Raw genomic sequence first — 130364 nt, 5'->3', positions numbered from 1 at the left:
GGGAAAAACAACCTGAACTTCACATATAAACCGTTGCTCCGGGCTGACTAATTCAAGGCAGGATGAAAATCTTGAGGATTTACTAAATAGTTTGATGAAAACATGATCTGAATAATTTGTAACAGTCAGAAAGAGACTGTAGAACACTAGCAGTCATAAGAACAGGATTATTCCACTCTATAATTCCCTGACTCATTAGTATTGTAAAAATTGTGAGTCTGACCTCTCTTCCTTAAAAGAAGGAGAATTGGAAGAGATATCAGAAAGGACACATAGTAGTATTGTAGGAAGCCCAAACCAGAAAAACACTAATCAACTAAGGTTCCACAACCTGAAACTGAGACCGTTTATTCTGAAAATAGTAGTGGTTTAAAAGATAAAGAGTAAAATGTGGAAGAATTTTTAGTATACTTTTCAATATAATAACTAGAGAACAGCAAGATGATAAGGGCTAGATTCAAAAGTATCAGAAGGAAGTACTTGATCACTGTGCTGTTTAATCTGTGGCCATAGAAGACAAAGGTCATGCAGGTTCAAAAAAGGGAATGGACAACCCACAGAAAAAAAAAAAAAAAGTCATTGATGTCTTAGAGGGATGTGTAGACTTCTGGTTGCTGGGAGAATATTCCAGGGAAATGTCAGTATGCAATTGTCTGTACTTACCATCTCTTGTCCCAGCCTACATGTAATATTTCTGGTCTTGTTTGAAGAAATTCACTGGTGCAGTCATGCTACAAATTTAGAACTGCAGATTCTGGCATAACTGCTTGTTCTTACATTTTCTCAAATTTTACCTCAGCCTCATACTTGGCATCACAAATTAGTATTCAATGTCTGAATGCACCTTTATTGACAGCAGTGTTACACAAGGGAGCATCAACATAATAGATGTGGGCATAAGGTTTTTGTATTTATGAATCTTAATAGAATACTTCATCTGGAACTTTCTCTACTTTCTCCTGCCCATTGCAACTTCTTGCTTCCCTGAGTAGCAATCAATACTTTTCATCTTGGAGTCCATGTTCTGTACTATTTGTGGTCCCGTACAGGGAGCAGCAGGGGGTTTCTGAACATCCCAATCTCAGAGATCCTGGTGCAATAAGGTTCAGGACATATGAAGGAACCTCTTCTCTGCTGACCATTCACATTTTGACTCTTTTGTATAATTTCTGTTTCTTTTCCTGATATGAGTCCAAGCAGAAAAGGCCTAAAGGAGCTGAAGAAAGTTGAGTAGAAGTGGAAGGATGGTGAACAAGGATATTTCCCAGCCTACTGTCTATGTAGCAGCAGCAATAACTGTGACTTTCTAGCTCTTTTCAAACAGAAAGAATGATAATCCTGTTTTTCTCATTATTCCACTTTGACAGCTTCTTCTGTTTAGAGTATCAATTCTTTGCATTGTACTCTCTCTGAGAAGTCTGTACCACTGCTAGCACAAAGGGGCCTTGACACTTGCAGGTGATGTTGCAATACATGAACTCTGGTAGTCATGGTCATTCTTGGTATTTTCACTTTCTGTCCCTCTACTAGTGGGATCTGGATTGGATCCTTCAGATCCTGTTCTGCTGCTCTTCATAGCTTTCCAGGCTGGGGAAGTAAAATGGGTGATCTGGTAGAAGGTTTTAATGCAAAAAAACAAGGAACCGCTTTTCACTTGACAAATCATTACAATGGGGCAACCATTACAATATGTATTGAACACTAAATAAGCAAATAAGGGTTCAGGAATCAGAATAATGAGAAGTATCATCATGGCTGAAAGTGCTCTGGATGCAGATTCTAAACCACTGCTTAAGGGAAACTGAATGCAGAGTTCACTCAATACATTCCTCTCTAGGCCTTTTCTGTTGGGCAGTGTCATGGATAGGATGATAAATTACATAGATCATTGGTCAGACAAGGAATGGCTGTTCACATGTTCTTACACTATAATTTCTGTAATTGATTGATGTCTTTAACTCCTTGTCAAGTGTTGAAGGATGGATTGACTAGTAAAGTAACCTTTGGCAGAAGACAGTTTGAAATCCTTGGATGCCATTATAAATGTCAGTCATTAATGTTTTATCAGACTGGGCACTAGTAGCACACAGCAGTTAAGCTGACAGATTGATACAGAACCCAATATTATCTGGAGGGTGCAAGTGAAAGCAAGGAAGCTAAGATTACTTTTTCAAACAATCTGACTCTGTGGAGTCCCTAAAGCTGATTGAGATATCCCCCAGGTTTTGGCCTTGGAAGGACACTGTAATTCTACCCCTGCCTCCTCTCCCTGATACCCAAATTCTCCTGGTTTCTTCTTTCCTTGTTAATCCATTGGTGGTGGGACCCCGGTGACCAGACCCATCTTCCCTATAGGACACTGACCTGACCTGTCCCCAGTTCCGCCCCTGTGCCACAAGGTCATTGGATGCTGTAAATCAGAATTAAGCCTGAGCAAGGCACATGATCCCCCTCTTTTGCACCGGATTCCCTTTGGCACCTGGAATAAACCTTGCTGGAACTTGATCTTATGCAAAGGGCCTTCTTGCTTCTCTTTTGCTGAGCTAGCCTCGTGACGTGTGTGGATGTGAGAGATCAATTTCCTGCCCAAGTTCCTTCCAGCAGCCTTTCCACTGGAGAGGCTGATTGGAGCCTAGGCAGAGGCTCCACTCCTAAAAGACACACTGTTACATGACTTCATTAGTATGAAAAGGTGTTTCCTACTTAAAAGAGCTAAAGGTTCCAAATAGGGACATATCTGTATTTTGTTACCTAAAGCTGAAAAAAACACATTAAACTTTTTGTTCTTTTATGAACAAATTTAGGCTAAATAGTAGGGGAAATAATTCCTAGCTATCAACATATTGTTATATTAGTATGTAGCACATGGACTGTACCATCCTTCTGAGGTCTCTGCCAGTACCAGTACTGACTGTATTCACAACATGACACAGACCTTTGCTAGGGCAGTATTGCACTACAAAATTTTAGCCTAAGAAGGCACATACTACACAGAAGATGAGAAGACAGAGAAACAGCCAGACAAAATATTTTTGTGAACTTCATATTTAAAGTCAATTACTCCCACTGGGGCAGCTGTGCACTATTGCTCCCTGTGAATATGCAAGAAATGAATAGTGATATTCAAAAATGAACTGTGATCAGTCATGTCAAGGTCTGGATAAATATCAATAGCAGCTGCAGGTATGTGACATTAAAGGCATGTGTTAAATCTGAGATATTTGGGATAAGTTCTTCTTCCCTCAACACATTCATCAGTAAGCACAATCAGATTCCTTCCTACAGAATATATAATTATGTATGTGAAACTTGTGTGTCACTGGAGGCCCTACACCATGTCTTAAATGAGAGTGAAAACTTCAGAACAGAGACATACTGGAGATTTTTGTTAGCATCAGAAAACAGTTATCCATTAGGGAAGCCAAGGGAAACCCAGAAAAAAAGAACCCAAAGGAAATTGGCATCTTGCCTTTTAGTTGGAGGGCATTCAAAAATAAGCTTCAGACAATGGCTCTAACACCTCCCTACTGATTTTTACCAGCCAAGTAACAATTTGCAGTCACAGCTCAAAACTGTGCCTGCAGCTCTAAAATGTCATTATGGAGTACTGTTTAATACTAAAGCAAAGAGGACAACTGCATTTGTCTCCACAGGACTGAATTCTACAACAATGGAAGCAGACACTGTGGTCCAGATTCCAGGATCTTATGGACTCCTTTCCATTACAGGGTATGAAACAATGCAAATTAAACGCAATGCTCATAGGCAGGATGTGTTCTACCAGCTACACAGTAAAAAGTTATTTTCAGCTTCCAAGTTTCAACTATTGTTTCAGCCTTGAGCTCAGGTAGTATACAAGCCAACAGAGGTTGGCCTACAAGTTACAGGAAGCAGGCTGTAAGGTCATTTAAAGCTTCTCCACATAAAGAAAATGAAGAGAAGAGACTGGTCTCCAGACTCTTGTTCATTAGAAATATACCTGGATTCCAAAAGCTGTAATACCAAGTTCTTCTGTAGAATGCAAACAAAACTATCCAGATTCTGCCATACTAATACTAGTTTCCTTGACTGTGAGTTTTCACTTTTTCTGTTACAAAGTTACTGAAGTAATTTTTTCCAATCTTGAAAAAAGAAAGTAGAAAAGTACTACCTAAAGTACTTAGGACATGTTCTGCATGGAATATAAAACAACAAATATGTGTGCACCTTACCAATAACTCTTCATCTTAGTTGAGAGTTATCAGCTATGATTTTTCATTCTATTTAATTGTCCTATTCAGCCTACAATCTTGATTGCGGCAGAATCCACCAAATTTCAATTTTTTAGTAGCTCTATTGATGCAAACCTGCAGAGTATAACTTGCTCAGGCAATGCCACTGGCCATGATGACACCTCTAGTTCCCAAATCAGTGCTGAAAAGTACATAGGCACAAAGGAAATGTCTTTAATCAGAGCTAGTTAGAAGCTGTATCAGTTCCATAAACTTTCTGGTAAAGAAAGTAAATGCAATTTAGAAAGAAGGTACACACACTAGAAGGAAAATGTACCATATTTTCAGATTATAATCAATAAGAAATTATAATAATGGGAAAGAAACCTTTGCTTCTTAACTTACAACTTTTTCATGTTCAGTGTTGACTTCATAATGTTCAGAAGGTGGCCTGATTTCAACTGCAATCCATACCAATGATTTTGATGGCAGAGCTGGTAAAAGTACTCAAGCTTTCAAAGGCGGGTTGGGAATAGAAATCAGAAGTGCTCACCAATGTTTTTTCCAAGGTTAAAGAAATATTTGATGTCTTTCTTCTCTGTATCTACGGCTTGAAGAAAAGCTCTTTGTTTTCTATAAATTCGAATTTCATTGCTTATGAACTGTAACTGACAGTTCAGCTTTTTGAAAGAAGTGTCAGTTGCTGCCTCAACAGTAACAACTGATCATGTTTGCAAGGGTCAACTCTAGACTTGAACACACTCAATGTCTACAGAATGGATATCACACCTCTGACACTAGTACTATCAACAAATGGTTAATGGGGGAGTGATTAAGGATCCCACAATGGAAGATGCCCTTGAGTTGTTGCCCAGAATCGCATTTAAAATCTTTATAATTAAACAATTGTAGCATCAGTCTTAACATGCTTATATTCAGAATCTATGAAATAGAGAAAAAACCAAAAAACTGGAAAAAAACACCCATCAAAGAAAAAAACAAAAAAACAAATTCAAAAAATCTTCACAATTGCATTCTCTTTCAATAGTAAAAAACATGTGTAAGACCAAAAATGTTTCTTTTAAAAACAGCTGTAAGGGACATCTAAGACAGTTGAAAGCTTTCAAGCAGTACGGTGTCTATCCAAAGGTGCTTAAAGAGGCACATGGTGAATGCACACTGACTAATAGGAAGCCTTATGACAGAGCAAAATTATACCAACATGGGCAAGTAGAAAGCTGATACACATAATTAGTAAATTCAGAAAAATTAAATGTTATCCAAAAACCCCCACCAACCAAGTAAAATCATTAACTCATATAAGTTCAAAAATTACCATGAAAACCGCCATGCTGAAGACATCAATGTTGGAAGCAATTTTCAAAAACCTAAAAAATCTTGGAGCAAAATAGCTATGTATGTAGTGTAGTCTCTTGTTTAATATGAGCCTTGTCACTAGGAAAGGGAAGGTGACATGTTTTATGCCAATTTCAAACTAATATTCCTGTGGGGACTGCCCACCTTGTAGAAGTGCCAGCCACCTGAAGGGCTGCTTGGCTGCTCAATGCAGACATGTATTGTTTACCCTATTCACCTCTGCTCTAGGGAGCCAAACCTCTTGGAACACCATTTAAATTTATTTTCTGCCCCAAGAGACCTTGGTTTGCTCTCCAGAAGAAATAGGACTTGGAGAATCCCACATTAAAAATCTGCCTTAGAAAGAGTTAATATCTCTCTAACACACTGTTGCTAACATGAGATCATTTAAGAAAGAGTATGGATCAGAAAACATTCCAGTTTTGCAGAGAGAAGCTTTCAATTTTCACTCTGAAGCCTCTAGTGTTCTGTTCCAATATCTAACCTGTTCTGTTTCTCATCAAAATCCAGCAAAGCTAGATTTACCAGACATTGTTTTCATCTAGATGGTCTCAATTTTAAGAAGATTGAAATTCTTTTTTTTGCATTCACGTGCAATTCAGACCATGAAAGATCAGGTATCCTCAGTTGGCATGGTCTGAGTACATGCAGGATGCCCTCACCATCTGTCAGGTTTGAATCTCATACTCATTTCCCAGATGCTTTGGGGCACTGGGAGGGCACTTCTGTGCCAAAGATTTAGCAGGAATTATATTCTGTTGTTTAGCTGCCTGGCTGATTTGCTTATGACTTCTCCCTTCAGATGGCTGCTTCTGATTCAAACCATATGCAGCCATTTTTCCAACCACCTTCAGGGTCCTTCTCAAAACTAACTTACTCCATAACACAAAAAAACCCCTTGCCATTTATACTGCAGTACAAATGTAAAGCAAAAATTATAACAATATTCAGAATACTTCAAGCTATGAATAATGAATTAAAGTTTTACTAATATTATGTGAAGGCGTCTAAAGTCAACTATACCATTTCTGCAAACTGAGTCACTCACCCTAAAGGATTGACCGTTCCATAGATATTAGTTACCTAGAGCTGTGAAGTTTTTTATAGGGCTTTTTAAAAAAGATAAAAACAAGATGCATATTAATATTATAGAGGGATCTGCAAGAACAGAACAGTGATACATCTGAATTTTAGAAGGTTTCAGGGTCATCAACAGTGAAGTTTTTAAGACAGCCAAAATCTTAAGAGAACAAAATCTTGTAATTTGACAATAGCTTTTAGGCTGCAGCATGAAAAAATGATTTTTATGTTATTGTTGAGAGACTCCAAAATCCTGCCTGTATGGTCATAGATGGAACCTGGTCCACTAGATCCTGCACATAAGAAGTGTCAGGGTTCCATTCTTACTGACTTAAATCAAAAGACTTAGACTGAAAAGCTTCTCAATGGCTCAAGTTCTTGTAGGTGACTTCAACCTACCAGACATCTGCTGGGAACTTAATACAGCAGAAAAACAGCAATCTAGAAAGTTTTTAGAGTGTGTGGAGGATAACTTTTTGTCACAACTGGTGAGCAAGCCCACCAGGGGAGGGACTATGTTAGACCTATTGTTCACAAATAGAGATGGACTGGTGGGTGATGTGGAGGTTGGAGGCCGCTTGGGGCACAGTGATCATGAAATTATAGAATTCTCGATAATTGGTGAAATAAGGAGAAATATCAATAAGATCTCTACACTGGACTTCCGGAGGGCAGACTTTGGCCTATTTAAGAGACTTATTAAGAGAGTTCCTTGGGAAACAGTCCTTGAAAACAAAGGAGTCCAGGAGAGATGGGTGTGCTTCAAGACGGAAATCTTGAGGGCACAGGAACAGACTGTCCCTGTGTGCCGAAAGATGAGTCGACGAGGCAAACGTCCAGTCTGGATGAGCAATGAGGTTTTGAAGGAACTTAGAAATAAAAAAAAAGATGTATCATCTTTTTAAGGAGGGACTGATTTCTCAGGAAGTATTTAAGGGAGCTGCTAGGGCATGTAGAAAAAAAATCAGGGAGGCCAAAGCCCAGTTTGAACTTAACTTAGCAACTTCTGTTAAAAACAATAAAAAAAGTTTTTACAAATATATCAATGATAAAAGGAAGGGTATAACCAACCTCGGTTCCTTATTGGATGAAGCAGGCAACTTAGTAACTAAAGATGAGGAAAAAGCGGAAATGCTTAATGCCTTCTTTGCCTCAGTCTTTATTGGTAGGACAGCTTATCCTCAAGACAACTGTCCTCAGGGGTTGGTAGGTGGTGCCAGGGATCAGAATGGTTCTCTTGTTATCCAAGAGGAGGCAGTCAGAGAACTGCTGGGACACTTGGATATTTATAAATCAATGGGACCAGATGGGATCCACCCTAGGGTGATGAGGGAGCTGGCAGATGAGCTTGCGAAGCCGCTCTCCATCATTTATCAGGAGTCGTGGCTCACTGGCGAGGTTCCAGGCGATTGGAAACTGGCCAATGTGACACCCGTTTACAAAAAAGGTAGGAAGGAGGATCCTGGTAATTACAGGCCAGTTAGCCTGACCTCAGTACCAGGTAAGATAATGGAGCAGTTCATACTGAGTGCTATCACACAGCACTTACAAGATGGCCAGGGTATCAGACCCAGTCAACATGGGTTTACAAAGGGTAGGTCATGTCTGACCAACCTGGTCCCCTTCTGTGACCAGGTAGCTTGTCTGGTAGATGCAGGAAAGGCTGTGGATGTTGTCTATTTAGACTTCAGCAAGGCCTTTGATACTGTCTCCCACAGCATACTCCTAGATAAGCTGGCAGCCCACGGCTTGGACAGGAGCACTCTTCGCTGGGTTAGGAACTGGCTGGATGGCCAGGCCCAGAGAGTGATGGTGAATGGTGCAGCATCCAGCTGGCGACCAGTCACCAGTGGTGTCCCTCAGGGGTCTGTATTGGGACCAGTTCTATTTAATATTTTTATAGACGACATGGATAAGGGCATTGAGTCCTTCATTAGTAAATTTGCAGACGACACTAAGCTGGGAGCTTGTGTTGATCCATTGGAAGGGAGGGGGGCTCTGCAGAGAGACCTAGATCGGTTGGATGAATGGGCAGAGTCCAACAGCATGAAGTTTAATAAGTCTAAGTGTCGAGTTCTACATTTTGGCCACAAAAATCCCCTACAGTGTTACAGGCTGGGGACAGTGTGCCTGGACAGTGTTCAGGCGGAAAGGGACCTGGGCGTGCTGGTCAACAGCCAGTTGGATATGAGACAGCAATGTGCCTTGGTGGCCAAGAAGGCCAATGGAATCCTGGCCTGCATTAGGAATTGTGTGACCAGCAGGAGTAGGGAGGTCATTCTTCCCCTGTACTCGGCACTGGTGAGACCACATCTTGAGTACTGTGTCCAGTTCTGGGCCCCTCAGTTTAGGAAGGATATTGAGATGCTTGAGTGTGTCCAGAGGAGGGCAACGAGGCTGATGAGGGGCTTGGAACACAAGCCCTATGAGGAACGTTTGAAGGAGCTGGGGTTGTTTAGCCTGGAGAAGAGGAGGCTTAGAGGTGACCTTATCACTCTCTACAACTTCCTGAAGGGAGGTTGTAGACAGGTGGGGGTCGGTCTCTTCCACCGGGCAGCAACTGACAGAACAAGGGGACACAGTCTCATGCTACGTCAGGGAAGGTACAGGTTAGATATTAGGAAAAAATTTTTCACTGAAAGAATAATAAAGCACTGGAATTGTCTTCCCAGGGAGGTGGTGGAGTCACCATCTCTGGATGTGTTTAAAAAAAGACTGGACAAGGCACTTAGTGCTATAGTCTAGTTGAGGTGTTAAGGCATAGGTTGGACTTGATGATCTTAGAGGTCTCTTCCAACCTCATTATTCTGTGATTCTGTGATTCTGTGAAGTATAGTCAAGATAAAGAAAGAGAATCCTAGTTACTTGTCCATCCTGAAACTGATGCTCATTTTGGAATGTACTTTACTGTAATGAGATTTCACCTTAATGTGACATCCAGAAACTGAACTTTGATGCCTATCTTGTTTCCATTTGATTGCAGAAGGTTTAGGTTTCTAACTAATTTAATTTCTAACTAATTTTGTTGAAGAGTGGAAGTTCTGCTTCATACCTAAATTTCCTAGACTTTTCTCCCTTCTTTTCAAATGTCAGTTATTACCCAGCATCTCAGAAACAAACTAGTGGGTATTTCAAACATTTGCCAACAGAAACACCTTAATAAAGTAACATAAAGTACAAGCTCAAGCACTGCCTAATCAGTTTGGATTAAGCACATCAGGTTTTATTCACTCAACTGGAAAACTAACATTTGCTCAGCTTGGAAACTCTAATTCTTTGTGCTTACTGGTGTTAAAAATGTGCAGTTATCTCTAGCACAGTGTTTATTCAGTACCTCTGCAAGCATCCACTGCTTGGTTAGATTAAGCTGACAAAATTCCAAAGGCATTTGGAATTCCCAAAGAAAATGTTAAAACAAAAAAAATCTTTAATGCTTGGAAGGATACCATTTTCTCCTCTTTCACATTCTCTGCTGTGAAAATTGGTTATGCTTCTGTTGTCAGTAAAGTTTCGACCCGGTCCTATTTTTCTATAAAGTATGCTATCGAAGATGAATAATTCAATTCATAAATGCTCCTCTTCTTTTACCAGCAATCAACAACTGTGGGCAAGGCTATTCTACACAGAAAGAAAACTAAGACAAGCTTTGAGTTACCTTGCTCGGTGGAAGTCCTGCTGCAGAAGTACAGATTATATATATATCCTGGATAAGTTGAAAATCCTGTCATGCAGGCTAAAAAAGAATTGTCCTTTATTTAGAGTGCTTCTGAAGAAGGTTGGCTCATTCAGGAACATGAGAGAAGGTATTTTAGTGTGCAAAACAGTTAACTTTTCATTTCCAGGACAAATCTGATTGTTGTTTCTCACAAAGCTTTCCATAAACAGCCTCCAAACTGTTTTGGTCTATTAGTCATAATCTTGCATTATCACTTACCTGTTTGCCAAGAAACAAAATAATATTTGCAGTGTTTTTTTAATATCTCAGCATATTTGACTTTTCACTTTTTTAGCAAGATAAATAAGAATCTAATTGTTCTTTTTCTTGTTCCTAATAAAATCAGTATTTCTTCCATAAGTCATCTCATTGATTTCAGCATGCTCTGGTTTTTGACTGAGATACTGCATTGATTCATGTATTATATTAGATCTTAAACCTCATCCTTCTTTTTTCTCTGCATCTTACTCAACTTTTGTTTTCACTCTTTTTTTTTTTTAGCTCTGTTACTCTTACTTCTTTCTCTATCACTGATAATGTGAAGTTTTTTCTACCTGTTGTCTCACATATATTTTCTTGATTAGCAAGGATTTCTCACTTTGGTATCATTGTTTTCATCTCTAAATTTTTCTCCTAGAACTCCCAACCGGCTTCAAAATCCTTAGCAAGAAGCATAGCTTCTAGAACTACCGCACAAACACAAGACAATGGATGTATACAGAGCAGACATTATTAGGTGATCAAGCTGAATTTGTCCTCACACATCCTCTGTCTTCTCTCATTTAGCATCATTTTCTCACTTTGCATTTGATCAATTCTTATTTCACTGTCTCCTTAACCAGCCTTTTGCAGCCATCTTGCCAACAGTTCTGCTGTTCAAAAGTCTCTGATGCTCCTAATTCTTTCTGCTCTGTTTCATGCAGGTTCCTAAATGCATTCCAAGTGTTTGATAGCTTTATTCTGTTTGTTGGAGTCCCATCCATCCATCCATCCATCCATCCATCCATCCATCCATCCATCCTCTTGTCAATTGTTGCTCATGTTCATCTTGCCAGTGACAGGGATCCACGGTGCTGCTCTCCAGCCTCTCATTCCCCAGTCTGCCTGTACATCCTGGGTTGCGCCATCCCATAACTCTCCCTTGCTGAATTCCCTTTAATTTTGGTGACTGCCCAGCCCTCTAATTTGTTGAGGTCTCTCTGCAGAGCCTCCTTGCCTTCAAGGGAGTCAACAGCTCCCCCCAGTTTTGTATCATCTGCGAACTTGCTTAGTATCTCCTCCAGTCATGCATCCAAGCCATTTATAAAGATGCTGAAGAGCAAAGGGACAAGGATGGAGCCCTGTGAAACCCCACTAGTGACCAGTCACCAGTCTGATGTCACCCTATTCACTGTAAACTTTTGTGCCTGACTGACGAACCAGTTGCTCACACATCACATGATGTGTTTATCCAGCTATTTTTCTTCCAATAGTTTATCAATGGACAGTACCATATACTTGTGGAGGTGAAAGTGATATTCAAGAAAACAGTAAATACTGCCAACCACTTTAAACAAAGTGCTCACAGAAAGCTGAAATTTCACCAAGTCACAAAGGCTGTCTAGATTAGCAAACAATACACGTGCATCTGTAGATAAAAAAAATGTGTTCTGAAGCTCCCACATCTCAGCTGTCTGCTTTTTATGGAATTTTATGTCAGACTAGGTTCATTTTGGCTACTTAGAATGAAAGTGGTCATGAATATGGTTTGAAGTTGTCTCAAGGCCCATTCCTGCTGCTGGTGTCTCTCAGAGGCTGCTTTACATTTGGCATGCTGGAATGAAACTTCTAATTTAATTTCCATTGAATGGAACTTTGTTCTTATGCACCAAAACTGATAACTGAACTAATATTTAACAAACTTATTTTAATCTCTAGAAAACTGTACTCATTTTACTTTGACTAGTGGAGTTTTGATGTAAATTGTTGTCAGGTATAATTATCTTAAAAGAAACCATCAATCTCTCAGGTTCAGTATTTAGACATGCACCTGGAACAAAATACTAAGAGAACCATTTGCAATTCTGACAACTGAAACTGGGGGTGGGGTGGTGGTGTTTATTTGAAAGACTGGTGTAAATTAGGTGACTGCATTCAAGAAGCTTGTAAAGTGTCTAGAATTTATTTCACTTTAATAACCAACAGAAAATTAAAGGAAATAGTAATGCTAGCTAGAATCTTGTTAAATCCTCATCTCTGAACTCTGATGCTCTTTGTCTTTCATGCAAAGTCTCTGTCTGAGTAGATATTTATCCTCCTTCATTCACAGATGATAGTCCACTTTAAGGCACATGAGATAATTTATAAATACAGAAAAACTCAAAATTACACTTAACAGCAATAGCTCCACTTACACAGTCCCTGCGGCAAAAAAAATTTGGAAGCAGCAAGGGAAAGCCAATGCAATCATTGTGGTATTTTAAATTACTCACAGTATTGTGCAACACAAGCATGTTACACTATATTGGAAAATAAATGGTTTTATAAAGCAGTATTTTTAAAAAAGGTGGATGAAAAAGGTACTATGCATGATCAAGACTGCCTATCAGTTTTTCCCTGCTTTTGTGTTTTTGAACCAGTAGAAATTGTATTTCTTCTTGCAGCTTTTTTTTTTTTTTTTCTTGCCAGGATATGTGCCAATGGAAAGTCTGATCAACTTTAAAAAACAAATAGTTTTGTGTGGCTGCTAGTGATACTCACTGGCCAATTTTTAAGAAAGGTTAGTGAAATTCTGGGAGCCAAAATGTAATCATTACTTTTTAAAAGTTCTAATTAAGATGTCAGACTGGGCAGTGGAATGTATCTAGAATTCCATGTAATTTCATTGTGTTGCCCTATTTAGATGAATTGCTTTGAAAGACAAATATACCAGCTACTTAAAAAGTCCAAGAGGGCCAGGCTTCATTCCAGTGTTTCAAGCAATGACTGAAGCAATAGCCTTCTGTAACTATCAGCCAATCCAACAATAGACACATAAGTGTCAAAATCTGATATAAAGAATTATACAAACACATGGATCACCATCACTAATAGAATAAACAATACAAAGTGTTATTTAACAGCAAATGCTCAGAGGTTTTTTAGCCTTTGAACTGTAGACCTTTGGAAACCATATTCAAGGAAATGAACACCCATAGTTTGAAACATCTGAAGCTGAGACATCGTTCTACATAAACCTGTCAGATTATTTGGTTTTGTTTAGTTCCGTTCACTAGATGTACTAAATCTGTATGACAAACCCAAGACTTAGAACATATTAATACTGTGCTATCAGTAACCTGAGGCTTTAAAATCTATACCACTATCCTTGAAAATCAAAATAGAGTCTGACCTGGTAATGTAGCCTTTTTATCAATTTGCACCATGAAGAATTTTACGCACACTCTGTTGCCTTTTCCTTTCATTCAACAGGGAGAGGCAAGGGTGGAAAGGGTTAGAAAATGGTATTTGTTTTTCAGAGGCAGTAGTTTTGTACTTTCCTGTCCTTGCCTCCGTCATTATAGGGTAGGTTTAGGCACGGACAGCTTTCCCAGGAGGAGGCCAATGGGCTTCTTGGTAGTTTATCCCAATGGCACACTTTGGGTACTCTTGGAGCAGCTTTTCTTTTCTGACTGCTGATTTTTATCTGCTCCACATATGCAAAGGGCAGGATTTTTTCCAGTCTTCATGATTCTATGATTAAAATGCTTGATAGTGTTTTAGATTCACTTATGTTTTCAGATTTTTGTGCTGTTGATCCCATCCGAGTTCCTCCTGCCCTTTGCTTCTCATGTGACACAACCACAGCTCAGTTTCAGGGGCTTGCAAGCTGTGCTGGGGGCACAGCAAACACAGTAGTGATCTATGGCACTTTAGCATAGCAGCAGGGGTGTGCTGCCTCCCCAGACTCCCTTCCTGTTCTCAGGCTGTACTACAGATGATGCTCTGAATTCCCTCCAGGGCAGCGGGACACTTGACCACTGTCATGCCAGGCAGCCCCAGGGAGGACAGGAAAGGTATTTGCTCTTACTTGGGCAGACCTTGATCATTCCCTTAATTTTTTTGTTTGTTTGTATTTTTTTGCTGCTGGTGTTGTTAAATGGGGAGAGAAATTTCCTAGCTGGAAGGTGAACAAAAGAGAAGCAATTTTACATGCCTTTGCAACTAAAGTACCTGTTCCAACATTGCCTGGAGATTTTTTTGGGGAGGGGTAATTTACACTCCATTTCTGTCCCCCTCATTCACATCTGAGTTTCCAGAGCTTAATGAAACAGCTATATTGAACTTTAACCTACTGTTTTTTTCTGCATTTCGTCAAAGACAACAGGGAGAAAAAGGCAGTATTTACTGGAAAAAAAAACCAAACAACTGAACAAGTTTCTGCAACCATTAATTTTATGCTGTTACCTGAAGTACTAAATCAACTCAACTTCCAATTCATTAATCAGGTTTAAAGCAATAGCAACAGAATGCTATGGCACAAACCTGAATAATCCCAAAGCCTTGGGGAACTGCAGTTCACATGACAGATATGTATAACAGCTGTCAGCCAGGGCAGCAAGCAAATTATGTGAAATATTAGATACAGAGTAGGCCCTGACATGGCCTACTTCCCCAGCATGTTATTTTTTATAATTAAAATTAAATTTTTCATATTTTTTCCTTCCCTTAAATAACAAAGAAGGTTGGTAGCAGAATCGATGTTTCCTGACAGCTGTAAACAATCACAGGCTCCTGTCTTTTGAAGTTTTTGGGTTTTTCCTTCCGTGACTCGTGCATTTCCTTTCAAGGTCTTCCTGTGTTGATTTATTCCCAATTCCCCCAACTGATATCTAATTCTCCTCTGTGCTTGGCATGGCTGTTACCTTCAATTGCTCACTTACACAAACTTAGCAAAGCAAAATCTACAGACATAATTCAAGGCTCCTGCCAGTTTAAAAAAATTCAGAACTGGAGAGTAGAATATCTTACATTTTGCGATGAAAAAAGTGCCACTGTGCTCTTTTTCTGTTTAGCTTACCAACACAGGCAACTTGTCAGATTATTTAATGTCATTTTTAGGGCAGATAAAGACCTTTACCCATAAATACCTAAATACATTACTGCAGAGTCTTTCAGATAAACCAAGGAGACTCAGGACCAGGATTCTTTCTGGTTTAGCCACAAGTTTGCTGCTTTGGCCAAGACGCTCTACATACCTGGAAATTAAAATGAAAATTCAAAGTAGATATAACTCCTTATCTACCATGAGAACCAAGAGGGAAGGTTTAACTAGACTTAGCACGTAGGAAGAAAAGGTACAGAAAGACTAAGAATAGTAAAATATTTTGCAAAAGTACCAGCTCACTCACACCATTCACTGTGCAAGGGACCATTATTCTCAAGCATAATACTAATTATTTTATTTACCGACCATCTCCATTGCATCCACAGTGTTTGGCATGTAGCATTAACAATATAATAAATAAAAATTAAAACTTCATCTAATACACAATAGAGAAGGCAAGCAAACACTAAATAGAGTAATGGAGCATTGAAAAGTCGGCTTTTAGATCTCATCCCCCCGTGTAGCTTCCAGCATCCTGCTGTGACATTGTTTCAGTACTGAAACAAATGGAAGAACAACCCTAGTTGAGTCACCCACATCAGTCCTTCTGGCACTGTGGCAGATACTGCTGTCAGCCCCAACTTCACTGAAGAACAGCCCCTCCCTGCAATAACCTCTCTACTGCCTGCAGCACACGCAAGGCTAGAAGTAGGTCAAGACTCCAGTGGTCAGAGGAATTCTTAAGGAGAAACACTCCTATATTCCACAAAACAATGGACTTACCCAGAACCATTAAGTTTGAAAAAACCTGTCCTTCCAGAAAACATTTCCAGATAGGCACAGATGAGAATTGATTTAAGAGCCCGGTTGTGTGCAGCAGCAGATGCTCTTCTGAAGATTAAATTTTGTGTGTGCCTGAAAAAAAATTTAGGTTTGTTTGCACTCTGTACTGTCTCACAAAGGGTAATTCCTTTCATGCATCTAATAGGGAAGAAGTTTCCTTCCTAGTTGGAGAAAGGCAGCAGCCTCCCCACATGTCTAACCAGAAAAACAGAACAAAATTGCAAGTCTCATTTTAGGACGTTTCTGAGATACAGTTTGCCAGAAGTTGGGAGAACAGTTTGAGGAGGCAGTGCCAGATACTTTCCTAAACTCTTGCCTAGCAATTTATTCCTTACCTGTGTTGGAGACAGGACACTGAGCTAGATGGCCCTTTTCTATAGAGCAATATGGAGTAACACACACTTGCTCCCAGCTTTGAAATGAGACAAAAGCTGTGAATTAAACTTTCTATCTTTAATCACAGTAAATATGATATTTACTGTCTAAGAGACTGCAGAAACACCTTGTAACATGGTACATTCTGAACTGGATTTAACAAGGTTGGACTTGATGATCTTGGAGATCTTTTCCAACTTTAATGATTCTATGATTCTTAATGATCCTGTGTTAGAGCAGTCTGTTGAGATCCAACAAAAGATTACATGGGCTTTGAATTTCAGTATTAAAAACCCAATCCAACATGAAACAATAATCTTCTTGTGAGATAAAAAGACACAGTTACAGTTATTAGTCTATACCTGATTAGTCTAGGCTACTTGAGGGAATAGGGTACATCAATTCTTCCCAACTTCATTCAGAAACTCCACTTTGAAGAATGCAGTTTTGCTATGCCCCAGGTATCTTCTGTCCATCCATTCCCTTCGACCATCAAAATGAGCTAGTCTCATTTATTTTATTAGACAGTCTTATCTGTTAAGCAGAACAGTCTTGGTTTCTCAGAAAAAAAGGTGTTCTCTTGAAACTAGGCTGTGCCTAAGGCACACACCATCCATCAAAGGTCATAGAATCTGTTTCACATGTTGTCTGCAAAATTACAGAAGATTCCAACCTCTGCTGAGTAGCCAACAACTCCAACAGATATTTCTTCCTTGTTAAAAAAATACAATCCAGACGGGATCCTTGCACTTGCAACATACCAGGCAGCCACAGCAGAAACTGACCAGGAAAGAAACAACCTGAATCTCTGCTTTTCCACATTATTTTTAGAACATTTTTCATTATAAAAGAAGGATCTTCAGAAGGCAGAATTCTCTTACTGCACTAAGAATTAGGTGACTGGAATTGGAAACTTGCAGGAAACATATTCAGAAACCTGATCACATCCACACTGCATGATTATGTCACAGAACCCTTCTAAAGAATGTTACAGTTAATAAAACTCATACAAGTTCTAAAAGTATCAGTACAAATTAATAGAAGCAAAAAGAAACCTCAAGGCTATAATTAACTAGGAGACTATCACCACAGGTTCAGGAATTCCGTGAAACAAAAATTGTTACGTGTTGGAAACATACCCTTAAAAACCCACATCATGTATTTTCAAAATTCTCAATATTTTCTTGATATCTGGAGACAGAATTCTAGATTAGACAAAATTCTGTTTGAAATGGTACCCCTGTTCTTGGGTTTACATAACCCCCAAAATATTGCCTTAATTTGCATTCAGGTACTTTTCAACAGAGCATTTGCATGTTAGGCAGAATCCTCTGAGTTCTGTTCTTGCCAATAAAGTATGGGGAAAGTTGGCTAAATCAGGGGTTACTGCCAGCCAGTGACATCTGCAGCCATAGCCTCAAGATACTTGGCAGTACTGAAATATGTGGAAAGGCTAGAAATTAGCAAGAAAGGATTCCTTCGTGAATTTAACTGGAAAGATCCCAAAGGAACTGGAATATATAATTTGCCCTAGGAAGGACTAGGAAGAAGCTTCCTTACTGGACAATTATGAGCATGTTAAATAAGGATGTGATCTCAAGAAGAAAAACCTCTAGTCAACTTGTGACCAATTAACAGCCTTCTGGTAGAAGACCAGAGTAGCTGTCTCTTCCAAGGACAGAGGCTGGACCTAAAACCACGAAACAGTAAAGAGAATTAGGGGACCAACTAGAATAGCTAGCAGGGAATGAACAGGAACAGGAACAAACAAAATAATTGGCCAGGTGCATGCTGAGCAGAAGGCTTCTGTAATTGTGAGAGAAATGTTAAAGGTTAAAAGCCTTAAAACAATTGGACGTTTGCAAAAGCAGCAGATGCTTTGCTAAGGCCAGGTTTGCACCCCCCAATCAAACAGGAGGAATTTTTGTGTGTTGTGGCAAAACCTCTGATCTGCAAAAGAACAGCACAGGTGCAGAGGGGGTGCCACGTCAGTGAAAAGGTTGATAAGCAGCAGATCCTTCGAGGGGGGAAAATGCTTTTTACCATGCCAATGTCCTCCTTCCCCAGAGGCTCAGGTGAAAACTTTCCTCCCCATGGGGCTCAGGTGTAAAATTTCCCTCCCTCCACCCCCAGCAGGAGGCACTGGGACATCTACACATAAGTCTGAAGGTGTTCATCCTTTCTGATAAGGCACAATTGGCTCAACTATGCAGGGGTGAGAAACAGCCATCATGTCTTAGAAGGGATCATCAATCATCAAAGACCCCTGAAGTGCCGCCAACTCATTTCTGGGGCCTTCCACCGGAGAATTAAGCATGATCCATAGTGTTGCATCAGACAGTGTAAAACTCCCCCACCAAGGCAGGTACCTGGGTGTTCCTAACTGAATGTACTGAACTTTTGAATCCATTGAACTTCTTGTTTTACAGGCTCTCCCCACCCCCAATGGGTCAAGACAGTGACCATCACTTTGACCTACAGACATCTAAATTGCATCAACCAAATATTGCTTGTGGACCCAGGCATTCCTCTCACTGTCATCTCTTGTTCTTTCTGCTATTCTCTTTTCCTTATGTGCTATCTTCATACTTTTATATTGCTATATTACTATATACAATAAGCAAAATGGCTACATACATCCTTTCCAGTGCAACCAAAATATATAGGTACAGATATATAGATATATGCACACATACACATACACTGGTCATTCAGTGTTGTTTCACTCTAATGCATCCCAGCAGATCTATTAACAAGAACCTCAGTTATCCAGCCTCAGGCATAGGTCCTAAGAAATGTTTAAGCAAAAGAGAGGAAGATTAAAAGTATGTGTAGAAAAACTTTCTCCCACTCACAAATGAGTCCTTTCTTTCAGGCTCAGTCTTAGATCAACATGATGGTTTTCTGAGATACAGCCAACGATGCACAGTGCCTCCTAGGTCCCAAGGAATTACTGCTTCCATCACTGCTGAGGTATGACTGTGTGTCTGTTCTCCTCTGCAAGGTCCTATTTTCACCTAATGATGTCCAAGTGCCCATTTCACATATTGAAAACTTTTCTGCCTACGCACATTTAGTTAGTCCTCACGGAGAAGTCATCTTCCTGCGTTTTTTCAAAGGTTCCTGACCCCATCAGTCTCAAACAAATAAAGCAAATGTGACTCATTGCATGGGGATTACAAGACAAAAGGATTTGGGAAATGAGAGGTTGCATATACCCTAAGGGTAAGGTCAACAGAAGGGAGGTCAAGAGAACAACTCTCAGGAACTCTGATAAAATTAATGAAAATCCTGGCTAAAAAATCTGAAAATATATTATCCTAGCCTACATTATGCTAGCATATTTTGTTATTTTGTTGTATGTCTGTTTCCACCTGTATTTGGTGGATGTCTCAGAAGTTGAGTTTATTCTATTTCTACCACAAAACAGAGTTTACAATAAACTAAGAGAAATAACACTGCATTTCTACACAGGATGTATGTGTGAGAATTTTTGGGACAATCTCTTAGTAAAGTCATAGTATAGTTTTTTTCCAAGGGACTGTAAGGAAATCATAAACTGCCCTCTATCACTGTTGTTGGTTGCAGATCTATGCTAGATTCAGTGTTAGATATATCATTGCCTGTTTGGAAGTTTTGTCACAAAACTGACTATTGAAAATTACTATATAAAATTGACAAAACCGAGTGTGGCTTGCACTTTGCTGTACAGAGACTGTTTCAAAATTCTCAGCTCTTGAGATAAAATCCAAATTGTAAATTTCAGCATTGTCTACTGCTCTTATTCACAAGTTTTGGGGAATCTTTTGTAGACCCAATCCTGTACTCTGGTTTAGTTCCTATCTGAATTGGAGGCACCAGGAGATACACAGGGTCAGAGCAGGAAGAACCATCACTTGATAGTTCAGTGGGTTCCTGGCTTATAAAACAAGCATAAGTTAAGGTCCATACTAACTGAGGGCCAGCTGGAGCTTTTATCTGAGGTCACAAGAAATGTATTTTTCTGAGACTACAACCAGAATTCCTATGAAACTAGTTTGTCCACTCCTTTTATCAACCTACTTTCCTTACCTATTGAGAAGTGTTGTTTGAGCTGTAGTGGTATCCATTGCCAAGAGCATTGACCTGTCCTCACGCAGGCATCCTGCCGCCTGTAGAACCATTGATGCTTCCAACAGTAGTTTTCAGGCAGTGTTTTCCAGGCAGTAGTATGTATGGCTTTTGAAATTCTACCTAAGGATCACATTCGGAAGGTATCCAAAAGGAAACTGGAATAAACTACTTGTTTTCACTTGTAAAGGAACCTGTAGGGTATTTGTCTACATCCCAAGAGCTCAATTGTCAGGGCCAAGGCTGAGCCCTTCAGCAATGGTGGTAGAGCCTCTGGGATAACAGATTTAGGAAGGGGGGGAAATGTTGCGCAACAGCTGTTGGAAGAGATGAACAAGCATGTGAGAAATAAACAACTCTACTATCATCAGTGAAAAAAAAATGGTCCAAAGAAAAGTAAGTTTGTCATAAAACGTCTGCCGATCACAAAACTATGTAAAATACATGCAAAACCTCTAAATTTAAAAAGGCAAGGGAATATGTAATTGAGGAGAATGAAATTAGCAAAATAATTACAGGCTTTCAATAACTGATTTCTCAGTATATAAAGAAACTGTATTTTGGTCAGCTTGTGAGAAACCAGAATAAGAAAACTTCATTATATGGAATTATGAAATATCTTTTGGGATGTTTTGCTTTTGTTTTACTTTGTGTTCAAAATATAACACAAGGCTTTGTTTTCTATTAAATGCTTCCATAGAAATTTAGCTGCATTGAACTCCCCAGCAACAATAATTTTTGTCTCATTAGACAGTGTCATGGCCCAATCTCTTTGCTTGTTTAACTGCATCCCATTTCACTGCCTCCAGCAGTGTTTCTTATTTAAGGTAATAAAGAATTTACCCTGGAATCCAGATAAAGTACACATCAATAAACCCCACTCTGTGGGTGGACACAGTGCCTATAATGCAGGCAATAAGCATCTAAGGCAGATGCCTGATTTTCCTTTTTACTAAATGGAGATCTAAACTATATAATTAGAACAGTTCACTGCAATTTGATCAAACCCTGAATGCTTACTTTGGGCTGAGATGAAGGATGCTACAGATCCTGTTGACTACAAAGGCAGGTTCATTTAGGTGGAGGCATGTGTTCTGTCCACACTCAAGTTCAATCAGATGAATCTTGTTTACACTCTCTAAGAGAATACAGGCACAACAGCCTGTCCTAATTAAGGGCACCTCTGGAAACACTGTCAATAATGGCCAATGTAAAGACCTACTATTATTGTAACACCATAATACGTTGCCAGATTTTTGGGTCCTTAATGCTATACAAATCTTTGACTTAAATAAGTATTTTGAATACATACTTTTGAAGAAAACTATTCTCATAATGAAATTATCATCTTAGTTTTAAAACAAATATTATAGTAGAAGAAAGAAAACACCTATTGCTCCTAGAGACAAGAAAACAGGGCAACATAATTCCATATCACACATCTAAATTTCACAAAACTAAAAAAAGATCAATTACATAAAACAGGCCTTTGCAAAAGTTTGGCAATGTTAGGTAAATGAATACAGATGCTATGCATTGCTTGGAAAAATAATTTATTATGTTAGCTTACAAAATGACAAGTTTTTATGTTATACTTTAAATTACAAGTACAGCTAGCAATTTTGATCCTGCAAAGGTACCAACTATCTCCTGAGATGCAATGAAGACTTGCAACCCTGCCTTCAGGAATTGCTTGGAGTAAGTCCCAAGTCAGCAAAAGTGTAATGTAGTTTGATATTTTTGTTAATGTCTTATTGGCTAACATTTTATAGTCTAATAGCAGAAAGTAGATACAAATGTTTATGTTAAATTAACATAAGAACTTTCCTAGTAGAGCCTTAACCAAACTTAAACATACCGGCAGACTGTGCCAAGTTTTCAGCTTGCAGCAACATACTCAGAGCACAGAAGACAGCTTTCATATACTTCATACTGCAATCACTTGACAAGATCTCAGCACTTAGTACTTCGGTACTCAGGCTTTATACATGAGATTTCATTCCGGTTTCATACTGGTATAAATCAGGCACAGGCATTCTGAAGTCAGAGCAGCAACTCAACCATAAAATTGGTGTTCTGGTGTGACATGAGTCACACCTTGTGTGTAACCAAGTACCTCAAACTTCACAGGTTGGTAAGGACTTGTGCATCAAACCAACATGGTAACAGCTCTTCCTTTTATACTTCTACAATGCACTGTTCCTAAACCTGCATGAGGTGTTCTGAAAATCAAACCTGTAGCCTTAGTTTTATGTGCATCCATGCAACTCACAGGAAGTAATAGTCAAGCAGTAGTTTGGCTGAACTTGATCTAAAGGGTCTTTTCAAACCGAAATGATTCTATTATTCTAGACTTTTTAAAAATTCATTACACATGTTACAAGATAGTCAAGTCGAATTTTTTTCCTACTTGAAGATGGCAGATAATGGAAAAAGTGGACTGCAAATACCTTATGAAGCCATCTTATTACAAAAATATAGGACAAAAAAAAATCAAAACTGGTTTTGTTTCATGAGTCTTTTGTTAAAAAAGAATTCCAATAGTGCTGGAATTTAGATGTAGCTTTTCCCTACACACATAAAAAAATCCCTATTTTGGGTACTCATTGAATTACTACATCTGTTGAAAAACTGATACGAAACAAAACATTTAGCCATGAATGTGAAATACAATTGATACATATTAAGAGAGGAACCATCTCTCCTTGGAGATGTCTTCATTATTTTGACAAAGCTGTAGCAGACCACATTAAAGTGGAAAAATGAGCTGCAATATTTCAGAATTTTTCAAATTTCATAAGCTTGGATTGCTGTTATTTAGAAGTATACTATGGTTTTCATTATATAACTAACTTTGATTTAGTCTTCTTGAAAAAAATAAAGGAACCTAACTGAACTCGAAATCTCATTTCTCAGATTCTGAAAAAAATTAAAATATAAAAATGAGATAGTGTCAAATTATTCCAAGTGTTTTGGAGTTTGCTACCATATGATTTTTATAAGATCATGTATTTTTCAACAAGCATTTGCTGTTCATCAGATCAAGACATATAGTAACTTGCAGACCTCGATAATGCAATGAAGAAATAGACAAAGAAAATATTTCTCTCCCCTTTTCTAAAACTCAGCACAAAATTGTAACTCCACTGATATTACAGACAAGGCCTCTGCTAGCTTTACTGAAGTCAGGATTTCTAAGCATAAAAGGAGCTCTTTCTTTTTAAGCAGTAAAATTTTACACTGTATGAACATGTTTATACATGTCAATACATATCAATGTCTATCAGAAAGAGACATAATTATGTAGACAGTGTTATAAGTGTATATTATAAAGTTAGCTTTTTGCAAAATTTGTGCTATGTGATTAATAACTTTGTTGTAAGGATATAAGTTTTTATTTCTGCTATTAGTAAAAAATTAGGCATAGTGGCAGTAGTTGATATAGTATGCTTAAACTGTTTGTTTGGTCGAGATAACATCCAGTGAACATGTAAAGAAGACCCTGCTATAGATACACCAACTATCAGCATCTACCATCTGAAGAAAGAATGGACCAAGGCCCCAACTGGAGATGATAATGAAGACACAGCCAAGAAACATGAATATGCAACAGACTGATGCAAAACAAAGGGTATTTAAAGAATATCTCTGATATAGCAGGTTGAGAACTTAGCTAAATGCCAAGTCACCCGGCTGGAAATAATTTTGCTTAATCTGTCTCCTAATTGTCTTATTTTTATTTTATTAAACCTATTTCTTAAAATTTACCAGGGAAGTGAACCTCATTTTTCACAATAAGATATACCTGATGCCTACACAGCTATTGGAAGTCTGAACACACCTTTATGTTTCAGAAATCAAGTCTGCAGGAAACTACAATAGTTTTGGTTACTACAGTAAGGTGAACTTCAACATGCAGGAAGAGCTGGACTCCTTGCTAAACATTCAAAGACTTTATCTCAAGAAATAATTCAATGTTGAGGACTTTCATTCCACTATGCCTGCTTCTATCACATTAACCAATACAATAAGTTTTAGAAGTATTAAACAGACCTTTCTGACTTCACACCAGTAAAAAAACGTTTCACGTCCATATTATTTGTTGAAATTCTTCCGATTCTCTGTTGTTACTTTATACTATACTGCAATGACAATAGTTGACTGGGAAATACGATGTAATATATTCAGTGTCACACATATGAAGTGCCAGGGCAAATCTTAGTTTTGGAATGTCCCAACCAAAATGCTAGTTCACAAGAATAATCTTGTTCCAGTTTTAGGATACTAACTGCAAAAAACCACTGTATTTCATTCAAATGAAATGAAAACAAAAGATCTGGAGGAAAGTGACTCATGTATCAACTAAGTTAATTAGGAGTGATTGTAATGAAGTATCATTAGAAGATGGTTAGAATTAGATGGTTGTTTTTTTAGCTAACGCCATATTAATTAGAAACTGGCAGCATGAAATGGTGAAACATGTTCCAGAAATCAAAAGAGAATAACATATTTTCTTCTCATATGCTCCAAGGGAAAAAAATAGAATATCAGCATTTGCTAATAAGCACATATAGAAATGTCAGCCTTAAAAGTGATACACCTTCAAAGCCTGAGTAATACACTGTTATTGTATTGACACCCTTACCTACGATCTAAATATTTTTTCTATTTGTTGATTTCTTCTGGTAATGTAATACCACAGCAGAAATTTGAACATTTGAGCTATTTGTTAAAATACACAGCAAGAGGCAGTATTCCTTCTGTAGCATATCAGCTGCCTCCAGTGGAATTGTTCAACTTTGCCATGCAGTGCACAGCACACATAACAGAATTTCCCTAAGTATGGAACATAGTTAAGTCTAAATCAAAGTGAGCAAGTCTCACATGTTAAGAGATGACACGAAGTGGGATTGATGTCTGTTGATTAACATATCCAGGAACTTCATTTTTGTCTGTCACTCCACTGAAATTTAAGAAATTACTCTCATTCTGGAAAAATGAAGTGTTTCTTGACTTGGATACTTCATTTTTCCATATTCCAAAAAGAGATTTTTTTGACTATCAAATAAGAATAATTTGTCTCACTTTAAAAAACTTACTAGATTAGGTTTTTTGTTAATTTACAGACCTCTAATACATCAATGGACAATATACAAAATGATTCACATTCCACGGCTAGTGAGCCTCCCTGCTGATGTAGCTCACACTGAACAAAGGATTATGCATTTTCTAGCTTTATGGCTGCATTGGAGATAGCTCCAGTGAAGACCAAACAAACAACTCCAAGGTTTCTGATGGACTTGTTGACATTCTGTTAGTCAAAACGTGTCACAAACGTTCTGCCAGCTCCACTGTGTCCTCATGGTTGCAGCTGTTTGAGTGAAATGGTGCAGTCAGTGCTGCACCCGGCAGCGAAAGCCTCAATAAAAATGGTGCACACATTGAGCTCCATACACCAAACAGCCACAGATGCAAACAGTTCTCTTGGCCAGCAGCAAAACACAGCTCATCTTCATAATTTTCCACACTAAGTACAAAACCGCATCACTGGTGGTTTCTGTGAAAAGCCTCATGCCAGAAACATAAATTGGACTGTTTCCCAGTTCCGTGCTTGTTTAACAGTGGGAGTGACACAGAAATTCTTTGATAATCTTTAGCAAATTCTAGTATCACTTTTCAAAAATATTTAGGTGTCAGCAACTGTTTATAAGGAAGATGATTTGATATTAACACACTGAAGAAATACACTTTGTAATATGAGTATTTTACGTTCTAGACTTAGCACTTAGATGTCCTAAATTCATTGTAGTCTCATTTTTTGCCTTAAATCAATAATATTTCAGGGTTATTGCAGCAAAGTCTATCCTTTACCATTTTCTTCTACAAACTAATAGTAGAACCAATTCTGGCAATCAGAAAATCTAGACAAATGTAGAAAAAGACATTTACTTTGGCCTGTGGAATAATCTTTAAAATTAGACAGCATGTGACCTGATGTTAGTCCATTTACTAAGCAGCTTTTATTTTAGTAAACAAATAAGAGTGTCGAGAGTTCATAATGAAAAGAACTTACAAGAAACAACCACCATCAACACTAATGTAATTCCATGGGAACATAAACTACCAAAATTATTGATGGAGGGTAGGTGAAGAAATCATGGTATGTCTCCTGATACACTAGTGCACTGTTGAAGGCAGATGAGAAAAGCAGTCTAAGATCAAAACTCTTGTCTGAAGAGAGATGAAAATAACAGACTACTCAAGAACAACTGTTGTATTTACTCAAACAACACACCTATCAAGGAGCCATGTCCCTAAAAAAAGACAGTAAAATTATCCTAAAAGAGATATCTCTATGCAGTTCTTGTTTTTAAATGTAATAATTTAATAAAAACATATTAACAACCACATGCCAAAAATATTTCATTCCAAATAGCACCCGATAGATTCCTAAATAAAATTACTAGAAATTTAAAAATATCATCACTGCATATTCTCACACTACAGATTTTGTCATTATTAGGGAAAAAAAAAAAAAAAACAAAAACCCTCATTATTTCAGCCACAGAAATGATAGATGTGCAACTTCAGCTTTAGACACAGGAGAGCTATTGTTAGCACAAATGATAAATGGTGGATCTTGCTGGCTTTTAACCACTGCAATCTCCTTCATTTTTGCTGTCAATATTCCCAGAAGCATTGCACATTTTTGAATGACTTGGTTTTTGGGTTTTGCTGTGTTGTACTCTTGCACAGAGCAGTAAAATATTCTTCAGATTTAAAATCTAATTTAGTTATTTACATAGAAAAGGAAATAAGTTCATATTCCCAGCAGTCTAGACATGCTTAGAGTAAAGAGTTGTGCTAGAGAAGAAAGTACTTAAGCATGAAAAAAAAAATTATCCAAGATTGAATTTTATTTAGGGATCACTTTTATTCAGTTATAAATACTAGCTATAAGGCAGTTTTTAAGCTAAGGCATCAAGAATAAAAGTGTTCTGAAATTTTAATTTAATCATGAATTGCTTTTCATCCCTTCTACTGCTAGTTTTCCTCACAACTGCTTCTAAACTCTACAATTACATCAGATTCACAGGACTTTGAGTGATGTCCTCCTGCACATCCATTTTGGACAAGGCTGAATCATCAGATATTGACCTGCAGCTCACATTAACTTCAGTATCAATTACTTCTGTAGGGTGACAAGGGCTTAGAGAGAGAGAAATCTGTTACTAACACACTGCAGACACAACAAGTTTAACATTGGTACTGCAAAATTCCACTGTAACAAGGAGTGCCACAAAAATCTATGAAAAAAAAATTCTGCATGTTATAGATATGAGAATGCATCCAGGTTGAAGACTTCTCATTTTTAGCCATAAAAGTTACATCAGTGTTACGAAAATACCTAATGATTTCCTTTCAGAGTAATACTGGCATTTTCATTCATGAATAACCATTCAGTGCTATCCAGTGCAGAGACTATGCCTTGCAAGCCAGAGAGTAACTGATATGTAGAGTCCTTAGCTCAGAAATGGATTTTACAATAGTAGTTTGTTTGTTGTATGGGTTTTTTATATTTTTTCCTTATTTACTTTGCTGTAATAGTTAGTAAAAATGTGGCTGAGCTTTGAATATCCAAGGAGTACTTTCACCACCAAAGAAGACTGGCTACCATCAAAAAATTGAGAAGGAAATGTAAGAAAATGGCTTTGTTTTGCACTGTAAAATTTTATTTTTTATTTTTATTTTGACATTTCTTCTTAGGATGACATAATTACACAATAAAAATAAATTATTTTGTCTATTTAGTAAATATAATCTCAAAAGTAATTAAGTACTCTCAAGTCTGCTGTAAAACATTAGGAACTGAAGGACATGAAATTTGGAGCTTATTCATGTGACAACTATTTGATGCTAAAATAGAGGGCCAATGCATTTTTGAAAGCACAATACTGAAGCACTGTATTTCAGTACAGCATTAAAAAAAAGAGAATGCCTGATACTAGCTTATAAAATCCGAATGTACTTAATACATACATAAAAAATTGCCTGATTTACCAAACTAAAAAGAACAAAGATTCAAACCATCATTTTTGTGTGTGTGTGATACCACATTTTTGATTACTGAAAACTACTGCTTTGGGTAAGAATTGAGTAACAGGTCATTAAAGGGTTAAAGTATAAAAAAATCTGGCTACTAGAAGGGACAGCATTTTTTAAGACGTGAAATATACAAAAGGTTTTATTTAAAAATAATCTGCTTTTCTACTTTAAAAACTGAAACTGTGCAAAAGAGTATTATTTCAGACCAATATGGAAAAAATATTATTTAAACCACAAAGGGACAGTTTCACATAATGTCATAAACGGAACTCCAGCCTTCAGTAAAGAGGAAACAAAAATCACTTCGTAATATGAACTTCTATCAAAGGTGGAAGAGAGACAAATATTACATGCTATCTAGACTGCCATGCCAGGCGGGCAAATTTAAGAAAGAATTTCCTGGTTTCAGAGTCCATAAGTCTACTTTTTTTTTTTTTTTTTTTTTTTTGGTCTGTGGTTTGACCTCTCCTATTTTTCCAGCCGTTAGAAAATATTATAAAAGGATATAAAACTGACAAAACCCCAGTCACATAGGCAAAGGCAAATATACTAAGCATGGAACATACTTAAAGTTTTAAAGGCAAAATTATTCACCCAGTAGTAATTTCTGTCCTGTATAGTGCACAAGTCAATTCAATACTTGATGAAACAGTGAGGGAGATCAGACTGCTTATCCTTAGTTTTCTAACAATATAAATCAGCAGTGATCCTGTTTTAACAACACATACTTCAGATTTCTAAGTTACAAGTCAGGAAAACCTTATTAAAATGGTAAGATTTTTACAAATTCCTTAGGAAAAAGAGAGGACATTATACTCCTGGTATATCTTCTCAGCTAAGACTCTTAAAGCCCCATTTATTTACCTACAAGCACTTTCATGTCAAAAAACCATTTAAACTTATTAAAACAGTTAGGGTATGCATTTATCCATCAGCAATCCATGCACCAGACCTCCTTACCACATAAGATGTTTTGACAGCATGATTTACTGCTTCATAATATATTTTAAAGTGACCTGTCTATGTTTTGGCCATAATTTGTAGGTAACATAAGTTCTGCAAGCTGGTGGCATTTCTTTTTGCAATTTTTTAAAGTTTCAGCAGACCAAACCAGTTAAAATATTTTAAATGCCATATTTCCACCTCGGCTCTGATCTAATAGAAAAAACAAATTACAAAATAATGTTGGATGCACTTAAAGTAAGTTTAGTTTATAGTAGCTGTCACTTGAGCTAAACACTGTTTCATGACATCCACACTCTTTGTAGAGAGCAGAAGTTTATTTGTTGATTTTTTTCTTGTCCCTGTTGTGGCCTTTGAGATCAGAACAGATGGATGTGCTTGTTTCGTTTTTCTAGACCCTCTGAATGAGCAGATGTGCCAGAAGTCTGCAAAAAGCCAATGCCAGCACCACCATGCACAGCATAATATACAACAAAAGGTAAAGAAAACTTTTTAATCAAATCAGATTTTTTTCTTAATTTTAAGCAATTTAAGTTAATGGAAATTGAATGGAGAATAAACTCAATCTTTTCTCATTTCTGTGTCTGATTTTGATGTTCTCAACATGTTGTTCTGTTTAAAACAAGCTGAGCACAAGGTGACTGTCAAGGAAGTACACTGTCCAGAGCACCCACTGGGACTACAGAACACCTCACCAGAGTATTAAAAACGACCTCTTTTGAGATGGCACCTCATAGCCTGTGAATTATACCTGAGACACCTACAGTGCCAAAAGATGACAGTGCTTCAGAGAAGAAATAGGCTTCCTAAAGATGACAGAAGTCTGCAAAACAAAACTGCTGGAATGGTGTTAATGTTGCTACAGTACTCTGATAGCTTTGGCAAATCCTTTTAGGCACTATAGCAGTGATCCAGTCAGAAGGTGCTGAGAGGAGAATAAAACAAGAACCATCAGAAACACTTGCATTTCTTTAGAAAACAGAAAATTCTTATGTGATTTGCTCTTTGAGACCACTGTAATGGAAAATTGTGTCCAATTTGTTTAGAATAGTGATATTTGAAGAAATACAAATGTGCAACATTGTATTTCCATAGTATTTTACAATCAATATGAAACACCTCTAATAGAGAACAAAACAGAATAAATAAATGAACATTAAACACTGCTTTTAAAATTTTCACAGCAACATAGAAGTGCCTTTCAACACTCTTGACACAGATGGGTGAGATTCAGATTCTTTAAAGTGCCTAATTGTAGCCATCTGATAAAACTGACAACTTATACGTATGCTGAACCTGAAACCAAGATGTGAATTTCCACTCGCTTTGAGAAAATTCTGTTTTATCACTTCTTCCTTGAATGATTTTTTTCAAACTGAGGGACCTAAAATCACAATGTGTCTGTACAACACTGTATAATGACTCTGTCTCACAATAATAGGCAATTTCTGAGTATTTTTTCATTATTAATAATGTTATTAAACACAATAAAAAACCAAGTGTCAGAACAATTCCTGTATAGGGGTGAACAAGCTCATAGCAAAGATTTATGTCACAGATATTTCACTTCACAGTATTTCAGGAATACAATAAGTTTGGTCTAGGAGGACTGCAGAAAAAAATTCAAGAGAATAGCAAAATCCCAGAAAGCCTTTGGTGTACCAGTCACCTAAATTATCACAAGCATTCATCAGAATCACTCTTGGTGATTTCATCTTTCATCTGGGTGTCTGGCAATTGCTGAATCATTAAGGGTGCTCACTCCTACAGCAGATGGAATTACTACTGTTCAAAACAAACAAAAAAAAGTGCAGTGGAATTTACCACAGAGAAAACTGGTGTGGTTTTGCAAAATATTCTACCGCTTTCCTCCTTCTGCTTGCAGCTTCATTTCACTAACAGCAACATTAGTAGAATCTTCCTTGGTGGCAGTTGTATCCAAAGGAACGATCCCTTTCTTAAGTGCTAGAAATAAGTCACACAAAAAAAGTGATTAAGCATCTTCAGAGTCACACATTAAGTCAGTTAGACTCAATGATCTTAGAGGCCTTTTCAAATCTATTATTCTTGGGTTTGATTGACTGACCATTAGTTTTTATTTAAAACACGTATTTCATTATATGATATTATAATTTATTCAGAAAGTAATATAGTGTTAATAAATATTTAATAGTCATAAGGATATGAATAGATAAACTGACTTATTTTTCTAGAGAAATATATTTAATACTCTATAATACAGGCATAGCCAAGAGCTTTCTTATACACAAGAAATGTAGAAACATGTTTTAAAAATTTGATTATTTCACTAAAATGTATTTTTCATTTATTTTTCCAGAATTTTTGTTAAAATAAGACAAACCTCTCAAAAAATTTGTGAAGGAAAAACTTTACCAACAGCACGGACTTAAGTCACCAAGTGACACTAAACAGGTGCTCATACAATGTCATACTGTGTATTCACCTTCACAGCATGGTGCTTATTTCTAAATATATTATAGTGCTTATTTCTAAATATATTGCATCAAAATCCAGACAATATGAATTGACAAAATTTATCTTATAATAAAATGCTGAAAAAAAAATTAAATCGCCAAACATCTAGCAAAAGGTAGAAATTAAGGGAAGGAAAGTGGCTACCAGCTTATACAGCATACCCTTCTTCTTCTGATGGCCTTCTTTATAGAAAGAAGACGTAAGAAAAGTGGTCCTACTGAATATCCAGAGCACAATTTTTAATGATCCAGTAAAATTGTATCAGTACATAACCAAAAGTTATTGAATAAGGAGCAAGACTTCACAATTTGGTTAGGAGGGGTGAGATGTTCTCACTTTCAGAAGAAGGAAATCACTGTGTCTGGGACATTTGGTATAACACAGAGTTCTAAGTTTCCAGCATAAAGTTTTCAGAATTGGTCCAAAGCTCTGCTGCTGTATGCTACATCAGTGGTACTTCCTGTGGACAGTATTCAAAGCAAGGTGAAAAATCATACAGTTCATTGCTTAACTAATTCTGTTGCATTTTTCTAAGTGATGCTGTCAAGTCTCCAGTCATTCCAAGTTCTTATGCTTAAGTAGCCCTAGGTTTTGTTCTAGAAGGGTGTCCATGGCGTAGTGATGTTGCAATGTCTTTTTACGTGTAAGTACAGTATATTATTTGTAAATGCCAATAAAAATAGTCTTAAGAACTTATGAAAAAGTGTACATAGAGGGATAAAGACAGGCATCAGCCATACAGTGCAAGAGTTAATCGTTATGACAATAAAGCCTACATTCAGGACAACTTGGTCTTATTCAGCTGTGGTATCAGTCATGCTACATACCATGTTGACACAAGAGTGTTGTCTATCACAACTTATGAAGCCCTGGAGCATAAATTCCCAACAACAATAGAAAGGCAGTAAGACATATGGTTTCTGGGAAACCATCCAGGTTAAAACCTCAAAGTGATGAAATGTGCAAAGAGAAGGGCAGGACTCAATTCACAAAGCTAATGCAAAGCATGTGTAACTCTAGGGACTTTTATACTCAACATTTCAGAAAAATACAGTGGCTGTAAAAACAGTTTCTGAGGAATATTCTTTAGATAACAACTAGTATTGACTGTCTGGATCAACCATTTTGGTCTGATTAATACTATAGACTGCAATCCACATCTAGTGAAATGTTCCCTTGAAGAAATTATTTTCTCATTTAAACTTCTTCATTTCCAAGAAAATGGGTACAGAAATAGAAGCACGTTTCCATATTTTAAAATATGTTTGTAATGGAAAAGCTGTTATAATTGCAGTAATTGTACCAGAAACAAAACACAATGTTGATGTTAATTACTCTCCTTTTAACTGCTCGCTGTGTTCGCAACTTTTTAGTAAATATATATATACATATGGAAACAGATTGTTGTTCCCTTATTTATTTTCCCATACTATTTGTCCTTCTTTCTTCAACTAATTTTAAATTTAAATCCCACAATCTCCCTCACAGATAAGTTAAATTATATCAAATGAGTCTGCTCTCCTTCCAGGTGCTCCCTACAAGTCATAGAAGACCCACATGGGGAAGGAAGCTTCTAGTACTAGTTATTGACTCTATAGTCTGTAAGGCTTCATGAACTGAAGAGATGGAATGGGGAAACATAAATCACAAAGGCCTGCAAATGGCTCCAAAAGCTAAATGAAAGGAAAAAAAAGTCCATCCTTCTGTTTCTGAAGGAGACAATTAATCACAGAAAACAGATGATGACGTGTAGGAAGATTTATTAAAAGCTACAGTAGGTTTGGGAGCAAAGATGTCAAAGTATACTTCACTGTCAAAGTCTCAAATGATAATTAATTAATATCATTACTGAAATTAAAAGTTCATTATGTTTTTCTGACTATCATGACTGAAGTAGCTGAATTTTCATTTGCCACTAACTGGAAAATCTCCTTAATGCTAATACCACTGCAGAATTTTCACTGTCCTCAAGAACTAGACCAACAACTTCAAAATACACATTTGACTGGTGGAAATTGGTTTCAGCATAAAGTGACAATCAGTCACAAACCAAAGTCTGTGCAGTAATCCACATATTTTAGTGCCATAAGCACTAAGGAGTGAATTGAATCAACACTGTCTTTTGTTAATCACTTATTTCTTTATTTCCAGAAAATTTAGTTCTGAGTGCTGGTAAAAAACAGTTGAATCAGAGAATAAATATGCAGCGATGTTTCATCAGATTGGTATTCAGATCACATGGATCCTATTTCTTTTAAAACTGCCTAAAATTTATTAAAAAGTTTTAAAGCAACAAAGTCCTAGCTTGTTTAATTTGGGTTAAGTAGTATAAAGACATGGTAATACTTTAAGAACATTTATGCTGCATTTTTAAATTTCAGTAAATTTTTTCAGTGAATCACTTTTGGAATTCTTGAGTTTGGAAGGGACTGCTAGAAGCCATTTACCTGAACATACTGTGAGGCATTGATTCCTTCTTTTCTATGCCCAAAACAGGCTCAGCTGTACTTTGATTTGCAACACTTTAACAGGAATGAAGTTTGGGAAAACGGAAAAATCAGCTCAGAGTCAAGGTAAAATGTTCCTGAAGTACAGATGATACAAAGGTATTTGCTCCTATGCTTTATTCCCACTATTGTTATTCAGTATGCTCTTCAAAAAGATACTAACCCCAACCCATATTTTCTGAAAGGAAGAGAAACCAGTTACCTTTAACCTCACCAGGTCAGCTTAGGACTTACTGGTGAGCAGTAATGTACCACAGTACTAGTTCTAAGATGCAATGCTTTCAAAGTGCAGTGAAGCCTGAAATAGGACTTGCCACATATACAGAATGCAACTTTCTAAATAGGTTCATAGTACACAAACTGGTTATATTGAAAAGAAAGTAAAGGTGATACCCTTCTGAAGAAAAGTATTTTGATATCCATGTATTGATATGCTCAAAAAAAACCCCTTAAAAACCTGGTTTTTAAGTTATTTTTGACACTCATACAAAGGTGTGCCTACATTCCTAATATGTCCTATGTTCTATTGAGCATTTCCCACCTATATCAGAGATCCCATGACTTCACATGAAGAAGTTGTATACACACAAGGGGGTAGAGAAAAAAAAAGTTAAAACCACTACTGAAGTAAAATTAGTGAATTCAACTTTCACTGCAAAAATGCTACATAAGCATGAGCCTAACTGGTGCACATGAAAGATCTTGGAAAGAATCCATGCTTGAGGATATCTCTGGTCCCTCAGAAGATACACAGCTTACACAGGTATGACTCATTATGCAGAGATTCAGAATTCAAGGGCAGCCCTTTTCTTTGGCATAGGTTTGGGTGACAAACAAATATATTGTATGTCCCCGTCAAAAAAAATAAAGCAACTATCAGTGGGATGTAATTAAGTACTTCCCCAGGCAAAGACATCCATCCAGCATCTAAAACTAAAACGCAGAAGGATACTTAAGATGGTTCTAGCACTTCTTTTTCAAAAAGTAGTGCCTCATTCTTTCAAGTAAGAAGAAATTTTAGAGAGAAAAAAATACGTTACCTGTAAATTTTTTTTCTGTGATATAATACTTACAACCTGAACTTGAAAGCAGTGAGCTGCACAAAAAACTGTTTTGAGTTCGCCAACTAGAAGAGTGAGCAGCCACTTCTATATCGGAAATTTCAGCATCCATTTTCACATCCTATGGGAAGCAAATAAAAATAATTTTATAAAAAGCATACAGTAGCATGCAACAAGCACATGCTGCGATTTCACACACACTGGAAAAGACTGTTTTGAATTCTCAGTATTGCAGTTAGGTTCAAATTAATTTGCTTACATGTTTTATCTCCATTTCACCACTATAAAACGTCTGCAAAAAACTGCTTTGCCTTGAAAAAGCACTTACAGCATAGCAAGTCTTTGCCACTACAAGTTTTAAAAATGCTCTTTCCTGTTCACATTACATACACAATTCAGGACATACCATATCAGCAGGGCAGACATCAATGAATGATGACTTCCTCATCAACAGATGGTTCATATTAATTCACTTAAGTTCCAGAAGTAGTAATAAATATAAAGCTATTTTCTCTGCCACTGAGGAAACTTGAAGTTCATTGATTTCTCATATCAAAATACCTAAAGATGCTTTTGAATTTTTTTTGTTAAACCATAAAATGAAGTCTGAAATACAATGTTACTATTTATGGCTAAACCCATACAGCACAGCTTCTTGGTGAGGAAAGTCATTTGGTCTATAAGCTAAAAAAGAGAAGATAAATTTAAAAAGGTCATTTAAACAAAAATCCCTGAAAAATCTCTATTAGCTCTGCAGCAAGTAGTCCCCGGTTACAACACCATCCAAAATAAGATTAAAAGCTTGGCTTGGTATCCAAATTACTCAGTTTCTTGAAATGAGAAGAGGTAATAATGAATAAATGCATCAGTTCATAAAACACACAATTTTACTGCTGACTTCTTATCATAAACAGCCTCAGGGAATTTTGTTAAAACATCTTGCAATTTATCATTTATGCTGATACTAAGATTTGAAAACTAAACAAAAAAAAATCTACATTAATTTAGAGATACAATGAGCTTTTGTTCCATCATTGAAGAAGGATTTACTCCTGTTAAGACTAATGGGAATTATAGATATTAATCCCCTTATGTGCTGATGAGAGACTTAATACCTAATGTGTTCATAGCAGAATAACAAATTTTAAAGAATAAAAAAAGTTTTTGTCTTTATATTCTGCTTCCAGAAATGCATTAAAAGAAGAACTTTTAAAAAAGAAAGGTGCTTTGACCAGTATCTGCAATACCAAATGGTTTTCTCTTTACAGAAATATTAATATAGAGAATGTGCCTTTTTGTCATGTGCTTCATTGACAATTACATCCGTATGTTGTGTTTGAGTAGATGGTCAATTGTCTGTGGCAGGGAAGCTCTCCTAAAATATTTGTATCTCTGCATCAAAATATTTATCTCTACTTTTCTGTTTTGATGTTGCTTCAGTTGCTATTTTCTTTTAATATGTTATATTAATGGGGTTTTCCCCCAATTTTGTCTTTATTTACTATTATTTGTCCCCTTCTTAGTTGTAAAATCAAGATGGTTGTACCTGATGGTATTCTGCCACCCTATTGCCTACTTTTATTACCGGAAATCTTCCATTTTAACACATATAAATAGAAATTATGATTTTTTTGGGCTTCTAAGCAACCTGCATTTTAAAGCCATCTGACAAAACTACAGAAGAGTAGGAAGATTGACTGGTGGCAAAAGAAAGAAAAAAAGACTGCTTTTAGAGGAACATTCAACTTCAGTTTAATTTTTCCTCCTTAAAATGGAAAAAGGCTGGGACACAAGATTAGATAATGCCTGTCTGAGATCAATGTTGGCCAGCAAGCTGAAACAAGTGTATTATAAGAAAGGCTAGAAAGAAAAACATAACTGAGGAGAAAGATTAACTTGAGAAGTAATTTCATGTAAAATGATCAATGTAAACATTTTCTAGGAAACATAGATTTTCTTATCACCTATCAAATATCTGTCTGCTTTGTATAGCAGGGGCACTATGTACGCAGCGTGAACCAAAAATATCAGAAAGAATCAACTTTGGTGTCCTCAAACCTACCCTCTTCCAGCAATTTCAGACTCCCAATTGACAAAGAGTAAAATAAATAAAAAAAAAAAAATTAAAAAAAGGCATTTGAGTTAGTTTCAAAGGAGGGTAAGAAAAGCAAGCATTAAAAAGTTTTTTTTTAGTCTAAGCTAGCCTGATCACTGAAATCAGATTAGCACCCGTCTGTTACTTGGTTTTGAACATTCTGTTCTATTTGCAACAGCCGTGACAGCAAAGCGTACTGTATGCCATGCAAAAACCCAATTAGGCCTGACTAAATGGAAGCCATTAAATGCTCTTGGTTGTCCAAAGAAAAAGAATTGTTCTGGAATGAGCTTTGTACTGGATTCTGATTATTGAGTGAAATCACACAAGCTCAGTAAGTTCAGTCAGCTTAGTGCAATGCTATGTTCTACTGTCAGCTGATTGCATTCCACTTAGCTTTTCAATGTTTTCCAAATTTCAGTAGCCAGTGATTTAGTAATGTTTGTGTGCAGGGAAGAGAAATTCAAGATACTGACTATTATCGTCAGCAACAGACTGATTGTGCCTGTTTCCTCCTTTCAATTCTTTCTTACAGAAGAGCAAGATGGATTTTTCAAGTAACTTAATACCTTCTTAAAATAGTAACTTACTAAGCACAAATATTCTGTATTTATTTTACCTTTTCCACTTTTTAAAAGACATACTGTAAGTATATCTTCATTTTACAGAAGAAAGACAGCTACAGATAGGATGGGGAACACAAACAAGTTCTTGATAGTGTGTGATCCTTGATTTGAGCTCAATTGCTTAGAGACACAGGTATGATACATTGCCAAAGAAACTGATTTGATTGAGATATGTAGCAGAAATACTAGTATGATTCTTCAGGTCTGAACATTTCAATCCCATAAAAAATTGTAGTTCTGCTGAAGTAAGATGCTATCACAATGACAGTGATATGACAATGAACAAGTTGATAAGGGAAAAAAGCATATTAATAATTGGCAAGTCATTACAGGCAAAGTTTCTAAAGAAAAGCACTGGATTTGTACTTTTGTAGGGAGTTAGTTATTCATACTTGGCACTGCTGTAAAGTCCAGTGAGTGACCTTTAGCAAATCACTTACCTTCTGTTTGCCTGGATTTCATTTATATATGAAAGAGACATCATACAAAATTGTTTGCAAAGAATGCAAATATCTACTACTGAAAAATTACTATATATGATTTATAAGTTTGTCAACTTTTTTATAGAGGAAACAGGTTTCGTTATCTTTTACTTGAAAAGACAAGAGAAAACTGAACAAAGCAATAAAAAATTGCGTGGACAGCAATTTGACAAAGCAAGTAAACACTTCAATGTAGTAAGACCCAGTAAGATATCTTTTTGTGAAAGGGGGAAGATTTTTAGAAAGTATCCATGGCACTTACAATGAAAGCAACCCTTAATTCATCAAATTTATGCCATGTCAACATACTTGCCATGACATCAGCCATGGCAGCTATCTGAAACAGAGACATTCATGCATGATTTCTGTCTGTACTAGGAGTTAAGAAGGTAAGGTTATGTTGCTGATTGAAAGTAATTGGGACACAAAAGTGGAGTACACACACATACCTTGACTTGCTTGACTCTATGTTTTGAATCTTCCAGCTGTTGCTGCAAAGAACTCACTAAGTCTTTATACTTCATATACCTCTCCTCAATCATCTCCCTTCGGCAATGGGACTCCTAGAAATTAATTTGAAGATTTCAGTTAGTAGCTAGAAATTCTGACTTTTGTAAACACTGGTATCATCAAGGATTTTTACCACAGCAAGAATGAATTAAGTATTAACTTTCAGAGGATGAACTACAGGGGCCATACAAAAGCATAATGTTCTGTACAGAGAAATAATGTTAAAATACATGTAGATTAAAATGGAAATAGCCTCATCCTTAACTGGTGAATGATTTCTTTTAACACTTTCCAAACTTCAGCAATATCATACATTCTATCAAAAATTCTGTAATGGTGAAAAATTAATTACAGCACTACAGAAACAAGCACTTGAAGAAAATAAGGTTCTAAAAATATGGACAAAATAGTATTTTCAATAAGGAAACAATGCTTCTCACTGAACTAGCTAATGATTCACTTGAATTAACAAACCTCCTAGACAACTTGAGAGGCCTATCAAAACCTACTTCCTCTTTCCTTCTCCCTTCCTATGAAAACATTGAGGGAAGAACTTGTTAGCTATTGTACAAAAAAATCCAATATGTTATTTGCAAATAGAAACAGTAATAAAGCTCCAAACTGACATTCTTCTCAAAGCTAAGGCATAAAGCTTAGCTCTCTTAAATAATAAATTATTTCTTAAACATAACTCTGTGTTGATAGGGACAAATAGGGACATCTTCAGAAGACCATCTATAAAAAATTAAGCATGATGGAGAAGGATAGAGCCCAACTGAAACCAAATATTTTGCATTCCAATCTTGCAAATATTGGCTAAGTTATAACTAGACCAAACCAGAAAATGACAGTGTTATTTCGTAGCAGCATTAAGCAAGAGAGGGCAAGTGCAAAGGAGATTGCAGATGCCTGCTAAGAACAAAATTTTTCCTTTAGTAGAAACAGAAGGTAAACACAAACCTCTGTCAGAGCAAAAAAGCTCTTCTGGGGATACCTGGAATGTGAAATTAAAACTATACATCTCAACTTGCCCATTAAAAACCCAAACATTTTAACCAGTACTTGCATTACCAAATCTGTTGATGATGACAGCAATAAAAATGGTGTAGATTAACTGATGACCTCATGCAGGAACACAAAATAAACAATGCTCCAAACAAGTATGTTTTGAAACGTTTATGACAACCACAGATTAAGAAATTTTACACATCAAATAAAATGCAAATCATTATGTGTGTGTTGATCCGTGGTTTAATACCGATTTAAAATTTATATTGTGCAAGGAAGTTACAAACTCTTTTCTATTAAACCACCCATTTCATAAATGGAAAGTAAGTATGGTACAGGGGTTTAGCCACTTAGCCACTGAAAATCTAATCTGAGCCTTATCATTCTTGACAGTATAGGTCACCACTACTGTCAATATGTCCTATTGTGTTCAAACACATCTTCACTGGATAGTTGTGCTGAGAAAATAAGTGACAAGTATTGTCATTATGTCAAAACAAAACAAAAAGTTGTCAAGATCATCTATCTTCATTCATTAAGGTAAATATTGAAACAACTGGCATAATTTCATTACAAAATTTTCATTTTTTAACATGTAATATCAGAATTTACCAGTCAATAAAATTCTTCTGAAACAGTAATTAACACATGACCTGTTATGCCCAGTTATCAATGCTTGTCTACATTACGGAACAGTGTTAATAATTAAAACTAAATTTATAACTTCAAAAAGATCCATATAAACATGAAAATAAATTTCAGTATGTTTCTATCTATATAATATGTACATATGCAACCGTAATGCAAATGTAAATATCTTATTAAACAACTTATCTGTACATTCATAGAGAATATTAATTAACCAAAATATTTTAGAAGTACTGAGAGAGTCAAATGAAATCTTTCTCACTGCAGTATCTTTGCAATCTTCTAACAGGCTCAGTTTCACAGGCACAGATTCCAGGTGGTTTAAAGCTACTCGGGTACTCTAAAGAACAGAACACAAGTTAAAACATTAAAAACCAACCCATTCTTTCAGCCATCTCACACATTAAAAACCCCAGCCTTACTAACATACTAGTTCAAGCTTCCTCAGTTAGGGTGTTGACTTGCCCTAAAGTTCAATTACATGTAGCTGTGGGACTCACTGTGTCAGAGGCTCCAGCCAGCCAGACCTGCTGATGGGAGATGGAGCTCTCCAGGTCAGAGGCGGCCAGGAGTGCCTGATGCCTCTTCACAAGGCTGGGGCTGACAGTTCTTTTGCAGAAAGTGAGCTGTGCTTGAGGAGCTGGTCACCAGGTGAAGGAGCTACTGGAGGGAGTGAACAGGCTATATAGTGTTTGAGCAAACAAGCAGAAGAGAGATTATTTTCAGAGTCTCACAGTCTCAGGAGTCTCATGTGTCATGAAACTCCGTTACAGTGGAGAAGCAGACGGATTCAGAACCCTGCAGGACTGTTAGCCAAGGGTCTGTTAAGGATGCACGCTGGAAGCAGGTCAAAGCATGTACGAGGAGGAAGGTTCCTTCATCTTCTCAGAATTTGGCAGGTAGGACTGGCATCTTCTACAATACATGTGAGGCTCTGGGATAGTGAGGCCTCCTAAAACAACACCACCTGTACTCTGCACCAAGACCTCTCTCTGTTAACAGGAAAATGAAGGGTATTTGTAATAGGAAACACCTTTCTAAAATGAATGGAGGGCCCAAGATGCAGACTGGAGCCAGATCACAGGGAAGTCTGCTGTCCCCAGGGACTAGAATAAGAGACATTACTGATATGGGAAGAATACAGATATGCTGCTTGTCACTGTAGGGAGAACAGTCATGGGGCCAAAGCTCTACTCTAGCTGAAGCTGGCCAGAAATGTGGAAGACAACAAAAAGAGATTTTTAAAATATATTAATGGCAATAGGCAGTGAAAAAACTCCTCATCCCCTTACAGGATTAGGATGGTCACTTTACAAACAGGGACAGAGACAAGGCAATGGCATTTAATGCATTCTTTGCCTCTGTCTTCAACATGGATAATCGACCAAGGGGATCACAGTACCCTGAGCAGGACCATGACTGTAAGAAGGATCAGCTCCCAGTCAGCCCTGAAGTTGTGTGGTATTTGCTGCTCCAGTTGGATCCCTGTAAATCTATGGGGCCTGAAGGGATTCATTCAAGACTCCTCAAAGAGCCAGCTGATGTCGTCACAAAACCCCTCTTGATATTTTTGGAGTGGTCTTGGGAATCCAGAGCAGTTCCAGCTTACTGGAAGCTGGCGAGGCTTGTCACAATTTTAAAGAAGGGAAAGAAAGATGACCCCAGGAACTACAGGACTGTCAGTTTCACTATAGTGTCTGGTAAAATTATGGAAAAAATTATGCTAAGAAGTATTGAAAAACACCTGAAAGACATTTTCATTGCTCACAGCCATCTTGATTTCAGGATAGGAAAGTCATATTATTATCAAACATTATTTCCTTTTATGACTCTCTTGAGTCCTATGTGCAGTTTTGATCACCACATTCTAAGAAATATATTAATCTATTAGAGAGCATCCGGAAGAGGGCAATGAAGATGGTGAAGGGCATTGAGGGGAAGTTCTTTGAGGAGTGACTGAAGTTACTTAGTCTGTTCAGCCTGGAGGAGACTGAGGGGAGATCTCACTGCAGTTACAGCTTCCTCATGAGAGGAAGAGGAGGGGCAGGCACTGATCTCTTCTCTCTGGTGACCAGTGACAGGACCTGAGGGAGTGGCCTGAAGATGTGTCAGGGGAGGTTTAGGTTTTATGTCAGAAAAAGGTTCTTCACCCAGAGTGTGGCTGGGCACTGGAACAGGCTCCCCAGAGAAGTGGTCACAGCTCCAAGCCTGCCAGAATTCAAGAAGAGTTTGGACAACACTCTTGGGCACATGGTGTGACTCTTGGGGATGGTGCTGTGCAGGGACAGTAATAAGACTCAATGATCCTTATGAGCCCCTTCCAACTCAGCATAATTCTGTGATTCTATGATTTTTTTTTTTTTTTTAAAATAAAAATATATGTAGCGATCATTTAGCTGAATACAGAACAATCAAATTTCCTATTTGCAGATTAGGCATATGCAATGTACTACTGAAGAATTAATTGCCACTCTAGGGAGAGTTAGGGTTGGACTCAACAATAAGATTTCACATTCACACCCAGCACAAAAAAAAAAAAAAAAAAAAAAAAAAAAGTGGTCTGCTGCAAACTGCAAAGAACAGAAGAAAATAAATATAATGGTTTTGGTTTTGTGTGCAGATGAAGTCGGTTGATCATGCACAAAGAACAGTCATGTCCCACAGGCCAGATGCCTCTGCAGCTTCTCAAACACTGCCCTTCTATTATTTGCCAAAGAGCGAGTAAAACCAGAACTGTTTGTATTTTCCGAACAACAGTTAGCATTTCCTCCACAATTCTAAAAATCACACTTCTTTGGATGAGGTTCTGCTAGTCTGGTATTTAATCTACCAGTAATGGGCTTCATTAACCATATTAGTGCCTTGGTACTTTAAAGCAAAATCTTAAACCAAATAAAATCCATCAGTCCTGAAATCAAATATTACATTGTAAAGCCTGTGCAAACCGAGTTAACTTGCCCTTAACTACAAAAGCTCTGTTACTAGCTCTGGAAAATGTCAATCTGACCACCATGAAAAACATCCATTTAGATCCCAGACTTAAGACCTGAAGAGACTAAAAGTTTCAGTCACAACAGGAGAAGAAAAATCAATGGGAACCTCTCTGCACAATTGGCATCAACTTCAAAAAGCTGGAGACTAGGAGTGAAGAGTGGAGAATCAGAAATGAACAAGGTAACCTAAATGAAGACACACCATCTGTTTAAAAGCAATGATGTCTGCCTTGTTGTTAGTTCAAAACATTCTGGTTTTAAGGTTTTAGGAAATATTCATAACAAACAAAGGTCAGATTTCATAAATAATGGGATTCATTTACAGCTAGCTTGGACTGAACTTGTAGTCAATATTCAGTACCAATAAACTAAATTAGGTAGAGGATATGAGATTCATTCTTCTGTTTCTGCACTTATATGTATGCAAAAATATTATGTATATAGATATATCTCTCTATCTATTTCCCCACCCTGTTTTAATACAGATGACCTGTAATCTGTTCTCATCAAAAAAGGAAGTCAGGCCCTAGGTGTAAGTCTATGCCTTAAGCCATCCCATTTTTTCAATTTCTTCTCTAATTTCAATGCCATGACCTCATGTCAACATTGATTGTAAATGGATTTAAGGAAGATGTTAATCATCTGTTTTTCCAAAGTGTCTCCTAAATATATCCCCTCTATTTCATGCACTTTTTCTAATGGGAGAAAAAAAAAAAAAAAAAAAAAAAAGAGCTGTTTCTCTACTAGTCCTTATTAGTTACATTATTAAATATAATCCTGAAAGCAAAAGACCAGCATTTGGGTTAGATGCTTATTCAGTCCTTGGATTTTTGGTTTTGTTGAGAACCATGTGGATCAAGAATGGTATAGGCTATTTGGATTTCTGAAAGGTGTTTTAGACTCCTAAGGTTTAAATCTAACGTCACATTCAAAATGATGGGCTAAGGTAACCACTGCTGGTTAGGCAGCAGATCATGGGGTAGTGATACATATTACCAAGAATCTACTAATGCAGTGCTCAGTATCAATCAGAAAAGCAAAATCAACACTCAGTATAATCAAGAAAGGATAAAAAAGGCCAGAGAACATAACTGTCCCAGATCATTAATCCAATTGCATTTTGACTGCTGAGTGCAGATGTGGATCTTCAAAGGTCAGAGAAGTTGAACAACAATTTTCAAAGCCACGGAGTGCTGCTTTGAAGTGAGAAATGATAAGCACAATACTCTAAAGAACAGGACTCTTCAGCTAGGAACAGAGATGCCTGAGGGGACTAATGACCAATTTACATAAAATCAGAAGTCACATAAAGACAGAAAACTTTATATGGCTTTAAACAGAAAACTGGGCAAGTTCATGAATGAGAAAGACCATAGAATGGCTCTAAATTCAAAGAAACTACGTCTACGTCTAGAAGCTTTTGAGCTTTGAACAGCTGGAATCAGAATGAATAAATGGGAAACAAAATACATGTCAGTCCTGTTTATACAGTCTTCCCTAAGCATTTTACTTTCGCCATTGTTGCGATGACTATAGCTGGGCTAGACTGACCTTTGGTCTTGACCAGAATGGTTCTTTTTATATTCTAAAATTCCCACAGTCTTCTGAGCAGTCTGAGAGACTTGAATAGGATAACTCACACACTAACATTTTCAGAGATAGAAATGTGTATCTTTTCCGTAAAACAAATGAAAAGAATGGTAGCGATGTGCAAATAAAAACAGAAAAAAAGCTGAGTTTGGTTTTAGAGGAGGTTCAATAAGGAAGGTGGCAATGAAAGAATAAATTGAAGAATGTGAGGGAAAGATGTGAAAGAGCTTTTAGCTGGCCCATGGAACTGGTCTGGTAAGTAATGAAAATCACAGCAGCCTCCTCAAGATGGTTCAAATGCCATACTTGTATCATTAATGACTACACTCTATTCTATTAAAAAGGTAGATTTAGCGGAACAGATAAAATTGAAAAAGGATATTAGAAGCACCTGATATAGAGGGTAATTAAGTACTGTTAAATTTTTTCCCAGAAACCAGAAAGCTGTATGCCATAATGCATACAAATAATCCTAAATAGCAATCACATCTGTCGGCTTATGTCTAACAAGCAACAGCAGGTACTGACCCAGTGCACTGATGGTACTGATAACAGGAAAAAGCACCCATTGTACTGACTAAGGCAGTATTAATGCATTTTACTTAACAGAAGTTCTCTTCAATAGAATGAGTGCTACTAATCTTTCTGGTTTTAAAATAAAGACTATTTACTTTTAAAAGGGCCCTTCTATGTTTTCACAGAGAATGACAAAACAAATTACTTATTTTCCATGACTTCATACAAACACTTTGATGTTTAAACTGCATCTGAACAGTTAATCCTGCTATACTGATGTGTTCTTGGTAATAGATGGTTTCACATTGTCTCAAGGGACAGATCTAAATCAAAATCAGATACATTTTATTTTTAGTCTCAAAGCTGCAATGCTAAATGCAAATAAATCAAAGCAGGTTTGTAGATAGCACTCCTGAAGTTTGCCTTTATAGTCGATATATTGAAAACACATAAACATAAACCAGAAACCAAACTTCACTGACTTTCAAGTACAGTACTCCTTTCCTTTCTGAGGTAGGTATAAACAAATGACTACCTGTATTGCACAGATTTTTTTTTTTTTTAAATGAGAGTTAATTTAAGTACCAGTTAGCTAATCCCCAAAGAATAACCATACAAAGATTAAATGCAACGTCATTTTAACTGGCTGCAATGCCTATCAGCCGGCAGTGACAATTCAAATGAAAGATACAATGTCAGAGGTGACCTAAAATTGCTTATTTTTAAATTACCTTAGTGTATTGAATACCTAAATAGCAAGAATTGTATACACCTAGCATATTTAAAAGTATCCTTTGCTTTCCATGTTAAGATCTGTAAAACTGCATTATCAGCTTCAATCTCCACTCTCCACTGATAAATCATACACTTCTCTTTTAAGAAGGTGGTTCTGCTCAAGATGCCTGAGGTGCTCTGCTGACTTTTATATGCCAGGCAAACTCCATGATTGCTGGGACATTCTGTTAATAGTACATCATATGTAGAGAGGGAACTTTCAGAGAAAACAAAAAAATGTATTTTGTATCTTTATATTCCACGATATTCCATGATATTATATATCATGACTCCAATTATACCACTGTTTTGATGATTTCAGCACATCAAGAAGTCAAATGACCTATACAAATGTAGGCACATGTAATTTTATCAAATTACAATTTCAATGCTCAATTGGCATTTTTTTTGTATTACATTGTTTCATGAGAGTTTTAATAAGTAAGAATTTTTTTTAACTAAAAAATACACTAATGAAAAACAAATGACCTTTGCTAACAAAGCATTGCCAATGTCAAATTACTTGAACGTTTAATTTAGATTCCAGATGTTTCTGCATGGGGTGGACCACATTTTAATTAAAGGAACATCATGGATGCTTCCCTTCCTGTTTGCAAAGACACAGACTGTCTTTTCTCTCATTCATGAGCACATGACATCCCTGTGCTAACTAGGGGAATTGTTTACATGGGAAAATATTAGGAAAGTATTTTATGAATTTGCAGTTGTTTGATGCATACTAGCAGCTGGAAACATGGAGGAAACTTTCCTTTTGGCAAGCCAGCTTTCTGTGAATCATCAGTCAATGCTCCAAGTACTCTGGGGGTCCGTAGGACTAGTTCTTGAGAATCTATTCTTAATTGTTTACTAAGATTTTGATCAGAGACATCCAGATATAATTCTTGGAAATTAAAAGAAATATAACACAAGTAGAGTGTGTAAAGTAATGCAATGTTAGTGAGAACACATGCTCAGAAGGTGTAAAGTCTTCCTTGTTGCTCATCTTTAACATTACAAAGCATTGTAATCTAAAAATCTTTACATATCATTTATGTTAAGGCTTTGTATGCTAACAGTATTTCATCAAACCTTCCAGAAAGCACTGCAAAACTTCAATTAACACAGCCTTCATGCAAAAGAAGAAATATAATTTTCAGGTGAGAAAAATTAAAATACAAAGAGAAGTGATTTAAACTAGGATTCACAGCAAATCAGTGTCAGAGTAGGAAAAGAATTAAGAGTTTTCCTTATGGATTTCCCTATTTTAATAAAAAGCTGCACAATAATGAGAGAAAAAATCTGTGGCGGCATCAATAGGTCTAACTGATGCCTGTGCTCCTCCTGTTACAACTAGATCAAATAAAAAGCATTTAAGCCTAAAATGAAGCAGCTAGCAGCACATTAGAAACACCTAGTCAATAGTCTGCTGTCGAACAAAATTTAACTTATTTTGTGATATATAAACCAAACCAAGAAAAATAAAGAAAGCACATATCTATATTTTATCAAGTTACATTCTGTGGAAGAATTCAGATACATTATTCCACAGATGAAAGGCCAACATAATTCAAATAAGAAGCAGCCAAGGGAGCTGATTGTTTGCCATGGAGAAAAAGGAGACTCAGGGGGTCCTTATCACTCTCTACAACTGACTGAAAGGAGGCTGTAGCCAAGTGGGGGTCGATCTCTTTTCCCAGGTAATCATTCCCAGGTAAACATCCCTGGAAGTGTTCAAGAAACAGCTGGACATGTCACTTGGTACTATAGTTTAGCTGACAAGGTGGTGTTCAGTCAAAGGCTGGACATGATGGTTTCAGAGGTCTTTTCTAACCTCAGTGATTCTATGGTTCTCTGATTTCTCATGAAAATTCTATGGATCGAACATGTATATCCTACTATGTTAAAAAATAATTGAGACCACTATACACTACTACTCCTAGTTCAACTGAAATAAATAACTTTAGATAACTTAAGTCTTTTGCAATAAGGATTTTTCCTGAGATTTTTAGTTTCTCTAATTAAAAACTGAAGGATTTTGGTTTATTAAACTTTGGCAAAAATGTTCAATATTTGCAATATGTGGAATACATTTTCATAATTTTGAAAGGAGCTTAGATAGAGCGTGTAGGGGTTCCACTAGGAGCACTGCCAGCAAGTCAAGTGAGGTGATCCCTCTCCTCTAGGCAGCCCACATTTGGAGTGCTGGGTCCAGTTCAGGGCTCTCCTGTACCAAACAGACACACAAGAGCCAGTCCAAAAAAGAACAACAAATATTTTAAGGGACAGGGGCATCTCTCCTGTGAGGGAAAGCTGAGAAAGCTGGGGTTGTTTAGAGTGGAGAAAAGAAGGCTCTAGGAGGTCTCATCAATGTGCACCAGTATCTGAAGGGAAGGCGTAAAGAAGAGGGAGCCAGGCTCTTTTCAGAGTTGCCCAGTTACAAGCAGTGGGCACAAACTGAAACACAAGAGGTTTCATCTAAACGCAGGAAATGCTTTATCACTCTGAGGGCTAGAAAGTTAGAGGTGATAGTATTAGGAAGAAACCTGAAAAAACAAATGTAGTAGGGGGCAGAGGATGGACGAGTAGCTGGGTATTAAACAAGAGCAATGGAAACATAGGCTGAGAAGACAACATCAAGGAAGAAGGGAAGAGAAAGCTGAGCATTAGCAGAAAAGAAATAGCAGGCTGCCAGCACCCTCAGGAAGCAGAAGTTACTTGGTGGTAATGAGGAGAGGAAAGACTCTGGGAAGCCCAGAGAAGGGAAGTGACACACTGGCTCGCTGATGAAAGGAAAGGAAAGGGCGAGGCAGGCAGGACAGAGGATCTCAAACTGCTCTTGGTCATTTTTGTAAGATCAAAGAATGGTTGTATCTGGGAGGACCAGAAAGCCTTTGATGTAATGGTAGTTTTAGCAAGACACCACAGAATCAAAGCAAGAGGAAAAGAAAGTATTAACCCTTTGATTCAGTATTTCCTCAACATTCATACTAGCAAAGTCTGAAAATCATGAAATAATCTCAAGAGCTAACAGCAAGACATACTTATTGATAGAAGGCACACTGAGAGAGACAGAGAGGGAGAACAAGCACATAAAAATGGATGGTCTCAGGCAGTACATAACCTCCCTGCAAAATGCATTTGGTATTGTTATCCTTCCAATTCTTTTAAATTGGATGATAAACCAGAAAACTGATGCAAATTTTAGCCTGCTGCTACAGGAGAATAATCTAATAGCTTTTACATTGCTGAGTGGATGCAGACAGAAATTTGTTTTGCTAGTATTCAAAACTTCACTTTCTTGAACATAAAAATGCATTACAACAAAATGCACGAATGCTCATAGTGAACAGAAAATTCATAATAAATAATAATTTTGCTGAATACTTACAGAATTACTGGAGTTAACCTAGATTTATGGACATTGTAACAAAAAGTTGAACTGTGTCCAGAACAGCCTGATCCAAATATTCTAAGAAAGTGATAACCTCAGTTCTGGGTTCTCTACTGAAAGCAACAAGCTGTTTTATTGATCAAAGGATATAGAATGCATATCTTCACTGGAATAACTTCAGGATGTAGTTGATTTCAAATTAAATTTTGCAATCTTTTATGTCAGACTAGTACTAGTAAGGCAGAGGAACATGACTTGCAGCTTATGCTCACAAAGAACACTATGTAGTTTATAGAAACACACTAAAATCCCAAGCACAGTACAGTAGCAGTGTGCACCTACAAAATGCATCCTGACCTCTTTATGAGAAATAAATACACTTTCCATTGAAGCCTCATCTGAGAACACAATGCAGATTTTCCCAAAATATCATACACCTTTCTCTATAAATAATACAGAGCCAAATCTTGCATGTAATAACTAAAGTATACTCAAGAATATAAACTTATTTTATTTAAAGATAAATCATATTCATTCTCTCAGTATGTCAGACTAAATCATTTATTATTAAAGTAATTAGGATCTTTACTTGTTAATAGCTATGAAATAATTACATTCACGTTAATTAACAGCATTAAAAAAAAAAACAAAACAGGCCAAACAAAACACATATCTCTAGATAATCAAAACCTCAGTTTTGCCTATACTTGTTACTCCTCTGGCTCTTCTCAAGAGTTGAAGGATTATTCCAGAAAACATCTAGGTTCTTCAGCACCTTTTATATCCACTAGTGAATCTGTCTAACAAACCTTGTTCTTCCGTAACTACCAGCTTATGCTCCTGACCTGCATAACTTGCTGGAGCAAGAAGGGGTGTACCTATCTATTGAACCATACAGCAAAATTGATCTGATTGAGAAAAAGAGACAAAATATCCAAAAGCTTCTTCTAAATGGGTACTAGTAGTTCTTAGGCTCCTTAAGGGAGTGATCAGAGCATGTGTAATATCTTGAAGGAGATTCATTATAACAGCATTTTCCTTTGGAAACAGAAGCTGGCTAAGGAAATAGAGGACCCAAGAACTGCCTGGCACCGTAGACAGGAGATGGAGCTTCCAGCTCAAACAGTCTGCTGAGAGGAGAAGAAGCTGGCAGGGCTCAGAGAGAGGCAAGGGACCTCCTTATTTGCAGCAACTCACAAAACCTCTGTGTTAGACTAAGCTAGGCCTGGAAGGTTCATTCATCCAGAGATCTGAATGGAATCTGAAAGGTTCATGTTACATTTCTTTCCCAACTTTTTTTTATTATCTAAATTGGCACGTTCATCACATGGCCACTACAACAATTTTACTGGCAAGAGCAGGAGTTAGAAATGAGTAGATTGTAGAGAAAGGGAGAACAGTGGAATAGTATGATAAATAGGTTATCCTTTTCTTCTATCTGAATAATAACTTACAAATCTTCCTTTTTAAAGTAGGAGACATTGGAAGTATAAAAAGGAGAAAAGCTCCAGAAAAAAACCCCAAAAATATTTGTCACAAAATAAAGACTGAATTTACACGACATGGGGGTATTTGCAGGCAACTATCCTCTGCCTGTGTCAAAATAGCTCTGGGAGCAGAAAGGACAAGGAATTTGCAGACAGTTTAACTCATGATTTGTGAGAAATGTATGGCAATGGATACATGCCTGACTGGTTGTCATGTAACCAAACCATGAATAAGAGAAAGTCCTGAACAGAATTAATGTCCTGTCAACACCTGACAGTCACACAGCACCATGTGAAGTGCCAGGAAACTGAATGTCAGCGTTAGCTTCCTGCTTCCACAAGGCAGGTGTTGCAGCACAGCACTCTGATTTCCAAAGGGCCTTTCATGGCTGAATGAAAGATTTTTTTTAACAGGTGAATATATTTAAAATATATTTTTGAAATCAGAAACTCTTTTCAGAGATGAAGAGATGATCAGAAAGAATAAAATAATAATTTGCACAAAATTTTAAGTTTATACTTGCAGCATTGATATTGTCTCAGCAGAGGTTTCTTTAGATGAAATTCTCTGGATGTCTCATAAAAAGAAACTATGGGCCTGATACATACAATTTGTGATGTCTTATTGGACATTGCTACATGAAGGGAAAGAAGAATGGTTCAGAAATTACAGGGCAAGCCAAAACTCATTCCAGCTTTTCCACCTGACAGTTACTACCTTGGGACATCTGGAAAATGCATTCACGGCACGTACAGGCAGAAAGTTTTGTTCTTCCAACTTAATATCATATTAAATTATATTAATTATTAATTAATTATTTAATATTATCATATTAAATATATTAATTCCTTTACTCTTTTAGTTGCAGTGTTGACATGGGCAGATAAACTGATTCTGTCCTGCACCTCCCAGACCAAACAAGTAAGCACACAGAGTAGTCACTGAAATAATTAGATCTATCACAAGGACCTCAACCACTAGAAGTATTAGAAAAATAACATCTTTTGTATGGATAAAATCTACAACATTTCTCTTCCCAGGGTTGGGATGAGGACTGAACTGTACAGAAAAACGACAACACTGAAATACACTGTATTTCATATAACGAGTACACAAGTACTGCAGTAAAAATCTACACTAAGAGCTGCAGTGCAAAATTATCACATCTTCTCTAAAAAGCAAAATGACAGTTAAAACCCCAGAACTGCAACAATTTTATTTTTAAAAATATATGTATATAATATTTTCATAATTTAGACAAATTATCAGCAATGTAATTGCAATTGGTTTGGAAATGAATTTAAGAAACTTACCATTTCTAAGGCCATAATACGTTCCTAAAAGCAAAATAAAAGATGCCATTAGCAAGCAAAGAATATAAACACAGTGTAAGTCAAAGAGTGATGAACAGGATTCATTTTGGGGGTTTGGTAGTCTCATACATCGATTTTTTGTAAAAAAACTCACTGACTAGGAACTGGTGTACTTAATTGAATGTCTTTATCATACTATCCCACTTGGAAATTTGCCCCAAAACTAAAAAACCACCCAGAAACAAGGTGAGAAAGGATTTGAAAAAAATCATTCCACAATATATTTTTTGCAATTAGTGCATTAGGTTTTCAGTGTTGCAGATTTTACTCTTAACATATCTCAAAAGATGATTTCTTTTTTTGATCATCTCTGACTGTAAATATAACATGTTTTGGAATTCATGTAATCTTATCATCAGGCTTAGTTTTCTTTTACGCATTTCCTTAGAAAACTAAAAAGTAAATTCTATATCATTATTCTTTCATCCAGAAATAGCTCTGAATAATGTTTTATTAATAACAGGATGACGTTAGTCAAACAAATAAACTTGTGTCAGTTTTAATCCAGCACAAAACACAGAGAACCCAGAATTAGCTAATTTATTGTATATATTTTAACATTCCATTCCCATTGCGAAGTATTTTTAAGAAAAATATGAAGTTAGTAAAATTAAGATAGTGTACTCTGGTACTGTGTCCTGACTAGGTATGGTATTTTAAGTAAATTGACAAAACATGTATTCAAGTGTTTAGGTGAGTTCACATTTAGAGTATGTGACTATTAAGACATTACAAGAACTCTTACCTCACACAAATCAGACTCAGATTTTTCTCAGGCAAGGTAGTGTATCACATGCTAAAGTCTTTATTCTTCCTTAGAAGCAGGTCTGAGATACAGACTATTTCCACACATCAGAACAAACTTACGACAAAAAATAATACATTGAAAACTCAGAAATTTTAATTCTGAGATGTTTGTTTCTCCACAAAATTGCAGTGGCAAACACTAATATTTATTTAAAGATTCTGCAAAACACATACTCATTACCATAACAAGATGGTATTTACAGATCTCAAATTTCTGGTCATAATGAACAGCAATTCAGATATAAATTTTTTCAGTTAAAGAGAAGTATTTTGAACAAAATGGTCTTAGAATGAGTGAGGATGGTTCAGAATAAAGAGTGTTTTCAAAATGACTCGTGTTAAATAAAGTGTGTTATATAGTTGCCAAATTCTAAAAATATAATAAAATCTTAAAATTATCAGCACATAATTTTCTGAAGACGAGCTTCTAATATATTAGGAAATTTAAAATGGATAATTTATATACTACTTGACTGTGAAAGCATGGATATCCAAAGGGAGAAAAAGCTGCTATCAAGCATTTGAATATAAGAACAGCAGCCAGAGCACTACAATTCACACACTTAACCAGAACTGCCAATTAGGGAAAGGAATAAAGCAATTTAATCATGAACATGACAGGCAGCCACAAATAGCCATGCAAGATACTACTATGATGCAACTTCCTGCAGTCTAAAATTACTCCTGATTCAGTCAGAAGTAATATCATTAGAACAATTTGTCAACCATGAAGCTTCACATGAAAGCAGATGCAGAATTGCTTCACATGAAAGATCTTTTTACATTGATGTAACTAGATATGCACCTGTGTAAACTGCTTGCGCAGACAAGCTCTCAGCCTTGTTGAACTTGAGCTGCCAGAAAGCCAGGCCAAGATTTTTGTTTGAACAGGAAACAGCTGGATTGGTGCGTTGTGTAACTTTTGGGTCTTGCAACTTGTCTCTTCTTACTGGATCAAACTGTTTGTACACTAACTTCTTTGATACCACTGGCCCTCAAAATGCCTTCTATTTGTTGTATGAGAAGAGAAGGCTTAACTTCAAACAAACTCCTGTGGTCAAAACTCAGGTCAATACATAATGTCATTTTCCTTATGATTCTAATCTTCATCAATTCCCTCACAAATGTCCTGCCTTCAGAATGCTGAGTCACTGGTCTTTGATACGCTTCATATTGTATGTAACATTCTTTAAATTCACATTGGGTATTGTTTGCAGCAATTTATTGTTAAACATTTCTTTTTTTCTTTCTGTATTCTGAAGAATACACACATTACCCTCCCTCATAGCCTCCTGAGCCTCACAATTCAGACACTCCAGCCTGCTTTTGTTTTCTTAGCCATTCAGTGTGAAAGGAGTACGTTTTCTTTAACTGTAATGTTTAAATGCTATTCCAAAGCCAAGCTTAGTGGAAATCTGACTTTTTAAGTGCAAATTCAAAGTGCTTAGCACAAACAGCTTTACTGCTGGATGACAGACAATAAGGATTTATAATATTGCATCAGGTCCTAGCAAATACTGACCGGTCCACTCTTCCTCAGAAAGGTGACTATGAACATTCAGTGCTTCAGAGGCTTTAAATACTTACTTAGAATACTTTACTTTCCGTTTTATTCTGTTTTACAAAAGTAAGATAGACTGTCCAGAGAATTTAACCCAACCAGTGAAAAACCTCAGCAACGAGTACTACTTGCTATTGGGTCTGTATTTATCTGCATAGATTTCCAAATCTGAATTTAAGCTATAAGGCAGTTTAGAAAATCACAATGCTGTAATACAATATGGTAGTTTTAAGAAATGTAACAAAAATGTAGCTAGTTAATTGAGCAGAATATATACCTGGAGAGCTCCCATTTCTTCCTCTCTCCTGTGTGTCTTCTCTAGTAGCTCTAGAAAATGAAAAATGGAATTTGTAAATTCAACTTCCTGTCTCACTGCCTGATAGAAAAAGTACTGTGTAAAACACTCATTGAGTTTTTTATTTTACAGATTTCACAACACCCCTTTTAGCTGATTAAAAAATAAATGAAATGTGTCAGTCATATGATTGTTTCCAAGCATGGGCTGTTGAGGTGACTAAAAAACAGCCTCAAGAACTCAGAAAGTTTGACTGGGGGGGAAAAAAGCTTTAAGATGCAGATAAACTTTTCTATAGTGGAATAAATCTTCTGGTATATTCTTAGAATAGAATAAAAAAAATCAAAGTGATTCTCTCTAAAAATTGACTAAAATTGATTGTCAAAGCTATGCAATTATATATGAAAAGTTACTGTAGAATACTGCAGACTATTTTGACTGACAATAATTACCTCCTCTCACTAAAATGGAACAATTTTGCTAAGGAAAATAATTCACTGTGACAAAATATTAGAAAAGTTTCTTATAGTCTTTACAAGATAAAATCCTAATATCTCGTATTGTCATGTGTGACAATTACAGACATAAATGCACATATGTAACATTTCACATTAGAAATTAATTTTGTTGGAATTCTGTGGCTCATATCATGAGTTGCTTTTCCCTTTTATTTCATTCACATAGTTTTATGATTAAAATCATGTTTTTGATAAATTGCAACATATTTAGAATTCTCAGAAACCTTAAAGTTATAACCTCATAAAGAGCAGGAAAAACCAAAAAAACATGCTGCGGGCTTATTGCTATTTTAACTATCAGAATTTCACTCGTGAGTTTTGCATGAGAAGAGCATTGCTTTATCTAAGCCACAGACTGACTCTGAATGCTCCAGTTTGCAAGCAATTAGGAGAGTTATGAGATTATGAAACTGTCTTGACAACATCAGGGGACTGAATTCTGTCTGTCAGTTCTTTCAGGATCCAAGTACAGAACAACTAACTGAAAGTACCAGTGTTTACTTCCTTAAGAAATAAAGTTTACTCATACTTACATAGTCAAAAATATAAGCTTCAATGGTTTACAATACTAACTGCATTAAATATTCTACTGACATTAATTTGTCATCTTTCTATCGCTAATCTTTTATTTTTCTCCTTCTCTTGTAATGAAACCTCCCTGTGAGCACCCTTCTTTCTTCATAGCTTATTATTTCTGATTGCATGTGGATTGGGGCTTATTTCCAAGCACCAGTCCTTTAAAAGAGATGTAGATAACCTGTAAAAAAATGTAGTTAATTCTTTCACAAGCTGGGAGATTGACTTGCTATTCTTTCTTCTTAGCTTCTATGCCACCTTTTCCAAATCTTTTCTTAAAATCAGTAAAATTACCATTTCTTCACTTTGTTTTGGTGCATTTATGTTTCTCTGGATTATTCTTTGGTATGCTTTTCAGTCCTGTGATCCAACTGCCACATAAATTACTGTAGACAAGTGCACTGCCATCAACATTAGCACAAGAATTTTGGTTGGAAAAGTAGCTGCCCTATACGCCTTCTCTGGGTGCATTTCAGTATTATATATAAGTTGATAAAAAATTTGTATTGTAATACTAGCTTTAAAAAAACTTAGGAGCAAGGAATAAGTCTATGATAAAAGTCTATGAAAAATTTATCCCCATGTTCCATCTGACCAAAACCCCTTAATTATTATACTTGACTTAGTTTTATTTTCATTCTAATGTAGTAATTAAGATTCTATTGTACAGACAGGATTGTTCTAAGTGAAAAGGTTGCTATTACAAGGTTCCTTTCAAACTTCTTCTACAAATGTAAAATAAGTTGAACTGATTTCTGCTAACAGTATCTAGATTTGAAAACCCTGTATCTCAAATTAGGGTTATCTAGGATCCATTTACTTTATTCTACCCCTGCCTAAATCGGTTGTCCTGCAGGACACGTCACAAAACTGTCCCTGAAAGGGCCAGTAAGTGTTGAAGTGGTGTTAACAGAAAAAATATGCACTTGTGCAGAGTGATCCTTTATGAACATATATTTAAAATCAAGGTCTGCATTTCAACTGATGATTCCATTTAGCATTCCATGTAAAATAATGACATTTTCTCCAAAGCTGAAGTAAAAAATGAAATTTAAAGCAATATATACTAAACAGCTATACAAAATGTCATATATAGCATATTATATCATTCCCCTGGACACGATTTACCATGACAGAATAACTTAGCTTACTTGATCCAAAAAGCTCCATTTATTTATTTTATCATTTGTACACCACTTCCCTTTAAGTTCTTGTGCAAACTTAAATATGTTTTATGTCATGTTCCAGAAAATAATGTTGCAATAAAGTTAAGACAGAGAATGCATTGTATCTGCAACAGAGCAAAGATGGTCACTGGCCCTAGAGAAGGCTCCTTTCATCCATCCTATAGACAGCCTCTGAGTTTTTCCAATTAAAATTTTCTTCGCAAATGAAGTTGCACAGTGGCATGGCTTCCTACAACAATCCTGCTATCATCTTTCATGGCCTAATGTAACCACAAGGTACTTGGGGATTTTTCAAAGCAATATGTCATTATACTCACGGGGCACAAAACACATCAATTTATAAATTTACTAGAAGAAATAGCATTATTGCAAAAGGCACCTTTAGGCATTGATGGTTCTTCTCAAAAGATGAGTAACACATGGAAAAAGACAACAAGAAAAATGAGATGGAGAAATAAAGATATTCATCAACATATTCCCTTTTTATTTCTGGCTAAATATGAAGCTTGCAACCCAATAAGCTAAAACTATTAAAAAATCAGATATACTTCAGATGTTTAAAACCAAAATCAACACTAAGCTCAGGATATTGTCTACAAAAATAGGGATCATACTTTTGTGCAGTTATACAAAAACAATTTCTTTACAGTGTTTAAATTCCAAATCATGTAAAGATTGTATCTCACTGAGCTATACATCATTAAACACCAAGTGTCCTTGAAGTTACACTGCAGGGACTTAGATTTGACTAATCAAACTTACAGGAAGAATATAGGTTATGATTTAAAACATTCTGTCAGAATCATTATCTCTTGCAGTTTGCCTGACACTGAACCGCCACAGTATGCTGCAAAACACTGCAAATACTAATCTGGAGATGAAGATTATATATTCCATCATACCACATGGACAAGTTAGGAAAAAAGGATTATTCAAACAGATTTTTGACATACACCCCCTCCAGTTGTAATTTTTACTGCTGGTGAAAAGTATCAGAAAATAAATTTAGAAGTAGATATTTATTGATTGAAATGAGCAAAATGCAACAGTATTATCTTATTTGCCCTAGCTGATTCATTAATATGTCAATAACTAACTAGAATGTTAAAACTCCTTAACGCACTAAAACGTTCAACTCCTTTATCTCTGTGCTGAGTGTAACAAAGGTGGGAAACAGAATATTGACTTTATATTAAGTGGAGTATCAATTTCTTGATTTCAAACACTGCATGACCTCCCATTTTAGAAAATGAAGAAAAAATCTACAAATTGGACCAACATTTATGTTTACCTTGTTCTAGCCAATGAGAATACACAAATACAGAAGTGCACACAGAATCAATTCTTATAGCCATAGGTATCTGCTCATACAGTGAAAAAACCTAAAATGTGATTCAGAATGCTCTGAAGCTGACATTCACACAATTCAGTTTTGCATTCATAGGTAATATGCTGTAAGCTATCCTAGATATCTTTAGACTGCTGGTAGGTCTGACTGAATACTCCCACTGCTCTGAAGCAGTTGCAGATCATACAGAAAAATACAGAACAGCTCACATCGTACAAAAAATACAGCTACTGTGGCATTAAAGCAAGAAGTCCAGGTTATTACCAGAAAAGAATGGCAGCTTGGAAAAAAATGTCTGCATAATTTTTGCATCATCAAGCTAAGAAAAGCTCTTCTCCAAAACACAAGTCAGGGCTTTCAGTTATATATATATAAGTAAAACTACTCTGGATTTCCCAAGGTTTGTAACCCTAGACATTGAGGTTTTAAATTATATAAGTGTATACCAAACTCCTGAGAAATCACTTCATTAGACACCCTGATCATATTACCTTCAAATTTGCTTTGACCAAAAATTGTAAGGCTATTTTATTTCAAGTATTTCCCATCATTCTCACTTCAAATACGCATCCTACAGCTTTCAGTCATTGTTTGGATATGGTTCCCACAAAACTTCTGAACAGATACTACAGCATTCCTGTAGATGCACAAGACAGCCAAGCAGGTTTCCATCAAGTACAAAGGAATTTTCAAGCAGCTGAATAAATCAGTTTCTCTCAGCTAGAAATTACTTATCTTGCTCACATCTACACAGCCAAGTTTAATCACATATTATACCACTTACAAGTTCTTCACACAATGAATCTGACATGAAGGCCCTATTTTGGGGGTGAATCAAGTTGTTTCTAGCTGAACCTTTGTAACCAAAGTGTTTCACAAGATATAGATATACATACACATATATACATACATACATATATACATATATATATTCATGGCTACGAGAGGCAGAACAACTGCAGTTTTGCCCTGTACCTGTGTTAGGTTGTGATGAATGGCTTCACAGTACTGTCACAATTGTTACAGTCCAGAAACACTCAGTAAAAAAGGATGTTTCAATGAGGTTGAACCTTCCTACTGTCAGGCCAGACACCATAAATCACCCTGGCACTAAAATAACTGAGATGTAAAACACTGCTGGCATGTGCTTCACACTATTTTAATTGAAACAGTACTTGCCACACATGCAAGCCAATAAAGCAATTTCTACAGAACCATATTATTATCATCCTAAAAAGAATTTTAGAGAAATAGGTATTCCTTAGAATATTAATTTTACTAGTGTGGAACAAGGTCCATAAATTATTTGTATTTCAAAATGTTTATGTAATCCCAAGCAAGATTTAAAAAAAAAGTCCTCAGAAAAGTAAGTCTCAAGTGATTTTTAATACTGATTAGAGGTTTTCTAGTTCATTACCATGTAATATTAATATTGAGAACATTCTACTGTCTTTAAAGAGTTTAGTTCAGTTTCCACCACTGCAAGCAATGCAATAATCATGATCACCAAGACCAAAACAACTGTTTATCTGTATCTAAATGAATAATTTTCTCATCCACATTTAAAGAGAGCTCCAGACTTAAAAGAATACCATTTTTAAAAAGGGAGTCTCTTTTGCAATATTCTTTGCCTTTTTAGATCCTAGCAACTTCTTAGCTACTGTAGTTGTTAGGAAATAACAATCAAGATTTTAAAAGAATATACGTTACACAAAACTTGAACATTTTAAAAATTCTTTTAAATTCTATTTCTTTTTATCATTCTTTTAGTAACTTTTAGGTTACACACTGTATTTTTACTGTGTAAATTCAAAGCAAATTCATCAATGTACAGCGATGTATTTGCTTACCTTAACCTGAAGCAGCACCCTGAATCATAACAGAAGAAGAAATAGAAGAAAGGTGTCAGAAGCTAATAGAGAAGGAAACAATTCACTGTTTAGATTCCCTAAGAGACTTACTACTATACAGGAAACAGAATATACTGTTTTCTTTCTATTTCCTGAGGCTTAGGCAGATCTGATATTTTGAAGCTGAGGTTTTAAACATTCAGATCTCCAATTTGCAATCTGGCCTGGTCTGTATTCCTTTATTTGCAAAGAAGCAAATCACTATTGGGAGAAGGAAAAAAAAGAAAAAAAAGGAAAAAAAAAAAAAAAAAAGGAATAGCTTATAGCAGGGAAATGTAATTATTTAGGGGCTGTGAGTGACAACAGAGAAGTGCAATTTAATATTCTCAGAGAATTTCTATTCAAGTTATACTCATGTCTTTTAGAAGACTTCTAGGAATGAGTGATACATTACTAGGTTAGGCCTAAAATTGTGCAGTTGGTATCTCACTTCAGACAAAAAGCATGAGCAGACAAGATAAAAAAGGTAATATTATTTACTCTAATGGCAGCTTCCAGAAATAAACATCTGAGAGAACACCTCAGCATCTGAGAGAAACAGGACTACATCTGGACCATCCATGACCCAGCTAGCCTCCAAAAACTTGACTATTTCTTAAAAAGAATTTTTTAGAAATATGTTAAGCAGTGCACAAATACAGTCTATTACAGGATGTGTCTCTCTCAAACAGGGAGCGAGACAAGACAGAGGTGTTTAATGGTTTCTCTACCTGTCTTCAACACCAGTGATGAGCTGGGGTCCCACTGCTCTGAGCTAGACAGCCATGGCTGTGAGACCAAGAAAACCCACAGCCAATCCTGAATTTATGTGGGATTTGCTACTCCTGGGTCTCTTGAAGTCTATATGGCCTGATGGGATTCTTTCAAGAATAAACAGCTGGCTCATGCCTTTGAGAGGCCTCTCTCAATGGTTTTTGAGCAGTCTTGGGAATCTGGAGAGGTCTCAGTTGACTGGAAGTTGGCAACTGCTATCCCGATTTTCAAGGAGGGCAAGAGGATGACCACAGCACCCATCAAAAGGGACCTGGAGGTCCTGGTTGATGGAAAGCTGAACATGAGTCTGGAGTGCCCTGGCAGCCAGGAGGGCCAAACTGGGTCCTGAGGGGCATCAGGCACAGCATTGCCAGCCAGGTGACGGGGATTGTCCTGCTCTGCTCTGCAGCAACCTCACCTTGAGTGCTGGGGACAGTCTTGGGCACCACAATATAAGAAAGACAGGAGGGCTACAAAGACAGTGGGTGAAATGCGTAGAGTGGAAGCCACATGAGAAGTGGCTGAGGTCACTTGGTTTGTTCAGACTGGAGAAGAGGAGACTGAGGGGAGACCTCACTGCAGTTACAGCTTCCTCATGAGGGGAAGAGAATCCACAGGTACTGACCTATGCTCTGTGGTGACAGTGAGAGGACCTGAGGGAATGACAACCTGAATTTGTGACAGGGAAGGTTGAGGTTGAATATGAGAAAAAGGTTCTTCACCCAGAGGGTGGCTGGACACTGGGACAGGTTCCCCAGAAAAGCAGTCACAGCACCAAACCTGACAGAGTTCAAGGAGTGTTTAGACAACACTCTCAGGCACATGGTGTGATTCTTGGGGCCCTTCTGTGCAGGGACAGGAGATGGACTCAGCGATCTTTGTGGGTCCCTTTCAACTCAGCATGTTCAATGATTCATTGAACCTATTTATTGTTTCAGATATCAGATCATTTGGGACAACGAGCTTCTATAACTGAAGCATGTACTGGGTAAAACAAGTTTCCTTTTGTTTCTAACATGGTGTCTGGACTGTCAAGACTTTTTTATATGTATAATTATTATTTCTAATTTGCTTCCTTCAATAAATCTTCCTTGTGTTTCATCCTGATATTTCTCTTTATCTCCCTTTCACTTCAGTTGGTATTTGATGTAGATCATTCACTTGTATCTCCCCCACTTCATTTAGAAAACCTCTTCCAACTTTTCACTTGTCCCAAGAAACAGTCCAAAATTCTCCTTTTCAGTTTTATAACCTCCCCTGCATCTGTCATTACCTAACTATTACAGTGTCTGCCTTACAGTGAATTCAAAAGTTCAAGAGTGGATACATATATATATACATTCAAATACACAGCTTAAGTACACAAGACATCTGAATATGAGATTAAATATATTAAAAAACCTAAACTATAAGGTTATCAATCAAAAAATTATAGCACAAAAAATGTGCTGCTTTCTAAGCGGCCTTTATCAAAAGAATGAGATTTTTTTTCCCAAAGCTTACATGAGATCTTTTAGTTCTATTCCTGGCTCCTCTCTATTCCTGGGAAATTTTCTGTGCTTCATTTCAACATGGCTAAAGAAAATATTTCTCTATCTTCTGACGTGAAGCTCGAACAAAGTGCACTGAAATCCACGCAAAATATTCCTATGAACTTCCTTATGAGTACAAAAGGTGACGACAGCCCAAAACTTCAGTAAGTCTTAGCAACTGCCTAAGGTATGAGCTGGGAGAGAGATTATGTCTATTATATTTGTTCAGGACCATAATGATCCCTAACTGAAACTGTAGGGGAGTGTGAGGGAGGGTTGTGAATATAGATGCAGTTGATACACCCCAAAGCACAGCTATAAGCATTCTCTTGTTTTCCTTTGAATGACACTTATGTACCAGCAGACATGCTGTAGAGGATTCCAAAAGTTCCTGAGGGACCTTAGGGTTTCTAGTTTAAAAAAAAAAAAAAAACCACTAAAGAACAAACTCCCAAAACAAGCATCACTTCCTAGATACTTTAGTAAGTTCCAGTAAGTTTCATTAAGAAACAGTTAGTGACACAGACAAATAAGAAGGCTAACCTTGAAGTGATAGAATAAAAACATCTTGTTCGGATTCAAAGACAGTTTCATTATGAAAATGTGATCAAGGCACAGGTCTTCTAGCTCTATGGGGTTGAATTTAGGTGTGTATATTTATATATCATAAAGTTGCATATTCATATGTTTTTACTGTCAATAAATATACATATATTAGGGGGTTATGCTCACAATTTTTTTACTGATGGGGCATGCAAACAACAGAATTTGGAGACTAGTGCTCAGTATTTAGAACTTTGGAACAATCTCACTTCTGAAGTAAGCAGACTACGGCTAGGAGTTAGCATACAGAATTTGATTTTTGATTTTTTCTCAATAAAGGCATTTAGTTTTTATAAAGCTGAAATGTCTTCTAGCCTGTTACTACAAAATTCTTTCTCCTTTATATGTCAAGCAGCATGCATCATAATGCACAGAATTGAGAGGAAAAAAAGCAAACTTCAAGTAAGAACAAGATCTAATGAGAAGGCTGTCTATGGGAAGAGAAACAGTGTGGGAAGAATGAGGAAGAGAAGGATCTAGAACTATTTACAGTAAAGGGACAGAACATGAATGTGTGGCTGATTATTCAAATAGAGGCTCTCCTATAAGCAGCAGATCATATCTGGAGACCTTAGTGTAGCTTTTGAGCCATGAGTGTTTGGTATCAGCTAATCTTGAAGTGCCAAACACATTCTTTGTACATATAAGAGGAACAGTCTGTATGTTAATACAAATCATTACTAAGATTTTTTTATCTAGAATTATGAGTGTCATCTCTAAATAGCTGCCAACTATCACAAATTCAGAGGTGGTAGTCCAGGTATTGCTTGTTCTCTGAAGTGTTGTCCAAATAAGCAAGCTGAATTGCAGCCAGAAATAGATTCAAGGATCTCTTCCAGACTCCAGAGAGATACTACATCAGGATTAACACAGCTGGGCTAGCAATAAAGCTATTAACTCGCAGTGAGTCACAATTGCAGAGCTATAGAAAACCTTCTGTTTGCATTATTTGCTCAACTGTTCTCTACAGACATATAAAAGCATATAAAAAGCATAAAAACTCAGGCCACTGGAATTTTAGTTTTAGGCAGACTCATTAATCAATCAACTTGTCTTAATCTTAAGCAGCCACTTTTCATTGTCAGGAATACTAAATATATACGTGTGTCCTTGCACTATAGACTTTAATCTGCCTCACTGCTGTAGGATGATACCACCAACAGCTTTTCTTACTGAAGCCTTTACTAAAATGATTCTATTGATGGGGGAAAAAAACACTGAAGGCTAGAATTTTCTTTATGCCTCTATTTAACAATTTAATTTTTTTTAAATACACATATTTCACACTAGATTAATAATTTAGACAGAAATAACAACTTTCTTGCCTGAAAACAAGAACTACAGATATCAGGAATGGTATAACCAATAAAACCCCCAAACGTGAACAAAATAATGGAAAACTGATCCAGTAAAGAGTTTATCTGAAAGGCACAGGTTCTGCCATGAAAATTAAGATGGGACACACCAAATACCAAAAATTCAGCTGACAATTTTTTTTCCCATTATTTTTAATTAATGCCTTGGATAGCTGGTTTGAAAATGGTTTGGGAGTTTCAGGATGGTGACATTTTCTGATTACAAATTATCTAGTTATAAAAACTACATCCACAAATCTGCCACAACCAGAAGGTTGCTGTAAAAATTAAAAACATGTCATACAGGTGTTGGTTGAATCTATGCTCAAATTAATGATTTAAACTATATTAACACAACCCTAATAATTGCAAGTTACCATCATTTGTAACATCCTTTGTGTCAATATGTTTTTTTTTCCATTTAACATGCTTAAGGATTAAAAAAAGAAAATAATATAGCAGGAAAAGCCAGCATTGTTACTGTCTATGCTCTTTCTCTTACATGAGATAAGGAACACTTTCCTTAAAATGGCACTTTAAACACAAAATCCAAACCTCAAATAATAACAATGGTGAAATCCCTCTAGTCATTACAGATTCTGGATTATACCTTTTATTTGCAGGCAAAAAGAGCAAAATTTTTTTCAGCGGAAAACAAACATTCATCATGGCAAAATGCTCCTAGTACTATTAAATGTACTAATAAATACTAATAAAATATTGATTTAATTTCAGTAGCCAAGAAAGTATTTTCAAATTTCATCTTTCTTATTATCAAAGACACATATGCCAAAGAGAATTAATGAACACACATATACATGGTATTTAAACAGTTAAACACTAGATTTGGAGTATGTTGCTATACTTTTCTTTTGGCTGCTATTTACTGAAATATCTATCAAATTACTCCAGCTCTTCTTTCAGACTATCATTAGGGTGGCATGACTTGACTACAAAAAGAGAAGTCTCTTTTTAATTATAACTATGCAGAATTTCTTATGAGGAAAAAAAAAGATTTAGAACCCTAAAAATAAAAATAACTGAGGAAATAATTGAGATTTACTGAATTTAGAAGTTATTCTGACACTAAAAACTCAAGCAAAACACAAGTCATAGTGACATTCTGAATTTCTGCCAGTAAGCATTGTGTGATGATTATTAATGTTTCTAAGGCCTTAAATGCCAATTACTTGATTCTACTCCTAGGTGAAACTTATCATATATAGGTATTGATTACTCATGCAGCAGTAACATAGCCAACCAGTGCTGGAATGCAGGCAATAATGTTCCTACTAGAAGTAAATCTCAAGAATAGACCTTAAAAAAAAATCTTAACATACAATGGGTGTGAATAAACACTTTAGATTTTACTTAACAAATTCTGCTGAGAAGCCATCAGTTTTCAATCCTAACAATCTAATAGCATATTTATATTACAATGAAATTCTTTACTAATAGCTTCAAATAATCTAGTTTGGGTATTAACGCCTACGTAATTACTCCTTCTTCAAGACCCACAGAAGCCAGTCCAACCCAGCTAAAATGGTGGTAGCACCAAGTGCTCCACTTCCACCAGATGTGCTCAGATCACATCATAGATTGCATTTGCAGCTACATTTGGCAAAATGTAGGGAGGTCTCTTTGCTCCCTGCCTCTGGCTGTGCATTGCTCTTGCTTACTTTGTCCTGCTTTGGCAAAATGACAAACGTGGACCTCCAAAAACTCTTAATTCATTACAATGAGAACAGCATACTGGCAAAAACTAGACAGTCCTACGAGGCTAATATTGAGTAACAGGTGACCTTAGAGGGGTCCAACGAGGAGGATACATGGAAGAAGGGATGGAGAAAGGAGCACTGATGGGAGTGAAAGAAACAGAAATAAAAATTCTGCCTTTTATCTGCAGTGATATTAAATGTCTCCATGAATGGGAAACTGCAATTTGACTCACTAAGTCATAATTATCTTGGATTTGTGTGCATGAGCTATCATCAAACCTGTCTGTAGCACAGATCTACATAAGGAAACTGAACGATGGCTTTTTCTCCCATAGTTTTGATTAGAAAACCTATTAAATAACCTTAAAAGAAAAAAAAAAATCAGCATTATACAAAAGAAAATAGAGTAAGAAATGTCTCAAAGCGAGGTCCTCATAATAGTTGACACTTTAAACAGAAAATGCAGTTGAATGCTGTTTTATCACTGCATATAATATATAATTGTTACAATTCTCACCTGTATGGAGAAACATTTCCTTTCTTATAATGAATAAAATTTTCCAGGAACACACAGAAAGAAATTGAAACTTAATTTGTTTTCATTTACCAACTGCAAGATAGGAAGATAATTTGTCATTTCTTGTTTTAGAAAATTATGTTGATATGTTTATACACAGGGTAGCTATATAAAAATTACAGTATGGCATATGTAAATGACAAAACAGGAAATTAAATGCCACTTTCTTCAGCAAGCTCTCTCAATATCCTAGGATTTTCTTTTTTTGATGTTTATCATCCCAACCATATTTATGCATATCAGAAAATTTCCTTTTGGTTACATCTGACAGGCAGCTGCAGATCTTGATGCAGATATATACAGAGCTGATCTTGGACCTATCAGCTAAGGAATGGTCAACAATTAAGGGTATCCAGGATTTTGAAGCAGCTAGCGCAGCTCATTTGAATTGAAGTAACTGGGCAAACTGAAGGAGGCCAACAGCTGCAAGACAGGTTTTCTAGCCAAGGTCACTTGTTACTTGAGATGAGATTCTCCCAAGCCTAGAAGTGCATTTCTTAATTGGGCCGTTTGAAGATCAGAACTAAACAATCCATTTGCAACGCTCACAGCATAGAAGAACAGATAACATGGGAAGCTCAAAGATATTGGTCTGGAAATTAAGTTTCCCTACCAATCTCAGAAAAAAAGGTTCTTTTAGCAGCTTGGATGTTTTGTCAGAAGAGTAAAGGACACAAAAGAAGTCCTATCTCCATGGGATTCACTCCTTGATAAATGCTGTAAGAAAACTTTTAATTCTACTAGATGGCCCTATGTATCAGTAGGATGCAAGCGGCTTCTAAGAAAACATTTACTTCAACCAAACATAGAAGCACAGAGGTCAGTATGTCACATTGACACCCAACATAATGCAACTGGAAATTATATAACACCCTGTCTAATACGCATGATACAGAGGAAGATGCAATAAACTGAGCTGGCAGTTATGAAGAAAGTCATAATAGCAATGCTTACTTCTAGCTTGTTCAGCTGCTCTTAGGCTTTGAGTTTGTTCTTTGGTGGGACAATCCTGTTGTTGTACTGTCCCATGGTAACTGATGATATACAACTAAGACTTACCAGCTCAGCAGGCAAACATTTTAACCTTCAGTGAATGGAACATTTCACTTAATATCTAAAAAATTATTTTGAAAATAACACTATCTAAATGCACTAAATTGTTATTCCTTCCTCATAGTCATTTGCAAAAATCTACAGTACAAGTCTAGTAAATTTTTTCAAGAAGAACTTTTTATTCCTATTTGAGGAAGAAATATCTCCAGTACTCCAAAAGATAAAAGAATATTAAGAGGAAAATGATATATAATATATTAACTGAACAGCAACATCAGAGCTTTTTTCCCTTTCTTTCTCTTGTGCAGTGGAGTATGTGTTATTTTCAACTGACACTTGACTTTTTATTTCTGATCAAAAGAATTCCTGGAGACTGATCACAAAAAACCCCAAATTTACACTGCCGTTTTAATTGATTAAAAAGGTAAGAAGGCATTAATCTCACAATGGAGATTACATGTAGAAATGTATATCCAGTAGGAGCAGTATAAATAATGTACTATAAAAAATAATTAATTTTTTATAAAAGACACTGCAAATCTTATGACAAGGTTGATAAGAGCTGCAAATAAATTATGTTTATTATAGAATTGCTTATCCCATTCTCCCAATACTACATCATTTCTACAAGTAGAGACATTCAAATAATAACCAAAGAAATGGACAAAATGATTGTCAAAATCCCATGAAAAAGCCACTGTAAACGGGAGAATACACTGAGTATTCTATACACCTAATCCTTTACCTATTTACATTATAACTGTTTAATCTCAGCAATGCAAATGCAAGGAACACACTGAAGTCTGCTAAAGTGTAAAAGTGTTTGATATGTTTTTACATGATGCCTTTTGCAGCATACGTTATAAGGTGTATGTTGGCAAACAGAACCTTGGAAAGTGTTTTCAATAGCTGGGGCATCCTCTCCTAGGTTAGGAATGGAGAGGTACCAAGCAAATAGTACCAGTGCTTCACTGGAAATGCCCCAGAAGGGTATAACTGCTATGAGAGATAGGTTATAATGTGCAGTGATCTGCTCATGCCTCTTGAGAACAGAGAAAACAACAGAAAACTACTCTCTTAATGTACAACCATGTTGAAAATTCATACTACTTATCTAAGGTTTTTATATCCTCTAGTAATCTTATTAAATGGCTAAATTTCTCTCATGTCTTTATATTATGTATGACAAAGTATAATTACAAAAATAAAAGCTCCAGAGACCAAAAGTAAATGTTTAAGCCTTAGCTCTAAAATACATTTTATACTGTGAAAATATGGTTCTAAACTTTCTTCAAAAAACAAGAAAATAGCCAAAATTTACTTCTTATCCAGAAGTTTGCATGCTTTTCTGTGGCTTCTACAATTTTACCCCTTTGCCTAGTACAATTTTCCTTTGCTGCAACATTTGTTGCCAGCATATTTATTTCAAGAGGCCTTTTAATTGAAATAAGGATTGGACCTTTTTTTCTGTATGACAATGTACAGGTTTAATAATGACAATAAAATACAAATAATAGATAATCTTCAGCTTCAAGGTAATATTTAAAATTAATCAAGCTGAGTTTCTCTACTTTATCAAGCTTTCTGACAGCACCTTTTCCAGATCTACACTACTATATGCATAATAGAATGTCCCAATGCAACACACCCTCCTCTACACACTTGATCCTCAAAGTTCAATTGTCCCAAAGCACTAGCATGATCAGTAATATATTTTCTCATTTAATAAAATCTTGGTTTATTGTAAATGTCTGTCCTTCCACAGTCTCGATGTGTATTTTTCACACTAGCAAACCATTATACTTGAGCTGAAATACAACTTTTTCTGGAATAAACTCTTCCTCTTGGATCTTGTTTCCCTACTAAGGCAGTGCAAACAAAGTCTTTAGAGCAATTTTAATAAAAAAAAAGAATCATCTCTTATGGGACACAGATTAAAAGCACTGCTCAGGAAAAAGAATAATGTTGGATGTGTAACTTGGAACCAGAGTACACATGCAACTTGCACACTATACGTCAGGGTGCACATCAGATGAGAACAGAATACATGCAACAAATTTTAAGGTACAAGACACCTGATACTATTTTTTCTTGACCTGGCGTCATAAAATATTTTACATATTGGTGATTCAGACGGAGAAAGAAACTACCCAGCTTCTGATGACCACACCCATTCACAGAGCTTATACAGTTATATAAAAATGCCCTGATTACAGCTGGCATCTATCCTAGTGAATTAACCCCATGAGTACTGACATTTCTTCCTAATCTGATGCAGTGTGGTTCCTGGATCTGTCCAATAATGTTACACTACTACTCAAGTTAGATTATTACAAATTAGTGAATCATCATCAACCAAATTCCCAGTGAACAAAAATAAATTAATTACAAAATCTTATTAGTAGCAACAGATAGAATGCTCAAATTGAGTTACGCTATATTTGTACATAACCACTTCAGGAAATATGAAACTCTAATTTTTGAGAAATAAAAGCATTTTATGTTGCCATTCTTATAGTAACAACAGATCAACGCATGAAAAACGTGTAATCATGCAGCTGAGTGGCCCACATAATCATACCATTGATTCTCATTTACAGTAAGTATGGAAATTTTCATAATTTATTAGTAATAACACTGTCTTTATTGTAAATAATTCTTTGGAAATCAAAATTCCTTCCAGATAATGAGCAAAATCTGTTGCATACAGCAAGACTACAAAATACTTACTTTAATCAAGTTATTTTAGAAGTCACACACTGAAGTGTTTTAAGATCAGATCATAATAGGAGTTGTAGTGTCCTGTAAATAATTAGATTTTAAAATACAATAATTTTTGAAACTGTCAAAAAAGAAACCTTAGAAAGCTTTCAGTTTTTATTCCCTTCACAACACAATCTTCCTACAAAATCAGAAGCCAGCCTGAAGATGTTATACTACATACATATTGTATATAAGATACATATATCGGAAAGGATAGAGTATTTTGTATTTCCAAATTTGAAATGTTTTTGTAACAACTTAGAAACATTCCAACCTTAAAGTTCAGTACTCTTTGCTATTTTCTCTGTTTCACTGTAATACATGAATAGTCCATGGTACAAACTCATTAAACCAGTCTGTGTAGATGTCTCATTGACCAAGAATGAAGTATTAATATTTCTCCAGCTTTTACGAGAATAAGAATAAGCATGTATATATAATATTCATGTTCCACTCTTACTTAAGAAGCCACTTTAATAAAACATAGCCCAACATACTTATAATCCTTTTAATACACTTGAGAAACATCAGCTCAACATTCTGAACAGCTTGGAAAAGAAAGCCCCTTCTTCCCCAGACACAAGGATGACACAAAGCCATGCAAAACAAACTTTCTCCCAAGTTGCATGACACGTCTCATGGCTTGACAAAAGCAAGGCATCTGAAAAATTCAGTTCTCTATCAATTTAAATATACTTCTGCTAAAAAATAAACTGGTTTGTAATAGACATTAAGAACTTGATTGGGAAACTGTGGCTTGCCAAATAGCTATAAGATCATTATATTATATTCAATAGCACCCTAACTTAATTCTGTCCTTTCAGCTCTTCCTTAATAAAAATGTGCTCCATGGATTTTAAGCACATTGCATTAGAATAGAATTATTTCACTAGGTTTTCTTAATTTTATATAGTGTCTTGCAAGAAATGGTATATTGTCTGATCATTTGATTTGGCAAGTAGAAGCAATTTTCCATACAGACAACATTCAAGCCTTATTTTCAGAAAATGCTGCTCCTAGATTTTCAGTTCTAATCAAGAAAGTAATGTTCCAAAGCTGAGTCACCACATATAATTAAAACCAGGAAGAAAAAGTTTTGTCCTGACAGCTGAAGTACGTACAATATTGATGTAGTATTTATATATGCACAAAATACATACATATATATTTCAATGAATCTGTTTTCTTGGGTTGGCACTTCGTTTCTTTCTCTATTGGTAGGCATCTCAATTCACCAGGTATACCAAAACAAACAAACAAAATATCCACAACAAAATCTAAGTGTTAGAACTGTGAAACAAAAAATAAGTGATAAATTTTATGCTTAGAAGTTTTCCACTAAACAGAGATTTACATACTAGTAATATATAATGTTGCACAAAGGTACTGCTCAAAAACTTGAAAATAAGTACTGCAATATGAACAAGTGTATTTTAAAAATTCTCAGAGTAGAGAGGTGATGTAGAATTAAGAAATCCAACTGAGGAACAGGAGACCAAGTTTTACCCTCCATTCTCTCTCTTTTCTTTTTCTTTTTTTTAATATATTACCAGGAGTAAGCACATTCTCTTTGACTCAGATACTATATCTGTTTAAGGAAAAAAAAAAAAAAAAAAAAAAAAAAAAAAAGACCACCGAAAAAAACTTTACAGCAACAAAGTTTACTAACAGAGCTTAATAACCTGCAATTCAAGTCCATTAAAATAGGTAGAAGTATCCAAATAATGACCTTGACTATGTTTTGACCTTTTCCTAGAGACATAATAGATGCAAACAAGAAAAATACTGTGGCTCTCTCTGCCTATTCTAAAGAAGATTCAGATATACATGCCCATTATTACTTGTGATTTTTTAAAAAACTGCATAGAAGAACTTGTTATTTAGTAAAAACAATTAGTAGCTTATTGTTCTAATCACTCATACTGTATGAACTCTATAGTTAATTTGCTTGTCTTGCTTGGCTCTAAAACATTTTTAAGGATTTTCCCCTTTAACTTCAAAATATGTAAAGCATTTAAAAGTACCTATCACAGTTCCCATTTTCTTAAACCAAAACCAAGAAGGAATAAAAAGATGTTAGATACAGACAGTTGTTACCTTGAACATGCTGATCAGAGTAAATACTCAACCTAGGAATTTGTCATATTTAACCCACTAGAAGGAAAAATGTGCTAACAGATTAAATACCACTTATTTAATTTAATCTTTATATAGATAAATCCAAAACCAGCTAGATTTCCTTTTTTTTCAAGAATTCACTTAAAATGTATACTCTGCAAATAAAATTATTTTGTTGTATACAGTCAACATTAAGAATTGGTTTTCCTTATGACTGAAGCTCTTCTTAAAGTGAGGAATTTTTGGTACTGACAAAGGACTTAAACTTCAATTCTCCAAATACATAATATCATTAGGACTCACTTTAGGAAAAAAAAGGATTTTTAAATAGCATGTCAGCTGAAAGGATATAAAAGCTATTAACATAGCAATGAATTACACTGAAAAACATATCCTATTACAGCCTGAAAAATCTAAAACCAAAGACAAAACCATTACAAGAAGCTCTAATTTTGAAAGATATTGGATCTGTGATATAGCAAGATGGAGGATTTTAAATACTCTCTTAATTTCAAAAACTTCACTAAATTTTTTACAGCATTTTTTCCATTTCTGTTCAAGTTTCCAACATGATTAATCTGTATTTTAGACTGTGATGGCTTTGACCAAGGGAATAGGCACAACAGGAGAGGAACATAGAGCCCTTGGTTCAGTTTTATTTCTTATAAAACAGCATATTATTTAAATAAACTGACATCTTCTCAGGTATTAAAGACTTTCTTTAGGATATCATTGTTACCTAAAGCAGAATAAATGACAGATAGCATGTTTCTGTTATATACTTCTCAGAAAAATATTGAATTCAAGACAAGTGTGGAAGTGCCTGTGTTGCTTGGGGCAGGGATTTTTTGGTTGGGGTTTTTAAGTTTCATAGTTCTAAAATGGTGATATCAGTTTGGTATAGAAACATAGTACATAACCTGAAAGCATGACAGCACCTTTCATACTAATTCAAGGAATTCTGATAAAGCTGTACAGTTGATTACAAGATTCTTTTCATTATACAGTGTTAAATCACTGCTAAGCTGTTATTGTGCTTATAAAGAGTCAAATGCCATCATTTCAACAGCTGTAAAAAAAAAAATCAAAAAACTGACTAGTTCATAGTACATCAGCTATTTTAGCTTGGTTTAAAGAAAAAAGTCATAACTCACAAAAGAAAGAAAAAAAATAATACATTTTAATTATTTAATATACACTGAATCCCCATCCCCCAGGTTATCTTTGTTCATTTTGATTTAGTTTCCAGTATATGCAGGTAAACCAAGAAATAAAACTAATAAATTTAGTCTCTTACTGTTAATGAGCAGTACAAATTCAGTAATTTAAAGGACTAATCATGCTTTCCAAACCAAAAATTGTACATAAGTTTCAGGTAATCATCTACAGTATTTGATTCAGAAAGAAAAAAGAAATCAAAGGAAGTCTTAAAAACATCTTAGCTATAGTTTGATCCCATATCTTACCTTCTCTTTTTTACAATGGCAGCCATATTTTTATGAGTGCATAAAAAGATAATGTCAAATGAAAATGGCTCTGGAAAAATACTAAATAATTACAGCAATGCACGTCCGGTCGGATATTTCCAGTTTTCTGATTTAAAAAATTCCACAGGGCAAGATTTCTAAATCATTTGGGTTTATTTCCATTCTTCTAAGACTCTGAACGCAGGTTCATTTTGGCAAAGTTTAAAATAACTTAGAAGTCCTCCCTCCTCCTTCCCCCATCACATTAAAAAAACCAAGCATTATTTAAAGGGCAAGAACACTATTCAGAAGAAATAAATTATTTTAATAGTAATTATATTTCATCTCTATGCATTTTGAAGCTCACTATGAAAACCAAGAACTATGAAGAGTTTCTCTGAAATCCTTCAGATTCCTTCCTGCATGTATGCTTCAAAGAGTGTTCTCTCTAGTTGATGCTCCCATTCACTGATCAATAAAAGATGACCTGAAAATACTTGTGATGTTTATTGTTGCCACAGAAAGGACTCTTGTTCATATAAGGGCAGTATCATGCAATATATGAGAAAAACAAATTTAATAAAAAAGAAAGAAACAAAGCTGAAAGACAGAATCAGGCTTAAAGTTGTCTTCTAAACAGCATATGCACTTTACTGTTAAATAAAACATTTTTGGTCATAATAGGAAGATTTTACACTATTCTGATTTTCACTGGTTCCCAATCTCCTACCTTTCCTCAGTTTAATAACAGAGATTGCTCAGTGTCAGTATATTTACACGCAATGTACTACACTGTTTCTTACTTTAAATTTTTACTCTTTCTGCTTTAGTGTTCTTGGCTCAAACAAAAATTGGACTTACTGACTTTAAAATAGAAAAAACCAGGAATATAATTTGAAAGATTAGGTTTTGTCAAACCAAAGTTTTACCTACATTTTTAATCTACTTTAATATAACTAGCTCTTTTGAGTTTACATTATCCACAGCAGCTGAATAACAGATACTCCTGACTGAATCTAACAGAAGAAAAAGAAATTAAAATAAACTGATGTCTTGCCTCACAAATTACTTACCAAAATCCTTGTAAATTTTACTTGTTTAAAGTGATGAAACTAGAGATAACTGTATGATTCATAGAGCTGACACCATCACTAAAACCAGCTAAAATGTAAGCCTTTCAAAATTTGATTTTTGTATCCTCAAATCTAAGACAAAGCACAATGATAAATGCATGAGTGATAAACTTATTACATAAAGAAAAACACCACACATTTGACCAGTATAGTTTTGTGGTTGTGACAAAAACATCTAACATTAGTGTATCACAGCTCAGTACAACTGTTACCTTCTTAGGCTTTACTTAGCAGTATAAGTGTATATATAGCAATATAAGGATATTCAAATGTGATTATAGAGCATTATCTGAGTAGACACTGGGAACTGGGTACAGAAAATATCCGGCATCAGCCGGCACTTTGTGTAAAACAGTATTGGCAAAATATTTTGAGATAAATTAAATCAGTCTGTAAATAGGAACAATGCACCTCCTCTTCCTACATCACTATAGCCATACTAACATTGTTCCATTATAAAAAGGATCAGATATGGCCTGGACAAATATGTCAGGTCTTATTTTGCTAAACATTTATTTGTTGACTATCCGTTTTTTCTCTGATGTACCAGTATTTTATCCTGAAACAAAAGAACTGTGCAGACTTCATGTCCACCACTATATAACAAATTATGTCTAGCATATATACATGTCAATATATTCCAAGATTTTCTTGGAAAGACAATTAAAGCAAATCTGAGTTTATAAAACCAATGCGTCCACCCAGGATCAAATATAGACTTTCACTGATTTCACACAGTCTAGCTAGATCATACAGAAATGCAATAAATGAAATAAATTTGTGCCAGATCTTGGGTACAATTGCTGACAAAGGCGTTTAAAAAAAAAAAAAGAATTCATGTTACCTAAACTGATTTTTGAATTATCTTATGAACACCATGGCATACTCAGTGATTCCAGAATGCAAATTAAATCCTTAGTTTAGAAACTGGAACTTACGTATTTTATTTCCTCAGATCTTTGTCCATTTTGTTAACATATTGAATACCTAGTTCAATGCTAGTGAAATAAATTTGATTGTAAGACCAAAATCACTCTAAGAGGAAAAATGGAATCCAAGTTGTTGCTTACTGAAATATCCCATTGTGTAGCATGCTAGATAAAGACCTTGTTAAGTAGTGAACTGTGTCCAAAGTACCAATCTGCAAACCTGAAATCAGAACTCACATCCTCTTCAGTTCTTCTATATTTATAAATATTGCTAGACTTCTGAATTTCTAAATTCTCCACTACAATACTCTTATCAAGAATGGAAGACAAATGTAGCTGATCTTGTAGCATTACCAGGTAAGTATGAAACTTCTGCTACTCTGTAGACAGTCCTGAAACTCTGTGCCTCACAACTGTATTTTGCTTCATTCTCTATTTTCTCATTCATGAATTTTTATGTTAGCTTACTTGTTTTGGTCAGGATTATACCACATGGACAGCTAGTTGATACCATGCCAGGTACTACTGCGATAATGTTAACATTTTTACAGATATTCATAAGGAGGTTTCAAAAGCCTACAATATCCTAGGTATTTACAAATGCTTTGGTGAAGGGAAAAGACAAAAAAATACATAGCTAAAAGTTTTAGTAGACCTATTTAAGCTAATAAAACTTCCTTAAACATGCCCACCAACAAAGCAATTTAAATATTTATACCACCTACTTTTCATACGTCCACCATAAATCTCTATTCCTTCTCCCAAAAACCCCATGAGTAAACTATATTTTCAGATCCACAGAAAGGAAATTAACTAATTAATTTCTTGAGTATACAATTTTTCTGTCTCATTTTCATAAGTTTTGATTTATTTCAACTTAAATTATTGGAGTATTTTCAGACTATATCAGGTACTCAGACAAGTGGTTTCTGTCAGTGGGGACAGTCAACCACATCCATGGATATTCATGGTTATTCACAGAATCTGATAAAATGATCCATGCAAAATCTGCATCATTCCAGCAGAAAATATTTTCACCCACGTGATCAAATTTGACTGAATATCCATTTTATTTAGCAATACTGTAAAGGATACTTTGGTGTTTAAAAAAAAAATTTAAAAAGTGAAGGGCTTTTTTTTCAATTAAATACGTTCTGCCTTCATTTCCTTTATTACTACACCTGAGATCTGCCCATCATTTCATTACTGGGTGCCTTAGCATTGTGTAAGTACTTCCATTTTTTAAGTTTAAGTAAGAAAAGCCAACCAGCATTCTGTATCCTGAATTTATAGGGGTTTTTTTCATTTTGATGAATTGCTTTCTCCTTTTGGTTGAACACCTTTTCTATGCTTTTAGCTGTGTTTTCTTTTTTCCCTCTGGGAAAGTAGGTTTTCCAATTTTCATGTTCAAGTCATTTTTCCATTAAACTATTTACATTGTATTACCTGTATCATAATCAAGGCTGGGCTTTTCATTCCGTATGTAGAAGTATTTGTTCAAGATATAAAAACAGTCAGATTTTGTCTTGCACCCTTTTTTAAAATAAAGAAACCCTTTTAAACATTTAAATGTATCCCTTGGTGAATGACAGTACTCAAAACTCACATTAACAGATATACATTCTATTATTTGTCTATCTTCTACAACTTCTAAAACATAACTGATTTGGTATAAGGAAGGTCATTGTTTTCAAATTAGAAAGAAAAATCTAAGTTGACATGACTGTAAAACAAACCAATTAAATTTACATGGAGACTGTAAATCCATTATTCTTGCATACACTGTCACATGCACTGTCATAACATGCAAATGTCAAAAAAAGAAATAAAACCAAAAAAACCCCCAAGTGATGTACAATATCATTGCTCACCACCAAGCAAAGTCCAGTCCTCTCTCCAGCTGTGATTGGCTCCTCCCAGACAGATCTCCTGTGTTTGTACACTGGGAATGATGTTTTAATATATGGAATATCCCTCTGCCAGTTCCCCTGGCAGCGCCATGCTCCCATGCAGCTATTTGTGCACCTTCTCACTATCAGAGCATGGAAAACTGAAAGAACCTCAACTAAGGGAACAACAAGTAAATCATCAGCATTGTATCATTTGATATGATTACTATCATATCAAATTCAAAACACAGCATGTTTCAGCTACTAAGAAGAGAGTTAACTTTGTTCTTGCCAAACCAGGCAGTTTTGTTTTTGCTACAATTCACGAAACATTTTCAATAAGTCAGTTACGAGAAGCTATAACTACACTTTCCTAAAGTTTACTCTTATCTGAATCTACATCAATCAGGACAAATTGACAATGAATAAAATAATGAAAGAGAATACTTATTCTGTCCAGTTATATCAGTATGGAGTCCTGAATAAAGGCCCGAACAAGATTTCTGAAGAAAACCTAAAAGGTGACACCTTTCCTTCCAAACTGAGAGAACAGAATACAAATGAAAGATCGTACCATGACACAGCAAGCTATGCAAACAGCAGCCTAACTCAGCCTGCCTCAGACTCTTGTATAATCCCTTTTTGCCCAGGTCGTGCAATGTCCCAGATGGTACAGCTGGGAAATAATTTCTATATCCACTGTGCATGATGTAAACTCATGTGCTATTCAGCCACTGTACTGGTTTGAAACACGGCTGATTGCATTTGCCTTTTTTGTCAGCAAGGGAAAACAAAAAACCACAAACAAAACATTATTTTTTCTTGGTTATCACTAGCCCGTTGCAGTTTGAAATAACTAGTTGATAAAATGAATGTGCCATAGAAATTATAATAAATGGAATTTTTAATTGTTTCTCCCTTTTATTAACAAAAATGGAATCAGTAGCATACCTCTTTTTTCTCTGTGAACTTCTTCCAAAAGTTTTTCTTGGCTTTTTATCTGTTTAAAGAGAGACTGATGTTCAGTCTCCTTTATCTGTGTAAAGTGCTTGAGCTGTTCTCGGCTTTGCAGCAAGTAGCATCGCAGCTTTTTTTCCTTACTTTCTCTTTCCTTTACCTCCTCACACAGCCACTGAAGCTTAGTCTACATCAAAAAAAAGTACAATAAAAAGTAAAGAATTCTAATAAAAATAAGAGGACATAAATCTTCACTGACCAAATTATCTTTGGAGTCACAGATTACTCATTTGTAGCTGGCTGAATAATAATAAGAGGGAATTCAGATATATTAAGAGAACATATATTGATTTTCAAGAGATCCAAAAGACATATTTTGGTTGATAATTATATATGAAAAGTGATTTTCTTTTGTATTATTTTATTTCTTTTAAATCAGAAGGACATATTTGGTAGGGTAGACATGGAAATTCACAATGAATTAGTGCACACACAGACACCAAGACACAGGCCTTTCTTTCAGAACACCTTTTTCTCTCTATTTTATGTTGACAGAATTTAAAGTATTTCTCATTTCTAAAAAAGTGACATCAACCTTTTCTAGTCAGCAAAAGTCAATATTTAAGGTGCACTCAGAGGGGAAAAAGATCTCATTGATAAGGTTGTGATCAATATAGTAAATCTAGAAGTGATCAAATGGAATACTTTCACACAACCTATTTAAAAACAAAAGAAAATAAAAATGGTATTTTAAGCAATCACTCATTCTAAACATCCCTCTAGCAGCTAAACAAACTTGGGTGAGAAATGTATGCAAAGCATTATTAGTTGCTCTTTAAAAGTTCTTTTTAATAATATGTCAGTGTCACTTTTTCAAATGAAGAAAATCTTTCCTCCATTACACTTCTCCTTTGATTTCAATCTTATCTCCATTATCTACAGTGGAAGTCTTTCTTGGTCTACAATTCTTACACTGACCACACACCATGAATAACTTCCTCTTAAAGGCAAACAGTTACGATTTTTTTTTTTCCTTAAGTCAATTCTCCTGTGCCTTTGACTTTTCTACGTGAAGCAAAAACACCAGTTGTCTTCCACAGTTTGTGATCTATTTTGATCACGAGAAATTTACTTCTTTTAGAAGATACTGGGTAAGAAAAGTGATGTGTGTGCGCTGAGGGAGCTGAAGGAAAGCTGCAAAATGAAAGGCATGGTTTGAGTTACAGCCATCAACTTGAAGATGTTCTCAAGCACGTGTGCCCCCACATTATAGGATTTGAAAGCTTCAACAGGGAAAGAAAAACTGTTAATTTTCCAATAATCCAATTTAATTTATTTTAGACTGAATAAATACTAACCTTATTTAACATCATTTCTAGCCTCGTGATAATGCTGTAACAGAAACTTAACCTGCTGACTATACTCTCATGCTTTACTTGTCTGAAAAAATTTGAACCAGATCTAAAGGCTATCATTGCTCTTACTTCAATGTCTTCTTTTTTGTGAAAACAGCATTGCTATTGATTTTGCTATAGAGATGGCTATTTCTTGTTGATATAAACATTTGGAAAATTATTCTATCAGTTGAAATAACAGTCTGGAAATATCAGAATAATTGCCAAAGGAATGCTTTTGTATTTTTCCTTTTATCTTTGAAGTGCCATTTTAAATGGACTTTCAACTAAATCAGATCCATCCATTTACAGACTCACCCCTCCACCCAATTGTTAGGGCTAAAAATGACCTTAAGGATCATCTTAGTTTCAACCCCATGCCACTTGCAGGGACACCTCCCACTCACCATCAAATGTTGAATATTACCTTACTCAGTAAAATCTCAGGAGGTTTGACTTTTACCTTTGTTTCTGCTAACCAGCGATGAGGATCATTCCGTACTGTTGGTGTAAGGGATATTGCCTATGAAAAAGCAGGTGACAAAGACATAACAGACATAAAATGGGAATTAGACATAGAAGGAAGAAAATATTTTCTGCTTACTGGAAATTCATCAAAGAAATACATTTTTTATCAAGGAAGATTAAGCCTAGTGCTTGACTCCTCTCAATACAAATATTTATCCATCAAATTCCTCCTGCTTACCCAAGTTGCAGCAGCATTTTACTTGAAGTAATGGGTGAAACTTTTTAGAAACCTTGGCAATACCTGAAGTACTGGGCAGAGGAACAATATTATAAATGAAGCTTCTTTCCTTTAAAAAAAATTCATACCAGGACCACAAAGCTAACTTTTTTTCATATTAGCTGTGTAGTCAAAAATTCACATTCAGAACTGGTTTAAGCTTGCCAGCAATGAAAAAAACAACAATTGTAAAAACAGGGATCTGCAAAACTATCCAGAAACCAAAAACTCTGCACAAAGTGAGGAGAATGTCCCAGAAGGCACGGCTCAATGATCAAAATCTGGCAACTACAGCAGATTACAAAAATTTTTTTTTTTAAAAAAAAAAGAGACCAATCTGAAAGGATATGAAGGTGAAAGACTGTTTGTCAAATACATTTTTCTTAGAATTCTCAACCAGTTTTGTGCTGCAACGCCCCAACTCCCTATGTAAGAGGAGAAATGGTGTCAATCATGAAAAGAATCCATTTCAAAAGCAGCCCAGCCCAGTCAAATGACCAGGAACTACAAGGTATTCTCTGTTTAAATAGCGAGACATAAAAAAGATGTAATCTGAGTGTACTCTGGGTTGCAACTAAGGCTAAAAAGCCACTAGGTCAAGCACTTGTTAAGTGTGGTAACAAGCTGAGTCAGACAGTCCATTCTCTTTAAGTACAATGTTGATTTAAGAGGATTAGTCACTGTAGAATCATGTGAAGGAAGGAAGAGTGATTTCTGTACCTGAGGAGCAAATGAGAATGCTCAAAAGAAAAGCAACAGGGGGACAGGGATTGCAGGAGAAGTAGTAAAAGAGCAAAAAAAAAAAAGTTACAGCAAGTTACCAGTTTCCTGAAAATTAGAGTCTGAATTTTCTGGATACAAGGAGATGCTCCTCAAAAGAGGAGGTTAAAAACTCTTTTCATGTTCAGTATTCAGTTCTATACATGAAAATCAAAGCATTCAAGTGATTTTTTAACACAGCATTTATTTCATTTTCTCCCAATTTTAAAAGCATTTTAGGTCTTTCCTAAGGACTTCGCAATTTCTTAGAACATGGCCTAAGAAAACCTACCTCAAAATTTTGGCTAATAAAAGGTCCTTTCACATAAGCAAAAGGAGGACTAATTAAAAAAAAAAAAAAAAAAAGGGTAAGGCAAATGAAAGCATGAAAGCGGTACGAATTAATGCATGGATAGTTCTTCATAGTATCCCATTCAGATACCTAGCAATGTCCCTCTTACCAGCTAAATATCCATAATTCTATTAGAATGACTATCTATGCAACAGTGACAACAATCCGTATGAGTTCCACTACACGCTTTCATAAGAAAAGAATAAAACCTGCAGCATACTTAAAACTTAGAATTACTTTGAATTTCTCCACAGAGTCACGAGAAAAGATCTCACAAGCAGCATCAATTTCACTTCCTATCATGGAAAGAATGGATTGCTGCTCCATTTCTAAGTGACGCAGCTGATCTTTAAACTGCAGTCTGGCCTCACTCATCTTTCTCAAGTGATCTTCTTCATTGCTGATCTGTTTTTCCTGGAGTGAAAAAGGAAAAACAAAGCAAAGATAAATAATTGCATTAATAATATAACATATGCCATTAGCCATGTATCTTTCAATCTTATAATCAGACCATATTCAGTCATGCTAACCTCAATTCCTTGCCATGGAAAAATAGTACCTTCTAATAGTACTTTGTAAGTTCCTCCCTTGATTCTCCTTATTATCCTGTAAATCAGTTATGAAGAAACTGCTACCAAATCCAAACTCAACAATCATAAAGCCTATTTTCAGAGTCAAAAATAGATGTTCTATTACAAATCTCCTCATGAGCAGAAAAAGAGCCCAGAGTAAATACTCCCATTATTATCTTTTGCCCTGAATCTGTTCTAGGCATCTTATCTCTATCATCAGAAAAGAGGTCCCAGAAGGAAAATTTTATAGGCAGTCTGTTTTCCTCAAAGGAAAACTACTCAAAGAGTATCTCATAGGAGAGTGAGGAAAGTATTTTATGCTATCATCTAATGTCAGAAACTTGACTAAATATGTTACATATGTTTTCAAAATTCAGATTCTCTTCTTTTATATCTATGATAGAGCCGCCATAAAACCAAACAAAACTGCTGCTAGATTACACAAAATACTGAATTATGCATCATAAATAATACAGAAAAACCTATCTTGTGAGAATAAGTGAAGTGAAACACACCTGTCTGCTGTTGTTATATTATGAGAGCTTTTGTGAGATGTTTACAGCTCTGTAGCTGAATTCTCACGGACTATACTGTAAACAATCATGTTTTCCACATTCTTTTCTGATGAGAGTCAATTGATTGACTTCTAGCCTGGCCAGTGGGAATGGAGAGGTGATAACCTTGTTGTCCAAGCCCTGGTGATTATTCAGAACCTATATAAGCAAAGTCTTTGTAAATAATAAAAAGTTCTTCAGCCTTCATCTTTGTAGAGTCAGATCTGTGAGTATCTTTTGTGTCCTCTAGTGACAGTCTGCTGCTGAGATCTGGAGGATATAATGCAGCAAAAGGCAAACACTTTAACAGGCAAACTTCAAAGTGTGCAAGTTGCACTAAGAATGGTGAGAAAAGCAAGGATTTCAAAAATTTATTAATTGTGGGCCTGCACAGTAACAAGGTGCAACTGTTTGAAGTCTATTTGTTGGAAATCTTCATGCACTGCTCTTATGACACACCAATGTGGAGTTAGGTAATGTCCAACACCCAGGTTCCATGAATGGGATATATATGGAATCATAGAATCATTGATGCTGGAAAAGAACTCAAGTTATCATAGAGTCCAACTAAAAACCCTGTACTGCCAAGTCCACCACCAAACCATATCCCTGAACACCACATGTACATGTCTTTTGAGCGCCTCCAGGAGTGGTGACTCAACCACTTCCCTAGATAGCCTGTTCCAATGAACGAATAAATTTTTCCTAAAATCCAATCTAAATCTCCTCTCACACAGCTTAAGGCTATTTGCTCTTGTCCTTGATAATTGGGAGACAAGACCAACATCCACCTTGCCACCTCCTTTCAGGAGGTTGTATACATATTTATGTATAGGTGTTACTTCTACTAGCAAAATAAGTGTTTTTAATATAGGTGGCCTACAAATGTGAAACACTCATACTTGATAAGAAGTCTGATTTTTTTTACTTACTTAATACAAAAATACTTGAGACAGTAATTATTTCAAACTGAAGAAATCCTAAGATTTTTTTGAGATGGATAGGTTCCAGTATTTCTCTACTATAAAGATGAGAGTTAAAATAGCAGTTTTGACCTAGATTAGTGTTCTGAAAGTAATAAGATTGCACTCTATATATTTCCAGTAGCAGTATTCTGTTATCTTACTATTCACTCAAAGCAGTCCATCACATGTCAAAGTTCATTTCCAAAGACCACAACTAAAACAGAATACATAACTTTATTTTTTTTATTTCTGATTTGCTTGATTTTCTGAATTTGCCAACATTCCTTTTCCTTCTACATCCAGAGCCTACAGGAGACACTAATGACTCAGAAGTACACAGAAGGAAAAGAAAGAAACCAATAATTTCCCATTATGCTCTGCTCTTTCACCATTCATTAAAAATAAATAAATAAATAAATAAATCTAAGCTAGCTATAATACCTATGCCTCTTTGAATTAGTATTTGCATTAAGAACATAATATTAAAAGTATAAAAAGCATGGAAAAGAAAAGAAAAGGAAGTACTCTGTAACACAATAAGCTTCTGCTGCATTGCCACAACTGTATGCTAGTGTGGAATTCCTCAAGAGGTAATATTTCCCCCATCTTAACATCCCTTTTGACAATCCACAAAAGCAAAATAGCAAATAGTCTCTTAAGTTAACCATTAATGCGATCTAACAGATGTCCCCATCTGCCTTTATCTTCAAAAGTCGAGACCACAGGATTTTGGTGTAAAGAGAGCATGTTCCCAATATTAGGTAATTATTTTCTTAATAATAGATATTATGGAACTAAAATGCCAAGGTAGAAAAAATACATTTTTGATTTTTCATTTCAAGTACTTTTTACTAGTCTGACCAGCTGAGCTTTTAAACCACTTCCTGAGAGTTAAGCAAAGCAAAGAAATGCTAGGTTTAACATTTTTCTATCTCTGTACTATAAAAGAACGCGCCCCCCCCCTCAAAAAAACCCTCTACCCCAACATTAGTTAGATTTTCTTTTACTATGTTTACATTGCATATCTACTTCAAATTACCTCTAAATTATTCATAGCTCCACTGCATTTTGAAGAAAAATATGAAGAAAACTAGAAGTGGTTGATTAAATATTTGTTAGTTACTTATATTAGAGATCAGGCAAGCAACAGGATTTATACTTCTAGTCCTAAATAATATTAGAAGTCTTTGCAGGAATACAGTTCATAATCCAGCCAAAGTATTTTTGTCTTCATTCATATAGAAACTGTGTACTATGGCATGACTGGGTATATTCTTTAATACATACATGCTGGGGTTTTTTAGGTTTACAATCTACTTCTATAATCCATAATTTATTTTAGGTATTTATCAGCAGAGAAACAAATCATGCTTAAAATCAGTTCATTTTACCTTTTTCTCCAGTTCTTGTTTTACAAACTCACATTTCCGTTTTAGTTTTATATTTTCTTCCTCATTTTGGGTTAATTCTTCTGTCAATTTATCATACTCAACTTTTATTTTTTCCAGTTGTCGACACTGAGTTTTGACTATGTTTTTCTCTTTTAAAAGTTCCATCTGATGGTAAAGGGAAAACAGATTACAAAGTCACTGTATGGGTTATTTCAAAACACACCCAAACTCTGAAGTTTTAAATCAGTGGACCACTATTGCCAAATGATAACTGTAAATAATTAAATTACGTTCTACCAATGCCATTACTTATATGAACATGGACAACATTCATCACAGAGTTGTAGAACCATACAGTGGTTTAAAAGCAGAAAACAGAAGTCTCAGATTCTTCATTTCAGCTCTGCTACACTCATCAGCTTACATCATCCTGAGAAGCCTAGTATTTATGCAGCTTTTCCATTACTAAAATATTTGGAATCAGAAAGCCTAAAACATTTAATTTCAGGAACCAATACTAAATTTATATCTGAAAGGAAACAACAAAGATTTAGTATTTTTAAGTTCTAGAATTGTATGGGTTTAGTGCTATAATTTTGTGCAATTAATGCTACTCATGAAACTTGGCAGAGAAAAATGAAGAAAACATATAAGGATCTAGAAAGCCCCAAAAGAGTGAGTAAATAATGTATATTTGTTTCCAGTGAAAAAAAATAGCTGACTGAAAATGAAAGATTTGAGAAATGCTCTATAATATCTAGAAAGTTTAAAAAAATATAACAAAGAAGCACATTAACACACACATTACTCAAAACCAGTTTCATATTGGATGAAGTGTGGGATGCAGTTAAACACAAAAATAAACTTGCAATGTAAATTTCTGAGGAAAAGCAAAAATTTTATTTCCTAATTACACTATAAACATAACTTCTATGAGGCAGAAGGGCAGGGAGAGAAGTTCTATGAATTAATTTAGACACTAAATCTAGACACTAATTTAGACACTAAACAGATTACAAAAACTCTTCCAAAGGACAATTTGTGAAAAAAGTTTGGCATCCACAGTCTACAAAGACTTAAGAACACAAAGACCAGCCTGCAATGCACAAAACATTTTCTGTGAATATGCTTATAAAAATCAACTTTTCAGTTCCTCCTAAAGGTAATTGCATTATAATATCTATGCAGATGGAGACAATCCAAGAAAAAAATCCTTCACTTATATTACTCTTGAGACACAGAAGAGCAAGTTAATACTTATTAATTTACCAGTACAGACTAGGTGGATATGACTATAATTTAATTGATCTTTTATTGAACCCAATTTCAACATTTAATAATCTTCAGGAAAAAAATGGATGGCACAATTGGAAAATGTATAGAAAACTATTTAAAAGGAAATATACATATATACGCAGTTTTGTATGTATAAATATATATCTCTATATAACTTTAAATATTAATAATTCAAATATTTACATACTGTCAGGCAGTAGGAAATTTTGTATGGCATCATTCTATGAAAATAACCATGTTTTTAAAGCAAATGAGGGTATGTATTAAAATTAGGGCCACATAGCCAAATGGGGACCACTACAAGTAAACCACTTGAATTCTTATTCCTAGTGTATCTATCCTTTTAAATACCAAATAAGATGTCATAGAGGCATTGGTTGGGAATAATTTAGGATGTTCTAGCAGAAACCAAATTAAAAGTTCAAGCATCAGAATCTCAGTACTGAAACAGTAAGATCCTTCTTAACATTGTTATCTCATTCTTCTCCAGTTCTACTGCATCATACAATATTTTTATGGTACCTCCCCTACTATCACAAAAAATCCTTAGCTACTTAATAATTTTTCAATCCAGCGCCACACTACAGAAAACCAGACAAAAGTGAGGCAGAAAGTACCATACAGAGGAGGTAAGAGAGGAAAGAACAACAAAAATCGAAAGTCACTTCTTTTTACAATCTATGCAGAAGTTAATCCTCTAAACACAGGACTCTGTACCTTTGATTTCCTGGAAGTAACTCATAAATGCATCCTCTTTTAAGTTTAAGGCTTTGGAGCCTACAAATATATTAAGTTTCCCTTCACTCCTCATGTCTCTCTCAAGTGACCTTTATTTTTTGGAGCTTTAACTATCTTTGGACAGGATATGTATATTCATTCCCAAAAACAGTTACAAAGGTTGGACACAGCTGAGGCATAGATAAGGTCAATTATTACTGTAACAGTAAAGACAGCTGATTGCTAGACACAAAATCTTAGCAGCCTAAAAAATAATATTAATAATAATAGGTTAAAAAAAACCCAGCTTCTTCTGTTGGATTTCCCTAAACACTACTCTAACATCAAAATACTTTGAAAAAAACAGGGGGCGGGGGAAAAGATAAAAAGTATGTTAAGTTTACCTTAATTTGGAATAAACGTATGACCTAAAATTGAAATCCAAATCAGACAAAAAGTAACCAAATCACCTGCAGGATGACATGTTCTCATCAGATCTTCCTAGAGACACAGATGATTTTCTATTTTCATTCACAGTCCCTCAAAGAGAATCTTATGTGTTATCATTTTGTATAGCTGTAAAAAAATTGCCTACCCTAATATCTTGGCTTTCTAATATCTTAGAAAACTCATCTCCTTCAAACCTTCTGCTCTTAAAAAATATATGTAGATTTAGGGGGAAGTCATGGAACTGTAAATGAAATATGGAAGTGAATTTTTTAAATCCTCTGTTTAGGTTCAACAATCAGTAAAAATAAAAAGATGCTAACTGTAGGATTTGCCTTTTCATAGAAAAACACAGAATCCACTTATTTTTTCTTATTAGCAGCCAGAATACACTTTCCTTCTCTCCACTTGACAAAAAACTTTTGGACAGATCACTTAAATAATGCTATGCACACTGAAAAATAAGTCCAATGTTAAGCACTGCTGTCAAAATATTTGATTTTAATGATCGTTCTACTAACAACCACCTAGATTTTTTATTGCTGTTTTCACTGAAAGGTTTCTGTTACCAACTGCTTAAGAATTATTATCAAGTCATGAATGATACATTATATAACTAAACACTAGTACCAACAGAGATCCCTGCAGGACACCACTCATCATTGCTGTACATTAGGACTCCATCTGGACACTGAGCCACTGACCACAATGCTCTGAATGTGACCATTCAGCCAATTTCTTATCTATCTCACCCATCAAATCCATCTCTCTCCAGTTTAGAGAAGGATGGGGCACTGTGTCGAACACTTTACAGAAGGCCAGATAAGTGACATCTGTAGCCCTTCCCTTGTCCCCTGATACAGTGACTCCATTCAGAGAAGGCCCCTGGGTTGGTCAGACAGGACTTGCCCTTGGTGAAGCTGTGCTTGCTGTCCCAAATACCCTCCCTGTCTTTCATGTGCCTTAGTGTAGCTTCTAAAACATTTTGTTCCATGATCTTCCCAGGAAGAGATGAGGCTGACAGGTCAGTAGTTCCCACAATCCTCCTTTCTATCCTTTTAAAAGATGGTGTCCTGAGGTGACTGTATGGTACAATGCTTCCCCCTTTCCAGTCACCTGGGACTTCACCTGCCTGCCATATATATCACAGCATCATATATTCCCTTTCATTTTGATCATAGACATACATATTTTACTATTTTTGAACTAAGGTTTTGACCTAAAACTGGCACTATTACATTTTTCACCTGGAACTTTAAACTTTTATAATGCTCTGCAATAACATGCATGTTAGGTGCTTTAAAGCCCATGCTTTATTACCTTTATGATTCAATGGCAGGGGCTGTGTGGGGGGTGTGTGGGAGGAGGGAGGAAGTTTGACACTGGAATTCTTCACAATAAGTACCTTTAGCATTCTAATCTGTGCCTCTGCATCTTCTTTTTCTTGTTTAAGGAGTTTCATCCGTTCTTGAACATTTTCTTCATGTTTGATTTTCACAATTTGAAGCTCTGATCTAAGATCTGCCAACTCCTGTTGGTGAATTTCTCTTTCCATCTTCAGCTGCCTGTTAGCTGAAATCATCTCTTCATGACTAGATTCCTGCTGTTTCTGGAGGTCTGAGAGGCTCTTAAGTAATTCCTTTTTGGCTTTCTCCTCTTCAGCTATTCTGTTTGTTAGTTCCACACGTATGGTGCTCAAATTTTTTACATCTGCTTGCATTTCTAGGAGTCGTTCTTGGTCTTTTTTATGAAACAAGTTAATACTTGCAAGTTCTGTCTTCAAGTGTTCCTTCTCGGCTTGCATTTGGTTTTGTAGAAAGACTTGCTTTTGCAACTCATTCTCCAATTTTTTTACAGTACCTTGAACTTCTTTGATCTCTTCTTCAAGAGATACCTGGTGTGACTCCATTTCATTCAGTTTTACCTCTTTACAGTGGAGGAGTTCTTCCTGCTGGGCTCTCTTTGTAAGCACATCATTTAGCTCTTTCCGCAGGTTTTCTATTTGGTTTATAGCTGAGAGAAGCTGACTTTTGAGATCATCTTTTTCTTTGAGGGCCTAGGAAAGAAAAAAAAAAAAAATCCATTCTGATCTAAAGTAATTAAAGGCATTTGTTGGAAGTAAGTCCTTAGACATCAGGAATGTCCAAGGAACAATTAACAAATGTATGTGAAAATATAAAAATTTTGCTTGCTACAAACTCAGTTCAAATGTACTGTGTTTCTTTAAATTTACACATAGATCATGTGCAGTCTCAAACTTGGACTTGTCCTTAAATGATCTACCCTTCTAAGTAGGAATAGTATTGGTTAATTCTCTGCTTCTTAAACTCTCTCTTTGCAGACTGAGAAGTGCTTCTTTATTGGCTCCTCCAAATAGCAAGATGGAGAAAATGAGGTAATAGAGTAATGCAGCAGCATACAGGGATGACTACTGGATATATGCACAGACCCTACAGTCTATTCCACATGCTGACCTATTTTATTTTCTAAAATATTACATATGAAGTATACTAACTTTAACTTATTTTTGAAATTAGGCACAGTAGATTAATTAGTAGCAGTTAATGCTTGGTTCACTTATGCATCAAAGCCAAGAAATAACTACATCATCTCCCAGATAAAAATCAATCAAATGTAATAAAAATTCCACTGTTTTCCTAGGATCTTAAGGGTTTGGGTGTTTTTTCCAACGATGATATATTTCACGTTAAAATTACCACAGAATCACAAAATGTGTAAACTTGAAAGGATCACAGCAGGTCATCTGGTCCAACCTCCCTGCTCAAGCAGATTTACCCTAGAACACAGGCTCAGGATTGCAACCAGATGGTTCTTGAATATCTCTATTGAGGAGACTGTGCAACCTATTTGGGCAATCTGTTTGGGTATATCAGATTCTTTAAACTGACTTAAATAAATTTTATACTAAATTTTACTGAGTATTCTCACCAATTCCACAGCAACGCACATTTCTTATGGATATAGAAAAATTACTTGAAATAATCCAGAACAAAAAGGCAACTAGGGTTAAAAGTGTGCAGTTAAAAATAATAAAACAATATGAAATTACATCAAAAATAAGCAATGCAAAGTAAAATACAAATATAATAAATCGAGGACATGGACTAATGACCATCATGGGGTTTTTTTCAGAAAAAAATCCACTAAAATTTCAAACTACAACCCATAAGTTACTTGCTTTAAGCATATTTTCTACATTACATACTTAAAAGAGCATACATTTCAAAAGATGTTAGAAACTCCACTATCCAACAAAATTAACGACAACCATATGGGCAAAACTATCAACCAAATTATCCCAGTAACTCCAAAAGCATGAAACCTAAACAACCTCTCTATAGCCCATCCATTGTCTGCCAATATTTAAAAAAAATCTCAAAATTGCAAGCTATGATTGCAACCCGGTTTTGAAAAGTTTCCAACAACCCTTTGAAGTCTTCTAACAAAAACCAAAGACAACAAACTGCCATTTCTTCCTTTTCTTTATTGTTTTTACAGAATTTTATCTCAGATATTAATTGTCTACATTTCAAAGCTAGTCAAATTATGCTCATCTAATTGCCTCAAGTTTATACTAAATGCTGCATCTAGATCTACTCTATGAGTAAACTGTTTCCAACTTTATATTGAGAACATGAAACATCGTTTGTACTTCTTTCTCCTTCACAATGACACACAGTTTATTTGATCTTCCATATCATAAAATAAAGTAGCTTTCTTCACCAGTGACAATTACCTTCAACTTGTTGGTAGGATGGTCACGACTTTAAAAGTAAGAACAAATACTGACAGTATTTCTTAAATGGAGCTTAAGCCAAAGTTTAAGCACTGCATTTAGCATGTGAATATATTTGCCACATAAAAAGTAGTAAAATCCATGTCAAGGATCTAACAAAGAAATTTCAATATTGTTACCCTGGTTTTTCTGAGTTTTTTATAGCCTTTTGAATTTTCATAAAATGGAGTCAGATCTTTAGTTACTGTACAATATTATGAGCAGTTTCTACCTTTTTCCCACATATGTAACATAAACAAATCCTTTGTTTTTCATTCTCTGTCCTTTGTTTGCATATTTCTAACTTGAAAACAATTGTAACTGACAGTTGGTCTGGCCACTGAGGCTGAGGGGTGTTTAACCCCAGAAGCCAATCTTCAGCCAGACCCACAAATGTATAAGAAGTAAGAAATAAACAAGGAGGTCTCTCTCCGCCCTGACTCAGCCTTGAGCTGGCACGGAGGAACCTCTCTGCCCTGCGAAATTTCTCGTCCACGTGTGATTGCTTTGCGTGTCTCAGTGACACAATATGAACAGCATTATCAAGTGCCTCTACAAAGACCAGTCTAAATGTTTACATGAACAGTGATTTCAGAACCTTTTTGGGATCTACTGCTTCTTATTCAAAATTCATCTCTGCTTTTGGCTTCTTATTTGTCCATTTGATAGACACACATCATTTTGAAATGATGTGTGTCTATCAAACGGACAAATCATTTCTTCCTTTGCTTACAACCTCCATTTTCTTAGACAAGAGTGAACAAGTTCTTAAACGTTTGAGAATCTTACTTGTCCAGACAACTGCTTGGGCTAACGAATACAAGCTTACTATAGAATGAATTGTTGCAGCATGGATAGAGGAAAGAATAAAAAGTAAGGAATATGATAGGCAATCCAGGAGAGAAATAGCAACAGCAGGAATCACAGTTTAGATTTGCTAGAGTTTATTAATTTCAACTCAGCCCCATGGTGACTTCTCCTGCGTTTGACCATGTTTGTATTCACGTACCAATCTCAGAACAGATCACTGGATCAGAAACAACACAGGATTAATAGACATCCCATACTGCATTCCATATAGCCCTTGAAAACTTCAATCTTTGAGCAAAACAAAGCAGAGGATGGAGCCATCACATCCCATCAGATTCAGTAACCTACACTGGATGGTTGCCATGAGAAAATATGTGAAAAGAGGGTATAGCACTATAAAATAAAAGCCATACAATATGATAGACTGCATCAGCAGAGGATATAAGTTAAGACAAAAGCTCACAGCATAGAGTTAAGCACTATTAGCCAGTATAGGAACAAGCAACTTTTGACCCAGCCACTGGAAAATACAGATCCACAGACTCATTGCCAATGGAATAATGTTTATGCCATTATTCCAGTACAGGATGATAAGCATTAGCATTGATGCGAGTGCTTGTCTTTAAAATAGTGTCAGCAGCTGAACAAATAAATTAATTCTTCTAAGTCAAAAACCAAAAAACCCCATGTTTTTTCCTGAGAAACTTTAGAGGAAAAAGAGAGGAATAAGTGGTATGCCATACTGAACAAACATAAATGAAAAACCCAGAAACGTTACAGAATCAATTTTCAAATTGATTTTTCAAAGAAAAAGTTCTGAAAATTATAAAAAAGAGGTCCAGAACTTAAGGTGGAAAGCAGTTTAAGTCACAGTTTGCATAAATAAACTCCTCTTCATTTTTAAAACAAAGGGAAAGGGTACCAAAACAAAAACCTACCAAAAATATCTTACCTGACTATTCTTGTCCATCAGTTCACTGATAGTTTGATTTTGTTTTTCTATCTCACGATCCAGTTTCTTACACTTCAACTTCCATTGGCGGATGGTTTCCTGGGCTCTCACCTTCAAATCTTCTCTTTTTTTCTCAATCTCCAGCCTGAGTGCCTCTGAATGCTTGAATTCAGTGAGATACCGCTCTGCCTCCTTGGTACTCTCTTCAACCTGTTGAGCTAACTCAGCAGACTGGAGTTCAGTTTGTCTACGTCCATTCTCACAAGCCTTGTAGCAATTCTGTATCTCCTTTAGCTGGTCTAGCATTTTTTCCTGCTGCTTCTCCCTGTTTTCCAGGTCAGATGTTAACACCTGGAATCATCACAGGAAAGTACAAACGTTCCATAAAGATACGTAGTATGAAACTTTATCAAGCAACATACAGCAACTTTAAATCACATTTTTATTTAAAATATGAACAGCATAACAGATCTGCTAGACTATCCAGGAAAAAGTCCTGTTAGCCCAGAGAAGCCCTTCCTCTGCAATGGTAAAGAATTTGAACACAAGACATAAAATACATACTACTCAATTCTTTCTGCATTTGTTCCTCTTCTGCATGTTCCTGTTATTTTTCTATACTGTAAGTCTGAGAGCAATCATTGGCCATATATTACACACTATACAAATAAGAAATAAACCAAATAGTAAGATATAAGGAGATTAACGTAAACAGATGAGAGGAAAATGAGAATTGGAAAGGAAAAAACACCATTCACCACAACCACAATAATTTATAGTATGTGAGTCAGTTGTTATGCTGGCTGCCTTTATGAAAGCAATGTGCTAAAAAAAGGTATATTTGATAGTACTGAATACAAACTGAATACAGCAGCTTGGTAAATGCTTCTAGAACAAGATGCAAAGATGTTTGAAAATGTAGGAAGCATATATAAGCCTTTTAAAAATTAAGTAAATTGAAAACACACCTTTTAAAAATATAAGGTGCTGCATTTCTCAAATCATATTTCTCTGAAAAGTCTCATAAGAAACTCAGGAAAAATAGTGTCTACATACCTTCTGGAACAACAGGCTCATAAATCAGTTTTTGAAGATACACTAGCAAAATTGTATCTTACTAAGACCATCATGCAGAAATTCACATTAGTCTTGTGCGTTTTGGCCCTATTTAGACTGCCTTCATACCATTCAGTCTTTTCATTCATGAAAGATGAATTTGATAGATCTGATCTACAGCCAGTCAAACATATTATCAAGCCTCAAGGGATTGAAATACTTTAGAGAAGATGATTAGATTTCAGAATGACTGAAAAAAACTGTGGATGTGGCCTGAAATAAACAGACTGCAATTCAAAATGGACAAGGGAAATGTATTTTATCTATGAAAGAATAGGCAACTTTACAGATGGATATAGAATGACTATTTAGACAAAGATACTTCCACAAGGCTGGGGGAAGGAGAGAGACTCGGGTTTGTTTTTAAGGGCTCTCTCCTTGTCAGTTTGTTAGTTTGCCTTTTTTTTTTTTTTTCCCTTCCAAATCAGGCCAACACCTCCTGGGAGGCAGTAAATTGTACCTGAAGTACAATTCAGGATAGTATTTGCTGCACTAAAATGATAATGAAAACAAGCTCACAAGCTACAACTAGCTAAATTTTAATCAAAACACCCTCAATTTCAAATGAAAACAGATTATAATACTTCTTCAAAGACAAAGATTTAAATTGAGTATAGCAGAAGTTAAAAATAGCCTCATAAAATACAATCAGATATTACATTTACCCTTCCACAGAGTTTCTAAAATGGGTCATCATTTTTTCAGCCATGTGATTACATGTGCTATTATCACTTCCCATTTCATGTCTTTCTGGAGAGACCATAGAGGATATCAGACTAAATTAATGTAGTACTCAATGGTGCATCATTAAAAAATAGTTATTTACATATAATTTCCCCAGAGTACACACTTCATTAACAAAACTATTGCCCCCACGAACTTATTAATGAAATATGAGTCTAAGCTTAAACACAGAAAATAATGTTCAATTAACTGTAAACATTCCTCTTATTATGTAGAAGTAAATCAACCTCCAACTTATTGATTTACAGTATAATACAAAAAGAGGAACATTTGTTTTAGATATTTACCTTGAAGCGCAACTAATTTATCAACACTAATTATTTGCATGAGGAGGAAATTTGGATGTTGACATGGATGTACCAATATAAATGTGACTTTTAATGTTTCATTTTTACAAGATGTGTAAATAAAATAAATCTTAGCAAAGAGTTTGCACTTTGCTTAAAAGGGTTAAGCCAGCACAGACCCAGCATTTGAAATCAGGTGGAAAACAGCACCGTAGCAAGTCAACATTTCTTACAGCCAGTCCTGTAAAGCAAGAGGATAAAGTATCTCCACACACTGTTTCTGTATCAAAACTGGAGTCCCAAATGTACTGCTATGTACTTTTGAATTCCTAGTCAATGTACAATAAATGTGTATCTCTGTGTTAATATGGGTGTAGTTGCCAAAATTCTGTCTGGGCTTGCACTACTGGCATTTAACTGGATAATAGTTTAATTTGTAGAAGAAAAAGTAAATTTTAGTGAGAATATGAATCAATATTTATAAGACTGAAAAAATTTATGACTGAAGAATTCTAATATTAAATAAACATATCAATAATTTTCCCTCAGAGAAACTGAAATATTTTAACAAATTGACTGCTGTACTGGACAATACCACAAGAATGCTAACACCAAATTCAAATGAAGAGTAATTAGTAAATCAAACAAGTTCCCAGGCACAAGAGTCTAAAAACAGTTATGGAGAAAGCAGGGCATTGCATCTTTATAATTTGTGCACTCTCTTTATTTCTCAGTCATAATAGTTAAATCTTAATAGTTAGCCATAACAGCCATAAATATATGCCTCCATGCAGAAAAATGTATTTAAGAAAGTTATATACATTTGGAAGATCTCACAGCTGCGCCCTTATGTAAACTACAGTAGCTGAAATAAATATTAAATTTAAAAATCAATTTAAGATTGAACTCACTTCTAAAATGAGCTTAAAAGTATGTTTTGACCATTTTCATCCTCTTCATTTTACATCCCACTGTGATTTTATGGCAACTGTTGGAGGCAAAATGTACAACGCACACAACTCAAATTGTTGCACACAACGACATTTGAATAAATCAAAAGAAATTTCTAGTATCACATGTACATCAGAGGCAAGTTAGATCCTCCCCACTAAACAAAGATAAATTACACCCAAGTCAAACATGACTGGTCACTTCCAACTGGGAATCAGACTATCTGATAGGAGCAGCTGTTAGAACAGGTTTGACAAAATGCTTTGTTAGTACACAAGTTTAGAAATTCACATCCTTGCATTCCTTGATGTCTCATTAAAAGAAAAACATACTAACTATTTTCCTGTTACTGCCCCTTTAGGAGAAAGGCAGTGGGAAGCAGATAAGAAGTACAAAGTATTTTCTGTTGAGAAAATGAGGGAAGTCAAAGATTTCTAACTCAGAAAAATGACAATGACCCCAACTGAGCACTCTTGCATGAGGGCAGGAAATTAGTATTATAAAATCATTCTGACCATTAAGAAAGCATGTTCTACAAGCAGAAGTTTGTAATAATTGTTTTTCTGTGGGTTTTTACCCCATTAATTCCTGTCACCAAAATAATTAGTTTCTCAGACCAACAAAACAAAAAACCAGAAAGTTTTCAGTTAGTTATGGGTTTTCTTGACCAGCTAGAATAAAAATGCAAATGGACATCAGGAAATGAGTTCTGCTCGTCTTACCCCCTATAGAAACACTTTAGGTGACCGAATTTCATAAAGCATGTAGGAACTTATTTTGAGAAAGCCTTTTTTTCCAAACATAATTCAATGTATTAGTTTGATTTAAATCAGCAGAGAAGCTGACAAAGTAAAGGAGCAGCAGAAGTAAACAGAACAGTATAGTCCTGTAAATCTATGAAAAGACACAAAAATAAATTCCTACATTTGTATTTCCAAAGTGATGCAATATCATTTCAAAGATAAGTACCCTCATTAGGAAAATAAATACAAAATTCCTTGCTTACAGAATGCCAAAATACAAGTAGAACAAAAAGTGAAGTCCTTGACTACTGAAATAATACACATGGTTTTGTAAACAAACTCTTTTGCCCTGACAGTCAGAGAAAACAGAAGAAAATTGTTACTGTTCAGGCATACTACTACCAATGACAAATCTAGACAAGAGCAAGAAATGCAGAAATTTCCCATCTTAAATAAGAATGCTACTGCCTACTTGGATCTCATTTTATGGTCAAAGTCTTCTAGCTAAAATTCCAGTACAAAAGGCTGCTATTATCCTTTCCATAGAGAATCACATTTGTGTGATTACAACATTATGTGCTTACCATAAAGAAGACTACTAATACTTGTCATTATATTATTATATTGCATCTAATTACAAAAAAAAAAAAAAAGAGAGAAAAAGGAAGCTGTGATTCTACTGCACTCTCTCATAGACCAAGGTATCTCAATTTTAATGTTGAACTTTAGTTATGAGGAATGATGGAATGGGGAATAAGAAAATACTACCTTATAAAAGTAGTTCAAAAAACCATTATTAATGGTAAGTGCTGATAAAATCAGATCAACTTTTCTTTGCACATGGGAAAGAGAAGTAATCCAAACCACGAAATCATGGGTGATAGCAAATACCTTCTGGGTATTTGGTACTTGGGAGAGAAAATTAAGTCAGCAAACTCAAATCACTTTTCAAAGTTACTTACACAATAATAATGAGCATGGCAGTTACTCCTAGTTTTAAAGCTTAACCCCTAACCTGATATATCACCTAATGTTAAACAGATGAGAAATTATTTTAAAAACAATAAAGTGCCACCAAGCAAAAAGCAACAAAACCTAATTTACCTGTATGTGCATTACAAGCTGTGCTTTCTCCTTGTCCTTACGCTCTATACATCTCTTCAGTTCTTCTACCTCTGACATTACAGCATTATGACTCAGCTTTGCTTTAAGTTCCAAAATTTGTTTCTCTAGATCTTGCTTCTCTCTCTCATATCTTTCAGTTACTGTAAAACAGCAAGAACAGAGCAACAGACTCAGTAGAAATACCGGCTTGTAGTAAATTAATTTTATCTCATTTAATTTTTGGTAATTTGCTTCTCTAGTCAAGACTATTCTACAACAACTGATTTTGACCAAAGATCTGTGAAAAATGGTATACCTGTATCATTACCTAATAACATTTTACTGAATGAAACTGTATTTTTCAGCCATTTTATAGTGGTTTCCACTCTTCCCCCTGCACACAGCTGCTCTCCTCAAAAAAAAAAAACACACCACCCCGAACAACCAAAGCTCTGACAAAACTGAATAAAATAAAATAGAATGGAAGAAACAGTGGGGAAGTTCTGGTGTAAATGAAATTTGGCCATCAGCTTCAAGGCCTAGGTTTTATCTCACCAGAGTAATATTTTCCAAGTTGAAAGTCACATTATCTGTGAATTTTATGTCTGAATCCTGCAGCTACAACCAAAGTTTTGATAAGAGAAAGCTATAAATTCTCTCAATCAGAAATTCAAAAGTCTTTAGTCATAAGTAACTACTAGAGGCAAAAGAAAAAAATCTCTGTCTTCTTCCCGTATATCTTTGAAGAAACGGAAATAACACAGCAAGGTGAAACATGACAGCAAAAATTATTGAAATGTATGCATGTATTTTAACAGTTACAGTACACTTTTATTTTCTTCATATTTTTACAACTGTTTTGATTTGTAAGATCAATAGGAAAATTAAAATACACTTTTATTAACATGAAAGGCACCTTGTTTCAAATTATTAACTTTTAAGCAGACACATTAACATGACTGGAGAAAAACTATTGTAATTATTATTTAGCATTACATTTCTGAAGCTAAGCCACATACAAAATCTAGCCCATTTCCAGTGCTCTCTACGAGATTTGTAAAATACAGAGTCAGAGCCCTATTTTAAAAACCAAGATAATTCAGAAGGTGAAGTACAGAAATATGAAAATGTTTCACTAGCCAAACCAATTAAACATTCCCATAGACACTGGACTCTAGAATAGTCACTATTTCTCTATTACCTTGAGTAATACATTTCTATGTTAATAAGGAAAAAGATAAAGAGTTTCTCTAATGCCTTTTTTGACTATGTTTGAAAAGTATCTATACAGATAGATAACTAACAATTAATTGAAGACCTTGCTAAAGTGGTAATTTAATATGCAATTATATCTTGAAATGGTTTAAAGTATTTGTCTTCTAAATAAAATTATTCCAGCTCTAAAACTCTAACATAGGGCAAAAAGAAGCCCTGACTGCATCATACAGAAAATTTTTCCTAACCACTCAGGAACATGTTGCTTGGAAATTCTACCAGAAAGTCACCAGCCTTATTAACTACCTAGTCAATTGCTCTTGTTAATGATTTTCAAGATGGCAGAATTCAAACAGCAAATTGACTGAAACGCAAGTTTTCTGGAAATTATTACTTAAAAATAATACACATTTTTCTTCTATAAAAATACTATTCATTTTGTTGAAATTGTCTCATTTGTTTTAAGCATGCAAATCAAAATATTTTATCATAAATTAACTGTCATTGCTATTTGCCTGTTAATATTCAGGTGCCACTATGTATTAACCTAAATCTAAGGAATTAATTGGCTGGTTCTCTTGAAACAATACAAGAATTAGACTGCAATGCTAAGATAAAATTAATGTCCATGCCTACTAACCAGTTTGCAGGTCTCAAGTGCAAAATATTAGTTGTACCTGCTCTAATTCTCCTGTCATCATCTTGTACATCCTGGTAGCTCTGGCGATGCATAGCAGCACATGAAATTTGATGTTGCAATTCTACACGGTTTTCTTCTGCTCTCAAAAGCTGGGAACGAAGATCCTCAATCTAAAAGCATCAAAAGTTTAATGAAAAACAGAACAAAAAGGTAAATATCATACTTTTATTAAGCGCTAAAAAATATATTACACAAAAAATACTTATAAATAAATCTTGAGAGTACTGCAGATGGTAAACAAAAATACAAACTACTTCCTAATTACAGGCCACAAAGTGATTATTCAAAATTAAAGTAAATCTTTTAATTTATGTTGACCACAGATGAGCATTAATTTCTCTAGACCAAACAAAATATTACCGTAATGTATGTTGCAATTGTCTTTTTACATAGATATTGAAAATGTCTACACAAACTGAATAAACAGTATGTTTTATTTTAATTGTGCTCCTTAAAAATACAATGCATTTATTCATAAGAAACACAGGGGCTCTTCACATTTTTCCTTCCTATTGTATATAGTATAGCACTTACAAAGATGACAACAGGTAGGAAAATAGAGAAAATACAACATGCAAAAGTTGAATTGAAGAAAAATACCTCTAAATCATATTACCCTATATTCCATTTGCAATTACTTACATTTAAAACAGTAATATAGATAACTAAAACTTCTGCTAGGTACACAAGTCAAAGAACTAATGCTAAAAGATGAGAATGCCAATAGCCTCACCCCTAGTTATTTCAGCCTTTTTATCCAGCCCCTCTAAAAGAAAGATGTTTAGGACAAAGGACTTTTATCTAAAGCTATAATATAAATTCCTACAAATTTTAAGTTTAATCATATATATATATATATATCTCAATAGCTACTATTTAAAGAACACGCTAGATATTTTTTTCAGGTATTTGTTTATTTACTTTTATTGGATGTTACAGTATAGCAAATAATTCTAGGTCATTGATTTATCTGATTTCACCAATTACAGCACAGGCTTTGCAGAACAATGATTACTAATATAGAAGCTGTTCTAAAGCATATTATGAAAGGAAATTCCGCAAAATGTGTTTAGGTACTGAAAACATACCATTACTATCACTACTATAATTAATACATATCAATGTATACACATAAAAGTTTGGAAAGCAGAAAAAGTCTAACAAGCTCAGTCCAGATATTACACACACTTAAACCTGTCTTTCTATATCTCACTTTTTCCTTCATAAAACAATATTATCAGAGGATGAGACAGCAATATTAAACAAAAACACTGAGACACAACTAATATAAAAACCTTAGGTTTTTTACCACAGTAAAGCAGTTACCTGATGCAAAAGAGCTTCTCTACTGCCTTCAGATTCACTCAACTTTTTCTGGGACTGCTCCAATTCCTGCTCAAGCTTTCATTTCAAAGGATGATGAAGAAAGAAAAGCAATGTAGGCATCATAATACAAAAGTGTATTTCAACATTTAATTTTGACACAAATTCATCCATACAAGTATCTATCTAAAATATGGTATAATATACACAGTATTTTTATTTGTCCAAAATTTTAAGCAAACTTTAATTTGTACTAAATCCCTGCAATATTTATTTAAATTCAGAAAGAGAATTTTACTTACAGTCTATAATTTTTGTACAATATTCTGTATCACATAAAGATACAAAGTCATTTATATTACCCAGAATAAAAATCACAAAAGCAAATTTTTACTGGGTTAAAAGTGAAAAAATTGAAGATAAGTTTTAACAAAGTTTCAAAGACATTGTCCCTGGATTTAAAGCATACTTTCAAACTCAAAATTAATAATGACTTAATATTTTAATTTTGATAAATAGTTTATTCATAGAAGTATTAAAGATGACATGCATTGGTAGAACTGTAATTGGTAAAACCTGTGGGGTTTCTGTGTTGTGCAAGATGATATATTTGAATCATTCTGGAAACAAGATGACTAAAAAACTGAAGTGCCCTGAATTTCATAAAACTGAAAACTTTCCTAAAAACAAGATATTCAAAATGTGTAATCAGAAGTAGCCATTAAACTGATGACCATTTAAAAAAAAAAAAAAACAGAAAAGAAACAAAAGCAAAAGCTACAAAATATTTTTTGACTTCTTCCATAAATAGTTCAAAGATCCACTTGGAAATAAATACAGGTTTCGACAGAAGAAATTGTTATTGTTGAGATAGCAATCTCAAGAAGGATGTTGAGAGCCTGGCAAACGGGCAAAGTAAACAGGACCAACATTAAGGGAATGAAGAGAACAACGTAACATAAAACATGACATAAAGGCTTAGCATAAAGGGGTATAACTTTGAAAGATACTAAACTTAATGCAAGTGGAAAAAAAACCTAGGAAAAGTGTAATAGAGCCCTAGCATCCTGCTAGACTAGAAATACAAGAAATTTTGTTTTCTATGAAAAGAAAGAGTGAAATATGGCACCAGTTCAGTAAGAGTAATTAATAATAACTATGGTCCAAAATAACCAGCATGAGTTAGTTGCAGGGATGAAGAAAAGCTTCTTTGAGCTTCTGCAAACAAGCAACAGCAGACTACATACAAAGTCAGAGACAAAACAGAGAAAGAAAATTAAGGATAATGCCCAAGTTTTAAATCTGTTTGCCTGGCAGGATGGAAGAGTCATTAGAAGTAACATACTATAACTGAAGAGCTTCAAGGAGAGACAAACTGAGCACAGCTATATTCACAGTGCCTCTGATGCAGAAAAAATCCCACACCTTGTATTCTTAAAGAGTAAAGGAAGTTTTGTTCTGCTGGTTTCTCAGAGAAAGGAAGCATAACAGACGACACTATACACTCAATTAAAACCAAACAAAAAGAAAAAAAATTAAATCTCACCTGATGCTTTTCACTTTCATATTTCACAAGTTTTTTTCTCATGAGTTCTTCTGTTTCATCTGCTTTAGCATCTTGCTTCCTTAAAACCTTTAGAGGAGAAAAATATATTGTAAACTTCATCACAAAATTTACAGAAGCCATCATCCAAGGCTGTTAAAATTAAAGAATCTGCTGATACATTTAAGAAAGAAGATCTGGACAAATGCTTTCTCTCTGCATCTAATATTTCCACGTAGAGCCAATGTATATTGTTATGAAAAGATAAATATAAGTTCATGCATACATAAACACACCCATGCAGAGAACAGGGACAAACACAAAGTCTAAAGCAGCACTAACATCCTTCCGATGTATAGAGCTCCAGACACCCAAGTTGACCCCAAGCACCTTTAGATTAAGGTCTAAAAGGCTCAAGAGATCCCCCACAGATTAGCTATGTACTTATCAGAGAAAAAGAACATATTCTCTAACATAAAGATTGCATGTTATGAAATACAATGAACTGTAGTCAAGAAAACACTACCATAAGGCAGTGTTAGAAGTCAAAAGAAAAAAAAAATAAAGGAAAAGGTTATTTCTTCAGAATCTGGACAGAGGCTTAGAGCCACAGAACTACAACTGAATCAACTGAAACTTTCCTGATCTACAACTGAATGAACTGAAACTTTCCTGATCAAAAGTTACCAACATTGAAGTGCCCTTCCTTGACAATAACAAAAAGTAAATCCATGGGGACTTTTCCCATTCCCTCTCAGACTGAAGTATCTAAAACCACATGTGTACACCTTCTAAACCATCTGACAAAAATAAAATGCATTAAATATCAATTTCAAAATTTTGTCCCTCTGCAAACCAACACTATTTGCAAAATGCAGCCAATCACTGACAAAGGAAGTATTAAACATTACTGATATTAATGACATGTAATATTTGCAACATAAACAACCCAAGTTTAGATATCACAAGCCATAGCAAAATCATTGGTTCATTTTAAAGATCACTTAGAAACATCAGCTGAAAGAGATCAGTAGCCATATACTGATAATTTGCCATGAATTTCTGTAACTGTTTATAAAGCATAGTTTTTATCTGTGCCAACATGACCAAGCATTTTTCACACTAATCACAAATCAATTAATTAGGTACCTTAGCACAAATCTTTTACTTTCATCCCATATCTTGAAGCATATGTCTATTCCTTCCATAATTACATGCTAAAACAACAACAGAACAAAAACAAAAAATAGCCTTTCCCGAAAGAAATGTCTTTTTCCCAGTCTGTAGATTCCAAGCAGCATTTTCATTTTGCATTTTAAAGGAATATCTCATTTAACAAATACCCCTGAAATCTGTCCCTATATAATGTGCCATTTCATTCAGTTTTTGAGCATTTTCTCTTCACTGTATATTGGAGAGAAATTACAGCATATGAAAACAGAATACAAGATATTAATCAACTTCAGTGAAGCCAGGCATTTAGCTTCAGGAGTTTTGGCTTTAAAAGTAGCTTTCTGGAGAAAATAAATGGCTTTATATACTTACCTCACTCTTACAACCTCACCTCAGTAAACATAAGGGTTTCAGTATAGTTTGGATTACTCTTCTGCCTGAAGAGCTTACATTAAAATCTGAGACCGTGGAAGACATTAATCATAACTATGCCTCTGAAAATATTATGCCACAAAGAGTTATACTTTTAGTCATACTGATCCCTAATCAGATAATAGAAGACTGTAACATGTTTAAGGTAATTTCCTAAGTATTCAGTAGAGATTTAAATCTATCGTTCCAGTCAGCCATAAAACTCAACACTGCACATTTCACTCAAAAAGGCTCTTGGGAGAAGTCCCAAAAAGCAACATGAACAAAAGTCTGAGACCATCTCTTCAGCTAATGCTATTTTTGCATTACCCAAGTTGACTGGGTTTTTGTTTTGGTTTTCAGGGTTTTTTTTTTTTTGTTTATTTTTAATGACCAGTAGTACCAGTTCAGAACAGCCTACTTGGAATACATGATGTCGATTAACTGCAACTGACCATCAGTTTCACAAATTTAGAAGCATTGTTACGGACAGTCAACTATAGGCCAACTTTATTTTTGGGACTAAATTAATAATAAACATAGTACCAAACACGCATGTTTTCATGTGCAGATTTGGTTAGAGATGTCAGAATCATAAAGAAAATATTACAGCTGGGCTGGATTCAGGAATACTAGCAAAATTTTCAAAAATGCAAAGATTTCAAAGATTCAAAATTTCAAAGATTATTCCTGATGAAAGCAAAACATATCTCTGCATCAACAGCACATCCATAATTCCAAGAAGAAACCATGGAAATAAATACACAATTTCAACTTCACTGACTGATATTCAGGCTATTAAATAGGAATAATTTCAAACAAAAATGCATCCTTTACTATAACTGATATATAACCCTCAGTTTTATTTTCTGCATATTGTAAAAATAGCCCATAGCCATTTTATTTTAAGGAAAAAAACAGCTCATATAAATAGATGTTATAGATAGATACTCCAGAGCTAAAATACTGCAAAAAAAAAAGAAGAAATGTTACAGTAAATTAAACATACTACACGTGCACTGCTTGGATTGTGAATCATGCATTGTACCAGTAGGTGCCAGGTAAGCAGTTAATCAAAATGTTATAAGGAAACAGAAACATCTGGTCATCCACAGCAAGACAAATGTCAACTGTTACTGACAATTCAGAAATTGTATGGGTAATAGTTAATTCTGTGTTTTGCCTCCTTCCTGTACTCCTTTTTAAATTAGCCTCTCTTGTTTTGTGACACACTTGTTTTTTCTGCACTAAAGATCACTATATAAGCTTTCTCTTGGGAGGGGTAAAAGAAAAAAACAAAACAAAACACATAAACATCCAACTGATTCTTTGATTTCATTTGTTGTCCCCAAAGAAGGGGTTGAGGAAGTCAAATGTCAAAAACGGGAACTACGAAAAGGATGCTAAGGACAGCAGTTCAAGCACACCCTCCTCCCTGATGGCTCCCAAACAGCAGGCGGACACTGCCCAGAGAAGCTGAAGGACCAAGGAACGGGAACAGGCCTACAGTCAACAGGATTCTCCTACCAAGATCCTCCTCTGAAAGCATTAGTGTCCTGATTGGTCTGGAAGAGACTGACAAGGAGGCTGCTGAGGCCTTGGAGGGGGCAGGTTTATAGGAGGCCACAAGGAGACAGGGAACTTCCATGTACAAAGGTCTTCACAGCACAGCTTTGGGAAAGATCAGCTACATGTTCCATTGCCTGCCTAGGTGGTCAGACTAGATGAACTTTTTGATTTGACCACAGACAGCAATTCTCACAGGTGCTTATAAAGAGTTCACTAGCATAAGACAGCACTAGAATACAAATGTAACTGGTATACCCCAACTGAGCATACCTCATCCACATACACAGAGTATCTATTGAGCCCCAAAACTTCAAAAACATAACTTACTGCTTCATAGATGGATTTTTCTTATACATGAAGAAAACTATGGGGATGATTGCCGAACAACTCAGGTTCTCAATCTTTCCAACTTATGATAAGTTTTCAAGAGCAAATCATAACTTTTACAGCAACATAAGCATAATAACTTTTCTTAGGGTTTGGGTTTTCGTCTCAGTTTGGTTTTGCTGTGTTGTTTTTTTGTTTTGTTTTGTTTTAACAAAACCAGATTTTTGAAAAGCTGCTTATAGACCATAAACTGAAACTTGCTCTTTCAAAGTGAGACTGATCAGTGAGTTTTTTGTACTAGGACAAACTTACAAGTAGAACAGCCTCATGCTGTAATTTGAAGTAAGGCAAAAATGTACCACATCTTAATCTGAATGAAAATACTTTCCCTGACTTGCTACATTAGTGATTAGCATGACTCCAAGTATGCTACCTGAACTTATGAGCCAGGTAAAAAAAAGAGAATATCTAGCTATTTCAGTGACAGATATGTATGGGATGCTCATGTTCCAAGCAAGAGTCAGACTCAGACTACAATCAAAACAGAAACCATTGGCCACAGGTGGCATAGTACAGAGCCAAAGAGCAAGTATCAACGATGCACTAAATATCCAGGTGGCTCAGAGCACAGATCAAGTCTATGTTTGTCTAAAAAGATTAGTGATAAAGATATGCAAAAAACAATGTTCAATACCACTTTTGGCCATCAGTTTACTCCACTCTCTGTCCAGCAGCTTCTTGCAGTTTACAGTATTTGTAGTGGGAGGCAAACAGAATCTAAGTATACAGCTGCACAAAGAGATAGTTAAAAAATGCTTCCTGGCCTATCCAAGTTACTAGTTCAAGACATAACTGTAGTCACTGCCTTACCACAGCCAGTGGATCCAAAAGGTTCAATACAGATGATTCTGTTTACCTAAAGCATGCCAAGCATGAACACATGGACACATTTCACCAGAACCCAGGAAGCCAAGCACACAATTTTGTAAAGCCATCCAGGACATCCAATGCACAGAAAAGAATGAAAAGAAAACATTTTTAAGAATGATACTTGATCTTGTTTTAGAAAACAGATGTATAAACACAAACAAAAAGTAAAATGTGATGGTGTCTTTATCTTTAAAGAAAAAGAAGCACTGAGGAATCTCAAAATAGTTTTAATTTACACAACAAATGCAATTGTTAAAGCAATTCATGTATACATGTCAATACCCTGGGCAAGAAAAGAATATTTGTTCATATAGAAAAAATTAAGATACATGATTTGCACTAATTTGTTTGCTAATTGCTATTTTCTGATTTGCAGAAATTACTGCTTAAATGTACCATTACACACCAAGGTAAAAGATACATAAAAAGTACAGAAAATAGTTTTTATACAACTACACACAGCACAGACAGGTTAAAGATTCAAAATAAACGTAAATTTAAAACTTAAAGATACAAAATTTTATCCATCAAGCTTTCTTAATGGTCAGTATACACCTAGTTTCTAGTTATTTTGTTGGTTCATAATCAGTCTACGGTTACAGTAACACTACAGTAAAAAAAAAGTTCGCACATTATTCAAAAAAACTGAGAGAAAGAAAAGACAGAAAAGAAAAGGCCAAAATAAATGTATCGTCATGTTCTGTTAGATCCTGAAAATATATAATTTAATAATTGCAATTTAGGAAGGTGATTCTCTTAAGATGGTAAAACACTGACAAATAGTGGTCAGTTACAGGCACTGCACTTTGCTGAAAAAATAATAGCATTTAATCCTCACAAATTTCACAATATTTCTTAATTAGAGCAACTACTGATTACATGCAAAAGTCAAATTTGATTTGGTTTGACATGCGTAACAGGCAAACTAATGAAAAAACTGTATCGTTAAACTGCCACAAATGCTTTGAATAGTATTTCTCTGTAAATCATTCAGGTCATACTAAATGACAGGATTTCGAAACTCAGTCCAAACACTACCCTCCTTTCCAGTAATGTTACTTGGGAAGCATCTTGGAGAAATAAATGAAAACAGAAGGAGACTTCAATAGAACATTACGTTTGTGCAATGACTACTGCAAGACTGAGGCCACTGTCAGTCAGAGTTAAGAGTCCATCTAACTTACAATGCGAATCACAAAGGACAAGAAAGAGAACAACAAAATAACAAGCTCAAAATTATGCAGAAGCATGTTTCATCCAAATAACTATTGTAGCAAAATATTTATTTACTTCATTCTCACTAGGCTACACAAAAGTACACAAGGCAATTCAAGCACATTCTTTCTAAAATATGGCAACTTAAACTGTATTTTAGAAAGGGGCTCCTCAGGAAAAATAATTTACAACAATAAAATAAATAGAATTAAACCATCTTAATCCACAACTGGACATCTTAGGGGAATAGAAAATCAAGGATATACTTAGCATTTCATATTCTTTTTGCATGAAATTCAAAGGATGAGCTACCAAGAATAAAGGTACCCAGTCTGAAGGCTCATGATCACCTAGACTGTGATCATTCATGTGATCTATGAAAGTTCATATGAAAATTCTTTGAACTACATTTGAATTTGTTCACTTGAATTCAAGTTTTCTTTCTAAGGAAACTATGGCAGTGTCAATGTATTTTTAGAGATTACAAGCCATCATCCCTTTAAAAGGATAAGATTGTTCCATTCTGCAGATAACATTATCTAATCACACCAATACATTGCATTAGGCATCCCTTCCTCAGCCTGAAGGCACAACTGAAGAATCTAGAAGTGGACATAGGCATATTAAAGAGCAATGAAAACTGAAATTCAACACTCTAGTTCTTTTCACCCACTAGGGCAACAACTGGGGGAAAAAAATGAAACTGTAAGTCTTTCTGAAAGGCAGAAGGATTCCAGGCCTTTTGATAAATGTTACATTTTATCTATATATTTAAAAAGCATCTCTTCTTCTAAAATACGACGTCTTTGAACAGTCTCTAGCTTTACATGAAATACATAGCATCATGAGCAAGGTTCCTCAGTATCACTGCACAGTATAACACCTCCCCAAAAGCTGTTGCAAACACTAAAAAAGTGAAAACCAAGGAATTGCATATTTCTTCTCAATTACAGTATCCTATTGCACAGACAGAGATAACATTGCAAATTGTATCTTAAGTGGAGTGAAATAAAAAGTCACACTATGTTAAGACACAGATTTTCCAAACAGGAGTAAAATCAAAAAGAAGTATTTTTTAATACATTTTCTAAAACAAGCAGAAAAAAAGCTAATAGCTGTCTCAAATTCTGATTTATATTCTAAATATTTCTATTTGTCTCCTAAACAGTATTTTATATGTCATCAGGTACTGTTGAATGAAACTGAAATGCAATAAAAAGTTGTCTGGGACTCCAGTGCTTTTGATTGCTTGTTGAAATAAATTAAAGTGTTCATTTGTACGAGTAAGCAAAGTTTACATTTTAGAAAATAAAACACTTTAATTGAAAAAACCCAGCTAATAACTCGCTTTTGTTTCCTTGGGTTTTCAGGAAGGGCATAGAGGGTAGGTTCTCAGAAGATTTGTGACAGTTACCAAAAAGATCTAAATATAAGACCATATAATGAAGGACTGAGACTGTGCTTGGTATTATCTGGTCATCAAAACACTGCGAGCTAGACTGGGAGTTAAAAAACCGTGCCAAAGATATGATCACTTTTGCCAGTTTGACAGGTATAGGCTCACAAATGCAATACATTCCTAATTAAATCCTAAATACAAGGGAAGCTTTCATTTGCATACCTCCTGTAACTGAAGAGACACGTGTCCCAGCTGGTCCTGGCGCCTTTCTACGAGCTGCCTTTCAGCACGCATTTCTTCTTCTATCTCCTGAAGTCTTCTCTCTACCCGTTCTGATACCTTCAAAAGGGAAAAACCCATGCTGTAGGAAATTAGTGTGCCTTTTAATACATGAGAAAAGATCAATCGCAAAAACGTAAACAGAGTATGAGGCAAAATGAAAAGAGAACACAATATGTATTTTATTAAAGCAGATTTAGAATGGTAGAGAAAATAACTCGTTATGGCAGTGAGTACTCCAGAAGTACTCAAGCAGAGAACAAAACTTATCTTGCTGGCAGTATTCTCCTTTAGGTGTATGCATATTTTTCTCTACAGTGGTGGCTCTACTCAAGCATTAAGTATCTCATTATCAAGGTTAGAGCAGCCTAATGTGAAGTTGCAATACAAAGTCTCAGCTTCTCTGTCACAAGCCTGATTAACCTCTGGAGGGACATTTCTTTCACATCTCCAGCCTGCAATACAGACCAATGTTTGCCTCTTTCATGATCCAAAATCTGTGAGTAAAAAGCAGTAAACAACAACTAAGTACCTGACAATGGCTGTAACAACACAAAATAATTACATCGCTGTAAGCTTTTTTCCCAATATTTTGTGAATCTGTGCACAAACTAGTAGAAACTAATACAAAAAACAACATGTGTTTATTAAAGCAACTTGGATTATGAACATAAAGGCTCAATCAGACTAGAATACCAGAATTACTTCACTTCTGCAATTCAAGCTGCTAGCAGACAGCACCCTCTTGAGGCAGCAAATTAAATTTATTTTGTTAAAGATTAGCAAGAAAAATATTTAAGTACCTTTTCCTCCCTACCTTAAAACTAATTATTTTAGGCAACCACTAGAAAGCAATATATCCATCACCAAATAATATTTAGATAAAATGAGAAATATAGAGATAAAAGGAGATAAAAATAAAACACCATTCGAGTATTAGCTTTTGATCTACGTGGTGGTGATTAAGTTCTCATCTTTCTCCACTAAATGCACTTCTCTTAGCTCTAGGCATATGCATGGACAGAAAATTCTACCATGAGCAACACAACTTATGTAGCAACAGAAACATAATTAAGGCTACACTTATGTTCTGGGCTTCACAAGGCTTAAACACTCTTTTTCTTTACACAGAATACATCTCTCAGAAAACACTTCTTGTTTGTGCAGCTAGATGAACAGCCAGCTTACAGTCTAGAATACTGTATTTTTTCCTAAAACCATCAGGAGATGCCTGGTACTGCATTCAAACCACACACTTTCATGAAGTAAGTTATGAAAGCTCTGCAGCCATAATCCAGAATAATTACTTACTAAAAACTAATGTGTAAAAGATAAAGGCCACATCACGATGTTTGTTTTGACAATACTGCTCAGCCTTACTTCTCAGAATTCATAAAATACTCCAGCTAAAAGAAACAATGACACTATGTAGTAGAAACAGAAAATAACACTGTCATTAAACTTGGTCTATTTTTGCTGAAAGCCAGGAAATAAGCTGTCATTTTTCCCCCATACATATCTAACATAAAGAAATGAAACAGTAGTGTTTTAACATTTTTAAAAAGAAGTTTTGACTATGTGTTTCTGAAGACAGAAGCTTTCTCAGCTCTCTCATGTATCTTTTTCAATGAAGCACTTTCTTAATAGCACTAAAGCTATGAAGGAAGAAAACATACAATATGGACTTGACAGAAGATTCAAAATAACATCACCCCCAAAGACAATATTCCAAAGGACAGTTCAGTAACTTCTTCACTGTCGTGGGTCTAGCACGTAGAGCAGATAATATCACAGGAGGCAGCACTAGACGGGCTTTAGATCCCTGCGAAGTTCAGACTTCATTACAAATTATCACTCGGAACAAGTAAGAAAGTAACTTTTTGAAGTGATTTGCCTTGGCTCTGACTTCCTTCAACTCACTACAGAATACAATTGTTGTATTATTTCTAACAAGGTACTAAAAGAGATGGGTTATACACCATTATATTTATCATGTAGATTTCAGTTACAGACATAATCCTCTCTAACAATCAAACAAAAACAAAACAAAAAAACAAACCAAAAACAAAACAAAACAAACCAAAAAAAACCCAAAAAAAACCAAAAACAAAACAAAACCAACCAACCGACCAAAAAAAAAAAAACAAAAACAAAAACAACAACCCCACAACCAACACAAACATTTTGATGCTATATTTGTTTCCCGTACTTTGTACATTGGTGTGGTACTGCTAACACCTTGGCACTTCAGCAAGGCTTTAATCTCCCTCAAGAATTATGTTCCCTGTTTTTGTAGCCTCTCTGACCTTCTGCAGATTGTCACAGAGCCTGTGGCATACAAGAAGGATTAAAAAAATTAGAAACAGTTGTTAATTTATTAATTAGTACATGCAGAGTAAACTTAAAAACATACTTGTCTTCCTTTGTCCCAAATGACCCTGACTCAGGACAACATTTTTACCATAAAAGTATGTATCTTGACTTCTGAATGTTATCAAAAATCTTAGTGTAGACAAATAGCTCACCAAAGGACAGTACAAAGAATACGGAGACTCTACATAATGACTTTAAATACTAGCACTAAAAAACTGCATTCAGAACATACTAGAATGTAATTTCAAGCATGCATTTTCAGCAATACAGACAATCTGAATAATAGTGACGGCACTAGGGCTGTGTCTCCACATACAGCTTTCAGGTAGCAGCAAATTCTATGAAAACAGATTAAGCTCTCAAAAGGTTCCTCCCTTCTCCTGCAATTAAACAGAAAGAACAGAATGTCCTTTTTAAAACTAGGGTGACATTTAAGTCATGCAGCTAAATATAATCTTGTGGAAGATGCTGGATGCTTACTGTACAAAACCTACCACCCTTATTGAATTTCTATCCTGTTTTTCAGCTTTCCACTGTTATTTCTAGTGCAAAAGTCCTGCTAATAGAAATCTATTTCAACAGATTTTCGCTGCTATTCTTGTTACGACCCATTTTATTATCAATGCATACTTGAAACAGGAGTATTAAAATCACAAAAAGAGCAAACTTTTTCAGAGATGTAACTTTAAATATTGTTAAACTTTTCCCTCATGGCAAATGACAATATGTACTATACCTTTTACAAGTCATCTGTGCAGTACCAAAATCCTTGTAGCAGGTCTTTTGAGGGACAGTTCATTATCTGACAATAATGCTGGCCCTCTGAGATATCATAACCACAGTAACTCCATATAAGACCCATCTCACTTGACATTGCTGTCTACCATCACTTTATATCAGCACCATCTCAATTAATCATCTACTTAACTAAACTGTGCTCCGATTAAGTTGCTTTTTATAAAGATCAGAATCTTGTGCTATTTGGGATGTTTCTATCCAAGCAATTGCAGCAAAATATCCAAGAGATCTATCTTATATAAACATAAAGTAAGTAAATGTTCTTTCACCTGCTTATATGCCTGTCTAGTGAACATCTAAACCCTTTTCAAGAACACAGGAATCTCACAAAATGTCTAGCTAAGAGACTTTGATACAGAGAGTTGTAGAACCAGAAAGGCTTTTTAGCAAAACTGCACACAGATTCTCAAGTAAAAGGCCATGGAGAGTGCCTGACTTGAAAGAGGCATCTAACCATGTGTGAGTCACCACCTTCGATGTCATCTGTTTTTTATATTGGGATGGAAAAGCTCTCTTTACAGGTAAAATAGTGTGCTTTGATTGTGTTATGTGTTAAGTATTCAAATTCAGCATCAAAAAGGCTCTAGGGATCATAAACGCTAATAAAAATAAATTCTGAACTAGTGACTCAGAAGAACTGTAGTGACTTAGCTTTATCATCACACATCTACATACAGGCAATTTTCAAACAGCCTTGAATATACCAACCTATAAGAATTTAGATATACATCTCTAAAAAAATAAAGACTTAAGGATACTGAACTGAAAACAATGTTTCTACCATGAGCTCATCCTGTGAAATTATCAAGATTTCAAGTTGACGATTTATTGCCAAGAATCATGCAGCAGAATATAAATACAAGGATGACAATGTTCAAGGTGATAAACACTCCCAAGTGAAGTCACAAAGGACAAAAGTTCCCGCACAACTTTGCAAAAGGAATTTTTGAGAAAAAAATTATTCTGTCTTACCCAACTCATTTTCACCAATGACAATCAATTCTGAATTAAGTAATCTCACTAGAAGAATTCCTAAATGCATACACACACACTAAAGGATGTCAAATATCTATGATGAACAGACCCTGGTTTCTACATGTAGCCTAATCTCATGCTTTGCTATGCATACCGTAAGAATTACTTTTACTTCTAACATCTGTGGTGCCGCTCTCTCTTGGAGCCCCGGCTTCATTTTTGCCTCGGCTAGCTTGAGAGACATACCACAGTTGGAAGGATTTTTCCTTAGGGCCTTAAAGATCCCAGAGCAGCTGTGAACTTTTTCCTTTAGAGTGAGCAGGAACCCGCTGATGGCAAAAGGAAGAAGTCTGCACTTGTTCTGGGGGGAATGGGGCTTTATTCAGTCTTTCTCCTGTGGTCCTGCCCCCGCAGGGTCCGGAGCCCAATCCTGGTCCCGGTCCCCAAGTCAGCAGAGGCTTCCCACATCGTTTCTGGGCTTTTATCCAGGGGGAAGGGGCTAGAGACGGGGACAAGCCACTACCCAATCAGGGATAAGGTGGAAGTGGAACAGAGTTGGATTTCATTCCAGTGGGGGAGAATGGGCGGAGAAAAGGAGCAGGGACAAACCTCGGGATGATACATTTTCCAGGGGAACAGGGGGGTACAGAAGAAACCATTACAAACGCCAATATAAAAATGAAATACAATATAAACCCAAATAATGCACAACAACAAACATCCATACTAAATTCCCCTCTTTTGCATTTGCCTCATCTCACAGCCTCATCAGGTTAATAGGAGACCACCAGACCTTGAACAAGGGCAAAGGATCCACACTTGGGATCAGAGAACACTGGTAAAGCAGCAGCGCACAATGTTGCTACCACCAGGTTTTTTAAGTGGTGGGGAATTGGCTGGACACAATAGTGCATAATGTCAGAATTTTTCGGCCCAATAACTGAAAAGCCTCTGAAAAAACTGAACAACCTCCCAAATTAAAATTAGGGATGAAAAAATAGTTAGATTTAAAAACCAAACAAATATACACCCTACAACAACTAACAAAACCACCACAGATCACCAATAAAGTGGCAGCTCCTCTCACAATATATAATCTATTTGGAGAACCCCTTGCTATAAGACAAGATCATATGCAAGTTATAACAAAGACTGGACAAGTTCCAAAAAAAGAAATCCACAGAGGGATTAGTACTCAGTACAGAAAGCAGACAGATCACTTTCAGATCCAGAAGCTCCTAACTAATAGGTGATTAGATTTCTATTGTACAGAATTATCATTGGATGACTTTCTTTTCTAATACTGTATACTAAACTACCACTTTTTTGCCATTCATCCTACATGGCTAGATCTTGCCTAATGATCTGTTCCTTCTGCAAACTGAACCCCAGCAATTCTTTTATTTTTTCAAGGAAGTCTTTGAATTAGTAGCCTTTTTTATTTTTCCCCCTTTTTTCCCCCCTCTCCTTTTTCCAGTCTTCTTTCCATTTGGCTGATGCTCTTCATAAAGTCAGTAATCAGCAATGAGCAGAATATTCCTGGTGAATTCTTACTAGTCCTACATATAAAAAACATTTCACTGCAGCTTACTGAAGCATTTGTGTATTCACTAAAGGAATATCAGTAAATATTTCAGTTTTCATAGCTTTATTGCATAATAATCTTCCCTCCCAACTAAGAGATTTACTCTTCTGATATTGCCCTTACTATTAACAAACTACAGAAGACTTCCTTGTTATACTTCACCTGTCTCATTTTTTGCTTCTCTCAGGTCAAAAGTTGTAATCTTCAATTTCACATCTTGAAACCCTACTGTAGGAGATCAAAGAGCTAGTTATTTCTTTCATTAATGAACAGACAGCGGATGCCTCCAATCCAGAGGACTGAGAAAGATTTATTTCTCCCATGCAAAGGTACTGAACAGTTGTAATGTAGCCAGCTGTAACAGCTATTTTCTTGAGAACCAACTTGGTTAAAATTGAATTTGCTAATTTACTGGTACATGAAAGAGAAAAAAAAATAAGTATACGGAGAAGTCTGCTGCAAGAAAAATACAGCATTTTGTAAGTATCAAGAATTGTTTTTCAGATAAACTTACTTTATCCTACCAGGCTACTAGGAGACATGAAAATTAACATTCTAACAAAGACAACCCTATCATATTTTTCTACAAAGTCAAGACAAGGCAAGTCTTCTTTCCCTGATGGACTCTATCATATCAAGAACATAACTGGCACAGACAGTGTCTCTTGAATCACTGTCCAACTTAATCTAGAGTCAGGAATTTACACAAGTACATTTATCAAGTCTGCTGGTACCAACAAGTGGTCCACGCCAACAATACTGCTGTCAGTGACAAACACATCACTACGGCGCTTGACAGAGCATTTAGTACCAATTCATGCAATTTCAGAGCAAGATGAATCACCTGTGGGAAAATACGCACATATAACACTTGCTCTGAGAAGTCACCTTTGCTACTAATATCACAGTAAATGCTTACATAAAGCATACACGCAAGCCTTATGTGTCAAGAACTACACAGAGGATTCTCACCTACTAATTACTGGAGTGACTCTCAACTTCTCTTGCTCCTACAGCAATACGCTGTTTGACTTTGATCTCAACAGCAGATCTCTTTCAGATTTAAGTAACATAGACTGCAGTTAGTCTGCTTCCAGCAGATACAGGAGACAAAAAAGAAAAGACTGTTGTGGCTGTCCTGCCTCCTTTGTTACATTTTGTCATGAAGCCTTCAGAGAGTAGTGCAGCCCAAAGAGACTCCTTCCATTTTGCTATACAGATGATAAGGATTCACAAGCACAGGGAGACAGGGAGGGAGGGAGGGAGAAGAAACAATAGTTTTTATCATCATAACATGGGAAAGCTTCTATCTTTCCAAAGGTACCTGCAACAATTATAATAGCACTCAAGCCAATGTTCGAAGTTAAGAAGCATCCTTCTCCAAGGCTGTGAATTTTGAAACAGAAAAATTCACAATACACACCTGTAAAACATTTGTACTTAAAACAAGCACCTGAAATACAAAACTTGTCTTGCTGAGTTCATTATGGAAGGGTACCATTTCAACAACCTATAAGACCAAGCCCAAATAAGATCATGTTCAGATATACAAATCAATATGTGATACCAATTACCAACACAGACGTTAACCTAGAAGCCCACATCTTGCTTAGATTAATAGATACAAATAATCCTTTTAATGGTAGTCACACTCACCGTTTCTTGTCTTTGGGACTCAGTGACCTTTTCAGAAAGTTCTTCTAGAGTCTTTCTTAATTCAGCATCAGTCCTTCATATAAAAATATAAGTAAGACAATATTCTACACTGCAAAAGCTAAGCAATACCCACGATAATTTTAAGCAGCAACAACTCCCCAGAATTTTTTGCTACTTCAATTTGTTCAACAGCCTACTCATAATAGATCATAGCCTATTCATAATAATTTATAGCATAATTAGAAACAAGCCTCAAGTGGAAAATTCATGCTAAAAAGCATTCACATTCCTCGAGTGAAGAAAAACAGAGCATCCAAGTATCAGCAAGGTATCAGGTCAACAAGTACAAAATTATGTGCAAATCTACAAGTACAAGTACTACAGCACCACATTGTACTACAGGACAGTACTACATTGTACTAAAGTACAAAATTATGGACACATCTACACAGTCCTTTTGAACAGTAGTTTCCTACTAGGAATTAACAGTCTAATTCCTATTGCTAGTGAACAATGCACTATATGTTGAGAAAGTATATACATTATGGTCTGCAGGAGAGCTTGCCCTGAAGGGACTCCAGTAACGAGAACAAATTACGAGCAAAGCTGTAATAAAAGAAATTCCCTAGTCCTTGTCATTTTGTGCATATATTTTACAAAGCTGAGGAAAGCCCCATATATTATACAAATTGGAATTAGTAGGTGTTATTTACAATTATAAATACTGAGGAGGATGACATAAAAAAAGCAATTCATAATCCTGCTTTCATCTACATGTTGCATAATCCCTCATTCTCCTCAGAATTGTTTTTTGAAGTAAAAGAGCTTAAGAATTTTTTTCCACACTGTTCTTCACATGGAGTTATATTCTGCTTATACCGATTTCTTCTCGAAAGCTCACGACTGATGTCATCTCCCAGGCGAACTTGTTCACTGCTGAGATCTCGAAGAGACTGGTGGAAAGAATGCAGCTGTAAATAAAAGTACACAAATTAAGCCAAGGCTTAGGAACCCTTTTTTTCTGTGATATTCCAAAAATACATATCTACACATATACACATACTTTTAAAAATAAAGCAGATAAAAATAACCTAAAAAATAATAAAACTCCATGAACAGTAGTTGAGCCTGGATGACTGGATGAGGCTTGTGCACTTCTACTTCAATCCACCCTTCACAATACTTGCTCATTGTGGTTTAACTTTCAGTACTTTATTTGCTAAACCAAGTTTCCTAACTATGTTTTTTTCTGTGGTTCAAAGCTTAGACACTATACCACCTCTTTAACCTAATGCAAAGCAAATTGAAACACCAGAACAAGTAATGTTCAGGAGAGACATAGTTCATGTTAATAGATACTAGTATTGGTAAAACCAAGTTCTTCCCAGCTTTATATGCTACTATAAAGATTACATAGGAACTTGAAGCAAAACAAGCGTAACAGTATAATATATTCAGGAACTACCAAGAATAGGTATACCTTGCCCAAGGCTTTACAAACTCTTTTTTCAGATCTTGGGAGAAAAAAAAACAAAAACAAACAAAAACCAGCAACAACAAAACAACAACAACAACAAAAACACAACAACACCACCCCACACATCTATTTTCCTCTGTAAAACCTCCGTTTTTCTCCATTCAGCAGGCTCTCAATTTATCATCAAAGTTTTAGGGAGCAAATTTAAAAAATTAATAGGACATTCACTCTTCATGGGATAGAAAGTGACAGTTAATCCATCCTAATGCAACCCATTGCTGTCAACAAGGATTATCTTTATGAAAAACCCTAATTTATAATATTCCTTTGTTCTGTACCCTAAATTTAAACTTGGATCTTCCACAACCAAGCTGACTGCCCTCAACATTCAGACACAGGCACTACTACCTCCCCTCTGTGATTAACCAGAAATTTCAACCTGACCTGAGAGACTTTGAAACAACTCATCATATTTTCAAAATGTATATGCTGAGGAAGGAGAGGGACTTAAATGTGTTAAAAGACCATTTGGCTGAAAAATTACTTGAGCTAGAAAAAGTCAGAATGGGAATAAAGAGACAATGGTTACAGGAAAAAAGCAAAAGCCACAAATACTGCTTTATCTCTGGTCTAATTTCTACCTATAATCATGATCAATGGCTACTTCTAGTTCATCATTCCTCAAAACACTACACTCTTCTCACAAAATATTCAATGACAAAAAAAAAAAAGCCATATTCACTCACTGAAAGCAAGAATAAGGGATAAACAAGAAGTTATCATTAAAACTGAAAAAAAAGCTATTTGCCTACATAGTTACTTAATATACAGAACTTTGTATGCATTGCAGGAAGTCCCTTGAATAAAATTTCCAAGATATTTTATAAATATCTAGAAACAATCTAAAAGAGTCCTAAGGATTTTGAATGGTTGGGATGAAAGATTTCCATATAACATTATTTCCTTCCAAGGATTATTTTCCACACTTCCCTCAAGGGAGGAAGGAATGAGGGGAGAACTACATTGAAAAGACAATGAAACAGGGTTAAATAAAAGTCTAAAATTTCTATAGCTTCCCAAAAAGTCAACTCAGAGAACCTGTTGTAGTTAAGTTTAAAATTATATGGAAACTGAGACTGATTTAATGAAGTCAATATGAATACCTTACAATCAGCTTCTTTAATATCAGTCTACACAGATTCATTCAAGCAAGTCTAGCCACCCTGGCTGAAAAAGCAAAATCGGGCAGTGAAATCTCCTCTCTCCCTGTAGGATAACAGAAACACTATAATCTTATCAATTAAGGTAATTTATTTTTTCTGTCTGCAAGCAGATACAACTTAAGGGGTATGAAAATTACCTGTGGCACATATGTCCTCACCTCCTCCCATCATCTGCCTGAAATACAGGCTCAAATTATCCCACTCACAGGTCAGACCAAGAACTAAGATGAAGAACTACCTGGTTCAAAATCAATCCAAGCTACACTGAAGTAAAAGCAAAATCACTAAGACCCTACACCATTAAATAAAGCAGAATAATAGAAGGTCAATGTTAAATGGCTGCAAGGGACCTCTGGAGATCATCCCATCCAAGCCCCTGCCAAGGCAGGGTCACCTAGAACAGGTGACACAGGAACTTGTCCGGGTGGGTTCTGAATGTCCCCAGACAAGGGGACTCCATAACCTCCCTGGGCAGCCTGTGCCAGTGCTCTGCCACACTCATTGTAAAGTTCTTCCTCAAGCTGATGTGGAACTTCTTGTGTTTTAGTTTATGGCCATTGCTCCCTGTCCTGTCACTGAGCACCACTGAACAGTCTGGGACCATCCTCCCGACACCCATGTTAGAGATATTAATATGCATTACTGAGATCCCCCCTCCATCTTCTCCAGACTAAACAGGCTATTCAGAGATTTTTATTTTTTTTTAATGTCATTAGATGGCCTAAAAATAGGGAAACTATTTTCATATTTCACTTTTGATATTACTACCATCTGCATCTTTTCCTCTATAATGATTTGCATGAAACATCATGACAGATACAAGAGGTGACTGCCTAATGAAAAAAGCAGGTGACACTGAAAGCACAAATCATAGCTGAAACATCCTTAGCTGCACCTTCAGAATCACCTCATTTAATGTAAAAGCAAAGAGTCTGGTGACCACACATTGCCTGTTTGGAACAGCAGCCCCATTAGTGCTCTGTACCTGGTCCACACTGTCTGCCTCACTGACAAATCGAACACTCGCAGATCGAGACCGCCGATGTTTATTGCCCTGTGAGTCTCCATAACCCCTGAGAGGAGAAGTGGGCAGGAAGAGGCGGTTGCCTGTAGGAGATATGAGATAAAAAAATAAGTAGGAAGACAAAATTTTGTAGGGGAAATTTTTCATTTTGCTTCACAAAAAATGCGTATTTCATCTTGACATTATCCTTCTATGCCACATTACAGACAAAACAACTACTGAATTACATACCATGCATATGATTCTATTAGCTTTTCTCAGGATTCTTCTTCAATTTAAACATTTCTTACCCATGACACACAAGTATTCCAGAAAGAGGAATTGTTTCTCCAAGTAGTTTTTCCTCAAATTTTGTTTGTCCAACCAACCACTTTTTCCTCCACATGAATCTATCAGAGCTTCAAACGATCATATTTCACAGCTTTTATGTAAGAATGAAATTTTTAGCGTTTTCTACTGAAATATATTAAATACTGCCTCTCAAAGGAATACTCCTCCCAAACATACCTTTTCCCAAAATAAAAAAAAAAAATTCTGAGACAAACGAAGAAAAAACCTACTCTTGTGGGTCACAAATAATTTCTGGTTTTTTTCTTTTCCCTGGTTTCCAAACATCCATAATCCCATGCATTTAAAATTTAAATTCCCTTTTTGCTGTGAAGCAAGCTTCAGAAGCTGCAATATCTTTTGGATTTAGCTTTACCTTGTATGCACCCACAACACAAGCAGTGGAAAATTAATTTTCTCAGCTGAAAGAATCGTTTCATTTTGATTTCTTGGGATAGCAGCAGAAAATACTAACAGAAACCAAAAGCTGGAAAAATTTACCACATAGACAACTGCATAACTTAATGCAGGTCTCCCAGATTTCTAAATTCAGTTTCTTTTAAGTAATCAATGGTGGCTTTCCTTAAGACTATGTCTACACATTTTTCTTAATTTCCACTTTGCATAACTCAGCTATATGACATAATTCAAGCATACTCAAGCCCTTTAAGTATTTTACCTGATGTTCCTTCTCCATCCAGGTCACTGGGATATAAGCTTGAGAGAGATGCACTTCTCATTCCAGAGTTTCGTGTTAGTCGCTGGCTCCTTAATTGACCTATAGATTGCTCCAGTGTTTCTTTTAACTGCAGAGAAGTTATAATTTACTGAAATATGAACACAAACTTGCTTTTTAAAAAGCATAGAAAATATTATTTCTTTTAAAGTCATTAAGAGAATGAAAGCTATTTTTAAGCCAAGCACAGCTATGAATTAATAACAGCTTCTCTTCAATATCTCATATATCACATTCCTGTAATTATAGCAAAACATGCTTCCAACAGTGGCAGCTTCAAATATCAGCTTTCTTAAAACACAGTTGCACCACATGGTGCACCACCATGAAAACTCAAAAGTTTGTCTCCTACAAACAAAATAAGACCTATTTGCCAGCAATGCTCATTAACAGTCCTGCAAAATCCAGAAAATTACTTCAAAGAAATTATTTTTTGCTGGAATTTTTCCACCAGCCCTACCTGGAATCAATTTTACATATGGCTATCAAATTTCCCCAAGCAGTTTTACAGAAACCCCCATGTTTAGAAGTTTCACTTCGAGGAAAAGGAAGCCATTCCCAATTTAAGAGTACAGAACTAGCTATATTCAAAAATTAGTTCTTCATTTTTCAAACTTACATCTTGTTTTTTACAATTGCATTTTTTAACTTTGGTTCTTAGCCACTTGCTTTGTCACACCTTTATTTGACAATTCACAAAACATAATTTTCTAAAGGTTCTCCTTTTTCTAACCATAACCCTAACCGATGCTTTACTCCTGCAGAATTATACACTGGGTTGGATCTCTTTCTCTGAAGAAAACAGCTTTCTTTTCTACACACTTGCTTCTCTACTCTCTTTACCATCACATGTATAATATTCCTACATTTCCCATGTATCTGTTTCAAGACAGCACCTGCTGCAGCTTGTTTGTAACCAAATTGTAAACCTCTCTTGCCCTAGCAGCACTAATTTGTTTTGCTTTCTCTAAGGCACCTGTTTTCAAACTTGTAGAAGACTCATTTAAGAATTTTCATCCTTTCTGCAACTTAGAGCAAGCTGGTCAACAGATCCAGAAACTGTTGCAGAAAGACAGGAAAAGAAGTTACACCAGTATGATCACAATCCCATTCCATGTTATAAATAAGTTTTTATCTTATCACTTGTTCATGCAAAAGAAACATGTTCCCTAATACTCTATTTCAGCTACACATCTTTTACTTGGCATAGTACCATAATATAATCTACTGGATGCTTATAAACCAGAGAATTAATGAGCCTATAAAACCTGTCAGAATTTCACTACATAACATATTACTATATTATGATTTAGTTTGCTCAAATAAATATTAAAAGTTTCTGTTTACAGCTACTTAACTTCTTATATATTCTATCCATTAATATCAAGTTTTCAGCGATTAATTCAACTACTGGAAAAGACCTAAGAAGTTAAGATAAAGTGAAAGTTGCTCACAGTTGTTATTGCTTTGGTTTGTTCCTTGTTGTATTCTCTGTATTGTCCTAGCAAATGGTCAACATGTCTTAGATTTCTGTTGGTATCCTTAAATAAAAAGTTTCAGAAAAAAAAGTCAAAACAGAAACCTCCTCTTATCAAACATTACTGCTCTTATTGATTTCTAAGATTAAATTGAAAACACAAGTGCTTTCTAAAGGGTCTAAGCATTCAAAATCCTATTCAAGTAACCAGAACCTGAAGGGGTACAGCATGACTAAAGGGAGAAAAATGAAGAAAAAGAAAAAAAATCCCCAAATGCTATAACTTCAGAACAACAGTAAGGCATCAGGTTCAAATAAAAAGCTTTTTCAAGTTTCAGCCAGAAAAAACTTTTTAATCCAAAGACCTTTATGTTATCTGCTTGTGGAACAGAATAGTTATCAGAGAAATAACAAATTTTTGAAGGTGAACACACTAGGTAAGGTCACTGCATGAGTACTCTTTGAACAGATAAACACCCGGATCAGATGAAAGATCTGCTGAAAAGCAGTCCACAAAAAGCAATTAGCTTAAAATCAGAATTTCAGAAGAGTAGCTAGAAAGAGGTTAGACAGAATCAGAATACCAAAGAACCCCTTTTAAAAAACAGTCAGACTGTATTCTTATTAACCTATTATCTTTTTTTCTAGATCGGTGGGTTTTTTCCAGCTTTGAAGTTTAAATTTACCATTCTATATTGATTTTTCTCTTCTCATATATTAAAAGGAAAAAAAATACTGCTGGCCAAACAATAAGCAATAAAACATATACCCACCCATTCTAGGTATTCAGAACTGTCAGCTAGAGAAGAATTGGAATAAATTCTCAAGCACTAATAGTGTCAGGATAGCTAAATGTCTCCTCCCACTTGCAAAACAAGTTCAGATACTCCCTCTGCACCCTCCAATTTTTTTTGCCCAGGTATGCATCTCTTATAAGTTTAGAAATAATGTTTCTCACAGTGCCTTTTCACATCTAGAAAACAATTGAAATGTAAGCTCTATCCTGAAGCAATTGACTGCTTACACATTTATCAGAAATTTGGAAATTTTACACAGTACAAGGACAACCAAGACAAGGCTGAAAGTTTTTGCTAGAAAATTATTGCTTCTTGTGAGAATCTAACAAAGCTGATTTGGCCTTATTCCGTTTGCTAACTTTATAAATAGTATTCTCCAACACATCATTGTTTCTTACAACATTCTATTACTGTCTGAATTAGCAGCTGTATGAAAGTGTAACAAGGCACACAGTTTCAGCTTAAAAGCAGTATGATCAACTTCCCAAAATCGTTTTTGGTTTGCACAGAAAGCAATGTTTCCCACCTATACAGTACACTCCACAACTTTAGAAATGAAAATTTGACCCCGTGTTACAGAAATGCAAGCTCTATAAATAATTTAAAACTGTATTTTGTAAACAACCTGCAAAGTGCTTGCTAAAGTATGGATCTTCTCTGTAACTTCTTCAGCACCATAGTTCTGAGCTCTGTTGTGGGATGCTCTCAAAGGTCGCCTTCCAATTCGACCCGTAAGAAAGTTGTCTGAATCACTGGATGAATCTGCCATCAGTATCTTGAAGCCTAGGCAGGAAGACCAGAAAAAGTAACATATGTTAACTCCTGTCTGTAACTGAACAGTCTTTCACAATATTCCCAAAGCAACTTCATAAACTCAGATTATGTTTACATTAGCCATTCTGGTTTGGGTCAGCAGGATGTATTTTGAAGCAGATCTTCCAACTGCTCCTCAATTACCTTTGTTCACACTATGAAGCATGGTCAAGATGCAGGAGGCAGAGCCTCTTAGGAGCAAATTAAATCCAAATATGCACTCTCACTGCTTCCAAGTGTTCAGTACCCATGATAAAATTGCAGCCCAAAGCAAATTCTCCCTCCAAAACATACAATGGAGTCATCAGTGTTTTATCAATCATCCTGGTCTGCAGAACCATTCTCCTTTACCTCACACTACTCACTAAGCTGTCTTCAGAATGGAGATTGTTAAATCTCAAGGATGACAAGACAGAGGGAAAATAGGTCAACAATCATCAGATGGTTAAAATTTTTAAAAACTACAGACAGTAATGCCTAATATAGTAAAGTCACATAGTAACTGATTAAAGTTACAACCCTCAAAGGTAGGTTAGATTGAATTGTTTTTCCTAAACTATTATACACTACAGAAGTTTTCCTTAATGTCATGGAATGACTTGGTGAAAGAAGAAATAGACTGGCAAACTCTTGAACCCCTGTAGTTAGCAACAACAACAAAAAAGTTACAGTAAAGATGTCATTCTTCTAGACATGAGAGCTGAAATTTCCAATAGAAACCATGGATGGATTCAAATCTTATATTTTAGATGGAGGCAACTTGATGCGTTTCCAGATCCTTATATTTAATTTTTAAAAGGTTGCAAAATTGGATAAAAACTTGAATAAAAACCTTTCAAACACGAAAGAAGAGCAAATCAACGTGCTCAGCCTGTGCTCAAGTACATCAGTATCCCTGATATTTTTTTAACTGGTAAATTTACCTCATCTTTCCTCTTCTTACCTCACTAAAGCACATTTTTATTAACAGTATCAGAATTTGTTATTCCAGTGCCTCACTCTCGTCCGCTGCAATGAAGTCTTAATGAGACTGAAAAAAGAATAAACACTAAGCACTAGGAAACAGGAAATATGGAATATTTTCAAAGAAAAAGAAAAATAAATAAAACACTGGTAGAAATAATAACATGGAATAATATTGGCTTTACTGTAATTTGGTAAAAGAAAAAAAAATGAAAAAACCCCAACAAACAAGTAGACCCAACCACTGAAAAGCAAAGAAAAAAAAGGGAAATAAAAATTTACAGCAGGAAAGATTAACAGGTTTATTTTCAGCTGTCCAAAAATAGGCTCATTAAGACTAGCAAAAGCACAGAAGAAAGGTCAGTAATCAAGGTAAACATAAAAGAAAGCACAGGATAAGGAGGACATTTTGTCTGAAGAAAACTTACTACTTATGTTCAAGCATTCCTCTTTGTCCTCATGACCAACCTAAAAGAAACCACAAGTATTTTTAAGGTGAAGTTGTTTTACATAAAACAACATCCTCATTTTTAAAGGAACTGTGCAAGTTTCACTTTAGACTAAAAAAAAAATAAAAATCACAAAGAAGTAGAAATTTGTAGAAATGCCCCATATGCATATTTGCCTATCAATTGAAACAAAGAAACAAACAAGCTTATCACTTTTTCCAAAAAGCTAATTTCAGCATATGAACATATGACCTACTTGACAGTAAGAATCGTTTGCCTCTTACTGGCTTTTAGTTCTACCCAAACAGATCATAGCTTTTGTTGAACTGATGAAAAGCATCAATATTCAGTATTTTCCTTTCCTGTAGGAAGCAGAGCATTTCAGCTTCACTGAGGACTCTTTTTACAAGATCTGCAGGGTAAGAAGTAGAGCTGACAATCACATCAAGCTCTCCAGCTCAAGTAAACAAGAGATAAAGTCACTGTACACAACTTGACTATTCCTCAAGTGTTTTATTTGTTCAGCTCCACATAAACTAATCTATCACTAGGTAACTAACTTAGTATTAAAGGAATGGTTGAAGCCTTATAGCTGAGACTCAGCACGACTTAAATAAACAAACAAACAAACAAATAAATGTCATTCCAGGTAGGAAATGACACCTGAAAGGCCCTTTCCTTCAGTGCTTGTATTTGAGCCCGAAAAAGACAGGACGGTGATCCCATATGGTGATATTTCCCCATTGTGCCTTCAGGGATCAGTACCACTTTTTATCATCAATTTGTCACACCGTGCTCCCAGCACACTTCAGCAGCACGACACAGAAAACGGTTCCTTCACACTGTTCATAAGCAAGCAATGCCCTCTGAAAATCCTCCTCCCGCCGGATACGCAGGGAACTTCACTAACACCCGACTCCAACTCTGAGAGTCTCCCGGCTCTTTGGCGCAGACAGGACCGCGGAACCCAGAACGGCGCCGGGCGCGCCGCCGGCCGGGCCTCCGGACTGTCCCGGGGAGCCCCGCGGCCGCCGCGCTCCGAGCCGGACAGCCGCCTCCCGCACAGCGCCCCGGCCGCGGCCCTTCCCGCAGCCCCAGCCCTCACCGCACAGCGCTCCAAGGCGAGGCCGCCCCGGCCTCGGGTACCTTCCGCCCGCCTCACCTCGCCGCTATGGCAACTTGAACTAGCCGCCCTGCCGCCAGCCGCCGGGGCCGCGGGCCGGGCGCCGGGCCCCCCGCAGCGCTCCATGGGACAGCGAGTCCACAAACCGCGGGCCGGCCATGGAAAAAGCAGCGTGCGGGACTGCAATTCCCGAGAGGCTTTGCGGCGGCAGCGCGGTGAAGGACGGGCAGGCCACGCCTTGATGGGAGGCAGCTGGGCCTGCGGGGAGCGCTGGTGGCCGGGGTGGGCAGTTCCGCAAGTGACCTGGCGTTTGTGGAAGTTTTTCTGTGAAACGCTAA

The 130364-nt window shown here is 35.7% G+C and overlaps 1 protein-coding gene across 5 annotated transcripts; it reads right to left on the bottom strand.

The window, feature by feature from the left end:
* Positions 1 to 27741: 27741 nt before the first annotated feature.
* Positions 27742 to 130126, bottom strand: CEP128 (centrosomal protein 128). 5 transcript variants are annotated; one of them, XM_040067923.2, is made up of 25 exons: positions 130066 to 130126; positions 128883 to 128922; positions 127304 to 127461; positions 125859 to 125945; positions 124348 to 124474; positions 123303 to 123424; positions 120497 to 120588; positions 119618 to 119690; positions 112174 to 112290; positions 104931 to 105017; positions 103388 to 103462; positions 102039 to 102171; positions 100147 to 100307; positions 95202 to 95552; positions 91049 to 91699; positions 87184 to 87348; positions 83939 to 84115; positions 82309 to 82368; positions 80446 to 80638; positions 56049 to 56098; positions 53344 to 53367; positions 41541 to 41618; positions 39562 to 39675; positions 35922 to 36030; positions 27742 to 31810 (listed from the first exon to the last, which is right to left on the bottom strand). In XM_040067923.2, exons 3-25 carry the CDS (start codon positions 127445 to 127447, stop codon positions 31704 to 31706), a joined length of 3297 nt encoding a protein of 1098 aa, XP_039923857.1. In that variant the 5' UTR covers positions 127448 to 127461; positions 128883 to 128922; positions 130066 to 130126; the 3' UTR covers positions 27742 to 31703. The 5 variants fall into 5 exon arrangements, 4 of the variants coding, with proteins under 4 accessions (XP_039923857.1, XP_039923856.1, XP_039923858.1 ...); XM_040067922.2 differs by having other exon boundaries at positions 130009 to 130111; XR_009207993.1 differs by lacking the exons at positions 27742 to 31810; positions 130066 to 130126 and adding an exon at positions 130009 to 130063 and having other exon boundaries at positions 80446 to 80494; positions 80596 to 80638.
* Between the last annotated feature and the right edge of the window lie 238 nt (positions 130127 to 130364).

This window comes from Hirundo rustica, chromosome 6 (genome assembly GCF_015227805.2).
Source record: "Hirundo rustica isolate bHirRus1 chromosome 6, bHirRus1.pri.v3, whole genome shotgun sequence".
Classification (NCBI taxonomy): Eukaryota; Metazoa; Chordata; class Aves; order Passeriformes; family Hirundinidae; genus Hirundo; species Hirundo rustica.
Note: the sequence above shows the minus strand (reverse complement) of the source record. Positions and strands in the feature narration are given on the sequence as shown.

Excerpts from the sequence above, each read along its gene's own strand:
- CEP128 (XM_040067923.2), bottom strand. The coding sequence starts at position 127,447 with ATGGCAGATTCATCCAGTGATTCAGACAACTTTCTTACGGGTCGAATT. Across the intron at positions 124,475-125,858 it reads AAACCAAAGCAATAACAACT|TTAAAAGAAACACTGGAGCA; the intron begins GTGAGCAACTTT and ends ACTTCTCTGCAG. Across the intron at positions 95,553-100,146 it reads AGCTTGTAATGCACATACAG|GTGTTAACATCTGACCTGGA; the intron begins GTAAATTAGGTT and ends TGATGATTCCAG.